Raw genomic sequence first — 135,469 nt, 5'->3', positions numbered from 1 at the left:
CACAACTTCATACAGCTTTTTAACTTTTCATTTTGATGGCATATTCGTTAAGGTAGAAAGATGAGGCACATTGTATTTAATAGTGCTTTAACTTGATTTATAAGTTAAATATTTAGACACATGGCATGTGGGCGTTCATTTGTTCTCTTGCCTTAGGCAACCCAAATGCTAGAGGCAAGCTGACAGCTATAACAAATGGAAACAAGACAAAACATTAAATGTGTCAGACAAAACAGCAAGAAGAGGATCATCAAATTGGAGGGGCCACTATTATCTCCTTGAGCTTCTTTATCAAAGCTACTGGTTTTCACAGTATTCAAGATAAACCATTTATAATCACTGCTATAAAAGAGCTACATTTTCAGATAGTCGGGGCTGCGGCAAAGCCCTATGCTTTTCATTGCTGAACCACTTCATTATCCAGTGGAAGGATGTTATCCAGATTTAAAGACCCACAGAAGAAGCAGTAGTAAGTTTTTGTTTTTTGTTTTTGTTTTTGTTTTTGAGTATAAGCCCACACATGAAGATGAGTAGAGAATAAGCAACCCCCCCTTTTTTTTTTGTGCCAGAACTAGAGTTCTGCAAAGCCCATCTATTCAGATGATACTGTGTTTAACTTACTCCTCACTTAGTAAAAATACGAACAGTAAGGAGGAGTCTGGAGAGATGAAACAATTGGGAAGTTGCTTGCTTTGCACCCACACAACCTTGTCCAATCCCTGGCACCTGATATGGTTCCCCAAACACTGTAAGGAGTGACCCCTGAATACAGAGCTAGAAATAGGGCCTACAGGATATGACTCTAAAAAAAGAAAGAAAGAAAGAAAGAAAGAAAGAAAGAAAGAAAGAAAGAAAGAAAGAAAGAAAGAAAGAAAGAAAGAAAGAAAGAAAGAAAGAAAGAAAGAAAGAAAGAAAGAAAGAAAGAAAGAAAGAAAGAAAGAAAGAAAGAAAGAAAGAAAGAAAGAAAGAAAGAAAGAAGAGAGAGGAAAGAAAGGAAGAATAACTTTAATATTAATTTTTTTGCTGCCAAGTAAGGAGCCCAAATGTATGCAGTTACGTACATACTTAGCTGTAGTAGTGCCTATAACATTGCAATCAAGTGCTGAAAGATCTTTCTCTCTACCTTTCATGTATCCCCTGAAAGGCACAGTTAAGGGATAGGTATAACACTCACGTGGCAGAAAACATGACTCACAAGGTCATGCTGCCTGCAGTGTGCAGACTCCATGTCCTGCAGCCTGATAGCAAGGGAAAAAAGCAATTAATTAGTCAGAGTTGGTGAGGTCATTGTAACACCCCTAAATATGGGATTTCCTGATCAATTTTAATGCTGTCTCCTTCTGTTAAATTGTGCCATAGTGCAATTTTATGCATTGCCTTGATTACAAAAATAAGTGTTAAAGGATAGTGGACATGTACGAATTTCTGTATGTTATGCAATTTTAAAATTGTTCTTAATTATGATCATTTATGCGAGTCTGGAAGAGCAGAATTGGGACATCTGTCTCAAGCTGTTACTATAGTTAAAGGAAAAAAATTAATCTGTGGCATTTGGATATTGTAAGACTCCCCTTAACTTAGACCAGCTGTTTGTGTAGATATGTGGTGTATGTATATATCTAAACCACAGAGCCATCAATACTGTAAACATGGGACCCAAGCACAATAATTAAATGTGAAAGTGTGCCCATTAATGGTGGGCTGGGAGAGAGTAGGAGAAAAAATGGGGACATTGGTGGAGGAGTTGACATTGATGGTGGGACTGATATTAGAAATTGCAACCCTGGTGGTGGGAATAGCCCTAATTCATTGTCACTATGTACCTTAAATAATCGTGTGAAAGATTTGTTATTCACTTTTGGTCACAATAAAAATTATTTAAAAAAAAGAAATCACAAGCCTGCAGCTCCATTACATATTTATAGATCATAATGCTTAAATTAAAAATTATTTGAAAAAATAAAAATGGGGACCGGCGAGGTGGCGCTAGAGGTAAGGTGTCTGCCTTGCAAGCGCTAGCCAAGGAAGGACCGCGGTTCGATTCCCCGGCGTCCCATACGGTCCCTCCAAACCAGGGCAATTTTGAGCGCTTAGTCAGGAGTAACCCCTGAGCATCAAATGGGTGTGGCCAAAAAAAAAAAAAAAAGAAAAAAGAAAAATGAACACATACTTGTATAAATGAAGTTGATATAGTACCTTTCCCCCCTTTTTCATAGCCCTAATACCATTCTAAAGAAATTTGTAGTAACTTATAATTTCTAAATTGACAACATAAAACATAAAACACCAAGTGTTTATTTAGTCAAGGCTTGGGCTTAGTGATCCAGATATTGAGGCAAGTAGAGTCTCTTCTTGAGGTGTGTAGGGGAAAGTGGGGAGGCATTTCTTTTTAAATCACAATTGAGATTCCTTCATGAGACAAGTTACTCACAGTAAATTCTACTCCAATACTTTTCTCCCTTCAGCACGTTTTCCTAAAATGAAGTTGAAAGTGGAGGGTCAGAGAATGGTCAGAGGGTGCTAGATCTGGTCTGAGCAAGGAAGGAAGAGAAGAAAGTCCATGTCGGTGTGTCCTTCCTTCCTTCCTTCCTTCCTTCCTTCCTTCCTTCCTTCCTTCCTTCCTTCCTTCCTTCCTTCCTTCCTTCCTTCCTTCTTCCTTCCTTCCTTCCTTCCTTCTTCCTTCCTTCCTTCTTCCTTCCTTCTTCCTTCCTCCTTCTTCCTTCCTTCCTCCCTCTTTCTCTTTTTCTTTCTTTCTTTCTTTCTTTCTTTCTTTCTTTCTTTCTTTCTTTCTTTCTTTCTTTCTTTCTTTCTTTCTTTCTTTCTTTCTTTCTTTCTTTCTTTCTTTCTTTCTTTCTTCCTTCCTCCATTCTTTCTTTCTTCTTCCTTCCTTCCTTCCTTCCTTCCTTTCTTTCTTTCTTTCTTTCTTTCTTTCTTTCTTTCCTTTCTTTCTTCTTTCTTCTTTTCTTTCTTTCTTTCTTTCTTTCTTTCTTTCTTTTCTTTCTTTCTTCTTTCTTTCTTTCTTTCTTTCTTTCCTTTCTTTCTTTCTTTCTTTCTTTCTTTCTTTCTTTCTTTCTTTCTTTCTTTCTTTCTTTCTTTCTTTCTTTCTTTCTCTCTCTTTCTTCCCTTCCCATCCCTTCCCTTCCCTTCTTCCCTTCCCTTCCCTTCCCTTCCCTTCCCTTCCCTTCCCTTCCCTTCCCTTCCCTTCCCTTCCCTTCCCTTCCCTTCCCTTCTTTCCTTCCCTTCCTTTCCCTTCCCTTCCTTTTCCCTTCCCTTCCGCTCCCTTCCCTTTACTTCTTTTCTTTCTTACTTTCTTTCTTTCTCTTTCTTTCTTTCTTTCTTTCATTCTTTCTTTCTTTCTTTTCTTTCTTTACTTCCATCCTACTTTCCTTTCCAATCTTTCCTTCTTTCCTTTCATTCTTCCTTTCCTTTCTTTCTTTCTTTCTTTTCTTTCTTCTTTCTTTCTTTCTTTCTTTCTTTCTTTCTTTCTTTCTTTCTTTCTTTCTTTCTTTCTTTCTTTCTTTCTTTCTTTCTTTCTTTCTTTCTTTCTTTCTTTCTTTCTTTCTTTCTTTTTCTTTCTCTCTTTCTTCCCTCTCTCTCTGTTGGTCTCTATCTCCTTTCTGCCTCTTTCTTTCTCTCTTTCTCTGTCTCTCTGTCTCTGTCTGTCTCTTTCTCTGTCTGTCTCTCTGTCTCTGTCTCTGTCTCTCTGTCTCTGTCTCTGTCTCTGTCTCTCTCTCTCTCTCTCTCTCTCTCTCCCAGCAAAAACTCTAAAAATCATCTTAAAACCCAGAGGTTTTTGGTATTAAAGAAGTCTGATGTAAGAGGTGAAAATGCTGTTTTTCAATCAGGCTCAAATTTCTGAAATAATGATCTCTTTTTGCATGTCTTTGGGAAGGATGTTGGTAATATGGTCATACACTTTGTAGCAGACATATAAAATGGCCATTCTATCGTCTTCAGGCTCCATCATACATTTCTACAGATGATTTGCAGATTTACTGGATTCTACCAATCTTTATATCAGATACCCTAAGACTTTTAAGATGAAGTATATTTGTTTTCCTGTGCTCTCTTAACAGGTTTGTAAGCTAGACATGGATCATGTCTTTTAAATCAAGTTCACTGCAGTTCTGGGAACAGGATTTTGCATGCAGGTGCACCATAAATATTTATTGTTGATTACTTTATAAATAAAACAATAAAAAATACTTCAGATTCGAGGATAGTTGAGGGTTTTTCTGGGGGGAGGGTGGGAGGTAGGAAGGAAAAGATCAATTCAGAAAGCACTAATCCTTAAAAGTTAATCACCACTTTCCACAACATCATAAAACAATACACATTCAAACTCAAACATAAATACTTTGCTTTAAAAGATACCAATGTCTTATTTTTTATTAAAAAAAACAAACCTATAGTATTAAAACCTGTTATAAAATGATTTCACTAATTATCTGAACACACACTCCCAGGAGAAGGGGAGAAAGCATTTTTACCTTTTATTTTCTCTCCTCATGGTTCTTGCAGCCTATAGTCACAGTAAAAAAAACCCAAAAAAACAAAAAAACTATTTTTGGTTCCTAAATCTACACATCGTAGTAATTAAAATCACATTTGCACAGGTATGAACTTCTCAGGATATAGATGAACTTTCTTTTGGCCAGGAAGTTTGAATATTGTGATTTACATAAGAAGTGTGTTGTTTTCAGTAAGAGTCCAGACAAAAGTGGTTCCAAGTAAGGGACAACAAACAGCCTTGAGTCAAAGCTCTGAGTCAGGGAGATTGCTCAAATGAAAGAAGCACATGCTTTGCATGAGAAAGTACCTGGTTTGACCTTTGGCCCTGAGTAGTCCTCAAAACACCATCAGGAGAGTGACCACCCCTGAGCACTAGCCAAGTAGAAGCAGGGCAGTCCTTGAGCACCATGGATATGATTCCCAAATCCAACCCAAACCACCACCACCAAAATAAACTCATTTGTTTTCTGTATGTGCATCTTTTTTGTTATTGTTGTTTGTTTCTGGCCACACCCATCCGCTCAGGGGTTACTCCTGCCACCAAGCTCAGGAATCACACCTGGCAGGCTCAGGGGATTATATGAGATGATGGGAATCAAACCCATGTTAGCCACATGCAAAGCAAATGCCCTACCCACTGTGCTATTGCTCCAGCATAGTCTTTACATCTTTAAATAACTAGGAGGAAAAAGTCAGTGAAAAACATGTTTGGTGCGACATAAAAATTACTTAAAATTTAACTTTGTTGGCCATTCAATGTCATTTATTAGAACTCATTCAGAGTCAAGTAATATGTCTGTCTAACAGTGTGGAGCTAATTGGAACAAAGACCCCTGTGGCAAAGAGCTTAAAGCAATTCCTGTCTGATGCTTTGTGGAAAGTTTGCTGAGTTGGGCTGCAAAGCCTAACCATGTGTTCCACTGAAGACCCAGACATGATTTCATAAAATCATGTGGCTCTATGGTTCCTTAGATTATTCACCTGGTCAGTAGATATGGGGCACCTATAGGTCCAGCTCTTGGCAATAGGAAAGAATTAAGGAAGAACATAAGCATTTTCTTATTTAACAAAAGCTGTATAAGGCTCTTTTGCTCATAGGCATTCTCATGGAGGATTTACTAACATTCTACAGCTACATTAAAAACAAGGAAGATGGAACTGAAAGTAGGGGTGAACTAAGGGGAAAATCGATAGAAAACTTGACAGGGCATGAAATACATAGAGTAACCTGCATCTTAAAACTTAGGCTAGATGCCTGAAGTACATACACTAGGTTCTAGCTACAGATTCCTTCTGACCTATAGGCAGAGGGCTGCATTGTTTGTATTTCAATATATACTTTGGCAGTATTATAGTATTTCAACATAAATTTTGTATATATTTCCCCCAGGATTTCTTCAGAGCCCAGATATACTGTGTTTTTTGTTTTGTTTTGCTTTTCATGTGTAGAAAGTAGAAGATCTTTTGGTTTCAAGGAAAAGATGGAATGTTTCTTCAGGTCCTATCTGAAGCTCTGTTATGTAGATTGAGATATTAACCCACATGATTCTCTGCTCTGCTAAACAAATACTATTTAGCATTTGTAGTTCTTGCATTTAGATGGATTAAAGGTCTTTCAGAAACTGTGGTGACAAAATCTTGGCAATTGTTTTTTTTGTTTAAAGTGAATTTGGCTTTTATACAACATATTAAAGGTTCTCTTCTTGGTTTTTATAGGGGAAAAAACTAATTCAGATTTCATAATATTTTGTTTTTTTTCTTTTGTTTTTTGGGCCACACCCGTTTGATACTCAGGGGTTACTGCTGGCTAAGCTCTCAGAAACTGCCCCTGGCTTTGGGGGACCATATGGGACGCCGGGGGATTGAACCTCTGTCCTTCCTTGGCTAGAGCTTGCAAGACAGACACCTTACCTCTAGCGCCACCTCACCAGTCCCAGATTTGATAATATTTTGAGCAAAAAGAAAAATGCACTTTATTTTTTTAAGTCATGCTGCAGGATTCCTTGCTTTTACAATAACTTTCCACTACAGGTTGGGTTCTCACTCCTTGATTTGATGAGTGTGTGAAAAGTCCTGTGTAGTCTATGCTGTGCTGGAGAATACAGTTGCTTGAAAGTGTGTTCCTGTTTGCTTCTAAAAAGACCAACAGAATAAACTTCATTCCAGGATACTACTAATGTAGCAGAACTACTAATGTAGCTATTTACATATGAACCATGACCAGGTAATACATATTACGATTTTCATGTATGACAGTTTATGAAATTAGAAACAAAATCATATTGGGAGTCTTTAGAATACAATATGGTTTTAAAATCTTGAAATTAAATATGTTACAATATATTGAATGTTTTTTTAACATTTCTTAAAGCTTCATTAGACCAGGATACATATGGAAATGAATTTACTACACACACACACACATTCACACACACATTTGAGTGTTGGGACCTCATAGGTATTAAGGGGTGAATCTTACACACAATCCTGTTCTAGGAATTCACTACACAAATAGGACAAATAATTTCAAATCAATGGGGACAAAATCTTTAATCAAATCATAGAAATAATTGATTAATTTGAGAAGAAAAAGATCACATTAAATTTTCACCTAATTACAGAAGGAGCAAATGAAAACAATTGTTCAAATTTCTAGAACATAAAGAAAAAGACCTTTGTAAGAAGACATAAAATTCAGAATTCATAAAGGGAACTACACACCTAATGACTTATTATATTTACATCCAGATCTTATATAAGGCAAAAGTAAAAACAGTAAAAGGCAGACTTGAAACTGATATTTGCAATGCATAAAACATATAAACATTAAAAATTGTTTGTAAAAACTGTAATAATGAATGCACTATTTAATAAGAATTATATATTATACTATATTGTACAGGTAAATCTTAGAAGACTGAATATATACAGTTGTATGTAATAGGTGGGCAAAAGACTTTCATATGCTAGTAAGAGTGTATGTTAGAAGAAAAGTTGAAAGTTTATCAAATTTTTAAATAATGTGTCAATTTACCCAGAAATTCTAATTCAATATAGTTTTTTCTAGAGAATCACATAAATGTATGAAAAAGAAACATGGAAGGAAGACAGTTTGATGTTCATGACAGTAAAACATGACAGAAAGATATAGGGAAAAAGGCTTAAATCGATTGGGGAGCATCAAGCAATAGTTAAAAAGGAGGAGTTGCATTTGTATACACTTATTTGCAATAAAGTTCTCTAGGAAGTAACTGGAAAAAAAGTTCTGTGTGTATAGGTCATAGGAGTCAAAGAGATAGTATAGCAGGTAAAGCCTTGTATATGGCTCATTTATGACTGATTCTCAGCATCCCGTATGGTCCTCAGGGAATCACCAGGAGTGATTCCTAAGTACAGGAACAGGAGTAACACCTAAGCATTACTGGTTGTGGTCCAAAACAAAAATAAACATAAGCACACAGAAAACACGATGTCAGTTATTTGTTGCACAATTTGGTGTTCATGTAGAAGGTAGAAAGTGTGTACAGCAAAGCAGCCAAGGACATCTCTTGGTGGTGACTTCTGAAAACCTATTTAAAGGACTGATGAAAGAGAAACTCTCACTTATATTATGTTATTTGCTTATAAGTGAATTTAGAACTAGAGCAATAGTACATCAAGTAGACCACTTGCTTTGCATGCAGATGGTCTGTGTTAGATCCCCACCTGCAATATTAATCACTTAGCACAGTCAGGAGTGATTCCTGATTGTAGAGCTAGAAGTAAGCCCTGAACACTGCAAGGTGTGACCAAAACCAAACAAACAAAAACAACAAAACAAAAAAAAAGTGAATGTAAGAAAGAAAGGCTATTTATTCCACATTGTTTATTTCATTCAAGTTCAATGGCAAACAAAGCAGAAACATCTCATAACTTTTCTGGATCTCACTCTCACCAGTGTTTCTTAGCATGTTTCTCAAGAACTTCACGCCTGCTAGGCTGGTGCACAAGGACCCTCAGAGGGGGTTCTACACAACGAACATACTAACCTACAGTGAGGTAGAGTTGCTCTTTGTTCAAAAATTTACTTTTAAACTATCTGTCTGAGAAATGAAAGCCATTTCTGACTTATAATCTATTTCACTGTCTATAAGCAATAGACAGAGGAGAAGAGTTTAAAAGCAATCATAGGGGTGCAGCAATAGCACACAGGTTAGTGTGTTTGCCATGCACACAGCTAACCCAACTTCTACCACTGACATCCCATATGGTCCTCAGAGCCTGCAGAAGTGATTTCTAAGCTCAGAGCCAGGATTAATGCCTGAGTACTGTCAGGTGTGGCCCAACAGCCCTCCAAATAAAGTAAATAAAAGTAAGTATGGTTTTTAAAAACATGGGCCAATATTTGTTGTGAAATGTCATGTTCCTAAGTAAAATAGAAAAATTATCAAACTGAAGATCTCTCTTCTGTACTAGAAAGTAAATAGTGCCTGCATTTAATCTACCTTCTAAGCCAACAGAATGGTTAAATTTCTGCTCATTGCTCTTAATACTTTTTTCTAGCTTCAGCAATAGGTAAATGTCACATTAAAAAAATCTTACTAATTATGTGTGACAAGTTATCTAAATGTGAATTTATCTTCATTTGACACATCAGTAAAATCAAGCTAGATAAACATCACCTGAATTAAAAGAAGGGCTCCAGTCTCTGAAATCCTGGCCTACATTGCTCTCACTACACATGGTCATCTCTTAGAAAATACATATTCTTTCATACATCTTCAAACAGTGCTTCTTCAAATCAAAAGCATTACTTCTGGGAATTATAAAACAGCATTTCATATACTGAAATTGAAATGTAGCATAAGAAATCAGAAAAGTTCATTTAGAAAACGGTAATATTTAATATGTTGATAGAGATACCTGAACTCTGGGTTAAAAATAAGAAATCTAATTCTTCTGTGGAGAGAGTTATTTTAGCAAAAATAAAGTTTTAAGAAGGGTGTCAAAACTAACCCAGAGTTTAAGATACTATCCATAAGAATTAACCCATACGGATTAAGTTTTTATTGATAACCCAAGAATAGTTATATTATAATATTATTATTCTAAAATTTTCAGAAGTATTTTGCTGTATATTTTGTATTAGATTTAAAGAAAATAATTTTACATGTGAATCAATCTTAAATCAAAGTCCTCTTAAATGCATTAAGTTGTGTAATTTCAATTAAAACCAAACACAACAACAGTCATTTGTCCTATACTCAGCATACAGTAAAAAAAAAATAGTAGGATATTATGAAATTGTAAGTTATGCAAGCATGCCTGTTGCTTTAATGTGACAGAGCTGACCAAAATATATGTCAGAGAGCCATGCTTTAGCTGATTTCACTATAATGCTTGGTGATCTTAGAAGCTATCGAAGAGAACAGGTTTCTTTCCTATGGGCTGTCAATGACACGTTCTTTTCTGGTAAAATCTGTTCCCTGAGAATCTGTAGCTGAGACTCAATGAAGTATCTCTGACCTGATATCCCTGGAGTGAGGTCCATAGAGTGGCAGCATTTGTGAACACAGCACAACAAGTCAAAAACAACACCCATGAGAAGATGCAAACTTTTCTTTGCAAGTTATATAAGAGAACCAAGGGCATCTGGAAACCTTATCAAAGAAGTGTATTTCCCAGCCGATGGGTAAAATAAAAAAAAAAAAAAAAAGACTAACCTACAACCCTTTCTGCTTTAGATTATACAATTGCCTGTATCGTGGGCTTGTCCTGGGGAGATAACAAAACGGAAAATTCCGAACTGTGATTAATTTTGGAGATATAATGACTTTAATTGTTTTGACTGCTTTCAAGCTATTTAAAAGGACGTTGCTTAGATTGGCCACGTTTAGAAATATAAGAGACAAACGACCGATAATTTTAGGTTTTAGGGATTCCTCTGCTTAGAGGAGGAGGAGGAGGAGGAAAAGGAGGAGGAGGAGGAGGAAGAGGAGGAGGAGGAGGAGGAGAAGAAGAAGAAGAAGAAGAAGAAGAAGAAGGAGAAGGAGAAGGAGAAGGAGAAGAAGGAGAAAGAGAAGGGGAAGAGGAAGAGAAAGACAGAAAGAGAAAGAAAAAGAGAGAAAGAAGGAAAGAAAGAAAGAGAAAGAAAGAAAGAAAGAAAGAAAGAAAGAAAGAAAGAAAAAGAAAGAAAGAAAGAAAGAAAGATAGAAAGAAAGAAAGAAAGAAATAAAGAAAGAAATAAAGAAAGAAAGAAAGAGAAAGAAAAAAGAGAAAGAAGAGAAAGAAATGAAAGAAAGAAAGAGAAAGAAAGAGAGGAAGAAAGAAAAGAAAGAAAGAAAGAAAGAAAGAAAGAAAGAAAGAAAGAAAGAAGAAAGAAAGAAAGAAAGAAAGAAAGAAAGAAAGAAAGAAAGAAAGAAAGAAAGAAAGAAAGAAAAAAAGAAAAGAAAGACTCCGGGCTCAGTGCCTTGAGGAACTCTGGGCAGCCTGGAGCTTTGAGACTGCACTATACCTAAACCACAGCTTTCGCGGCTTTCATATTTGGGGTAATGGGAGGAAGCCAAGGATCATCAATAAGAGGCTCAGATGGCATCCTCTCTCCTTGCACTCTAGCTGGGGCTTTTCTTCCTAGTTCCTTCCCTTTAGCTTTAAGCAGGTCCTTGGCCCTGGGTTCACCTTCTCTTCCACACCTGGATTGTAGCTGAAGGGCTCCGGAGCTCGCCTCTCCCCAAAAATTCTTGCTTCCTCCAACCCTCTGCGGGGGCCACGAACACAGCTTCTCCAGCGCTGTCTGGATAGGGGGAGACGCCTTGGCCTTGAGACAACAAGAACAGAGAAGCCGCTGATTGACAGCTAAGGAGCACCTTGGGCAACCCAAAGCTGGGGTTGTGTGTGGGGGGTAAGCCTGGCACAATCCCGGCTCCTTCACTTTCCCCCGAAATCTTCTCTAGGAAGAGCATCATGGGTGCATGCTAAAGACATGGGATGAAATTCCCGGCTAAGAAACCGATTTGCATCCAAGTCGCCTGCACCCGGTGAGAACGCAAGTTGCAGCTTCTCCAATTTCCCCTCTCGGAGCGCGAAGGCAATTTGCTCCTGTTGCTTCCACTGGGTCGGGGTGCCCCGAGGGTTCCCGGGTGGCGCCGGCTTCTCCGCTAGGGTTAACGGTAGTGGCGGCCGGAGGCTGCTGCCTGTGGGCCGCCCGGGAACGTGGATATCGGGCCCGCAGGATGTTCGCCGGCTGGGCTGCGCAGTCAGGAAACATGAGAAGACCTCGCTATCCCTATTCCCGGGCCGTGCGCGCCTGTCTGGGTAAATAAAGCCCAGACCACGGCGGTGGCGGCGGTGAGCGCGCTGGAGCCCGTGCAGAGAACATGCGGCGGGGATGGGAGTGCGCCTAGCCTCGACGCGGGACAGCCAGCGGCCCCAGGTAGCTCCCTCGCGTCGCGGGGTCCCACTGGGGAGGTTCCCGAGCCTCTCTACCCTCCACTCCACGCTCTGGGGGGGAGCTCCCCTCCCATCCCCCCACCTCCCTTCGAGGTCCTTTGGGGACGCGCCCCTGGGTATTGGCCCCCAACCGCGGGCCTTGGGGATGTTAAAAGAAGCCCACCTGGCCGCGCCTTCTTGGCTTTGAAATTGTTCGAGGGCGCTGCAAAGGGATCCTCCCCGCCGGAGGTGATTAAGCTTCCCAAATTGCAGTAGAGTGAATCGGGTGTAAGTTTGGGGGCGCGCGGGAGCAGAGGAGAAGCGCTGGGGAAATGTGGTTCACACGCCCAGTTCAGGGTCCCCTTAGTCGCCCCATCCCCCCACATAGCCTGGTAGCATTCGGGCGCAAACAGGCAGCGTCGGGGTTCACCAACCTCGAACTCTGCAGGAGCTGGGCACAACAGGACACAGGTCCGCCGTGTCTGCCCTCAACCGAGGCCTCTCTAGGGAAAATGCATCCTTGAAATTTAGGAGAACCCAGAGACGGGGAGGGGTGCGCCAAGGGGTTCAGATGGGGCTTGGGGTGGGGAAGTGTGATTTTGCAAAGAGTGGATGCAAAATCATACAGAATGCACAGATTGGAGAAAAAATAAGAAGCGTAACCAAAAAAAAAATTAAATAAATAAAGGCGAGTTCTGCCTTGGAGGGCTGCGTGCACAGAAATTGGCTTTCGCACTTCTCGCAGAGGCTGTGAACACTCCCCCGGGCACGTACCTGTCTGCACGCGAGAGGACCCGGTCCCCTGGTACCCGGGTCAGCCAGCAGAGGTCCGACTTCACCTTTCCACCAAATACATTGAGTCCCTTCGCGTGGAGTAGCCGTGATCACAGCCCTAAATGTCGCGCGTGGCCGCTGCGGTGGTGGCCAGAGGGCGGGGCGGGGGGCGTTGGCGAGTTGTGGGCGCTCGGTAGGGCAGAGGATGGGGTGAAAGGGGTGGTGAATGCCAGTCCACACCGCAGGGGGTTGGTGATGGAGGGGAGGGGGTGATCTCTGGCAACCAAACGGAGGCGGTAGGGATGAAATGGGAACCGCCCCGAAGCTCTCGGCGGGGATTTGGGGGGGCAGGGTGAGGGCGCTGGGGCGTCTGCGCGCCTCGGGGTGGAAACTCGGCTGCCGGTTGGCGGCGTGGACTTGCCCCGGCGCCCGCGCGCTGCGGGCGGACACTCCGGACCGCGGCAACCTGGGAGGTGAGCTGGCTGGCACCTTGCCGCGACTGTGGCTACCGCGGGCCGGGTGGCGCGCTGGCCGCGGTGTCTCTTTGGGCTTTGACACCTTTGCAGCCGAGGAAATGGGGATGCTGGGGCCCAGAAAGAGGAGGGAGAGGAAGGGTTCCCAGCTCCAGGCTCGTACCCGCACTGCGGGGGACCGAACCGATCGTCCGCTGATGGGCAAACTGGGGACTTAGGCGCCTGGACCTGCCCAGTTCCAATGCATTATTACGCTGTGTGTTTGTGTGTGTGTGTGTGGGGGGGGTGTATTTAAGGGGGAAGAGGGAAAATGGTACCACTTAACTTTCTAGCTCTGGAGTCTGCTAACTTTCTCCTGTCCTCATTCCCACCCCGAGGGACGTTAGCCAGAATGAGGACGCAGGGGTTTGAGCCAAACCATCCAGGATCTAAAAAACATGAAAATCCCCGAAATCCCGGTATGGCCTGGGACTCATTAACTGGGGCTTGCGGATGCGGTTGTTCGTATTACCCCCCCCCCACACACACACACACAATTTTCCCCCTTCCTTTCCACCCCTCCTTATTACCGGAGTGGGAGCTCGGAAAAGCTTTCGGCTTCAGTTCTGATCAGAGAACACAGAGCAGCCCCGTAGCCCTGTGGTGTGAGCTGCTGGTTCAGATTAAAACCCAAGACCCGGAGGCTCCTTTAGGAATTTTTTTTTTGCCTAGGGGCAGAATATTCGCTCAGACCTGGAGGAGGGTAGGAGATGCGACTGTGGGAATGGAGTGGAAAGGAGAGGTGGGGAGAGGTCTTGATGCCCCGCGCCCACGCCCCACGTCATATTCGGGGTTCGGGATGCGTAAGGGTGGGAGTTCTCCCTGCGAATAATAATGACCGTTCGTATTCTAGAGCCCGAGCCCTGCAGAGTTCCCGGCGGCCCGGTCCCGAGGCGCAGCGGTCGCGGCGCGCGCCCTTGTCTGCCCGCACCATGAACACCTTCGTCTTCAACAAGCTCGGCGGCGCGGTGCTCTTTGAGGACCGCAGCGCTGCGGAGCGGGAGCGCAGCGGCAGGCCCTTTGGCGGTGTCCTGGACAGTGCTCACGTCCGCCCCGAGATGGGCATTCCCGATGGCCCGACCCTCAAGGACAACCTCGGCCTGAGACACAGGCGGAACGGGTAGGTGCGCCCCTCTGGACCTCTGCTCTTCTGCAATCTGGAGGGGTGCGGGCCAAGGGCGCAGACGGGCTAGTAACCAGGACCCGGAATTTTGCGGAGTTCCCAAGAGGGCAGGTTCCACCTCCTGGTCTTGCGCGCTTATTTATTTTTAAAAGATCTTCATTTCTCACCCGGGTTCATTGTCAAGATAGTTCAAAAAAAAGCTTGCAGAAACCCTGTATTCCGAGCACTGCGCCCCTGAGCCCTCGGACACGGGCAGCTCTTTGGGGATGTTTTGGACCGCGGGGACGAACGCACGACTGCGAACCGACTTGGAGGGACTGAGTGGGTTGTAGGAACAGGGCAGGGCCAAGCAGACGGGGATTCCCAGGTCCGGCCAGCCCCGTGGGCTTCCCCTCTGCGGTCCCCGCGGCTCCTCAAACCGTCTTGAAGTCACGAATCGCTGTCCAGGGGTGGGGCCCGGGTGCCAAGTCCTTGGAGACGCGCGCGCGCATGTGGCTCGGCGCGGTCCGCTGCGAACCCGGAGCGTTTCGGCTTAGCAGGGTGAAAGACTGAGAGGATATGGAGTTTTCTGGGGGTGCTGGCTACTCGGGATAAGCCCCAAATGTCTGGACCGCTCGCTCCAGCCGCATCCGCAGGGGCAGGGGCTGCGCTCCGGCCCGTCTCCACCTGAAGGATTGCATCAGCTGGTGAGATTGGGTTTCAACAAAAATGCTACTATTAGGTCCTTTTGGAATTGGATTTCAAAGTGTTGGAAAGAGGAAAAAGAGGCTCCGTGGCCCAGGCGCAAGCGCGCGAGACTCCCTAAGGGGCCGGGAGCGATGGTGGCCGTGCGGCGACACCTCCCGGAGCCGTCTGGGAGCGCACTAGCGACCAAGTCTAGCTTCCAAGGCGCAGCAATCCCGTCCTCATTTTTTTTTTTTTTTTTTTTGCGATCTTTTTCCTGTCCCGAATAAGACAGAGCTTTCCAGATGTTTAAACGCCCCCAGAGTGCCCTCTCGGTTCTGCATCCTTGCTCCGTAAGCTTCCGTTTGCAAGTTTCCCCTTTTGCTAGTGCTAGTGCTCCACGTTAAGGGCAATGAGATGGCTCTTTGCTTGTAGGCGACGGAAAGTCCCCAGCAGGCTGAGTTCCTTGAAAGAATGTTCCAGTGCTCATAGCAGCCAGTGGGCAGGCAGGCAGGCGAGGGTGACAGCCAAGTCGTTTGAGTAACGCTTTCAATCAAATCTCTTAACCTTCTTCTAACCCGTGTCCTAGACATCTCCCTGGGGGAAGAAACATCCCTGTCGTCAGCCTAGCGACAACCAGGCTATTTTACACAAAGACTTTCTGGATAGCCTTCATGACTTCCTTTTCTGTGACTCCCTCCTGCAGTGGAGGCTAATATGGGGGCGGGATGGGGGCTGCGCTCATCTGGGCCTCCTTCTCTCCCATGTCCCAGGGCCCGGCAGAACAGCGGAAAGGTGAGGCACAAACGACAGGCTCTGCAAGACATGGCGCGGCCGCTCAAGCAGTGGCTTTACAAGCACCGGGACAACCCGTACCCCACCAAAACGGAGAAGATACTCTTGGCCCTCGGCTCGCAGATGACGCTAGTGCAGGTAATCAGCCCACCTAGCTCCCCACACGTCTCCAAAAGCAGCCCGATTGAGATTTTTCATCCCTTAGGGCCAGTGAGGTATCTCCGTTCCTGCAGTGACTTCTGGCCTCCCTTTGCAGCCTGGTCAGATCTGCAGCTGAGGCTCTGTGGGAAATTTCTGGGTTTTTTTTCTCGACCTTATTTTTCTGTTCAGTGCCAATGCTGCATTCAGGATGGCTCACTTGGGGTTTTGTTAGGGACACAGTGAAAAGTGAAGCTCAGAATATTAAAAAAGATTATCTGGAAACTTGGTCTGTGTATGCAGATAGTTACAAATGGGCCTATTGGAGTAAGCAACAGAATTGCTTGACTAGAGGATTCCTTAGAAGGCATGGCTGAGCCACACCCTAGGGTTTCTGATTCAGTCATAAGGCAAGGGTGTGTTCATATGTTCAGGCCTCTCTGAACATTCAGGATGCTGAATCCACTGGGCCTGGACCACTCTCGTGAACCACACAAAATGGCACTCTATATAAGGTCAAGTGGGCTTTTAAATTTTCTCGTATCAGCAAGAAGGTGGGTGGAAGGGCAAAAATTGGACTTTGTTTTTGCTTTAAGAAGACACAAGCTAGAAATTGACTGAAATCTAAAAAGTTGTTGCTTGTATATTTCTTTCTAAGAAAGTTAAGAACAGGAAGATATGAAATACTGGAGTTGTCTGGTCATTTGTTTAAAAATAGGGTTCAGATTTGCGTTTTTTCCCCTCTAATGACAACTTTATTTTATATTGACTAGCTTCGTCTTTATAGTATCTTATAGGATATTTACAAAAATATGCTCAAGTAGAGCTGTTATTATCAATTTTCCAGGTGGTGCGACTAGGCCTAAAGAGTTTAATGCACATCCTAGCACACAGGTTTTCTTTAATAAATACAATGACATGGATGTTCATATGTGAAGACACAATAAATTTATTCAAAAAGAGGAAAATGATCTAAATGAGCTGGGAAGTCTCATATGCTGTAGAAGTATTTACATCATTACAATTGTGAAATTTTGACATTTTGTTTTAAAATACACTTCTATAGTAAAAGAGGGCCTCCAAATAAAAAACATACTTACCTATAGACAAAGCAAAAATTGTTTTCCTACACAGTATTGGTTTAGATTTAGGAATTATTGGAAAGCTTGTCAAAGCCTGAAAGCTGACTTATATTTAGGTTACTTAAACTATAATAAGAATTTGTTTATTATTTATTTTGTTTCTTTCAGGGTATAATGGCAGAGATTAGCATTTCTGTTTTGTTTCATATTAATAGTAATTTATTATAGTTTTGTGGGAAAATTAATTTAATATTCTTTTCACCTTGTATTTTTACTACCTGTTTAACAATTTGCACTTCCAGTAATTTGCAAAAGTAATTTAAGGAAATTATTCCAGACAGAAAATGTAACTTACAGAAATATGCATGTTCATAATTTAGGTTTAAACATATATATTATTCACTTTGAAGATACGCTAATTTGTGAGTTATTTGAATGATTTTAGCAACAAAATGTTATTGGATTGATCAAATATGAGAATAGTTGTTTAAGATGTCTATTCTTTTGTATAAGAAGCAAAAATTCTTATGATATGTTTTTATTTTTGAAAGGTCTTTAAATTTTTTGTGCAATAATTTCATTGAGCTGCAATGCAAGACATTATTATTTTAATACAAAATTCAATTTTTACCTATGATAATTGTTTGAACACAATTTGTGAATAATTTTAATAAGTTTCTTGAGCTTTCTAATTATATGTGACATTTTTATTCACATAATGGAAACTTTTCTTATTACATTTTCTTCCTTCCATATCAGTTCTCATGAAATAAAGACACTTTTTAAATGAACACAGTTAGTTACAATAAATGATAACTCACTAATGAAATTCAGAGTTAAAGCAAATGAGGTCAGTTTCTGAAAGTTAGTGATACAAGGGAGAAAAGTATAAAATAACCAAGGGACTTAATATAATTCAATTTGAACCCAATTATTTTAAATTAGGCACAATGGGGTATCTATGTAAGAATAAATGTGTGCATATATATGTGAATACGAACATGGTGATCTATTTACCTCTGTGTTTTTTAAAGAAGGTGTTTCTGTATGAGGGCTTTGTAAGTCAGACATACATTAAACATCCAAAGGAAATTCTCACTCCACAGGAAATCAAATAATTTGTGTAAATACTTTACACTTCTGGGGGAAACTACAAAGCTGTGATCTGAATAAAGCTTTTGATCCCTCTAAATCCTTAAATGTCTTCTATGGAGACAGGCTATTTGAGAAGACTGACTGTGTCTTACTCTCACATTATTTGATGCAATGCTTTGCATGTAATGAACAACCTATACATGCTTTGATTGGAAGATGTAACTATCAGTTGACTTTCCAAAGTGCCTTTCTGGAAATTAGAGAATTTCTTGAAATTTGACAAGTTAGTCTGATTTAAGTTTCATCCTTTGGTAGGGAATTTATTGAATACAGTTTATTATCTTTAATGCTATGTGGTTGCTCAATAGAATAAGCATCGTATAAATCATTTAGTGTCAGTATATCACATTTTTATAGTTAGATCAAATTGGGTGTGACTTCATTCTGGCCTCAAACCCCTATCTCTCATTTGCTGCAGTATCTTCTATCTCTGTTTCTGATGGTTTGGATTAATAACCAATCAGAATTACTGTTTTATTCCTTAACTATAATTGGTCTTATATTCTGAGAATTTTCGCCCTCAATATATTCTTTATTGTTCAAACTTTTCAAACTATGTCAAACTTTTCAAACTGTGTCAAACTTTTCATAAGAATTACTATTGCCTTGTATTGCTGTCCCACTTAACACAATAAAGAATGGTGTTAAAATGGTCAGCAATATCTCTTACAACTTAGAAACAAAAGGCTGAGACATTATGGAGGAAATGTATTTTAATATCACAAAAGGTATTGTCCTGAGAAGTAAAAGCTTGATGACATCCATTGACACCTAAATATTTTTATTCCTATATAATAAAATGCAAAGAAATGTTTCTGCAACTTCTATTGATTTTTACTCACTATTTTCATCAATTTCTTTGAATTTTCTATGATTGTTTCTTGATTAATTAATCTGACATCTATTTGCTAATAAGGTAAAATTTCTTAATATAAGTAATAGGGGAGTTTCATGTGTATATGTGTGTGAGTGGGTGTGTTTTGACAGTAATCAACATTTCATTTTACTTGTTTTCTATGACTTAACATAAAAGTGTAAAAATATTTAAATAAAGATAAAAATACTGAAAAAGAAAGTTAATATTGTTATAAGCTATGTAACTTGCCTTTGAAGAAATTTGATGAGAATAATAGCTAGAGATATCTAGGCTCATTCTTTTTCATTATACATGTACATATGTTTTAAAAGACATTTCTATTTATTCTGAATTATAAAAGCAAATGTCTTTTGAGATGATTTCTTTATGATCACAATATAATGTACAGAGCAAGTGGAACTTGTGATTGTTTTGATGACTGAATATTATTAGCACACATTCCTATAATACATTCAAGAACATTGGTTAAATTAAACTGCTCTGGTACAAATTTCTCCCCTATCTTGATACAAAATGATATTGAGTAGTCTTGTGATAGATATCTAATTATGGTCACTGTCAAATGATAAAAATAACAAAATTTCAGATTGAGTCTTTTATATTATTCCTAGTATTGTACTACATAATGTGGAAATGAGTTGATCACTGTCTCAGTGGAAATGGACCAAAGTGACTTATTAATCTTATGTGTTCAAAAGTAAACAGATGTCAACTTATTCCTTTGCATTTACTGTAATAATTGCTCTGTTAAAATGAAAAAAAAAAGGTGAACTCCATAGTTAGTGTAGGATGAAAGCCACAGTTTCTCTTCCAATATATATGAATCTCTAAACAGTCACTATAAGAGTGATTTTAAAGCTCTAAAATTGAAAAAAAACTATAAACTATAAACACATCCATTAGCTATTTCTCTACTATTTCCACAGCCCATTACAGATAAAAATTAAACAAATACTAAACAAATAGATATTAAATAATTATACTGTAAATTTCTGGTAATATACTGGCAAAGTAAATATATTAGCTGATTAGCCTGCCAAGTTTATGAGATTAATTTAGAAACAGGCTGTGATAAACATTAGCAAAGTACTAGAAGTCCTGGGCAATTGGGCAAGAAATTAGAAGGAGCAAAAGGGAACTATCAACAAAATCAAAAGGCCAGAGAGATAAGATAGTCTAAAAGATAGATCATCCAGCAGATAGAGAAATTGCCTGGCACATGACCAACACAGGTTCAATTCCTGGCACTTCATAAAGTTTTCTAAACTCTGCAAGGTGTAATCCCTGAGTACTGCTGGGGATGGTCCAAAAACCAAAAACCAAAAAATAAATAAATAAATAAAAATAAATAAAAATAAAAAATTAGGCAATACGTAGCAAGTATTGATGAGAATTTTGTGCATTTTGGTATAATCATGTAAGCACTATGGAAAACAGTCAGAAATTTCCTGCACCCTGTGGAATGTTGTAATGATGCATGCATGAAGAGTATAAGTAACAATATTCAAATTGCAGTATCTCAATAAAAGTAAAAAAATAAATAAAATTAAAAAGGCATTAAAATTGCACTTTATGTTTATTGATGCATTATGTAGAGAAGTCAAGAAATGGAAGAGGTCTGGAGTGGTAGTACAACAGGTAAGGCTCTTGTCTTACACTTGGCCTACCCAGGCATCCCATATGGTACCCTGGGGCTGAATGTGGGACCAGGAGTGCACCTTGAGCATATCCAGATATGCCAATAAATATATAAATAAGTAAAACATTAAAAATAAGAAATGGAAGCATACTAACTGTTCTATTCATGGATGAATAGAAAAGAAAGTTGGGGCATGTAGATAAGTAAATACATCTATAAATATAGATAAAGGAATATAGGACCATATTTAATAATACTGTATTGTTTATTTTTAAGTTAGTAGAATAAATCTAAATTTTTTATTCCTCCCTAAAATTTTATACTGACATATAGACATGGATGCTAACTAGACTTAATTGCAGTGACTGTTTCATAATATTCACAAACTAAATAATTTCAACACTTAAAATGAATATAATATTTTCATATATTATATATTCATGTCATTTATACCTAAATTTTAAAATCGCTTTCTCAAAGTACCTGTTAGAAGCAATAAGGATTTTGATGAGTATTTGACAATGATTTTATAGTAGAAGATTGAGGAATTGTGTGGACAAATAACCTTCATAACTAAACTTTCTATGTGTATAGGAAATAGAATTGATCTATTACTAGTTCTTAACTTCAATGACTAATGCTGAGGAATTACTCAATGTGTGTCTGTGTATGTGTGGTGTGTTGAATAGTCCCAGAAATTGTCTATAGAGGTTAGAGAAGGCAATTGGAAGTCAGATTGAATTATAGTAGTAATAGCAGAACTTGAGAGGGTAGAGGATCAATGAAGACTAAGGTGTCTGAAATAATAAGGTTATATATTACCTCATTGTGCATATCTTTAAAAGGAGAGTTTAAAAGGAGAGACAAGGGGTAGGCATTTGCCTTGCGTGTGGCCAAGCTGGGTTAGATCCTTAGCATCCCATATGGTTTACCAAGCACCACAGGAGTGTTATTACTACACTCTGGGAGAATTATCCAGAAGTAATTTCTGAAAATGCAGAGGTAGTAGTTGTCACATCACATCACTGGGTGTGGCACCCAAACTAAAAACAATAATATAAAATAAAGTGACAAAATAAAATAAAGTGGAGTGACTTTTGCTTAAGTCAAAAAGAATATATAGTATTTCATATATTTATTATCTATATTTACGTAGATCTGGATGAGAGTATAACCAAATTAAAACTAAAACTAAGCAAAACTACATAGTGACAAAATATTAGAATTTTCAATTTGTAATAAAATTAATTTTTTGCAAGCCTTACCACAAATTCATTGGATAATTAGTGACTGAGCTATGTGCATTAATAATATAAATCTAAAAATAGGACCTCACAGTGCAAGCATTGCACCATATAAACCATTTTAACAATGTGAGTTCATTCTGGAACAAATGGACAAAAAGACCCAATTATTCTATTTCAGCATTTGATTCTGTCAAAGTCAAATATTAGCCTTTAGGTTACATGAATAATAGAAAGAACCTTAACATTTTAGGATTTTAAAGTCCACAGCAAAAAAGAGGGGGGAGTGTGTTGGCTCTATATGGATGGGTTTATTTCTTTGCTTTTGCCTATTTACTTTGGTAAACACGTGCCCTTGGTTCTAGCAGGTGCTGTTTGATTTTCCCCCTCTCCTACTTCTCTGCTTGCTCAGTCTCACATTATTTCTCTCACCTCTCTTGTATAGTCCTACCTCCTTAATTGCCGGTGATTCCCAGAATTTAGGTTTCTTTTTTTTTTTTTTTTTTGGTTTTGGGGCCACACCCGGTGACGCTCAGGGGTTACTCCTGACTATGTGCTCAGAAATCACCTGACTTGGGGGACCATATGGGAAGCCGGGGGATCAAACCGCGGTCCGTCCTAGGCTAGGGCCGGCAAAGCAGACGCCTTACCGCTTGCACCACCGCTCTAGCCCCACTGAATTTAGTTTTTAACCCTCTTTTTTAAATTTGTTTGTTTACAATTTTAACTCTCACATCTGAACATTTCACCCAGATCTGATCTTCCTCACCATTTCTGTCTAGGACCATGTTTTTGTGTGTCTCATCTATGCTTTTCTGGAACCTCCTCAGATGAAACATTGCCCAAATCAAGCATATCCTTTTACCCTTGAACAATTTTGCTTACTTTCTTGTCACAATCAGGTTTGATGCCTCAAGGTGATTGTCAACTTCTCTTACCCATGGTCATGTCTCTAGTGTTTATTTTTTTCTTAATTGTTCTATAGCCTTACAGTGGGAGCATGCTTCACTATCCATATGTCAGACATTCATTCAAAGCTTGCATTTTTAAATGCAAGAGTGAAGCAGCATAGGGAACTTGCCTTACAGACAGCTATCCCACGTTCTTTCCCTGGCACACATGATCCTCCAAACCTGATCAGGAGTGATTCCTGAGTGCAGAGCCAGAAGCACTGCTGGGTGTGGCTAAAAAAATAAACAAACAAACAAACAAAAAAAAACCCTAATTCTTCATTGAGTCTTGCATTCCTTACAAAAAATAGCTTCTTCCTTTAGGCTCTTCTATCATTTTTGCTAAATATCTTGTGAGCCATTCATCTGACTATTTTTAATGTTAGAATCATTGCATATTTTTACTCTCTTATTAGACTGAAAATGTAATGTAGTTTGACTCCCAGAATGTTGCAAGTGCTCAATCTTTGTAGGAAGTGCTAATCTTATTTGTTGAGTGAGTGACTGGATATGAATATACTTTTATCATCTTAGACTATTTATTGATCAATGACACAGAGAGAGACTTAGATCCATTATGCAAAAGTAATTGTATTATGGATGATTTTTATATCTTCTTAATTGAAAAATAATTCTTTTTAGGTGTCAAATTGGTTTGCTAATGCAAGACGTCGGCTTAAGAATACTGTTCGACAGCCTGATTTAAGTTGGGCTTTACGAATAAAGTTGTACAACAAATATGTCCAAGGAAATGCTGAGCGACTCAGTGTAAGCAGTGATGATTCATGTTCTGAAGGTTTGTTCATATTTTTATTGGGCTTTTGGGGCTTTGCTTCTATAATAAGAAGTTCACCTCAGTTGCTATTTTCAGGTTCATCCTACAAAACATAGTGGTGACAGAGTGGCTCTTTCTTACTGCATGAACTCATTTCACTTTTACAGAACTATATAAATGACCAGCAGAATTAAAACTGTTCTCTCTTGTTTGTATAGTTATCATGTGTCAGAATAATTTTGTAATAAACTCATTAAAATTCCATAGGGAGAAATTACATTGATTCCTACTTTTCTTTTTTTTTTTTTTTTTTGTGGTTTTTGGGTCACACCCGGCAGTGCTCAGGGGTTATTCCTGGCTCCAGGCTCAGAAATTGCTCCTGGCAGGCACGGGGGACCATATGGGGCTCCGGGATTTGAACCGATGACCTCCTGCATGAAAGGCAAACGCCTTACCTCCATGCTATCTCTCCGGCCCCGATTCCTACTTTTCTTAACCTAAAAACTAGACTCAATATAAAAGATAATTTTAGGCACCTAAAGTACCATTTATTAGGATTTTATTTTATAACCATTGAAATATGACAGTTGGGTGGTTGTGAACAGCTATATATAAACACTACCTTGTGATGTTTTTCTCTCTTAGATGGAGAAAATCCTCCAAGAAACCTCATGAATGAAGGGGGTTATAATAATCCAGTCCACCATCCTGTGATTAAAAGTGAAAGCTCAGTCATAAAAGCTGGAGTGAGGCCAGAGTCAAGGGCCAACGAGGACTATGTGTCACCCCCAAAGTACAAAAGCAGCTTGTTGAACCGTTACCTTAACGACTCTTTGAGACATGTCATGGCTACAAATGCTGCCATCATGGGAAACACGAGGCAAAGAAACCATTCGGGATCTTTTAGCTCCAATGAATTTGAGGAAGAATTGGTGTCTCCCTCATCATCAGAGACAGAAGGCAACTTCGTCTACCGCACAGGTCAGTCTGTGTTTCTTGTACTGCCTTGTTTCAAGCAATTGAAACTGCAGTAGATGCATTTTGTTTTGACAACTGTAAAGACATTTTTTTCAGCTTAAAAACTAGTTTTGTTTTAACTTACCAAAATATGCCAGTTAGAAGATGTTTTGGGAAAATTTTCTTCCTAATGCATACTTTAAAGAATTTTTATCCTGAATAAAATTTTTTTGCCTTAACTATAAACATTCATTGAGATACATAGATAATTGCATTTTATTCTCTTAAATTATTTGAATATTAATAATCATGTAAGATGAACTTTTAATTAACAAATTAGCAGAGATGCCAAGACTTTTGTGAAGGGAAAGTGTAGATCTAGTTTAAATTGCTTTGGAAATTTTATTTTGAATTCTAGAGAGCACAAATAAGGCTATTAAATAGCTTTGACAATTTTTCTTCCAGAAATAGTGGATAGATTTCTACCTGGTCAAGAATTTTAGTGGGTTTGGTAAAATGCTCTATCTTGACTTCAGTTCCAAGACTTTTGCTTAGTTTATTACATTTAGAGTAAGTTTTGTCTTTTTTATTGGTGCTAGTTTGATTTGGTTTTGGTTTTGGTTTGTTGGGCCTCATCTGGTAGTTCTCATGGATCACTCCTGTTTATTCTCTGGTCATGGAGCTCTCTGGGGACTCTTTGTGTTTTGGGAATCAAACTAGCGTTGGCTTTGTAAAATGCTAACAAGCACCTTAACCTCTGGATTGTCTCTCCCATTCTAGGACAGAAATTTTTAGAACAAAGAATGTGCATGACATATATTTTCCAGATCCTTAAAAATGCCAATAAGTGATAGTTATAAATGTTGTAACTAGAAATTAGTTCAGCTTTCAAAGATAATGAAGTCTAGATTGCAAACACATAATCTTCATATCAGAGTAACACAGGAGGCAGGAGGATAATGACTACTATTACTGTTTTTACTACACACTGATGAATCATTGAGTAGTTAGAGGCTAGACCCTATGCTAAATATTACACAAATGGTATTATATTTGGATTTTAATTTTAATATCAAGGAACTTAGTAATAATGATGCCTTAAAAGAGAATTTAAATTTTGTTGATATAATATATATACAGATTATTTAGAAAAATCTAAAACTCAAATTATAAATTTTATTTTAATGTATTCAAAGAGTCAAAAATCTCAGTGTAGTATGAATAACTTGTAACCATGGTGTTTAAATAAAATTTTTTTTTAATCTCAGTGCATTTTAAAGTCCAACTCAATCTCATTTGCTTTTTGCATTTTTAACTCTAACAGTGAAAGCAGCCTTGCAAAATTCACAATATTTTATCAGTAACAAAGTCTTTAAACTCTATACTTAACATCTAATAGGACCAGAGCAGAACATTGAAGTAATTTATAAGCTTATGAAGAAAAATTAAATTGTGACTCAAATACAATGAATTGAAAAATTAAGTTAAAGAAAGATCAGACGGAAAGCTGAAAACTAAGTTGAGTTGATTTGGTATATAATAGAAAATTTCCAAGAGCAGTTGATGAAAGTTCAAATAGGAAATGAGAAAGGATATTATCCATAAATATAAATAACAATATAATCAATAAATATAAAATATAAAGAAAATTGTTCTTTTTCTGTGTTTGGGCAGTTACACTTGGTGCCAGAAGTACTGGGCTCAGTGCTCTGAAGTGACCCTTAGTGGTGCTCAGGTGACCATATGCCATGCTAGGGATTCGAAGTAGGGTTAACTACATGCAAGGCACGTTTTACTTCCTACCTCTCTGACCTGTGAATAATTTTTGATATTATATGTTTACATACATATATATATATATCAATTACATGGATTAGTTTTATCTACCTAACTGAAAGTGTAAATGAATTTAAGTTTTTAAGTGACTATTAGGAAAAAAAATTTTCAGCAAACCAAGTTCCTAAAACACAATTTAATAAATTATTTTAATTTCTTGTAAACTTTAAGGAAACAACTAATGTATAGACCTTATACATTTTGTAGAACATAGAGAAATATGGGAAATATATATATTTTTAAAAATGTAAATGTAAATTGGGGCTTGGAAAGGTATTTAAACAACCAGAAGTGATCTCTTAACACAGAGTCAGGAATTACTCCTGAGCACAAAAACAAGCTAAAAAAAAAATTTATCCTACTCTCAAATTAGTTTATAGCATAGCTTGAAAATTAATATATTCATTTATGACACTGCTTTTAAAACAAAACAACATAACTGGATAAAGAAATGTTATGTGAAAAACAACTTAAAATTGTAGAGATACTGAATACAATTATGACAATACAATTTATTTAGGCAAAAAAGACAAAGAGTTTTTGAAAATGAAAACTAGTTTTGTTGAGGTATTGTGGGATAAGAAAATTGAGATTCTTTAAAACATTTTTATAACACATTTCTTTGTGCTGGACAGTAAAATCAGGTCTTTTGGCTATGAATGTTACCCAGTATGTGAGTCTGCTGAATAGGCATGTTTTCTTCAGAGGTGACAAAACATAAAAGTCAGAGAAAATTACTAATAATTATCAGAGTTGAATATTTTGGCATTTATTTCTATTAATGCATTTCAAGTGTACATTATAGGCTATTCATTGACCAAATCTTATTTTTAAATAAAAACTGATTGGTTTTTAGGGACCAGAGTCACAGTATACTGAGTAAAGTGTTTGCCTTGAATGTGGCTGACCCAGGTTCAATCCCCAGTACCCTATGTGGTTCTCTGAGCCTGCCAGGAGTGATCTCTGAGCGTAGAGCCAGGAGTAAAACCCTGAGTACTGCGGGATATGGCTACTACCCCCCAAAAGAACACTCTACTTTTATTTTATAATTATAAAAGCATTGAAAAATCAGTCCAGACAAGTAAATTTAGCTTTTGTATGTGTATATGTGAACATATTTTTAAAAAAGTGAATGAAATGTTTTGATTTTGTGAATGGAAACTTGTGGGTACAGCAAGGAATCTATACCCATGGTGAGCACATGCTTTGCATATAAAATGCCTGAGTTTGATCCCCATAATATATAACAGCCAAGTACTAGTAGGAGTAGTCTTATTGGTCACTGAGCACCACTGGATATATGGTTCACACAACTAACCAAAAGAAAAAAGGATGAGAAATTGGTCTGCTAAATTTCAGACCCAAAAAGTAAACTACTGTCTTGGGTGGGTGGGAATTGAATGAAAATCAATACCAATGAAACTGAGTTGGGGTGTCAAGCATGAGAAAGTGCAGAACAAGGGATTTCAGTCATTATTTTTGAAGCTGCTGCTTTATTTTCCTCTGGAATAGACTTATTCTGAGCTCTTTGAATTTCTTTGATTGTTTCTTTCATCAGCTAAGTATGTCTTTGCCATCTCTCCTCCCCCTTGCCAGCTCTACAGAAATAAAGATTATGAATGTGTGTGTATATATGTGTGTTTGGTGCCTGGAACCCAAACTAGGAATTCACACATGCTAGCATGTACCTTTATTAATAAGCTATCCTCAACTTTTAATTTCTTATTTTTTTATCAATACTAGATCACTTTCAAATACAATTTACTGGTTTGTCCATTTTTTTCCCATCCATTTATCCCATATTTCATGAAATGTTTGAAAATAAAAAAGCTAAATGTAATTGTTACAGGAAAATTTATAAAGCCAAATGAAAGAGCTGGTATATGGAGGAATATTGTCTTGCTGAATTTCATTTCACTTTCTGTTAAATTATGGAGGAGAATCATAGTATATTACTGAGTAGGAGTTCTAAATGAAAATATTATTGGACATGTCAAAGTAGATACGAGCAGTTTTTTGTTGATTTTGTAATTGTTTTTCATTTCTCTGTAATAAACCATTTTCAACCTCATGCTGGAGCACCGTGGCTGTGGGATCTCGAGAAATAATTGGTTAAAACATTTCTGACAGAAGCAATTAATTAGGCTTAATCAGACTTCTAAAGGTCATTGCTTCTGCATACTGATAAAATGTAGTCCCTCCTTGTCATCTGTTGAAATGTTATCTAAATTATTATTACAATCCATTTACAAAATGTGAGGTTAACAGCTGCTAATTTTCAGATATTTTATTACAAACTGACATCCAGCTCTCTAAGCCCAAGTGGATCTTCTTTTGAGATATCAGACTAAAGACTCTGGCTTTAATATCCACCACCCTTTGCTGTCTAATCTGAGCTCATATTCTCCAGCTGGGATCAGCTGCAACCACCATCTGGTCCATCATCTTGGGATCATTGAAGGCTTTCTGACCTTGGATTAGCATTTGATTGACCCTTAAAACCAAACCTATTAAATTTCCTTCTTTGCTGAAGGAGAAAGAAATGCTTTCTAAGATGTGCACTGATGAGAAGAAAACTCAGACAAATCTTCAAATAAATCGTGTGAATTACTATTCTTTCTGAGAACATTTTTTTTAAGTTCCTTTTTTTCTTTTTTGTTTACCAATGGCAATTTACAAATTACTGTTATAATCCAGGGCTTTGGGCTGGAGAGATAGTACAGAGGGTAGGGTAATTGTATTGCATATGGTCAGTTCAGGTTCTATCTCTGGTTCCCCATATGATCCTCTTGAGCCCCACAAGGAGTGATCCCTAAATGCAGAACCAGGAGTAAGCCCTGACTCCACTGGGGGTGGTCTCCGAACAAAAACAAACAAAAAAACAATGCTCTACAAACAGGATAACTAATAAATTTAAACTGCTCCCAGATGGCTGGATTTTTTATTTTTATTTTTGGTTTTGGGGTCACACCCAGCAGCGCTCAGGGGTTACTCCTGGCTCTATGCTCAGAAATCGCTCCTGGCAGGCTTGGGGGACCAGATGGGATACCAGGATTAGAACCACCATCCTTCTGCATGCAAGGCAAATGCCATATCTTTCATGCTATCTCTCTGGTCCCAGGGCTGGATATTTTAACTTCATTTGTTGAACTATCTAAAATCCCATTTCATATATCAGATTTAGTATATAGCAAAATATATAGGGGAAGAGTACTCTTTTTACATTATTGTGGATAATCAGATTAATTTCCCCTGCATATAATTGGGGTGTGATTCCTGCTGAAGAAATGGAGATTTTGACTGATACAAAATAAGTTATTTGTTTGGTGCATTCAAGGTGACAAGTATTTCCCCAGTTAAAGCAAAATGAGAGAACTAAAGATTTTAGTTACTGAAGAAAAGAAGCTCCAGGAAGCAGACAGTTCAGGTGCAGAAGAAAAGTTAAATGCCACTTCCAAACATTTTTTTCCTTTGCCCCTTATGATCCCCTCAAGGGGAAAGATCTCTTTGTGTCTCTGTGTCTCTTTCTCTCTGTCTCTTCTCCCTCTGCCTCTCCCTTGCTCTTTCTTTCTCCCTACTTATGTCCTTTTATACTTTAAATTTTACAATTTTAAGCTAACATTATTGGTAGGAAAGTAGCTATAAATTTCAATAAACCAGGGAGAAATCTGGGATTAAAAGTTTTTTTTTTTTAATTTTGATTTATAGAGCACATTTGGGTGATGCTCATGGGATACTTCCTTACCAGTTCTCTGGGGGTCATGCAGTGTTGGAATTGACACTGAAGTTTCACCATGCAAAAAGCATGTGCTCCAGCCCATTGAACTATAATCCCGCTCCCTGGGATTTCATTTTTATTTCAAATGCCATCTCTTTGGATGAATGCGCTCACAGTCCTGAAATACAGTGCGTTTATGTGCATTACTCTACATGTCACACACACATTGTGCTAGTGAACCAGCTTCCTCCACGCACTTGGTGCTAAGCAGCTCATCAGAGAAACCTTAGAGAAATGAAGCAGAAGATTAAAGCGATGTGGCCTTTGGTACAATGAGTAATGGCCCCAATATTTATAGGTCTCACCCATTTTAGATTTTGTATCTGGGGTTACTTAAAATAAGCCTCATGGCTACTAAGATAAACTTTCACAGGAGCCAGCTCTTAAGGATATGAATATTAATATTTTTCTTGGGATTTTGGTAACTAGCAAGTCCATTTTTGGATACTTTTTTAATTGTATTTTCTGTACTTGTCACATCATTGTTTTTTTGTTTTTATTTATTTATTCAACTTTGGAGCTACATCTGTCTGTACTCAGAGGTTACTCCTGGCTATGTGCTCAGAAATTGCTCCTGCCTTGGGGGACCATATGGGATGCTGGGGATCTGTCCTAGGTTAGCGCGTGCAAGGCAAACACCCTACTGCTGTGCCACTGCTTCGGCCCCCCTCTGCTTCTTTGTTTTGTTTTATTTTGTCTTTGTTTGGGTTTTGGTGTTGGTGTGTGTGAAAGTAATTTTATTGAACCAAAACTGCTAGAAATGTGTGGTGTAGAGAGAGGGGGGTGGAAATATGTGTTCACAAGAAAACACACATTTCTCCAGAGTGGGAATAAGAAAGCTAAGAAACAAAGACAAGTGCTCACTTCAGCAGCACATGTACTAAAATTGGAACAATACAGAGAAGATTAGCATGGCCCCTGAAAAAGGATGACATGCAAATTCGTGAAGCATTCCATATTGAAAAAAAAAAAAAACAGAGACAGGCCAGTGAGAGACAGATGCATATTCAAGGGACAGGATGGTCTTGAGGAGCCAGTGATCACTTTGTTTTTTTTTTTTTTAAGAAAAAGAATTGAGTTTTGCCATTTTGGGTTATTCCAGACATGCTTTTCCTGGCATGCTAATGATTGTTGATATACTGCAGCAGAAAATAATGAAACTGTCCATCCCCAGCACAGTTAGTGACATTTAATGGGTACTTAAAAAGCTGTTTCCATTTTCCCTCTTTTGTCTTTACAAAGTGAATATCTAAACTATCAAGGGTCATCTGGGAATGGAGTATTCTGCTCTAAGTCAAAATTTAGATAGACATTTGGGTAATTATTTTAAAATAGAGAATCTTTACTTGTCCTAACTAACATTAGACATAGACCCTGGGGTGTGCCTCAGCACCTTCATTCTAAGTTTCCACTTCCCATTGCTTTTTATGAGCCTTTTCACTTTCTCAAGTCAGTAACTAGCACATCCTAGACTCTCCCTTAACTCATTTGACCAAGGGAGAAACTTGTTCTATTGCCTTTCAAGAAAGGGACTTTCCCTAATCACTTATTTCAAAGCTGTCAAATTCTGACCTCTGGGTAATTCTGGGTTACTCTGAATTAAAAAAAAATTGAGGCATGATATCTTTATAAATCAAAACAATTGAGCCACTAACACTCAGAGCAGACCTCAACTGCAAAAACAAACAATTTTTTATTATATAAAATATTTACTTAAGCACCATAATTACAAGTATGATTGTAGTTGTGTTTCAGTCATAAACAGAACACCCATCTTCACCAGTGCAACATTCCCACCACCAATGCCCCCTCTCCTTCTCAACCCCTGTCTGCTTTTACTTTACTTTTACTTTTACTTTTACTTTACTTTTCTCACAAATTAAGATAGTCATGGAAGTTGTTAGTGTAGTTATTTCCCGAACTGCACTCACTACTCTTTGTGGTGAGCTTCATATTGTGAGCTGGTCCTTCTGAGTCTCATTTCTATTGTCTCTGAATATTATAACAACAATGTCCTTAATTTTTCTTAAAGCTCATAGATGAGTGAGACTATTCTGTGTCTATCTCCCTCTGACTTATTTCACTCAGCATAATAGATTTCATGTACATCCACATATAGGAAAATTTCATGATTTCATCTCTCCTGATGGCTGCATAATATTCCATTGTGTATATGTACCACAGTTTCTTTAGCCATTCATCTGTTGAAGGACATCTTAGTTGTTTCCAGTATCTGGCTATTGTAAATAGCGCTGCAATAAATATAGATGTGAGGAAGGAATTTTTGAATCGTATTTTTGTCTTCCTTGGGCATATCCCTAGGAATAAACTAGAACAAACTTTAAAATGGGCCTGTTAAAGAGGCAGGCTGTAGGGTAGGAGGATATAAGGAACACTAATGAGATGATGTTGATACTGAAGATGTCAGAGACATTGTATGCCTAAAACTCAACTTATGAATAGCTTTGTAAATTATGGTGCCTTAATAAACAAATCACAGGTGATTGTCTTACCACTGTAACTTTACCTTGTCCTCTTTCTTTGCATCTTTGTTCTCATAATTAAAAGAACCAAACTAACAAAAACAATAAAGTTATGTTTAATCTCAAAAACAAATAAACAAATCAAAAACTTGTAAAGTATTATTTTGAACATCATAGACATATGTCAGTGACAGTGGTGGCAAAAGAGTCAGATCAGTGATTCCTAAAATTCATGTGGGCTTGATTTATTGAAATTAAATTGTCCTTAGAGATTCATTTGCAAAGTTGAAATGAAATTGCCTCAGGGGTTATATGCTGTTAAAAATGGAAAGAGTAATATCTGACAGAAACAGAATAAAAGAAAAAATATTGGCACAGGAAATTTGTTGGCTCCTCAGAGGTAGTCTTTCATTCATATTTCTTCATTATTTAGCATCATGTGGGAGCCTGGAAAACCAATCTTATAGGTCCTGAGACTTAGAGACCCTTATAACAATGTGACTTACAAATAAATTTGAAAGTACGCAGCACCTTCAGTAAGAAATTTAACCATTTGGCAGGGGGCTGGTGTGTGTGTGTGTGTGTGTGTGTGTGTGTGTGTGTGTATGTGTGTGTGTGTTTAATCCCTGTTCATCCTTTCCTTTTATGTGTCATCTAAGGGAGTTAGCAACACTGATTTTGTATTTGTGTAAATGTAGACAACTGTTTCTGAAATACAACTGTATTCTCCTTATGCTGATGCTCACTGCCTTGAATGTGTTAAAAACTGTAAGGACCAGAGGTGGTATTCTATTTACATGAATAGTTCCCTAAGCACTCAATCCAGTGTCTTTTACATATTTGTTCCATAGTTCTTTTTTTAGTATACAGTTTTTTGAGGTATCATGCTTTCCAATAGCCATATTTTCTAATGAATTTGTGTGTAATGATGTCATCTGTCTGCTTCTTCAGTCATAAGAACATCTTAAGTCTCATATGCATACAGTGATCTCTGTTTATGAAACTGACAAAAGAAAGAAAAGGGCCCTGAATAAGTTTAAAAGTGGGGTGGAGGGAAGAGGGGAGGTAAATGCAAAAATGGTAAAACCAGAGGGGATAAATGAAATCTAAAACTCCAAGATGCATAAAAGGTTTAAAATAAAATTGTAAGATATAAAATGAAACTCAATCTATTTTTCAAGTAAAGAAGTGACTTTCAGGAAAATGTATGCATGATAAATGGAAAAGGTCGAGTAGTTTAAAGGAAATCTACTGTGGTATAATGCATAATAGTAACAACAACAAATAGAGATTTCATGAAGTTCACCTCATTGAATAATTATATTTATTGCCTGTATCTATCTAGTTCAGAACTTTGTACATGGGACTTAAGAAAGAATATATTTGGGAGTTTGGGATGTGGGTCAGTGGTAAAGAATTTATTTTGCATGTGAGGCCCTCAGATCCCCTATAGGTCCAGAAAACAACCTACAGATTTAGGTCAAATCTTCTGCTACATCCTCAGTGCTAAGTTGACCATTTTCAATTTTAGAAGAATGACTTTTAATCATATGAAAGAATTGGAGAAAGTCTATAATGTTTACATTTTCTTGTTCATGTGTAAAACTATTGTGCATTTTACATATTTTCCTTTTAAATCCAAGTCTACCAACATGAATTGCTGAGATGTCCTTTCTGTTTGGACAGATTGTCGATTTATCTGGTTCATTGTGATTAATTTTCAGGTACTCTGCACTGCAGACATGCTGGCATAGTCACTCATATCCGGGTACAATTTCATACAAATTCTTGTTCATGTCACTATATTTAAGACTGTGTGACTATTTCCATTAAGACTCTTTTTTTCATTCCCTAAGGTTTCTAAATAAGTCATAAAAATTAAAGCCAAACACAGAGCTGGCATCAAAGAACCTTCCCCCCTTCTATATATAAGAAATAGAGGTGTATAACTCACACTAATTTGAAATTTACTGAGGTTTTTTTTTTTTTTTTTTTCAATCTTTACACACCAGAGTCCCAAATAAGATCCATTGACACCTCTCCAATCTGGCCCTGAAAAGGATGTCAGAAAGGTTTTACTGCCTGTGAAAATAACAAGACATTCTATTTAATGAATGTGGAAGTGGTTTCTTTTTTTCCTTTTTTGGTTTGTTATAGTTAGTTTTTCCTTTCTGTGCCCTTACTTTGTTTCTAAAATTAAACAAGTATTTTTTTTTCTGTGTCAAATTTGACTTGTTGATGTAACAAAATTTTTACTCAGGATAAATACGTGTTTTCTTCTAGTCCAGAATTTTGGTACTTATAAACTTTGAAAGCTTGAGTCCTTGTTTCCTACGAGAAATGCTATCATTTGTAATGGGGAGTTTTGAGGAAGCAAAATAATAATTTTATTCACTGTTTCACCAACTTTCTTTGGTGAAATTTGAGGACTCCCTTCTTTTTTCAGTTAAATGTGATAAAAAAAAGTGAGTAGGAACAGTAATAGAAATGGAGCCATGACTAAGAAGCATGGTTTTAAATATGAAATGTGGTGTCCATTTTCTGCTCTATGGATATATTGGATATAAACATATACTTTGAGTATATATATATACTTGGAGTCATTATCTGAAGTTTCTCAAAAAAAGAAGCTTGAGTGATAATGATTAGAAAGTGGTTTGAGTTTGACTCTTTCCAGATAGATGAAGGAGTCAAACACTATTTTCCCCAATTGGTAGGTCAATGAAGTGCTTCCAAATCAAAGTCCCCTTTTGCACTGGCTCAAGGTAGTCTCTGCACTAGATGAGCCTATAAAGAACTTTCAGACTTCTCTGACTCAATGATTTGGACAGCATCTTAGTGATGGCACTATAGTGAAAAATACTCTTAAGTGTTGTTCATAAAAAAAAAAAAAAAAAGTTCTAACTTTGATCAGGGCTCATTTCCAGAAAGAGGAAAAGTGTTTAAAACCGTGGCATAGAGAAGGACATTATGGTTCTGTCAAATTTCTATGGAAAAGTCAGGTGAAAAGCTTTTAAAGCATGGAAAGGTGGGCAGAAGCAACCATTCATAAAGCAAAGTGAGATTTCCAAGAAACAGTTTGTTCTTTAAGTCCCTACATAGTTGCCTGCACATTTAAAATTCAGAACTTCCAGTGCCTTCGATGGCGCCAAGCTCAGGTTATGGCGGACAAAGCTCTCAGTATGGCAGAGACATTTCAACTAAGAATGCCCTGTTCTGCCAATATTGTCATTATGACACTAAAATGTACCCTTTTACCAAGGGCCAAAATTCAGAATCTCGCCTTCCAGTTTCTGCACTGATTTAGAGAGCAGATGCCTAAAAGGCTAAGTATTATTCAGGATCATTTGTCACATGGATTCGGGGCAAAAAGATTACTGGCAAGGGTGAGAATTCCTTAAATGTTACTGGGTCTTACATTTCTAAACGTAAAATCCCGATCCAGAAGTTGCTCGGTGCCAAGTGCCTTTGCTGTGATGTCTTTTGCCCAGCATGAAGCTAGTTGGGTCAGATATTGTGGCTGCCTGAGATCCTCACAACTGTCCCTAATTTGCAAACTAAGATTGAGGGCCCTTGGTTTTCATTTTTCGTTTTTCTTAGTCTTGGTTGCTGTATTTTTTTCCTCCTGTATTTCTCTTCTAAATTGCTAAGTCTATCCCGTTGCATCAAGAATGTTCTTCAACAATGAGAAGTACAGTTGGTCTTGTTTTACTTTTTACTGTGTCTCCTGAGCTTCATTATTTTAGATTTTTGCAGAAATATGACACCAATTCAGAATGATTTATAATCCCTGGACTCCTGGGTTATCTAACCTGTGTGCTTTTGCTTTTAGACTTTTAATATATGTTATTTCCCTAAAAGGTGCTTTTCAGAAAGAATAAACATAAATCAATTTGGAATAGTAATTCTCAACTGTCTTTAAGAGTGCTTAAGGACTGTTTCATGGTTACTCTGATTGAAGCAGTAAAATTGAGTTTATGGTTAAAATAACTTTCCTCTCATTAGGATAATATAAAAACCTTCAATTTTAGGATTTCACGACATATTACCAACCCCCAAACACCATTTCTAATCTCTACCCTCCTAACATACACCCAAACTGTGAAATACTAATAGAAAGTCAGGGAAGCATCATAAAGGCCAATGATTTGTACATGTTCTGTTTGGCCTCACCTTATCCCAAGAGCTTTAATTAAAATGATAGTCTAACAGCCTGGAGAGACATTCTGTTGAAGCAATTCAAGTTTTAAATTTTACCTGCAGTTAAACCTGCTGCTTCAATGACTGCAGGGACCAAATTTTCTCTCCACTTAACCTCTTTACTTGATCTCAAGTCGAGCCTGAAGATTCAGGCTACAGGAAGATAAAAGGTGCAAAGTGCAGAAAAATTGTTTTAAATTTTTAGTCTGCCTGAAACGCTAGCAGTTGTGTTTAAAGGCATGGCCCTTTATTATGAAAATATTTAATATAAAAATATAAAAATTTTAGCTATAAAATAAGGCCACTCGACAAGATTATTCATAAGTACCTTATACAATAAGACAACTTATGCGAAATACAGAGGAGAGAAGGAAGCCCACAGTTTATAGAAAGTCCAGGTTAAATTTCATATTATGTCTGTTGAAAACAAAATTTGGATTCTAAGCAACAGGGGAGGAACATTGCAAAGGAATATCAGGGACAAGGACTCAGGGAGCCCCCTCGTGGCAGGTCCAGGACCTGACTATGGAGGATTAGAAGGTGCCCAGAACTGGAGGCGGGGGTTAGGAGAGTGGCTGTGATTAAACCAGTCAGCATTCTCTGGGTTTGTATCATTGTAGGAAAACATATCATAAGATTATTTTTAATTGTATTTTTCACTTACTTCATCATTTCAGTTGTGCATTTATATATTCACAATCTAATTTTTAAATAAATCACAGGAGATAAAGATCTCTTGACTTTCTCCACCCCCCCAAAAAAAATTAATGACCAGTTATTCTACACAATTTAGAGTACTTCCACCTTTTATTACTTGAACAACTACTACCTCTATCAAATACTTCTTTATGGGTGTCTCTTTCTAGAAGATATTGGATTCCAATCAAATTAAAAACAGTTTCTAAATCAGTAGCACATTGTTGCTCTGAGTGCTTTATTGTACATTTTTATGTATAACAGGGTATAGCTACTTGCAAGTTGTTTCAAATATTTTCATCTAGGGTCTTGAATTTACCTTTAAAATTAAATTTTGGAATAAATTTGGTAAGTTCTATGTAAAGATTTTATTTGGTAGTTAATTTGGGAGAGCACCAAATTTACAGATTGGGAGAATATTTTTAATCTTGTTGTATTCGATCTTCTCATTTAGGAGCTTTCTGTATTCTGATCCTCTGCTAAGGTTTTTAATGTTTGTTTTGGGGGCCATACCTGGCACTTCTCAGAAATTTCTCCTGGCTATGTTCTCAAGAATTACTCCTGATGATACATATGTACCATATGGGAAGCCTGAAATTGATTTAAGTTGACTGTTTGCAAGGCAACTGCCTTACCCACTGTTCTATTGCTTCAGCCACTCAATGCATTTTTACACTATTCTTTAGTTAGGTTTTGCACATTTCTGTTACATAAATTTGTAAGTATTTTAGTTTGATTTTGTTGTTTCTATTATAGACCAGTTCTTAGCTGCTCCACTTTTAAAATTACACAGAAGTGTAGGAATTATATTGTATGTTGTTTATTCTTAATCAAATTAAGTGTATACAGCTTGTGACTTTTATATAGAAACTACTTTATGCGTTTTTCCCTTTCATTTTGTTTTTCTCTCCTTCCAATTACTACAATGCATTGTCCACATTAAATAATAGCAGTTATGGTATTATGGTATTATGGTAAGAATTATGGTAAGAATAATGCTATAATTTTTAGGGGGAAATAATGTTTACTGAAGGTTTATAATAGACACTTTAGAACATAAATGATTCTCCATCCAATCCTATATTGATAAGATTTTTCCACCCTGAAGATATATTTAGTATGGGGTAAGCTTTCTGCCTTGCATATAGCAACCCCAGTTCTTTCTCTGTGCCATAGATGGTTCCCTGAGCACAGCCAGGAATGATCCCTGAGTACAGAACCAGGAGTAAGCCCTGAGCACCACTGGTGTTGTCCAACTTTCCCAACATCCCCCAAAATAATTTTTCCTCCACCCCTCAAATACACCTCAATAACTATTTTATTCTATTCTATTTATCAAATGCTTCCTCAGTTGGCCAGTGGTGGTGGTGGAGATGTGTCCTAGAAATGCAAAAATGATTCATGATTCTTCCTGTTGATAAGCAGCCATCTGCAACAAACCTTTCAGTGTTTAGACAGAGATATGGTACAGCTTTGGCACAGGGCTACCATTGTGGTCTCGGAGTGGAGGGATGGTGGATGCCAGGGCTTGAAGCCAAGTTCTGCCTGAGCTATCACCTAACCCAAATCCCACCATTTCAAAATAAATGTAGTTGTCCTCTTTAATCCTTTTATATAGAATCAGTTTTCTTATGTTGAACAGTCTTTTATTGTTAGGAGGAAGTCTTTTTCCTGTGTGTGTGTGTGTGTGTGTGCATCATTTTAATTTAATGTATTTCTAGATTCAGATGTACTAGCATTTTATTTAGTAACTTTTGTCTACTGTTTATTTTCCTCTAATGCTCTCCTTGCACAATTTTGGTATTAGAGTTATGGTAGCTTGATGAACTGATCTAGAAAGTCTTTTTTCCTCCCTCCCTTTCTTCTTCTCTTCTTCCCACCCCCCCTCCTTCCCTCCCTCCCTCCCTCCCTCCCTCCTTCCCTCCCTTCCTTCATGCTTTCCTTCCTTCCTTCCTTCCTTCCTTCCTTCCTTCCTTCCTTCCTTCCTTCCTTCCTTCCTTCCTTCCTTCCTTCCTTCCTTCCTTCCTTCCTTCCTTCCTTCCTTCCTTCCTTCCTTCTTTTCAACCTTTCCTTCTTTTTTTCTTTTTTTTTTTTAGTTTTTTAATCTGGAAAATTTTAAATGAAGTACAAATTAGCTTTTCACATAGCATGGAGGTGGGGTGAGAAGGACGGTGATTTGAATTCCTGCATCCCATATGGTCCCCCGAGCCTGCCAGGAGTAACTTCTGAGCGTAGAGCCAGGAGGACCCCTGAGCGCTGCTGGGTGTGAGCCAACCCCCCCCCAAATAAAAGATTTGAAATGTATTAGCCTATGACAATATCGTGGTCTAGGATTTCTTTAGTTGTCTTCTGTTCCTCACATTGTTTCTTTAACTTGTCTTTATTTTATGAACATTTTTCTCTACTTTACCTTCTAATCATTTTGTCTTAAGTGCTTTCTCATCCCTTCTATTAATTGGTCTTTTTTTTAATTTTTTAAAATAATTTTTGTATCATACTTTTTTAATATTGGGAGATTCCCTATTGTGCTCAGGGATCACAACTGTCTCTGGACTCAAGATCACTGATGATGGGGCTTCGGTGATCATATGGAGTGGCAGGGATTAAACCTTGGCCATCTGCTTGTATGATAGGCACCTTACTCTATATATTATCTCTCCTGCCCTTGTATCTTATTTTTATATGCCAAGAGCATGTTAACAGTAAGCCTCGGCCACTTCAGAGATCATAAGTCAACCAGACCTCTTCTCTTCATGGCCTATGGCTTCTACAGATTTTCTCAATTGTTTAAAGAATGTTTGAAGCAAATGTATCCTGGGCTAAGAGGACTATAGACTCAGGAAAGATGCAGTCTAACTCTTCTAACTCTAGCCTCTTACCAGTAACCTTGCAGGTTTTTCAGGACCTACTGTCTGTGACTTGTACCTTCTGTACCTGTTAGGAAAAGCAGCTTTCTCTGTCATCTGGTTTGAGTTGCAGTTCTCTGTTTCAACTTCCCCTAGCCCTGATAGCATGTGTGTTGCATTTTTGTAAGTCTCTTAGCTTTCTGATTTGATGATCCAGCCTTTGGTGATTTCCAACAGGGCAAGGCATTGATTTGTCTTTAAATTTACAAATTTAAATTGATGGGAGAAGTAAAACTTATTTTGCACCTTATCTCAAAGGAAATTATTACTGTGGCTTTTTAGTAGATATTAGCATCAGGGGTGTTTTCTTTGTTCTGATGGTTGCTAGGGGGAACTTGCACACACGTTCAGAATTACGCATAGATTCTGCATATCAAAGAAACAGTAAGGGATAATTGTGTACAGAAGTATGGAAACTCCTGGAAAATTTCTGATAGATTTTATGAACATAAATATTACACTTTATGATGGGTAAGACTTTCCAATCTACAGTGCTTGAAATAGCAAGTTAAATATAATTTAGCTAACTAAAAGTGTCTCTAATTATTATAATACAATATAGTGGTACCTGGCAGTTGTTTTACCTAAAAATACTACACTTTTGAAATGTGATTAAAATGCAAATAATTTTTCTTATTTTGTACTTAAACATGTGGCAGATCTAATTTTTTTTTTTCATTCTTCCAGTGGAAAATTTAAGTCCTTTGTTTAAGTGAATGCTGTTGGGGATTTTAAGTAAAAACAAGGAGCTAAGAATTCCATTCCTTTTTGCCAATCTTCCTTCAAACCAAATTATCAATTAATGGAACATTAAATAGTGTATGCTGCTGATTCTTCTTCATTTTTGTTAACCCTCCCAGACCTAGGTTACTTTAATAATACAAATGTAGATAAACCTATACATCAAAATTAAAAGTATTGTGTCAAGAAAAGGATTATTAGTTTTCAAAGGAAAGAACACTGTGTCCTTTCAACTTAAGTATATAATAAAATTTACATTAGAGAAATAACTGCGCTAACAACGATCATGACAGTGGTAGTGAGTGAGAAATAGAATGCCTATCTTGAATACAGATGGGGATGGGGAGGTCGGGGGTGGGGGGACATTGGTGGTGGAAATGTTGCACTGGTGAGGGGGGGTGTTCTTTTTTATGACTAAAACCCAACTTAAAACATACTTGTAATCATGGTGCTTAAATAAAGATATTACAAAAAATAAAATGTTTGAATATTTTATTTATATTTATAACATCTCAGCATCTTTTTATCTCAACATTTTCATGTCTACCTTTCTTTCCTTTCTCTCTTCCCCCTTTAATAGTAAAGTGCTCTCTCTGTCTTTGTTGATTCCCTCTTGGTTTGGTTGCAGTTTGCAAACTGAATAGGACACCAGGCTTCTCTGTCTATGGGAAATGGTGGGCTCACCACAAAATACTTTCTTATGTTTTTTTCTTCCCTTAGGGATGTATTTGATTGTCCAGCTGTCAGCATGTGGAAGCCGCGCTATTTATACAGTAATGAATTTTTAAATTTGTCTCTGTTCCCAGTATCTTTCTGGTCTCGGTACCCTCTTTCATTGTATATTTCACATTGCCAGTCTGCATTGCTTACTTTTTTGCTATTGAATCCGGTCTCATCGGAACTGTATCTCAAAGGCTTTGGTACCTTTGTAGAGTTGCTGGAATCATCTGGATGAGATCAAGAGCTTAACACATATATTAGTAGTTACATCTGACTATTGGGTAAACAGTGTTGAGCCGCAAATTTCCAGACCTAACTTTTCATCAATCATTGTATCATATTATGATAGAAGCATTTGAAGGATCTTTTCTTTCCAGTGACCCATCTACCCTCTGTGAGACATACTCAGAAGCATAGTCAAGGACTTAATCTAAGGAAATAATAGAGTGGCCCTTATAACAAAAATAGGAAAATGTCAGATATGTCACAAACATGGCTTGCATGCTGTCATCAGAAATGGAATGTTGTTTCTCTAATTAACCATGACAGATTATGATCATGTCAAAGAAAAGTCTTTATTTCTATAGTCTGTCTCTTTTGGTCCATAGTAAATCATCACAAATTTAACATAAAACATACCCTATGTTATCTCACAGTTTTGAAGGTGAGAAAGCTGGCGTCACATGAATGGACTTTCTGTTTATAGAGTCATCAAGATGACATTAAGTTGCCAGGCACACAGAATGACACTTAACAAGAACCCAGTCACAAACTTATTACATACTTATTATCACAAATTCATTACCTATGGTGGTGGGGCAGATATTCCCATTCCCTTCTTTCTGGCCCTATGATATAGTATTGTACATCAGCAATAACTGGAAAATTGTGTACTTCACAATTCTCTTCCCTCCCTTTCCCCCCTCTACATTTAAGGCTCATGCTATTATAATAGGCCCACCCAGATAATCCAGTATAATTTCTCTATTTTAAGGTCAAGTGATTGTCAGTCTTAACTCTATCAACAGAGTCTCTCTTTATATGCAATATACATATTCACAGATTTGACACCAGAGGGAAAATTGGGGGTAAAATCCTGCCCATCCCAGAGAGATCATTGAACAGCATGATTTCAGTGAGGTTTTACCCATTTAACCTCAAATGTTTAGACAATGAACAACATCTAAACATGTGGGGGCCAGAATGACACCACAGATGGAGGGGTATTTGCCTTGTATACGGCCTACCTGGGTTTGATCCCTGACATTTCATATGGTCTCCCAAGCCAGCTAGGAGTAATTTCTGAGCACAAAGCAGGAGGAACTAACCCCTGAGTGCTGCTGAGTGTGGCCAAAAACAAACAAAAAAAAAAACAAAACTAATAAAGAGTTGATCTTGAAATTATAAAAGATAATAAGATCTGCTGCTTTCAATGGTTTTTGTATGGCTAATCTGTAAATTTTAATCAAATCTTATCTAAATAAATTAGTTGAATTTACATATTTGCATATGAGAAAAAATATTTTCCCATAATTTTTATACTATTTTCTTAATTTTTATTTTCTTATCTGCTTAATATTTCTTTGTTATAACATGAGGTTTGCCGTTGCAGATAACATTTAGTAATAAGCAGTGATTTTTTTCTGATAAATGATTAGATAATCCCTGATGATATAAGTGAATAGTTATCACAGTAAATAACAACTATATATGATACAACTGATGCTTATATATATTTAGCATAGGTCTTTACCTATATCTGCTTTAATTACATAATTACATAATTTCTACATAAATGTAGAAACAGCTTTAAGAATGAGGAAACAAACACAGAATTTGTGAAATTTCAAAACCAAGATTCAAACTCAGATCTGTTTGATTCTAAAACTATGCTTATATTTGACTTTTTCCTAAACCTGAGGTAAGTTACAAAGATGGTAGATTTTCTTGGAAAGATTCTTTCACTTCCTTTGCTAAAAACTTGATATCTGAGTTCCTTTCCACCTATTCCCTGGAACCTCTACCTTGCTCCACTCAATCCCAGCCAGTACAGTATGTTCTCTGCAAGATCCTTAAGTCCTCCAGGGTTAATGGTCTCTCAGTATCTCAAACTAAAGCTGTCGATAAGCTGCCTTTATCTCAGCATAGGTGTTATCATGACGTGATGAAAAGAGCCTGTGAAAATAGTTTCTAGGATGGCATACTAATGACAATAATCAGGACATTTAATTATTGAGTACTTGAAGAGGCAAGCACTCTTCTGAACACTTCATGTGTCTTTCTTTGATCCTTTCAGTCATGCTAAGCATTGGACACCATGATTATCACATTTCCCACAGGATATTTGGAAAGTAGAACTTGTACATTTCTAAGAGCTTGAAAGTGGGAGTCTTACAGGAACTTCATGACTATTTTGGGCTATGCTAATTCTTTCAACAGTCCAGACAATTAAGGTCTGTCCAAGGTTATAGTGTAGGGGAAAAATACAATAGAAAAGGTGTTTAATGAATTGTGATGGAAGGATACTGGTAACATAGTGGTGGCAGTAATGTTGTTAATATATTTAGAAAATGTTTGAAATTTTACTCCTAATACATACTGTCTTGTAAAACAATGTTACCTGCATTAAATAGCAATAAAATATTTATAAAAATAATTAGCCATATGGTTCTGTGATAACTATTTGTGAAAACTGTCTTCAATCTAGAACTTATTTCATTGTTTTCTTTTCTCAGAGTTCTGTGTAGGCATTTGAGTCTGAAGATGATGCCATGAGGATGGCATTTTCTCTACAGGACAGTAAAGAATAGCCATCCCAGCCCTAAAATCCCTGGAGGGACCATACAGCAGCTTTGTGGGGGAGAAGAGTATATTCAAAGACTTAGCATTGTCCTAAGAGAGGCAAATGTAAAATAGTCCTGAGAACTATGAATCCAAATTGTGAAAATATAGATAAAACAATTGCAACAGAGCAAAAACAAGTCTTTATATGGGAGGGAGTTTATTCTTATGAAAGGAGCATCAGCTTGTTGAGCAAATAGGCAGGACTGCAGTCAAATTCCTCTGGTAGCATCCTGAAGTGCCCTAGAAAGCTGATAATAGAAGGGGCAGTACGCTTGAGTGGCGTGAGTGTAGGTTTTCAATTGCTGCCCCTGCTGGAGCAGTAATCTAAGACGTCTGCTTTGACCACTCTATATCCGTTTACACAAAATAATGTCTTGAACTCCACAGTTTTATACTAAATCAAGTCTTAAAGAGAATGTAACACTGTCATTGAAAATAATCCGGCTGTGAGTCCTTTTTTTTTTTTTCATTGTTCAATGAACAGTGTAAGTAATTTCTTTGCTTCCTAAATTTAGATTCTAAAATACTGGGGTTTATCCTCTTAAATTTAAGATAGGACAACAATATCAGCTAGTTTTTATGCCATTGTGTCAGCAGAGAATGCATATTAAAATATTGCAATCTGATCAGAAAATGTAACTGAAATTTACTGGAAGTACAATACCAAGTAGATAAACTGTGACTATCATACTTTGGAGACCACAAAAATTGTTGTCTTTATGTTAGTGTACACTCTGATTTTGATCTTCCTGTCCTCTAATAAAGATTGCTTCATTAGGAGTATTAATGTTTTTGAATATAATATACCTTCTTAAAAACTGGGGCACAATATCATTTCTGTTTTTAAAAAAAGACTTTCACTTTTAATCTATAATTAAAGCCACCACTCTCTTTTTATTTAAAAAGCCTGTCCTTGAACTAAAATAACATGGAACATTTTAAAACATGGCTCCAAGCTGCTGTAGATACATTTTTATTTAAACCACAGAGAATTCAGTTCGATTTCTCAGTGCCAGACAGACTACAAATTATAACTGTAGCAGCAGTGACTGTGAATGTCTGGATGTTGTAGTACCAGCAGGGCTGGTTGTTATTTTGGAGTTGTTCCTCCCCTTGGGCTCAGCTCATGAATGACTTAATCTCTGTGTATGATCAAATGTCATGCCAGTTGCCAGGCACAGAAAGAGCAAGCAAAGCCTCTTTTGCCTTTTTGTAAATCTGCTGTACTCACCTACTGAAGAGCCAGGCAGTAGGTAGGAAGACTCACAAAAGAGAAGTTGGAGAGTGAAACTTAGAACACAGTGAAATGCCAAACATTGGGTAAGTGATAAAAATAACCTTTATAGCAGAGTGTCGTTGTTTACTGTGGCAAGAGTCGGGATACTACCCATGATTGAATTGTAAAAAATATTTTTACTAAGGTCATTTTTGTACTCACCATTCTGATGTGAGGTTATCGAACCTAGGGCCAGATGAGATCTAATAATAGATCGTGCTATTGTATTTACTGTAGAAAATGAGTGCACATCTGTTATTTTAGTTGATCCTCATGACAACTCTGTGAGGTAAAAATAAGGATAATTATTCCGCCTTCTCCCAGGCTAGGAGGGAGTGACCCACTGACGCACAAGTGCTTGATGGCAGAGCCAAAAAGAGAAGTTGAGTCTCTCAGCAACTTGTTCAGCCTCTTTCCACTCAATTTTACGGTGCTTTCCATCCTGGTTAAGTGTACTCAAAATAAAAAGTCATTTACAGAGTTGGAGTCTCCAATGCAGCAACGCTTAACTTATTTAGAGCTCTTCCTACTTTTAAATATGGACTGCTTTGAAAACCTGGCTCATGAAAATCCAAACTGACTTTGAAAAACAGATTTTTTTCTGAGTCCTTCTCCAGAAAAATAGACCTCCAATCCCCTCACCATCTTTAGTTCCCATCACATTTCTGTGTAATACAGATGGCAGCAGGAGTGACTTTGATCTTGCTAGCTCTAAATAGATTTCCCTGGGACACTTGAATCCATGCTGTGGAAGTTTGGATCTTTCTGAAGATTTCTAACGATGCCCAAGGATTCTGTCTTCAAAGCATATGGCATGATGTTTTCTTGAAAAATGCATTCAGCTTATGGGTGGTGTCTCCAATCCACACATATGTTCCCTGTTTTGTTGTTCTTCATCCCGTTGATTAAGATATAGAATAGACGCCCTTTTTCAAATGTCAGAACACCCAAACTCTCTGAAAGCATATTCCCATACTGTGTTTTCTAGAACATTCAACAAAAATGAAGGAGAGAGCCTTGCACCCCAGTAATTCCCTCAATTTCCACATCAAGGACAGTGCTCACTGATCATGTCCTTTAAGTCCTTTGGCCACCCTACATGGAACACTTCCTTGCCTGTGCTGCCTTGGATAGTCCCCAGCTTTACAAAACACCCTATGCATTCCACTTTTTTTTTTTTGCATGCATTCCACTTTCAACTCATTTCTCCTCACCTTTATTTCTACAATTTCTTTTTTTCACACAGTATCTCATAACCTAAGTCTCTCCAACTTCAGCTTCAAATTCTGTTGTAGGCCTACCTTTTTGTGTTTATATCCACTTAGATGCTAAAGAGACCCAAGGGTACCTTATAATCCATAGCCTTCACCTTTAGCATTTGTGATATTAAGTGGCATTATGTATTTTTTTATTTATACCAGCTTACAGTTTTAGGGGTGTTAAACATTTCTTTCACACACATCCCACACACACTGATTGAAACCCAGGTGAATAGAGATACAGGGTTCTGGTTTGTGTCCTTTATTTGGTGTCATTTTAACCTGGAGTGAGTGGTTAGATACTGACCACTTTTATGACCTCTATGTGATTTTATTCAGGTGAGGACAGCTGGTCTAAAGTTCATTTCTGGGACCAGAATTTATACAAATTGCCCTGTTCATTCCACTCATCTAGAACAAGTCTAGGACCTGAGTGTATAATGAAGGATCTACAGAAGAGAAAACAAATCTATGAATTCAGGACATTGAACTGATGCTAACATTTACAGAGAAAAATATGCATGTATTGGGAAAATTGAAGAAAATCACAAGGAATATAAAAGAAAAAGTTAATAACAAATTATTTAGCAAGTGAGCCATTTTAAAATAGTTTCTTCCATTTGATTCAATGTTATACTTACATTATTTATTATAAGAGATTTATCATTCTTTCCAGTGATCTTGGTTTTTATGATTACAAAGCATGACTGTTAGGGATATGGCTTAGTGAAAGAATGAATGCCTCAAAGGAAGACTCCACTTCCAGGATATTCTAGCATAAATATTATTTTGACTTGAGCAGAACAAAATGATCAATAGTAATCATAATTGACAAACAGTAATGTGGGGCTGGAATTGGTGGCACAGTGGTAGGGTCTTGCAAGTGGCTGACCTAGGACTGACCTGGGTTTGATCCCCGGTGTTCCATATGATTCCCAAGCCAGGAATGATTTTTAAGCACATAGCGGGGAGTAACTCCTGAGCATCACTGAGTATGGCCCCAAAACTAAAAACAACAAACTAAAAGCAAAACAGTAATGTTATTGGTCTAGAATGAACTACATTTCTAAAGGAAAAATGCCTATTCACACACATACATTGTCATCTATAACAAACTTATCTGGAGTAGATAAGTCTCTTTTCAAGTTCTTTTTGCATTTGTAAAAAGACAGCAAGAATTTGGAGTGATAGTACCGCTGGAAGGGCTCTTGGTTTGCATTTGGCTGACTTGGGTTCCATCCCCATCACCACATATGATCTTTTTTTTTTTTTTTTTTGGTTTTTCGGGCCACACACATTTAATGCTCAGGGGTTACTCCTGGCTAAGGCTCAGAAATTGCCCCTGGCTTGGAGGGACCATATGGGACGCCGGGGGATCGAACCACGGTCCTGATCCTTGGCTAGTGCTTGCAAGGCAGACACCTTACCTCTAGCGCCACCTCTCCGGCCCCCACATATGATCTTGGAAACCAACAGAAGTAGTCCCTGAATACAGAGCCAAGAAAAAGCCCTGAGCACTGCCCAGTGTAGCTCTAAACCAAACCAAAACAAAAAAGGCAACTAAGGTTAAAATAAAAACAACACTTGATCACTTTTTCAGCCACTTAACACTAATTCATTTAATTTTAATTCTTTTAAAACTATACTTTAGGTTGTTAAAAAATAGTGTTAAAATTTATAGTTTCACTGTCCAAAATACACTCTATCACCAATGTACCCTTGAACCTCACTATGAACTTCCTATGTGATGTTCTCTTCTCACTCATCCCCTCCCCTGGGGTTTTCTAAGAATTTTGTAATTCACAGATAAGGGTTTGTCATTGCTCAATACTGTCTACACCATCATTTCTGTTTCTCCACTAGCCCAAATTTCATGATAATCTCAGGTATATTATCTGATTAATGTGTCTTGATAAAGAGACTCTGATTTTGAAAAATAATACTCTAGAACAAAGACAGAAGATAGGAATATAACTAATGTTCGGTGTGATAAGTATTGACATCAGAGACAGACAGAAACAATGAGTAACAGGGATGGAAAATGTAGAGGAAAATCTTTTAGAAAACTTCAGATTGCTGTGGAAAAAGGATATTTGAAATTTTATCCGGTTTGAGAAAGGATCTAAGTAGAGGAAGAAAGGAAAAACCAGAGTATTTCTAGGTCAGGTTCTCACTAGTATCAAAGCATATTTAGATATCAGAAAGTAATCATTCCTACTTTTGAAGAAATTTGTGAATTCAGTGCTGAACTGGGTGGGTATTTGAACTGGTCTTATTATTATTAATTACTGTGATAATTTTGTACAAACCAAATATTGTGGGAATTTTGTATAAACCATGTCCAGTTTTCTGGAATCTATGAGCAGGACAATATTACTTTAAGGAAAAAAAAGAGCAAAATGTTGAAGTACCCATCAAGTCAGCAGGATTAGGGACTGGTTTCTCTCCTTCTAATGTAGAAACTAAAAATGAACTGGTTAGAGGCGAGTCTAATCATAGTGACCAATCAGTGATGGATTCAGAATACAAGATACTTTTAAGCCAGGGATTAAGAATAGGAACCAAATACATGGACACAAGTCAATCCCTAATTCACCTTCAGCTTTTCCATTACTGGAAAATTTAGGGATCTGCTTTCTCAAGAACACTCTAGGAAACTATGAACCACTTGCCTCAGAATTCACTGCATGACTATGATATTAAGGAATGGTCCATGAAGAGATCATTTTATCTAGAGACCTTGGAACTGTGCTCGCCAATATTGTAGTTACTATCCTCAAGAGGCTACCGAAAACTCAAAATATGTCTATCCAAGTATTTAATTGTATGAAGGAGGAGTGAGAGTGTAGAATATCTGTGATATTTTTAATGTTTTTTATATGTTTAAATGATTTACTTTGGCTATATTAAAATTCAAAACATATTAAAATAATTTTAATTTACTTGTGAAAGTATGTCTTCTGGAAAACTTGAAACTGGTTATGGGGCTTATATGCATGGCTCATATTATAATTTTCTAGACAGAACTGTCTTTCTTCCTAGTGGCGGTGGTGGGAGGAGGCAAGTTGGGGAGAAAACACCTCATTATAAGTCACAAATATCATGGAGAAGACATCCAAGAGATGGAAGCTCCTAGTTTCATTAAATTTTTGTAATGCTTTCTTGGTTTCAATATTGTTGATTTCTGCTCTTACTTTTATATTTCCTTTCTTCTCCTAATCTTTGTTGTTTCAATTGTTGGTTTTTTCAGATATTTAGGATATGTTTTGGGGTTGTTGGTTTTATCTTTGCTTCCTTTCTAATATAAGCCTGTTATGTTATGAGTTTGCCCTAAGTACTACTTTTGCTGTGTCCCATAGATTTTGATAACCTCATTATCATTAGTCTCAAGGAATCTTTTTATTTCTTCTTTGATTTCCCCTTTGACCCAGTTCATTAGTGTGTTGTTTAGTCTCCAGTGTTACTGTTTCTGCACATTCTTCTTTATATGGTTAATTTCTATCTCCATGGATACTAGTCTGATGGACTGGTTGGTGAAAATTTTATGTCTATGAATTTTATAAGTTAGCCTTATCCTAAAATGTTATCTATCTTGAAGAATATTTATGTGCACTAGAGAAGAACACATATTCAACTTTTTGAGGATGAGAGGCCCTAACTATGTCTGTTAGTCCCAGTCCTTCTAGTGTCTCATATAAGACCCTAGTGTCTGGGGCTGGCAAGGTGGCACTAGAGGTAAGGTGTCTGCCTTGCAAGTGCTAGCCAAGGAAGGATGGCAGTTCGATCCCCCAGTGTCCCATATGGTCTCCCCTAGCCAGGTGCAATTTCTGAGTGCTTAGCCAGGAGTAACCCCTGAGCATCAAATGGGTGTGGCCGTTTCTTCTTTTGTTTTGTTTTGTTTTTTGTTTTTTTGGGCCACACCAGAAAGACACCTAGTGTCTTTTCTGGTATTCTGTTTAGATAATAACCTATTCAGTGGCAGCACTGGAGTGTTGCAGTCTCCTACTACTATCATGTTTCCATCTATGTGTTTCTTTTGGTTTGTGAGAAAAAGCTTTGCAAACTTTGCTGAACCTCTACTTGGCCCTCTATGTTGATTAGTCATTCTTGACCTATTGTTTCTTTGACCGATAAATAGTGTCTATTCCTGTTTCTAATTACTTTCTGTAGATTGAATGCAATGTGGGTATATGTATGGGCTATCCCAGCTTTTTTTTTTTTATTGTTTGTTTCCCATTGGCTTATTTAGTTGTTTTTCATCCCTTTACTGTGAGCCTGTGTCTATCTTGTAATATTATTTGCTTTTGTTTTATTTTATATGGGGCCACATCCAGTAACGCTCAGGGTTTACTCCTGGCTCTGCACTCAGAAATCATTCCTGGTGGTGCTTAGTGGACCAGATGTGATCCAGTGTTGAACCTGGGAAGGCCTCATGCAAGACAAGTGTTATACATGCTGTAGTATTGTTCCAGCCTGATCCTGTGACTATAAATGTTTCCTGTAGTCTGCAAATGGATGCACTTTGTTTCTTGGTGCATCTCACCACTCTATGCATTTTTATGGGAGAGTTTAGTCCATTGACATTCAGGGATGTTTAAATAAAGAGTTATGCTGCCATTTTACTATGTGAGGTCATTGCCTCTACAATGGAGTATTTGGTTGATATATTTTTCAGTATTTTGTTTAGGACCAGTTCAGTTATCACAAATATTGCCATCTCTTGATTGTCTGAGAATGTTTATATTCTTCCACCTAAATGAGAGCTTTGCACACTAGTGGAGTGGAGTCTAGGCTGAAACTTTCTTTTATTCAGTAACTGAATATGTCATTCCACTCTTGTACCATTTTATATAGGAAATCTGTTGTGAATTTTATATTATTTCTTTTTAAGATTTTCCTTCTCTCTTGCTTCTTTAAGATGTTCATTTACTTGTTGTTGTTGTTGCTTGCATTTTGATTAGTGTGTTTTGGCGTTGTTCCCTTTGAGTCTATTTTGCGTGGTACTCTCTGGGCCTCTGGAATCTGCACAGCAGCTTTCCACCAGAGAGTGGTGGCGGTTTCTCTCACACTTGCTCTTCCTCATTCCCTTTTTCCTCAACTTCTGGCGTTCCTATAATTTGAAGATTCTTCTTGTTCATTAAGCACCTTACATTTTTCTTCCATACTTTTGCTTCTCTTTTTCTACTTTCTTATCTTGTATTCATGTTTGCCTGTATGGATCTTTCAGCTTCTTCAATGACATTTTCATGGACTCTCCCATTCTCTGAGACAGCTCTTCTGTGAGTTGGTTGAATTTCTCATTCAGTGATTGCTTAATCTCACATGTCAGTGCATACCTAATTTCTGTTGCCCATGCAGTGAATGTTGATTTGAGATTCTCATTGATCAGGCTCAAAAGTTTTGATGGGTTTGATTACTTGTCTGGGTTTCTTGTCCCTATCTGTCATTCCACCCACTGCAGATGACTTCCTTTGTTTTCCCATTGTTTTTTTAATTTTGTGGGTTTTAATGAAGGAGGTTTAAATTTCCCAATTACTAAGAATTGGTCTGATCTGTTACTTTTACTAGAAAGATAATACTAATAATATATTTTATGTTCAGATTATTTTTATTACTATTTAAATATTAGGGGATTTTCAACCCCTTATATTTGAATATGTCAAATATAAAATCTATGAATATATACTGTCTAAGAACTAAGGGTGTCACATCCCATCTGTTCCAATATGGGAGATGTATGCAGTAATACTTACACACATACAAATGCATCTATGCAATTTGGGGATTGTAGGATATAGGAATATCAGGTAGAACCAATGCCTGGGTAGGGGTGAGGGATTTCAAAAGGGTAGAAGGTTGAGGATCTCTGACTTTCTGTAATGTGGCTGACTGAGATTGGATATATTTAAGTTTTAAAAGTTTGTTTTGATAAGTGCAAAGGTAATAAATAATTTCCTTCTACAGGAGATCATATAAAAGAAAAATATTTAGAAAATATGAAATGACTAACATCATCCAATATTCCATGTTTTAAAAATAGTATGAAGTTGGTGTTGATTTCACGTGTTCATTTCTGATGAAAAAATGCACAGGCCTGTTTAATTTAACTTGCATATATAAATTGATTACTGTTTTCAGACAGAATTTTTGTAAGATATAAACTTCCATTAAAAATATTTTTTGGTTCAATCTCTGGCATTCCATATGGTCCTCCACTACTGGGAGTGATTCCTGAATGCAGAGCCATCAGTAAACCAGAGCATTACTGGATGTGGCCCAAAACCTAATAATAGTACTAATAATTTTTATAGAATGAATTCCCCTTGAATATATAAGTTGATAAATTGATGGATATTTGAAACAGAGTGTGAAGAATCTTCTACTACTTCTTTCTTCATCTTTGAAAATCAAAACCTGTTAAGTTAGTTTTGCAGAAAGTCCATATTTACTTAGATGCCAAGGTGCTGTAATAAATCAGGACCAAGTAGTAGTGATGTAGAAAGAGGGAAAAGATAGGTCTTAAAATAGTTGGATTTTAATGTTATTTTTTTAATCTCTTCTTTTTTCATATATGTTTTTCCTATAATCTCATAGCCATCCAGGACTACAGCCTCATCCAGCAACAAATCAGCATAGACAGAACAGTCCTAAATCCTATAAATTATATATTTTAATCACAATAACAAATAAACATGATAATGATTACAATAAGCCTGTGCTATATGTCTGGCTATGAATAATGCAATCATAAAACACAGTTTTAATTAGAAGGTTGGGCCACACCCACAGGTCCTCAGTGATGTGCCTGATATTGAACTTGAATTTGCCATTTCAAATTTGCAAGGCAAACATCTTAATCCCTGTACTATCTCTCTACCTCATGGTTGGGGTTTTATGGTAGTTTTATTTATTTATTTGTTTGTTTGGTTGGTTGGTTGGTTTGAGGGCCACACTCAGCAACACTGAGGGGTTACTCGTGATTCCGGGCTCAGAAATTTTTCCTGGCAGGCCCAGAAGACTATATAAGATACCAAGGATCAAACCCGGATTAGCTGTATGCTATCACTGCTAGCCACTGCTATCACTCCAGCAATCCCTATTTGTATGGAGGACAGGGTCTACAAAAGCAAAAAAAACAACAAAAAAAAAAGCTAGAGAATTTCTAACACCATACTAAACATCTTATAGCTGCAGATCCTTCTTTCTGCATGATGAGGCTACTATTTTGTACTATAATAATTTAGCATTCTAATGGGATTAGCACAGTACCCTATTTCATTGTTTTGCAAATAATCAATTGAGATTTCTTCATGCTTTGTTTTGGAGCTCAAATAGTGATTAAATAGCATATTGCAAAGACAAGCATTGAATGAAGAGATGTACCAAATATTTCAAAGATAAACAGTATGTAATATAATAACTATTTCCAGAGGGGACTCATCTAAGTAAATCTCTTAGCAATATTTAGCTTTATAGTGAGATATAGAGAAACAAAGTGAGGAAAAAGAGAAAAATATCAAACCAAAATAAAACTTTGGACAGAAGATATCAAAACACAATACCTGCATGAAATATTAGAACTGAGAAAGGAGTGGGTTGTAGGAGCTGGAGAGATAGTACAGTGGGTAGCAGGAATAATACCTGAGCACCACCACCAAGTGTGGCTCCCAAAACATATAAGCAATACTTCTGTTATTGTTTGTAGAGTATTATTTTAAATTCCGGAATTAATTGTAGAGAATTATAATTTTTAGAGTGTCAAATAATCGCACAATTTAACATGTCTGTTCATGTGTTCTTCTGTCGTCACTTCTTAGTAATTAGTTTTAAATTTTTTAAATAGAACTTGCCCGGACCGGAAAGATAGCATGGAGGTAAGGCATTTGCCTTTCATGTAGAAGGTCATTGGTTTGAATCCCGGGATCCCTATGGTCCCCCGAGCCTGCCAGAAGTGATTTCTGAGCGTAGAGTCAGGAGTGACCCTTGAGTGCTGCCAGGTGTGACCCCAAAACTAACTAACTAACTAACTAAATAAATAAATAAATAAATAAATAAATAAATAAATAGAACTTGCCGGTTTCTTGTTCAATTTAATTTTAGGCATTTTATCTTTTTGTTATTTTGTTACTTTAAGGCCCATCATATTTTTTACTTGGTTCTTGAAATATATTAGATGAGAAAGCCTTTCTTCATATTAATATTGCACTCTGTTACTTTCTTTATATATTTGTCATTTTGATAGCTTTTCCGTCGATTTTCATGTGTTTTTCAGTAATACATTTTTTTTGTCAAATAGTCATGAGTTTACCTCCTTTCTGCATTTTTTGTCATACGAATTTTTCTCTGGCTTTCTGCATTCAATTGTAACCCCAGCAATACATTGTTAAATAAGCATTATGGTAGTGGATATTCTTGTTTTTAACCTTTGTGGCAATACTTCCAATACCTGGTCACTAGAGTTCTGACTCTGGGTTATCTTATTAATGTCTTCAAATTATGGACTAGGACTTTGAAGATTCAGTTTCTGAATCTAGTGCTAGTGATTGTGAAGCATTGAAGATTTCCCTCATTATTTGTATTTTCTCCTGGACAAAATGCTTCTCTGCAGAACTCATTCAGGAACTGTTAATTGACTGAATTTTTCCCTTGTGGCTCTGAGCTGTTTTGTAATTCCATTCACAACACTTTCTATAGATAGTCCAAGTTTGGAAAGAAAAAAAAAGTGCTTTTTTGAATGATAAACAATTTCCTCTGCTGACATTTAACCATAATGTATTCCAAACTTGAAGGTTTTTGGAAGGCTAAGAAAATGTTGGTCATCTTCTTGTAAAAAAGAAAAAATGAAATTAAAATAATGTTTATATATCTCAGCACTTCCTGTCTGAGCTGGAAGTAAGTGTATTGAGGTAGTATTATTTTGTGGTGTTTCAGTTCTTGGAAAAAATCTACCAGAAAATAAAGGAAATTTTTCAAGATTTGGGGTTGTAAAAGCTTTCCTGTAAAAAAAAAAAAAACCAACACAATCTTTTTCTACTTTGGTTAACATGGAGAGTGCCATATAAATTTGAACCATAAGATCTTTTCAAACAATCCTAGCTGGCTGCTTTATCTTTTGTGTTTTAAAAGAATGAGTACTTTAGTATCGCTAGGGGCACTAATATTATTCTTTTTTACTTAGGCACGGCACTGCTACCTGAGAGACTTGGTAAACAGGATCAAAGAGAAAATAATTTGTCTGTTTAAAAATTTTATATTCCTTTTAAAAATTAGCTTCTTTATTAGTTTCCATGCAGAGTTAAGTCTTGGTTCAGTCTGTTAAGATTGGCAAGTTAACTTTTACTTTGTAAGAAACCACCCAGCAAGTAATTTTGCTACTGACAGATTTTATTTCATTACTTGGGGTTTGATAATGTCCAGTGTCTCCTCTCCTGCAGTAATGGAAAACTAAACTGTGTTTTCTAACACCACTACCTTCCTCTTTTAACCAGCCCTCATAGGACCTAGGTATCAAGTTGTGAACATTTCTTTCCTTTTGCTAAGCAGCCGACACCCTTCTCTTATTTTTTTCTTTCCTTTTCTTTTCTTTATTTATTTTTAAATAAAATCTTTATTTAAGCACCATGTTTACAAGCATGATTGTAGTTATGTACAGCAGCTTTGGAGATGTCTCTGGCTCGTTGTCCTGAGGCTGGGCTTCAGAAGAGTTTTGTACTCCCTCATTTTCCTAGAGTCAGTTCTCTGACATGTTAAATCTGAGGAGGAATCTGTCTTTTCCAGAGTAATGGTGAATGCAGTTTTGAACTGAAAGTTATAGAGGTCTTAAAGTATTCTCTCAAGGAAATTGGTCTGATAAAAACATGCTAGCACATTTGGGGATTTGTTTGCTGGCTTTGAAAACATTCATTTATCAATATATGTAAAATCATCTTCCGTGAATATTAGAATAAAGTATCACAAGAGAAATCAAAGAATGTGGCAAGAGATACAGCTATTCAGATCCTTCCAGAGAAGAACGTTGTGAACTTTGTTTCAAAACTTGTGCGATAAAAATTAAAAAAAACAAAAACCATTCTGTGTGTGTGTGTGTGTGTGTGTGTGTGTGTGTGTGTGTGTGTGTGCGCGCGCGCGCGCGTGTGTGGTTTCTGGGCCACATCAGACGGCACTCGGGTTTCTCCTGGCTCTGAACTCAGAAATCACTCCTGGTAGGCTCAGGGGACCATATGGTATGCTGGGAATTGAACCCAGGTCTGTCCCAGGTGGGCCACGTGCAATGCAAATGCCCTATCGCTGTGCCATCTCTCTGGCCCCAAAAAGACAAAAATATTCTTGAATATCGGAGGAAAAGAATCAGAAGAGGGAGATATTTGAATCTTTAGTTGTTAGAGTTAATATTTGAAGACTTACGTATGATGCCTATTTGACATACATAACATGATAAATCACTATCATTTTTCTTTTGATTCATTCTGGCAGCTAATCAGAACTTGATTTAGATCAATTGAGGAAAGAACATTTGATATGAGTTACTTCAAGATAAAAATGGATTTCTAGGGATTTGTGTTTGAAAAACTTAAATTCTGCTGACTTAAATACATTTATACACACAATAAATAAAAATAAAAACTTATTAAACTTAAGGGGCAATGCTCAAACAGTAACTACCATTTTTAACATTATTTCACTTAGTGCTGATCAGTACTTACCAAAGCAAGCACAGTGAAGTAAAATAAAAGTTGAAATAAAACATTGAATCAGTCATCAAGAAACCCTCACTTTCAGAAGCCACCATTGCAAGTGAAGGGCTTTATTCCTCACTTAATTCAGTGCTTAAGTGAAAGTCAAAAATGAAATTAGAGTTTTCGGTGGAGGGGTTCAAAATAATATTAATTAATATTAATTAAAACGAGCAAAGGAAAGAATGAGTGTATGTATTCAATTCATGCTTTTTCTCATTAGATAAACTTCACAGGACAGAGACCATCTCCCTCCCTCTTTTCACTACTGTATTACCAACTGTTACCAAAATGCAATGAAGATCTGTTGCTTGATTGGTTTATTGATTGATCGCCAGAAGATTATAAAAAGTACTTCCACCTTTGAAATGATCTTAGTTTGGAAAGGAAAGAATGTATATGTTTTGTTATGTAAATACAACAGCAAGCAAAATAAATATGATGGACCAAAATCAATTCTTAAGTAATCAAAAACAGACTGCTGTGGAAATGGTTTACGTTACTCCAAAAGCAAAATTCTGTACTTAGGGTAAAATATAGGGGTAAAACTTTGTGCTTTTGCTTTCTACCAATAGCATAAACATTACTACAATATGTATCTCTGGAAATAATTTAGTTTAACTCTTACTTTTGTATGCATTTTCTCCAAAAAAAATTGATGGAAAGTTATTTTCTTTAAGTGACACTTGTTTACAGAAATTCCTTGAAATCTTGATGGTTATTGAAAAGAATGAAATAAATGTTGCCTGAAACGGCCAGTTTCAGAGCTCCTACACACCTTCCAAAGTAGTATCATACTTGGTTATGATAATCACCTAAAAATCAGAAAAGGTCATAGAGACAGTTTCCTTTGTAAAGTGAAATATTTATGTTCCAATCCCCAAAATATTGTGAATCATTTTAGTGTTTTAATTTGAGGGTACATAGTAAATTATTCCAAAATTATGGAGGCCAAATGTCATTCCCTCCAAAAGTTTGTGTAATATCTATTTATCTGTGGGCAGATGACTGCTCCGTATAATCAGAGGCAGATTTTGTCAAGTTAAGTCTAAGTAAACACAGCTGAATGTAAGCAAGTTGGACTACATGGTTTTGTTTTTTTTTTTTAGCTTTGCCAATAGCATATGACCTTGGAGAGGCTGGTTCTTTGCTACAATCTGCTTTCAATGGAAAAATGAATTCTCTTTGTTTTGAATTAACAAGTGATGATTAGAAGCTTGTTATGTTCTAATTTTTAGATGCAAGACAAATGAACATCATGCACGCACCCAACTAAGCACCACCTTCCCACTGGGAGTTAGTCTTGGTTAAGAGACTAGAGAGAAAATGGGCAGGCGGGGGAAAGGCCAATTCAGTGGAGTTTCTTTCTAAAACAAAACAAAATAAAATAAAATCTTTTCTCTCTTATCTGTATTTTTTTTGTCATTGTGCCACTCCAACAGATTAAAACTGTGATTCAGATGCCACCAGAGAATGACTTTATTGATGTATTCATTATTTAAGAGGCATCTGTCCTCAATAGGAAAGAAGCTTGATTGTCAAGAACTTGAATTTTTCACTCAACAATTTTTAATGGCTTTCTGATTATTTTTACAAGTTCCTTTCTTTGTCTTTTAAACTGTTTATTTTCAGTCATCTAATACCTTCTCCTTTTAGCTTATATGGAGACCAATATTATAATTTTTAAGAACAGTGTGGCCCTAATTAAGTTCGTAATAAACCTTTCAGGTTAAAAGGTGAACTTTAAATGAGAATTTTAGCAAAAAGCTGATTTTGTGGAGTCAGCCTTGCAGCTCCTAACTTTTTGGTGTCCTCAGACAGAACAACAGTCAAGTTTTTTCCTTCCTTCACCTTTTTTTTTTTTATTTGGGCCATACCTGGTGATGCTCAGAGGTTACTCCTGGCTCTGCACTCAGAAATTGCTCTTGGCAGAGTTGGGGGACCATATGGGTCCTGGGTCAGCCACTTGCAAGGCAAATGCCCTGCCACTATGTTATCTCTCCAGTCCCTCCTTCCTTCACTGTAAGAAACCATTTCTGGGGCCGGAGAAGTGGCACAAGCATAAGGCATCTGCCTTGCAAGCACTAAGCTAACCTAGGACGAACCATGGTTTGATCTCCTGGCATCCCATATGATCCTCTAAGCCAGGAGCGATTTCTGAGCGCATAGCCAGGAGTAACCCCTGAGCATCACTTGGTGTGGCCCAAAAACAAACAAACAAAAAAACAAAAACACCCAAACAAACAAAAAACAAAACACAAAAAGCCATTTCTTTCTCCTGTATTGGGTTATATTTCTTTCCCCAGAACACATGCATTATTAAGGGTATGTGGCTAATAAATATTTTTAAAGAATTCATCTTTTAAGATTTTATTATTTTACAATCTTTTAAAAATCACATATCACCTTCTAATGATTTCACACGGGGGGGGGGGAATATTTAGATTTCTGTCCAAAAATATTTTATATTAGAGTCAAACAAGACTTTATTTGTTTCCCCCTTTCCTAAATGCTGATAAATTTCCAGCATTTGGAAATTTATATTGGAAAAATATTTCTCAATATGGTATAATAGTGTTGCTGTTGCCACTAGTGATGGCGTCCAAGGCTAAGTCGAACAAGTGCATTAACCCAGACATGAAAGTCCTCATAGTAGCTCAACATGTTCTAATCCACACCAGCATGGCCTGCTGCCTTTCCTCACTAACTTCAAGAATGCTGTCACTCGCCACATTGTCATCAGAGACAGAAATCTGAGCTATTTTCAGAAGCCTGACTCCTGTTCCAACTCCATCACGTCATTTAACACCCGCCCTTACTACCTCTCAGATTTGTCTGCCAACCTAATACTTCTGCTTCAGTTCCAGGATTCTGAGCTTTCTGTATCCTGAATGATCCCTCCTGATTCTTCCAGTATAGTCTTCCACTAGGGACAGAGGGTTCCTTGTCAAATTTGATTCTAATCAAGAGAATCAGCTCATTTTGACTCCACCTTCCCATCAAGATAGTTAGAATTTATTTGAGACTTCAATATAGACACATTATATGCACATGCTATATATGCATATATATGCTATACAGTGTGTACATTGTTAATCCAGTACCTGTTGCATATACCAGCCCCAGAAACTAACGCTAGAAGGCCAGATGCTGACCTAATCCTGAAATGCTCCTTCTCACTCTCATCCGATTCCATCCTTATTTTCTGCAGATCATGGTTTAGTAATTTAGTGACCTTCTCTGAGTCTTAATCTGTTGCCAAACTGATACCTCCCTAATATGCAGCCTGGTTCCTTTGAGAATGTTTCACATTTCCAAGTTTATAGCCATAACATGGCTGACCTTGGCCTAGTTTAGACAATTCAAATAAAATTATTTTAACTTTTGTTGTATTACTTGTTATCTGTCCAACTTCAAGGTAAATCTTCGGTGTGTATCAAAGTTTTCTGCCATTTCTATGTTGACAAAAGGTGGAATAAATAATTTAATAAAAGTTTGGAATCTGAAATAGATGACTAATTTACAGAAGGAAAGGGAGAAGTTAGGACTAGGACAGGTGTGAAGTGAGGGAACCTAAGTAAGGAAAATGGGGCAGCATGTTCGTTTTACTGATGTACACTATAAAATATTTGTAATGCTGGAAGCAACAAACTATCAATAAAAAATAAAAATAAGTCAAGGCTAGGGATTGTACAGCAGGTAAGTTACTTGCCTTGCATGCAGCTGACCTGGGTTCAATCTCTGCACTATATATGATCCCCTGAACATCTCTAGGAGTGACCCTGAAGACAGCTGGGTGTACCCCAGAAAACAAAAACTAGTTTGATAATTTTATGTAATAGAAGTTTGCTCTCACTGAAAAGATTGTTTGCATTTATGGAATAATTATAACTGCTATTCATTAAATATTTCTGAATATCATATCTTATACTAGGTTATTTAGAATTTCTGTAATAGTCTTCATTGTTCAGTATTTTTATATCTATTTTACAGATCTATTTGTATCGATTTTTGTTTTGCTTTGGAGTCATACCTGGTAGTGCTCTATGCTTACTGACTTCTCTTTCAGGGCTCTCTGCTCAGAGATCCCGCCTTTGTTCAGGATGTGATGCCAGGAACTGAACCAGTGTTAGCTGAATGCAAGACAAGTACTTAATTCTTGTACTATCTCTCTAGCCCCAGAAATGAACTAATTTGCCCCAATCCATATGCTAGTAATCAGTCGAACTGGGGTTTAGAATCCTAATTTGTCTAATTCCAAATGTGTTCTCTACAATGTTCCTTACTGTCGGTCGGAGGAACAACTGTGATTAAAACAAATCTACCCTTCATAGTTTGCACTGATTAGCACTGAACAGGTGCACTAACTTAAGCAAACCCCAAAATTCACTAGTCTCACTGAAAGCAGTTGCTGGGATTTAAGTAACTAAATGTTATTCTTTTTCTCTGTGCCCTAGAGACTACTAAAGGAGCATAGAATTTCCATTTGAATAATTCTTTAATTAATTATAGGCTCTGCTTTTATAGTTACTTTTCACACTTGCCCCTTATACATTTGATTCCACTACTTCCCCTTTCTTTAGTTTAAAAATAATCATTATTTCATTTCTGGGCCCACTTTCTGCTTTTTCTAGCACAGCCAATTGTTTTTATTACAATGATAAGGCATGAATAATAAATGAAGTGCATGTTCATTTGGAGGGCTCTTTATCAGCTTGTTTTTCTTTACCTTCTCCTCTGTTCAGCTACAAATTAGCAGAAATATGGATTCTGTACTCCACTTCAAGATGATCATCTTCTATATCTTCTTATCTTAGACAATGTCTAATACACTGTCTTGGAGTATGAATTTGATATTCTTTGAACCCCCTCACCCAGTAACTCTATGTGAAAGAGGTACTGTGGGATGGTTCCATCAAAACCCAAGAACTCATATGTTCAAGTCATGTGTTCATGTGTTCTGCCACTTTGAGCTACATGCTCAGCCTCCTTACCTGACTCTTACAAATACCCTATTATAAGCAGGAATCAGTGACTTGATGTGTCCAGTTACTTAGAATTTGGAAAATCAAAGACATCTCTGTGTGTGTGTGTGTGTGTGTGTGTGTGTGTGTGTGTGTGTGTGTGTGTGTTCTTGTGGTTTGGAGACCACATTCAGAGGTGTTCCGGGCTTACTCCTGACTATGCTCAAGGATTACTCCCGGAGGACTTGGAGAACCACATGTGATGCCAGGGATCAAACCCAGTTTGGTCACATGCAAGGCAAGTGCCTTAGGCACTCACTGTATTAGCTCGCTCCAATTCCTAAAGAAATACTTTTCCCGAGAAGCCATCCTGATCAATTTTATCTTCTCACCTCCTATTCTGGTTTCATGGTGAAGGATATGCAATAAAATGCTGAGACTGTAACTCGCTGCATGTGTATTTTCTGTCTGTGTTTCATTTTCATTGTGGGTGGTCTGGAAAGAATGTTTTTCCTCTAATGCTCAGTAGCTGCCTCTAGCTCTCTTCGCTTTGGACAGAAAGGAGAATGGAGAACTTCTTCTGGCCTTCAATGTACTTCATCCCACTGGAATGAATGGTGTTGGAGCAACAGTACTGTGGCATATTAGAAGTTCAGGGGTCTTCACAACTCTGGATTCATTAGGAGAAACTCCTCTATACTCAATGCTAAGATTGTCCTGTACCTACATTCTTACTTCCTCTTCCTGACTTGATATACATCCTATCAGAGAGGAGAGAAAACCACAAACTTACAGGGCCTGGGAAACTAATAAAATTGTATGATTTTCTTGGTATTTATTACCCTTCCCCCAAAAGAGGACAATTTTTCTGTGCTTCTGTGATGAAGTTATGCAGCCTATTTTATGCTGCTGAATTCGAATCGAACACTTATGTACAAAACTTTGATTGAAAGCAATAACTTTTATCTTCTCGTTGCTCATTCACCATCTACTTCTGAATATCTTAGAAAGTTTAGAAGTTGAAGTTTTTATTTTCAAATTTCTATTTTAGTGTTTTGGTCTTGGAGGATACCAAGATGTTTGTTGAATCTATGCCTTTTATTTATGCTCCTCTTTTGAGATTACATAGCTCTTAACTGCCTCTCAGAATTGCTATAAAATAACTGATTGAAAATAAACCAAAACTCCTTGTAAAATCTCATCACTGTGTCACTGTATAATGAAACAAGGCTCCTGTTCTTTTTTGGGCAAGTCTGAAAAGAATATTCTAGTAAAGGCAGCATAAACTAAGTTTACTTTAGCTTAGAAAAACTTATTAACTTACCCTAGAAAGAAAAAAAATTCTGCTAGGTTGAATAATTAGTTTTTGATTACCCCATGTGGATTATTTTTTGTTGCCCTATTTTTCCCAAAGGAAAGATCTAAAAATATAAGAATCACAAGAAAAAAGGACCCACAAATGCCACAGTATAAAATCAGGCCAACATGTTTATTTTCAAAACAGAAAACATTGATCTCATGACAGCATATTATTATTGAAACTGTTACCATTGGAAGATGGAGAATGATTTGATTATTCTGAAAAATCCAGCAATATTTTACAATAAAATCCTGGGTCCCTTTAGTTTCAAGTGTGTATTTGTAAGTACACTGTTCCTAAATTACATGTCAGTGTATGGTAAAAATTATAACAAAATTAATACAAGGTAAATTAAATGTTTACTCATCCCCCCCAAAGTATTTTTAGACTTAAAATTTATCTTTAAGCAAAAAATAGGAGAAGCCATTTTTTGAAACTGCAATTACTTATTTCTGAACAATATTTTATTTTGTTTTTGTTTTTGGGCCACACCCAGTGATGTTCAGGGGTTACTCTTGGCAATGCGCTCAGAAATCGCTCCTGGCTTGGAGGACCATATGGGACACTGGGGATCGAACTGTGGTCCATCCTAGGCTAGCGCGGACAAGGCAGATGCCTTGCTGCTTGCACCACAAATCTGGCTCCTTCTGAACAGTATTTTTATATTTAAAAGAGCTGCATAAGCTATTTCCATGAAGGCAGAATCAAGCACTTGGTTTATTAGATGCAGCTACAAGATGACTATTTGACCAGATTAATATTTTTAAATGTCCCAAAGAAAGAGTATCTTGTGCTGCTTTACTTAAGAGAGCTTCCAGGAATCCCAGCAGGACTCTTTACTGAAAAACATTCTATTCTTATTCCTCATGATGTTTTTCTTAGGATGCACCACTTTGACCTTTTATGATCAGTCTCAGAATACTTGAGAAGTTTGTACAAATGCAGGATCCTTGGCCATGTCTGTGACCTGCACAATTGTCTCAGAGATAGGCCCCAGGACGCTCTTTTGAGGTTTCCTCTGATGGTTACTTTCAAATTATCTTAAGAAAATTTCTTAAAGGCTATTTTTCATGGAAGAAGTCTGGGGTCATGGGCAGAGCACCTTCATGAAACTTGGGATGGTTCCTTGGTGAAGGACAAACAGAAGTGCTCTTCACTTCAGGAACCTCAGTGCTTCATCTGTATGTGTTAGGTACTGTTTCAAGAGCTTTACAATTTTTTATTGAATCCCAACAGCAGCTTCAAGAAGTACCCCTCACTAAGGGAAGATGTTTAGGTATCATATGCATAAATAACTCCCCTGAGTTTCCATAGCTAATGATTTGACTCTTTCCCTACACTCCTAGGTCACATCCTGTGCATTAAAAAAAATCACTCTACAAAAATATCTGGATTTTTGTGGTTCTAGAAGTTCTGTTCCTTCAGTGTCATTTTAATCCGTCTTCTGTGGTTGGTGGTCTTGGTCTTTGCGCTGATCCTAGGATGGGGCCTGGTTAGATGGGGCCTGGTTATAGCATCTTTCGTTATGTTTCCAGAAGACCCATTCCATTGCAATTGTCTCAGACAGACCTCTAGAACTAGAGATCATGGTTGCTCTGCAGGTCATAGCTCAAACCCTAGACTAGGGCTTTTTTATTGGTCCCAGGATACATACAGTCTGGTCATGGTTCTATCACCAGTCATCTGTAAATCGAGATCTTGGCATTTGGACAGACCAAAGGGTGACAAGTCTTCTGATTTTGTCTTATCGTTAGCTGGTGAGATAGGTAACCTGCTCTTAGGTCAAGTTGTTCCCATTTTCCTCGTCGTCAGGACGAGCTAAGTTCCATTCCTTGACCTGTGCAGATACCAAGATCTCTAGATACAGAGGTCTGATTTTATCACCCAGGATGGAGCAGAAGTCTTCCATACACCACAAAAGCACCAAGGGGAGAGTAAATGAACCTGAAAGTAGTCTATAGTTAATACCATGACAATATACTTCAAGGGTGGAGAAACCCTGTATCTCTAAGGCCAAGGGAATTCCTTTTCGAATGACCCAAATATTTACTGTGCCTGTGCAGGAGAGAAGAAAAAAGAAAAAAAAGACAAAAAGCACAAAACATTTTTTTATTTATTTATCTAGTGTTTGTCGATTTCTTTGTTTTGGTGTGGTTATTGAAGTTGTTGTCTCAATTTATATTTATTTTTTTTTATTTTCTTTCTTTATGTACTCTGCCATGTTTTTTTATCTCAAGACCATGGCTTTTATGTGATGCTTATCTTTATTGTTGGAGTGCTCACTGGATATTTTATTTGACCCTTTTTGTACTGTTGGGATGTTTCACCTTCTTTTCCCCTTCATCTCTCAAACCTAGGATGAGAGCCTCTAGAAGGACTCGGCCCATTTTCGGCATATTTGATTTTTTCCCCAGTTTATTACTTTTCTCTTCTTCAAACAAAACCACATAACTTGAACTATCTAGTCCACCTCCCAATTAGAGGGGGAAATAAGGGAGATACCAAGACCAAACAGGTGTAAGACTGCTAAGTAGTCAACTAGGCATAGAGGGGACCACTTATTCTAGCAGCCCCAGGGGTGAGGGGGAGGTTATGGGAGGTAGGATGGGAACGGAGGTGGAGGGAGGACAATGGGAACTCCCCTGACTTTATATTAATTTGTATCTAAAATATTATTGTCAATGATATGTAAGCCACTATGATTAAAATAAAAATTATATTAAAAATAGCTGGATTTTAATTTTCAAACTCTCTTCGCTTTACCTCCCCACCCGACCACCCTCTCCAAACAAATGAGTTAAGTTTAAGCCACTTATTTGTTCCTCTTTTTCTAGAAATCACTTTTATTCTAAATTTAGATAATATTAACAGAATAGGATCTGCATGTCCTTGGAACCTAATGACTTGGAATGCTAAGATTCCTGGGCAGAATTTTAAAACAGTTCTATAAAGATTTTTTTGTTGTTGTTTGAAATGGGTTCTCAGAAGATCTCTTATCATTGGGAACTCAGACCCCAGCCAAAGCCCTCTTTCTACAGACAAAGTATTTGTTGGAAAAGAGGGAATCAGGACCTCCCAAGCAGTACACAGGGAGGCTGAGACACTGGCTGTCTCAGAGTGAGGCTGGCTCTACTCTACCAGCCAAGGTGGTGGTTCTGTACATGGGCCTGAGGATGTGGTGCCCTGTCATATTTTGGAACCACCAAGCTTGCACTGGTGATGCTCAGAAGCCTTTGTGGATGAGCCTGGAACTGCCACTGGAGGCCTTGTGGTGCCGTGAGCAGCCCAGGCTCAAGCACATGCAAGATGCACACCCCACATTCATGAACTCTTTCCCTTGCTCCCACGAGGTGTTTTATCTCACTCTTAAGCCTTTTTAATTTTTGTTCTTCTACACTAGCAGCAAAGATTTCCCAATGTTTGGTTCAAGGTCTCTCCATTGCCCAGTAAGACTTTAAATGACTGTTTCTGAAATTAAAAGCAGAAAATCACAGAACCTTTAAATGTAGGAATGTGTGAACATGGACCACAGACATGCCAAGTACTCTGTTAACATTTTAGGTATATTAAGAACATTAAAATGTATCTGAAATGTAGAATGGGATAGTAATACTGTTCATCTTATGTGTAAAATATGTTTCTTTTCTATTAATAAAGACAGCAGATGAAGAGTGAGTAGCAAAACTGTCATTTACTTCTCTTCTAAAAGATCCAAAGAGTTTGTGAACATTATCTTTTGTTGTGTCACTTCTGGTGTTAATGTAGTCAGATAGGTTTGATGCCAAGGATCTCCTCGTCTGAGGTGTCATTTCTGGAGATGGGAACTTGAGGAATTTGAAAGCATGATAATGTGAGCCAACTCTCACTCACTGTGGTTCCTATATCAAAAGAAAATGCTTTTTGATAATTTTTCAGAGATACCAAAAATACACGAATGGAGCCAGACTTTCTAGCCAATTCTTAGATTATTACAAAATGAGTGGAGAGGAATCTTGGCACCCTGGTGGTAGGCAAATACAAAACAGTAATGATGGGATTTATGTAAAAATATAAATAAATGCTTAAATACATAAGTAACATAGTTTGAGAACAAAAGTAAAGAGACCAGAGAAATAGTACAGCAGATAAGGCTTTGCACACAGATGACCTGGGTTCCAACCCCAGATATACTTGCTGTCCCCAGAACCCCACCAGGAGTGACTTCTTAATGCAGAGCCAAGAGTAAGCCCTGAGGATTATGGGCTGTGCCACACACACACCCACACACCCACACACACACCACCACCACCACCACCCCACACACACACAGCAAAAATAAATAAATAGAATCTCTTTTGCTCTTAAGGAGCAAAGGGGAAATATTCATACCTGTAACCTAATACTATTCAGCTGTATATTTATGAAAAAACTGCAGTGTGACAACAATACAATGAATCTCAGGGTAAATAGCCATAGTGCTATTAAAGGAGTGAGAGGATAAATATGAATATTGGGATGTGGGAACATAAGTAAGGTTCAGCTAAGAATCAGAGTAAAGTCCATAAAGTTGGCAGCTCATAGCCCAACTTCATGGAAAGGAGCATTTCAGCAAACAATCAATGCTTCATGCAGCACACAAGCTCACACAGACGCTATTCATGCTCAGTTAGGAAATCATTTGCTGAGACTTTGGCTGCAAACCTAAGTTTCATGGATGAAACATTTTGGGTAGCATCCCCTTGAGAAAACCAAGTAACGAAATCCACTAGACACTTAAAGTTAGTGGATAGTCTTTAATGTGGCTCCAGTGATCTTTGTCTAGGCTTGTTGTGATATTTTGGCACAAAATAACATCAGAAAAGGCTTTTTGCCTTTGAAGATAATAAATTCTGCACCCTTAAGCCATTAATCTGAGCTGATGGGCTTTGTCTAGAGTGAAAATATTTTGTCCATCATAATAGTTTCCTTTCTGAATCTCTGAATAATACGGATTTGTCTAGTGGCTGCTTCCAACCCATATTCTAGGTAAAGTGAGAAAGGGGGTTAATGAATTGTTTTTAGTTCTCAAGGTTGTGTACAATGTTAGGTATATGTGCTTGAATTTTCTTTTCAGTTTTATAATGTATACAACCCTGGTGTCCTTATAAAAACCCTCTAAGTATGTCTCTTTATTTTATTTTTTAATTTTGGACCTATACCTAGCCAGTTCAGAACTTACTCTGGACTCTGTGTTCAAGGATCCATCCTGGGCGGGCACAGGTATATCCCTGTATATATGGTGTATATGGTGCTGGGGATGGAACCCAGCTTGACCACATGCAAATTATGCATCTAACCTGCTAAACTATTTCTCTGGCCCACAGCCTGGGTAATAGGTGACAAGGCTGAGGCATGAACTGTCAGGCAGTTGGCCACTTGTCACACAAAGGTAGGTGGTAGCACAGGGGTCTGATTCATGGTGTCTGATTTCAGCATCAGGTCTTGACTGCCACAAGATGCTGTCTTTGTACCTCTGGCCAGACCACCCTCAGAGTTAATAACATGAAACTGAGAGTAGGAGTGAGAATAGTTAACATTTCCAGCCCCTCTTTCTAGTCACTCACAAACCTTTTCCTCCCTGCCAGCTGCAAACTAATCTTCAAAGTGAAGTTGCAGATGAAAGTTTTTGATTTTGACGAAGGTGGAGCCTTGAGCTCACAGAGCAACCATCTCAGTAGATGGGACTCTGTGGAATAATTTAGCATTAAGGATACTTGTGGTACAGGGTGAGAAAGAGGAAAAGTGAAGTGGAGACAGTTGGGTGGTGCTTTGTTTATTTGAAAAGTAAATTTCAAGGTATAGTTCGTACATCTGTGCCTTAAGTCCTCTATCCCAGACAGTTGAGGTTGGAATCGCTGTTCATTTTACCAGAACAAAGACACAACTAGGAATTAATGAGGAACCATCACCAACTCTTATACTCTGCAGCATGAGGAAAATCAGTTTGGTGGTAGTTGCCTTACTGATAAAAAGGGGACCAACTGCACTCTTACAGACTCATCCAGAAACTGGGAGCTTCTGTAACTCTAGCGAGGTTCTTTTGTTACTCATGAAAAAGGGGTCTCTCTTGGGTCTTGGGTCTCTGGGTCAGTTTACCTAACTAAAGGAATCCACACTGTTGGTCCATCGGTGTAGATTCTAATTTGTCTTTTCTAGCAGGAGGCAGAGGTGGGAGGAGCTGCTAAAGATGGGTGTCCAGTAGCTGCAGGACATCTGAGTTCCATTATTCATAGTGGGGACAGCCCACATAAGAGGTAGCAGGAAGAAAAATAATTTTTGGAAGTCATGGCAGGAGGACATGCTGGCTTAATTTTGGAAAAAGATTTTCTTCTCGCTCTGAAATTATTTTGGAAGCCACTTATTCTTTAAGGCTTGTGGAGGAATAATTTAGCTAGTTAATTGCCAAGGGAAAAAAATAAATACTAGGTCCACCCAGGAAAATAAGGTATGTTTTCTTTCTCTCTAGTCAAACAATTTTCTCTATTTAAAAGAGCTCTCAAAAGGATGCTACTGTAAGAATTAGAAAACTCCAATGTCAGTGCCTCCTCTGTTAGCAATTGTCTTGCTATGCATCAGACTTATCTCTTCTGGTCAGTTTTCAAAGAAAACTCGAATTCTGATCAGGGAAACTAAAAAAAGGAGTTTAGTCATTAATAGAAAAGTAATTGGTTGTTAGGGGGTTGTCCCTTTCCTTCTTGCATGGTTCTTGGTTAGGCTAACTTAATCATTGCTTATTCAGTTGTTTTAGCCTTCCCCAAAGAGAGATAACCACTGTCTAGGTATTATTTATCATTAATCCACTGGGGGAAATGGGAAAGTGATTATAGGGATAGCACATCTATTAAGTTGTCACTCTAATTAAAGTGTGTGAGAGAGAGAGCTCAGATTCCTTACTTCACGGTATAAACAAATATTTTTGTATTAGAGATTAAATAAGAAGGAAAAAAAGGAAATATCATGTATATCTATGGTCCTGAAAGATAGCAGAAATTAGAGAAAAGATGGATACTTTTTAATTGGCTTTTATTCCACAAGTTTCCTCTGTAAACAATGTATTAGGCCTTGTCATGATTCTTGACTTCCAAACAGGTCTTGGAGAGTGATGTGTAGTAGTTAAAAACACGACCTTCAGAGCTGGTTCACCCAGAACTTAGATCAGCTCTTGATGCCTAACTGAATTCATTACAAGTTTCTATACCCTTCTGAACTATAGTGCCATTCACAATGGTGTAACTTCACAGGGTAATTGTGGGCATTTCACTGGATAACATTTATAGAGCTGTTGGCATTAGAATTTGGCATAGAATAAATACAGAATCAAAGTAATTTTTCCTGTCAAAAACAGTTGTGGCATTTCTAAGCTGATTTTATTTCATAGGCAGAATAACAATTGCTACTTTAGGGAAAGCCAAATGGTCAAAAATTAGAAATGAGACAAAATTAGAAAACTGGCTGAAAATGCATGTCATAAAACATGAACAGGATTGGGGCCGGGTAGGTGGCGCTGGAGGTAAGGTGTCTGCCTTGCAAGCGCTAGCCAAGGAAGGACCGCGGTTCGATCCCCCGGCGTCCCATATGGTCCCCCCAAGCCAGGGGCGATTTCTGAGCACATAGCCAGGAGTAACCCCTGAGCGTCAAACGGGTGTGGCCCAAAAACCAAAAAAAAAAAAAAAAAAAACCATGAACAGGATGACCTCACTTTTAAAAATACATAAGTGAATTTGAAGAGAGGTGAACCTAAACAAAAAATAAATGTCACTCTAGCAAAACATAGTAGCTGAATATAAATTGTTTGGAAGGTCATATAGCAAACAAATATAGTCAAGCAATATTAATTATCCCTAAATATCTTCTGCTTTGTCTTTTATATATTTCTTCCTACTTTCTGCAATGAGCCTATATTGTGTTATTCTTTTTTTATTTTTTAATAAGAGGAGTCTTCCAAGTAGTGTTCACGTATTGGGGGGGGCACAATTAAGGATTCTTATTCAATTAAACCAGAAGGTATTGGGCACGACCAGCTCTGCTGGTGACTATCAGAATCATACTGGCAATGCTCTGAGATCACCAGGGCTAATCCTGGTGATGCTGAGAGGCCATAAGGTGCCTAGGATTCAGACCTCATACATGGCAGGTACAAGCTGCAGCCCTTTGAGCTCTCCCCAGCCCATAAATACCTTTACAAGGAAAGAAATGTAAAGCCACAGTGGAACCAATCTGGTGGAGTAGGTGTGAGTGCTGGCTGGATCGAGTATATGGAGAGAGAGAAACAGATGGTGAAAGGGTAGATGGTAAAAGAGCCTAGAAACTGTTTGGTTCAGCCCGGACAAGCCTGTATGTTTTGGAACCACCAACATTTTAGAATCCTTAGGTTGTGTCAGTAACCCTACACATCAGAGTCTTGTTCTTATCATCTCTGTTGTTTCAAGTATGTGAAAAATTCTGGAACTGATCTGGTGTTTTGTGGACTCTGGAAGCCTCAAACATCAGAAACACATAAAACCATCTGTCCAAACCTGCTGTCACGACAGAGACTTCCAGACTGATGGGGTGTGAGGAATTGCAGTTGTCAAACAGCTGGAATTCTGACCACTTTGTGTTAATTTTGAAAAACATGGGCTTTTGATGATCTAATGAATCTATTTGCAGTCACGATGGTAGTATTTTGTATTTTGTATAGGTGTTTAAAGCATTCCTAACGTTAGAGCTGATTGCTTACATTTGAAAAAGAAACTCCCGCAGAACTGATTTGGCTCTGTTTTATCTTTTTGGTGACTAACTCTGACTTCAGGAATGGAGATCGGAATGAGCATGTTCCTAAATTGTGTTTATCAAAGAGAAGTGAACTCTTCATCCACAGAAGTTTGGCGCTTACACATGGTTAAGTCAAAGGAGAACTGCCTCTTCTGCCTAAATGTTTCTCCTCTTTGTGAGGAAACATTTGTCCACACGGAGGAGAGCCCCACTTTAAGTTTTAACGTGGTTTGGATTTAACAGCATCCAAGATTTTCCTAACTAGCCACCTTTTTTTTTTTCCTTTTCTTTTCTTTTTCTGGTTTTAAAACATGTGCTTCTGGCGGGTTCAATAAGTTGTTCCTGCCAACCAGTTGTTTTTATGGCCATTGACAGCATAGCTGATTTTTTGGAAACTTTGCATCTAAGAAGGCATTTGAGCCCAGGCTTTGGCAAGGCTGAGCCAAGCTACTTGAGAGTAAGAGATACAGCTGAGACGAATGCAGGGCAGTCAGAACTCAAATATCTGCATGTTAATTAACAGCACTGTAAAGTCTGCTCTGGCTCAGAATTGTGATTTCTCTCTTCCCAGTAGCATTAAGATTCCTCCCTCTGTCAGATTGTTTCTTGAATTACAAAGTGTTACTTTAGGAGGGAGTTGGGGAAAACGACCCATTTGCCTCCCCCATCGCCCTCTGAACCAGCTAAAGTGCTCCCAAACTCTAAATAGTGACTGTTGTCTGGAAAGACAAAATATTTGACCCTTATGACAGCTGGTAAGTTTATACTTCATAAGAAAAAGAATCTAAAGAAAAAAATAAATTTGTCTGATACAAGTTATCATTTCATAGAGTGGCTAGAGAGATAGTAAAGTGGATAGGTAGGGCACTTGCCTTGCATGCAGCCAACCTGCATTCAATCCCATGCATCCCATACGGTTCTCCCTCACCCCCCAGCACAACCAGGAGTAGTCCCTGAGTGCAGAACCAAAAGTTTACCCCTGAATTTCATCAGGTTTAACCCCAAATCAATAAAAAACAAAAAGCTATTATTTCATAAAGTTATCTGGTTGAAAAGTTCTGAAAAAACAAACAAACAAACGAACAATTTCTGACAGTAATAGCAGTTCTCCAAGATACCTGGACCCTTTCTCTACATTTTATCTCAGCATAACAGATAGAAAAAATATATTCTTCGCAAACACAAGATCTACGTAGCCTTTTGCTTTTCTCTAAAGTCAAATATATTTCTGCGTGAAAGTGTCCCTTTTTACTATCTTCTTTTTGCTAATTCTTTTGAGATCTAGAACAATCACCTCATCCCCCTTCCCTGGAGGTGGCTTTTGGATACCTAATATCCTTGTGACAGCTGGCAAACCCCCATAGCAGCCACAGGAAATCATGCCCTACTAACACCAATTCTGTCTTTTGACATTAAACTACCCTGGACACAGAGACTCCTTAAAAATGGCAGCAGTCCATTTTTTCTGAACTTGAAATCTTTCAGGCTGAACTTTGTGACATGCTCTTTTAGCATTGTCAATTAAAGAAGAACCCAAATGCCTTTCTTTTTATGAGCACTTTTCTTCTGTTGCCAGGAAAGGAACTTTAATCCATACCGAATGACACTGACTTTGCTAGTCTGTCTCAGAAATAAAATACAGAGTTCAGGCTTTTTAACACTGCTAAACGAATGCGTGAAACAAATTAAGAAAACCCGAATGGGGATTGGCGTCTGTGTTTTTACACTTCAAAGGTATTTTCATAGGCATCAAACTGTAAAAAACATACATCCAAAGAGTAAGCAGAATTTTACAATTTCACAGTTGGCTGAAGGAAACTTGTTTCTCCATGGAACAATTTCAAGGAGGCAGCCCTGGGCAGCACTAGAAGCATCCAGTCTTTCATGGGGTTACAGGACATACAAGTTCATGCAGTTAAATTGAAGCTCTCTCTGGATCTCTGCAATGATTTCATGTTTTCCTTCCACATTTGGGCTTTGTTCCTCATGTATGGCACTGCTGAGTTTTGTGACGCATTGTGTATTTTGTACCATGGGCCTCTGTTTGTTGGCTTTGAGGTAATTGCTGTCAGGCGGATGGCTCAGGTAGGAATCTGATTCTGGGCCCCTTGGTATATGTGAGACCTCTTCATTGGGAAGCCAGAGCATCAGTTACATGGTCTTTTCTAAATTATGTTTTGTTATTTCCCTAATGTTATTTAAGCTTTATGGAACTTATTCTGATTTTGCCAAGTCTTTCCATTGAATAAATAGCTCCATAACCTATTGCTTCACTCTGGCAACAGAATTGTTGCAATTTGGGGGAAAATTGAGCAAAGATCTAAGTCAAATCTCTCTTGCCTCTCTCCCTATCTATCTATCTATCTATCTATCTATCTATCTATCTATCTATCCATTCATCTATCTATGTGTGTTTCTCCCTCTTTCATGTCCAGTGTTGCTGGCATTATTCTTTCTAAACAAAAGCCTAATTAAATTTTTATTCTGGTAATACCTTCTCTCTGCCATTATTGAGGAACTGTTCACAAACAGAGCCCCTAATATTAGATAAGTTAAATGAGGTATTAAGAATTGTGTCTAACACACAGGAAGTTATCTACAAATGAAGCTTATCAGAGTTCAACAAGTGAAAAATTGTCTTTCTTTTCTGCCATGTACCTGAATAATTCTACAATTTCTAAATTACCCAAAGTGGCAAAGATCTAGCTAACCATCCAGCCAAACCTAGTAAAGGCCAGAACAAATGGAGTCTGAGAGGACTCCATAGGGTGACCATCCAACCAAGCATAGATGCAGGTGCCTTTTGGGCTAAACACATTATACTTATTTATTCTTGACAATGGTCCTGTCACTTTTTCTATAAGAGCTTTAAGTTTTGTTTACTTCTTTTTTCTTTGTTTTTAAGCTTCCTGGGTCTCTAGGTGTGAATGATTGTGTGAAGAGTTCCACATTACCCATGACTGAGACCCTGACAAAGGCTTCCTCAGGATATGTTGACTGAGTTTCCATATTCTTTTCCTCCACAAAAGGCATACATTAGTCAGAGTTTAGCTGACTAATCTTCCTGTCATGTAGACTCTCTTCCCAAGAAAATACTGAGCATGTCTCATGATCATGTTCTTCACAAGTCTTCTATCTCCATGACTCTCTGAGAATCTGGAACTAGAAGCCTAACCTGTCTTCAGCACTACAAATCACTTGAAGATATATGTTGGACTGGGGAAGAAAAATAAAGAGGAAGCAGGAAAGACAGGAAAGCTTTCCAGAAGTTGTATGGCCAGAAGAGAGGATTTCACAAAACATTGTGCTTCTCATGTCTCTGAGAGGAGCAGAGATTACACATCCTATACTTGATAATGTCCATTTGTTAATGACAATGATGGTGGTTAGTCACTCTCTATTTCTGGCTTCTCTTTGTTGACTAATGAGTATTTCCTTCCACGACCATGTTGGAGCTCCCTTCCCATTTTCTCCTTTAGGATGTTAAGTTTTGTGTTCCCAGTATCATATTCTTTCAGCCAGAGGAACTTAAAAGTCAGGAACCCTCATCCTTTTACTTTATATTTACATGGTGTTGGAAGATGTAAGTGCTGAGTGAGAAGCAAAGCTACTTCAAAGTTGAAAGGGAAGAAGCTACAGCTCACCTCCTAACTTTCATTCCCTGCAATAGCAGATGAAGACTGTTTTGTGAGACTGGCACCTGCTGGTTCTAATATGCTAAAACATCCTGTGTGGGACCAGCATGGCATGTGTCATTCAGTAGCTAACTAATCAGAGAAAATTCTTGGTCAATCCTTTTGTTGAGATGAAGGTCTTCTTCTCATAAACTCATATCATTCTGAGCTAACACATTGAAAATCTTCTAGAAACTCCTTTTCTTTGCAGGTAAGGAAAGCTACAGTGGGGCATTGCCCTCTGCTTTTAGCGGTATACAGCGGGTTGGTGCTGAGGCAAGGCCAAAACCAGACAGAGAAAACATTCTTTTCCCTCGACCTCTTGTCTCCTGGTGAAGAAACCCAATTTCATGAGTAAATTAATATGATTTGTGTACCCTAATATCAGCTGCTTTTTAGTTTTTATTACCTCTTCTCATTCTCGCAAAGAGATTTTTCTTTTCTACATCATAATTTAAACAACGTGATTTCTGCTTTAAAAAAGACTAAATTTCAGCCCTGTTTTCCGATAACTTTTATTCCTGATGATTCATCACAAAAATTCTATAAGCCAAAAAAATAAGAATGAAAAAATATAATCAAATTTTGTTTTCTTTTACAGACACTGTGGAAAACGGATCTAATAAGGGTGAGAGGTGAGTTTATATTTCTGTCTACCATTTCTGTTTTCCATTGATATTACTATTTGTAATATGTAACTGTGACTTTGATCTTTTTTTTCCTTTCTTTCTTTTTTATGTTTTACTTAAATCCAGTGCAGCTAATAGAAAGGGACCAAGCAAGGATGACACATACTGGAAGGAGATTAATGCAGCTATGGCCTTAACAAATCTTGCACAGGGAAAAAACAAACTGCAGGGAACTACCAGCTGCATCATCCAGAAGTCATCACATATAGCAGAAGTAAAGACAGTCAAAGTGCCACTGGTTCAGCAATTTTAAGAGTTTGTCACTTTTCAAATTGAGGCTGTTCTTCACATCAGTGTTTTTATCATAACTTTTCATCATCAAACCTGAAGCTGGAGTGAAAAGGACTCCTTTCCCACCTCGCTGTATTTTTAATTATCCTAAGTATATCCTTTAGTTGCTTCTATGAAAGATACATAAATTATAAGAACTCACTTTAATCGAAACTATTAACTTATTTTATGTTACTCCAACTATGCATAAAGTGTCTGCATTGCCGTTACTGTTAAGTGCCTTGCTTCCCCAAAATAACCTACAACGTGGGCATAGTGAATGACTGTGCCTCAAAATGACAATGCCATAATGCTTACAAGTCTGCGTGTCTCATTCCAAATGGACCTAACCATTCCAGAACAGAAACCATAACTGCTGAAAGCCCTTGAAATGTATTCAGTAATTCATATGTTAAAACTTGGCAATCTGTTCCTCCTAAAAGAAAAATGTTCCTTTGGGGGGGTGGGGGGAAACCTGTGCAATATTTTAAGTTGTTCAGTGTACATTTCAGAGTAACAGTGGAAACTTTATGCATGTACCTTGCCTGCATATCTGCTCTATTACAAACTTCAAAAATGAAAGATGGGGTGTTCGCCTAAATATGTGTCTTTAAAAGAATTTCAGCGACTATATTATAATCATAAAAAAAAAAGCCCTTGTTTCGAGCACCTCTGGAAACACAGCAGTGCCCTTTAGAAGTAATTTGGATTTTCTTTTCCTCAAGCTTTGCAGTTTCTTTCACAACATTATTATATAAATAACTCCAACTTTTCCCATGTGGAGCTATAGTTTGATTTTAAAACATAATCCTGTTTGCATTAGAGTTCAGTGTTTTGTTTTGTTTTTCTTTTTTGGGGGGATAATGGAAACTTTTTCATATGGGATGGCTGAAAACCTTTTATTTGGTTCACTTCAAATTACAGTTGCTGGTGGGCAATTTATATTGCAATGAGAACAAGACAATGAAAAAAATGTATCTCTGTGATAAATTTTACATATCCACATGTAAAGTTTATTTTAAAATTTAAAACATATGGAAAGCAAAACATGGAAGAGTCTAAATTTTGCCAAGACGACACTAAAGTAAAAATTAAATGAAATCGTGTATTAAAAGAAGGAACATTTTGGTTTCAAAATTAGACTATCATGGAGTGAGAATAATCAATAAAAAGAAAGAATATCTTTTTTAATCAAACAATAATATTCTAATCAGCTTGGGGAGACTTGAAACTTGAATAAGCAGTGACGATGCCAAATATAACAGAGCCTGTTTGCGACAGAGAAGTAGAAAGGATTGGACTCTTCTGTGATGGTTTTTCTGGGTATGTAATCTATTTTGTAATTTTTTTAAACTGGAAAGCATTTTTGTGAGTGTGAATAAGAGCCAATAGTGCAGCCTTGTGGTGACATTTTCTTTATTTTGCAAAATATTCTTAAAACCAAAGGCTGCTCTAGTTGAAATATGAACTATATCATTCTTGATATAAATTGTAGGACAATTTTTCCTGTAACATAGCATTGGGGGATTGGGTTTATTTAGTGTACTGAAGATAATTTGATATGAAAATATTTTGTATATATATATATTTACTTTGTTTTCTAAATTGCTGTTTGCAGTCAGTGCAAAGCAAGATATGTAAGTTATGACTGTATGATCAGATGAAGTATGAGTTTATTTGGTTTACGTACTTATGTAGTTACAGGTCCATGTTAAAACTTGGAAGTCTTTGCGAAACAATTTTGCCAAAAATTTGTGATCATGTGAATGAAAACAAAGGATAAATACTTCACTTTTTCATACTATTATAAGTTATTCTAGTATTAAATATTTTAATAAAATGTCTGTTTTATATATTTAGCTAGATAAATAGATGCTGGTTGTGTTTTATTTGATCAGTCATAATTCATTTTTGCCATCTTTTTAAAAGGAATCAGTGATCTTTTTTTCTGTTATAAAATACATGTTGATATGTTGACAAGCCAATATTGGACTATTTTTAAATACCAAAGCTTGAAGTTTGGCCTATAAATACATCAAGAAGATTTAATGATTAGCATATCTTTGGTAATACATCCAGTTGTGATTACTTTTAATTTATTTTTTATTTTGCTGCTTTAACATGTTCTGGAAATTAAAAATCTCCCCCAATCCTTTAGGAATCTTGAATAATGCTGAGCCAGTAGCCAAGAAGCTAACTCATAATTTATGCTTTAAAGAAGTAGAATTACCTCTGTTTTTTGTTTTGCCATATGTGATCATTTTAATAAAATTAAAACCTGCCAGGGCTTCTTGACAGACTTAAAATAAAAGTTAATTTTTAGACCTCAATCATCATATGAATTTTATTTTCCTTTTACAGTTGACCAGGTGAAGAAAGAAGTAAAACAGAAGGGTTCATTATAGGCCATAATTCTCCTTAAATTAATAAGGAATGATTATCAGAGGGCTACATTTGTATTAGGTTTAAATTTTATCACCTTAAATCACCAGCCAGTCTCTTAAATGCCAAGAAAATGATATGATGCTAACTCTTAAAACATAAAAATTGGACCTAAAAGAGAAATGGCTCAAAGGGATGCAATGTATGCTTTGTATTATAAGTTCTGAGTTCAATACTCTGTGCTGAGTGGTCCCCCAAGCACTGCCAGGAATGCCTTCCCTCAAAAAACTTTTTTTAATTTAGAAATATGTACACTTCTAAAAGAATATTTTCCCTATATTTTATTTTAGTATCTAATACATAGTCACTATTATTATGTACTGGACAAAACCTTGACTTTGAAGCTACGCTCATCTATGTTTGACTTAAAACTTCACTTATTACAGTAAAATCCAGTCATCACTCTTGTCTTCAGTTTCTTCATCTCCAGAGGAATTAGATATAATTGCAGAGTTTGTTCACATTTCAGAGATAATATTCAATATGCTATTGTATTCATTATATGGTGTACAATATATGTAATAGTGCCTGGAATTTAGTGTCTAATAAATGGAAGGTATCATACATCTTTGTAATTCCTTCTTACAGGATTTAGATGCAAGAAGGTAGGAATACAGATGTAATATATGACATGGGTCCTTTAATCAAAAGCTTTTAAAGTTATGCTTTCAAAAAAAGATCCTTTCGTTATTCCTTTGAACTTCCTGGAGAAACACATGGAATAGAACAGCATGAAGGGAGAAACATAGATGCCAATGGAAAACTGTTGAAGAGTGTCCTTCACTCACATCATCACGATTGCTTTTTCCCTCTATCCAGCTTTATCCTGTTTGAGATGCTCAGAACTCAAGTTTCTGTCTGTATTCTCAGCCTGCTCCAAGTAGCAATGTTTAAGAAACAGTGGCAACAGCCATGGTCTGCTTTTAAGCTCATCCAGCTCAATGGCATAACAGCATGCAAATAAACACAGAGAATAAGAACAAGCTGCCTGACTCTTCTGTCTGGCCTGGCTTAGATCGGCCATGCCTTGAACGTAGCACAGGATGGTAGTAATAACTCCAGCTAGCACAGTTGGCCTTGCTCCTCTCTCCTTAATGAATTTTGGGTAAAAACACAGTTTCTGTATCTCGTGTTTGATATCTGAATTGTACGTACTCTGAAAATGCATTGTAAGGATTAAGTGAGACAGTGAATATAAAAGTTTTTTGTAAACTCCAGCATACTATACAAATGTTAACGATTATTAATATATTCCAGATGACTATGAAAGGCCTAATAGTCCAAACTTTTAGAAATATAAATTGTGGTTTCTATGAAGCATATAAGGCCTCTAGATTTTGTCAGATACATGCTATGATCTTCCATCTTTAAGTCTCTTTAAACACAGAGTCCTTTTATAATAGTTATAATCGGAATTGGGTGATTGTCACACTACAGTAATAGAATCCAGACTTCACTACTTCTTGGCTTTGATATCCATGCTAGGGATAAATTAAAATTTGGTTTGGGAGGTGTGTGCACTGGCCTAATAAGCTTCTTTTTTTAAGTGAGAAGAACAGATTTCTAAGTTTGGAAAACAAACGAATGTGCTTTTATGACTTTACACAAATGACTTCATGGAAATTTGTTTCATGTAAAGATGGTCTCAGTCACTTGCAAGTTCACTCTGAAGCAAATTGCAATCCAAAGCCAGTTTCTGAAAAATTCATTCTGCACCAGGTCTATTCTGAATTTCATGAATTTTAAACAAAATTTTAATTGAATGTTCTTTAAAAATATAAATGTAATTGATCCTAATTATAGAAAAGTGTAAGCAGTATAGAAGGAAATAAGATTAAAGGCCCATGTTCTATTCCTATTCCTCATCCCAAAGATAACCACAGTTAACAATTGTCTGAATATGCTTTTGGACACTCTCTGCATATGCAAACTGGTACTTTTTCATCTTTCTCTTCTCACTATTCGCAACATTTTCACATTAGAATGTGTGTTTCTATGTATCAGTATATGTTGATATCCATATTTTGAATGGACGCAAAGTATTTTGTTTTGGATTTATTATAATATATTTAACAAATACTCCTTTAATGAACATTTGTGCTGTTTTCCATTTTTAGTTACTTAACTAGCATTCAAAGTGCTGTTTCACACTGAAATAATGATTTTGTTTTTTTTTCTAGTTAAGGCAAGCTTTCTAAAGAGAATAAGTCACTTGAATACACTGTGCTCTTGTAAATGTAAATGATTCGCAAATTAATAATAAGCAATCAGTGAGTTGTCATCTCCCTATAGATTATATCTGAGTGTTACTATGGTGCAGTGAACATTCTTGTTCATATAGGTCTTCAAACATTTATACATTTATAGAGTAGATACCTAGAAGTGGAACAAAAGGATCAAGTGATGGATATATTAAAAACCTTTTTTTTATTTTATTTATAAATTCTTTCATTGACCATCATGAGGTACACAGTTACAAAGTTGTTCACGATTGAGTTTCAGTCATACAGTGTAGCATACCCTTCACCAGTGCACATTTCCTGCCATCCCAAAATATTTTTGATTGCTTTTTGGACCACACCTGGCAGTGCTCAGGATTTACACCTAACTCTGTATTCAGAGATTACGCATGGCTGAATTCTGGGGATCAATTAAAGTGCCTGGAATCAAACCCAAGTCAGCTGTGTGCAAGGCCTTAACTGGCCCTATACATTAAAATTGTTCATCTATGCTGCTGTTCAATTGTCATTTAGAAGGTCTCAGAATTCACAGATCTAGCAATAGGATGTACTGATTTTTTTCTTTTTCTTTTTCTTACTTTCTTTTTTTTTTTTTTTTTTTTTTTTTTGGTTTTTGGGCCACACCCGGCAGTGCTCAGGGATTACTACTGGCTGTCTGCTCAGAAATAGCTCCTGGCAGGCACGGGGGACCATATGGGACAACGGGATTCAAACCAACCACCTTAGGTTCTGGATCGGCTGCTTGCAAGGCAAGCACCGCTGTGCTATCTCTCCGGGCCCTGATTTTTTCTTAACTTAAACAAAACTGAGTATTACTAAACTTTTTAGTATGTGGCAATTTCCTAGGTTAAATGATATATAATTGCTCTAAGTTGTACTTTTGAAAGATCAGTGTTATTCTAATTAGGGTCATGAGTTGTTGAAACTTCTTTTAAATAAACCAGTGATAATTTCTTCACTTCTTGGTTATTTGTATGAGCTCTTAGTATATTTAAAAAAATGAGCATCATACTTTAATATAGGTTGTGAATGTTTTCCAAATTTGTTTTTCTTTTTGTTTTATTTCATTTATAATAATTTTTAATTCAAAAGTATATTTATCTGTGCAGGGTGCATATTAAGGGAAATTCATTTATAGATATGCTCATCTATAAAAGCTGAAGTGTGGAATTATTCAGAGCACGAACATTGGACCAAAATTGTTCCAAATGTTGAAATCTTTTAGTTCTCTTTATTTTTTTTCTAACTCTGAAATCCTGTAGGTGACATTTAACCTAACCTCAGTTTTCTTATCTGTAAAATGAGGAGCAAAATGAGGAGCAAAATACCTCCTTCCTGGTGTTATTGTGAAGATAAGTGTATTTTCATACATAAAGTACATAAAGTATTTTCAGGAAAGTACCTGGTACATGGTCAAGACTATAAAAAGCTTTATTCATCTTTTCTACTGGTTCTATTCTTTATTTTCATATCTTTAAATCTTATGTCAGTTAAGAAAAAACTATTTGGCATACAAATATGAAATATTTTGTAATTAATTCATCTATACAAAACCTATAGAGAAAACTATGAAATTCTGTTGAATACAAAGTACTAAGTAAAGATAGCCCCTATTCATGTACCTAAGACTAAGTATTGTGAAGATGTCAGTTATTTTCAACTTGATTTATAAATTCTCAGTGCAATAATAATAATAAATATCTCCATCAATTATTTTGTCAATATCAATAGCTTCTAAAATCTGTATGAAAATGCAAAATACCCAGTATAGCCAACACTATTTTTTTTAAAAAGTTAAAAAGAACAAAGTTAGGGGCCGGAGAGATAGCATGTAGGTAGGGCACTTGCTTTGCATGCAGAAGGACTGTGATTTGAATCCAGGCATCCCATCTGGTATGATTTCTGAACATAAAGCCAGAAGTAACCCCTGAGCGCTGCCGGGTGTGACCCAAAAAGGAAAAAAAAAAGAAAAGAACAAAGTTAAAGAACAGCACTTCTCAACTTCATGACTTGATATAAAATTAAACTCAACAAGCATGTGATACTGGCAAAAAAAAAAAAAAAAGAACATAAATTCATCAACAGAACAGAATATAAAGCCAAGAACTAACCCCATGCAATATAAACAACTAATATTTGACAGTATCAAAGGCAATTAAATGGAGAAAAATATTTCAGTAAACTTCTGGAACAACAACATCCACAGCAAAGAAAGACTTTTTACACTCTTCACACATACAAAAATAGTTCAGAATGACGGGGCCGGTGAGGTGGCGCTAGAGGTAAGGTGTCTGCCTTGCAAGCACTAGTCAAGGAAGGACCACGGTTCGATCCCCCGGCATCCCATATGGTCCCCCCAAGCCAGGGGCAATTTCTGAGCTCTTAGTCAGGAGTAACCCCTGAGCATCAAATGGGTGTGGCCCGAAAAACCAAAAGAAAAGAAAAGTTCAAAATGAATTATTAACCCAAGTGTAAAATGAAAGTTGTGGAACTTCTAGAAAATTATATAAGTGAAAAATTCAGTGACCATGGGTTTAGTGATAATAGTTAATACATTACAAAAGGAAACAACTATGAAAAAACATTGATATGCTGCAATTCATTAAAATTGTAAATGTCTGAAAGACTATGACTAAAGAACAAGAAGACAACTCACAGGGAGAAAATATTTGGTAAAAAGATCTCTATTCAAAAGTGTACAAATAACTCTTAAAATTTAATAATAAGAAAACAAATTATTTTTAAAATGGGCCAATCACATTAATAGACACCTCACTAGGATTGGGGGATACCTCAGAATATCACAAGTATAAAATGTGAGTGTCTAAATTCAATTCCTTATACCACATGGTACCTCATACTGCTGGAGGTAACCCTTATAAATACAAACAAAAACGACAAATCACCAAAGATTTAGAGTTGGCAAAAAAATATGAAAAGTTAGTACATACCATAAGCCATCAGAGCAATGATGAGAGACCTTTAATATGACATAATAGCTCAAACTTAAAACACTGTCACTACCAAATGCTGGTGAGAATGTAAATAACAGGTACTCTCATTCATTGCTATAAAGCTTAACATTTGAGACAGTTGGCAGTTTCTTTAAAAACTGCCCAGTTCTTATATGAACCAGCAAGTCGAACTCCTATTTAAGCCAAAGAGGGTGAAAACATCTCAACACAAAAATCTATGTGTGGAATTTTCATAATTTTCTGAACTTGGAAGCAACCAAGATGTCATCCAGTAGGTCAATGAATAAAGAATCTGTGGCCATTCAGACAATAAAATGTGATTTATTACTAAAAAAATGAGCTATCAAGTCATAAATAATATGGAGGAACTTTAAATGTATATTTTTAAGGGAAAGAAGCCAACCTACCCAGGCTAGATACTGTACCCCCAATTCTTTGTCTGGAAAAGGCAAATTGAAAGAATTTTAAAATTTAATCATTTCTAGGGATTGGGAGTGGAAGTACAAGTAGCCAAAGTACAGGAAATTTTTGGGTCAGTGATTATACTTTAGGTGATATTGCCATGATAATGCCATGTTTTTTTGAGGTTGGGGAAAGAGTTTAGAAAAAGAGTTGGGGAAAGGTTTAGAAACACTGATGTGTGTACTTACAATGATACACATTATTGTAAGTATGTCCAAAGCTAGAAATCACCCAAAATCAAAAAACATCTAACATCAAAAAACCAGAATGAATACTTGGGATTTGGGTGATAATGTGTTTCTGTTTGGGTGGAGGATGTTGAAGCGGGGAAGTGGTAAGTGTTTTGAGAGCAGGAAGCCTAACAGAAATCTCTGTACTCTCTATACCCTCATAGTAAAGGAAAGGGTTACTTTACTATGAACTTAAAACTGCTCTAAAAGAGAAATATATTAAGTGAACAAGGTATCTGATTTCCACCCAACACCACCACTCCCACACAAACAATTCAAAAGCAAAATTAGTTTGTATCTCAAAACTATGTGTTAGATTAAAACCCTATTCAGTCTACTTTAGTACAATTATCCCCAACTTGTGATGGTTCAACCTATGATTATTGTTCTTTATGATTGTGTGAAAACACTGTTTATTAAAGATTTAAATTTTTTCTAATAGATTAAGTAGCAGGATTACAGCAGTGTTCAAATTTCAGATATTGATATACAAAGCTACTGCACATCTTTGTGGCCAAAGTGCTCCATGACCTTCCAGCCATCTCTGTCAACCTCAGTCCCCGCCTTCCTTTCCTCCTATCCATTATTTGATTGACAGGTAGTAGTACATACTGTTATCTCTGTTAGCGCCACCTATGTACATAAGATTCCCTACTTATATTCCACCATTACTTCCAGTCAACCTATTCCTTTCATTCACCCTCAAACCTTCACTCTCAGGTATGTATTCCAGTATATTCATGGCTTATCAATTGATATTGTCTGTTCCCTTAATTTCCTTCTTTATATACCACAGATGAGTGAGATCACCCTATATTTGTTCTTTTGCCTCTGCCTTATTTATTTTGTTCAGCTAATTTCATACTTTGAATTTTGATCTTTCCCTTGGCTAGCTATATGTAGGACAATTCTGTTTCTGTCTGTCTGTTTGTGTGTCTCTGTGTGTGTTTCTGTCTCTGTCTCTCTGTCTCTGTCTCACTCTTTCTTCTGGCATTGTTAGCAATTATAGTTCCCTCTCAGCTATGCTATCAACATCACCATTTCGTATCCACAATCTTTGGCATTGCATTTTCTTTTTCTTTTTCTTGTTTTTTGGTTTTTGGGCCATACCCGGTGATGCTCAAGGGTTACTTCTGACAATGTGCTCAGAAAATACTCCTGACTTGGGGGACCATATGGGACACAGGGGACTGAACCCAGGTCCATCCTGAGTCAGCTATATGGAAGGCAAATGCCCTACTGCTGCGCTATTGCTCCGGCCCCTGGCATTGCATTTTTGACTAATGATGCATTCGATTTAAGATGGATTATCAGGACAGAACCTCACAGTCATAGAAAGACTACCTACATATAAGAACCTCACAGTCATAGAAAGACTATCTACATATAACACATCCATTACTAATCTATCTCAGAATTTTCCTGGATCTTTTCTTCATTTGTAAAGATGTACACAATAACTTATTTTAACATATTCTCCAAACTTTTGTTATTTGTAGATTAGTTGAATAGATTAATAAATATCTTGAAATACTTTTATTGTCTAAATTCCTTTTTTCATTTTATCCACAATGTAGTGTTATTTTCCCTCATGTGTCTTATTGACTTCAGCTTTTGGTGTTTATTTTTGTGTTGCATTGTGAATAGAAATATTTTATTTTGATATAATCTTACTTATAGGGTAACACTTGGTTTTAAAAAAGCATTTTATGTCAACCAGCCAGGCCACCTAAATTAGTTTTCTATTGTCTAATTAACTTTTCAAATGTTTCACTTGGATTTCCATCTATACAGTGATTTTAAAACAATAAAAATATACTCACCCTTTCTGATATTTACATTCCATTTCTCTTACCTCATGGTTTTGAGTAAACATTTACAGAAATTTATAAAGACAAAATGACTTCTCTATCTTTCAAAGTAAATAGAATAGCATATCCACTCCCCAACTCAATGTAAAGAACATTATAAATATTCCAGAACCCTCCTAACTGTAACCTTTCTCTAACTTCTGCCTGTTTTTGAAATTAAATGAAATCTTAGTAACACGCTTCTATCTTTTGCTCTTGGGTTTTGTTTGAGATTCAGTCCTCTTGTTGTCTGTTGTAGCAGTTCATTGCTTTGTTGCTGTATATTTTTGTATCATGTTAATGTGTAACAAATTCTTAATATATACTGTTATTGATGGATTACTTTCCATTTGAGGAGTCATGATTAAACAGCATTATTATTTTGCTTGTACAGTTTGGGGCCACAACTAGCTGTGCTCAGGACTTACTTCTGGCTTGCACTTAGATTTCACTGCTGGTGAACTTGGGGGGACCATTTGGGATGTTGGTATTCAAACCCTGTCAACCATGTGCAAGACAACCCTGTACCCACTGTTTTATTCCTCTGGTCCCTAAAGAACATTATTTTAAGCAGATTTTTCTTTTTTGGGATTAATTTATGTATGTATTTCTGCTAGATAGGAGTGGACTTGTTGCATTATATTCATTTTTGGTAAATACTACCAGTTTTCATCCCCATAGGCAGCGTATAAGAAACATACCTGCCAGTTTTTAATATTACAGCCAAAATGGAAGAATTGTAGAAGCATTTTATTGTGGTTTTAATTGTGATTTTAGAAGTAAAAAGTTAAATATACTGATACCATTAAATAAAATCATTTAATATTAATGTTGAATTTGTGTTTTCACTATGTATTGACTGATTATCAGAGGGTAACTGTGGAAGGTTTTGTGTTGCATTATCTTTTCTACTGTTTTAAAAAGACAGTAGAATAATACTGAATATATAAAATATATCATATAGAATATACAAAATATATAGAATATATATTGCTTGTGTATATTTTGGTCATGAACCTTGCATCAAACTATGTATGTGACTAGCAATTCTACATCAGAAAATACTATTTCACATAATTCTTTGACTTAATTCCTTTAAATGTCTTTGTTCATCATATTAAGCTATAATAGTTTTCCTCCAACCAACCATTGTCTCAGGAGAGATATCTGATCTGGATATTGTGTACAAGTTTTGATTTTAAGTTATTTTACTTGTTGTGTCTGGCCAATTGCCACTATTTTTTATGATGTGCTCAAGACTTCAATTTGGAACCAGCTTTGTCATAAATGTCATAGATGAACATTTTATTTCTTGCTAGTGTGTTTGCTTTCTTGCTTGTTTTATTTGCTTTTCTTCTTGGGGATAACATTCAGGTAGCTTGACTTCAGTGTGCTTGGCTCCAGAATGGGGGTCTAACAGGAGGATACAGTCCATGGTATGTCCCCTGCAAGTATGTGCTCTTACTCTTCTTGCCACTTCTGTTCTGTAACTCCCTTCTCCCCCAGGGGCCATGCTTCCCACCAATGCCCAATCCCTGCAAGAACTGAAATACAAGATGGTAATTCCCACAGATAAATTCTTTGTTCAAGAGATCAGTGTCAGCAATTACAAACCAAACCAGATCATTGTTTTCTTTCCTTTTTTCAGTCCTTTCTGACTTCTAGCCCATTTCTGTAAGAGAAAATAGGTCTTGCAGCCACATTTTCTGTCTAATTCTATGTTAAAAAACAAAATTCCCACCAGAATTTATGCCCTCCTTCCTCACCCCACCACCTGCCTGTGATCTACTCAGGCCTCATTTTTTTTTCTTCTTTCTCAATGAGACATTCTGGGTTGACTAAGGCTTTTGTTTCAGACATTTAATCAATCAAATCTAGAACCTGCCTGAGTGAGTGAGTGAGTGAGTGAGTGAGTGAGTGAGTGAGCGTGAGTGACTGAGTGAGTGAGTGTGAGTGAGTAGGGAAAAAAGGAGAGAGAGGTTTTAATTTTTATAAGCTCACTCAATGTGGACAAAATATCACCACACACAACAGTTAGTCTTAGGGTTAGTGGTTAAAGCCAAGTCAAGTCTCATCAAAGACAAGGATTTTGCCCTCTGTTTTTCCTCTTGCTGAGGAAGGCTGTGGGAGGCTCTGGCTAAAGGAATGAAGTAAGTAGCATTTCTACTACATCTTCCTCAAATCTCAGACAAAATTACATTCATATTATTTTTCTGTATGGAAGTCTGAAAAGTCCCTCTTGCGATACTTCAGCCTTTTGCTTCTTGTTTGTACCTTTCCTAGATTTGCACAACTGGTACTTACTTGCAAGAGCTTCCTTCAAATTCAAATAGCTCCAGGCTTGCCTTTCTTGCTGTGCCATAGGAGCATGGAGGTCAATAAGGAATGAAGAATAAGGCTATGAAGAAGTGATAACCTCTAGTTCCTGTTCTTTTTCTCATAGGTGGTTAAGCTTAAATGTGTGCAATAAAATCTCTTCGACCCACAAGCCCAAACATTTATCACTATCGTCTTAACTACCCCTGCTTTCTGGATATCTTAACTCCCCAAAGGACTGTCAATTTAACCATAACTACCTAACAACTGCCAAGCCTTACTTTATGAGCTGCTATTGAGAGTCCAGCTATTTAAGGCTGATTTTTAAAAAAAATTTTATTGGCACTTTATGGCATTTCCTTGATTTACAGTGCTGTAAATAACCACAAATTAGGACCATTTCTTTTCTTTTATAGTATAGGCAAAAAATTAAGAAGGATGTAGAATCGTCTCCTCTGGTATAGTTAACTTGTTGCTGATTCATCTTCCAAGTTCACTCAGCCTGAAAAGGTGGAATGTGGTTAGCTCTTGAGGAGGAGGAGAGCTCTGTGGGAAGAAAGAGTGAATTCATTAGGACAGAAATGGTTTTCTTTCCAGCCTGAGCTGCTAGAACTACATTCCCACCAGAACTGTGTCTTTCCCTCAGAAAAAAGGTTCCCATTGCATATCCAACTTGATATAGCTCACATGTATGTTTTGGTCTACAAAGGTATCCAGAGTGGGTAAAATCCAGTTGCTTATCAAATGAAAGAAGATGTGTGGAATATTATTCAGCAGTGAAAATGAATGCCATTCTGACATATGGGTGAAATTCTATAACATGGACAAAACTTGAAAACATTGTGCTAAATAAGAGACAAGCACTAAAGGGTAAATTTTGACTGATTCCACTTAACGTGGCACTTGGATGGAGTTGTCAGTTGACCAAGTGATTGTAACCAATATAAGCTGTAGCCTCAGCCCTGCTCCCTATTTGGGAAATAGGCCAAATTCCTAGAACCAAGGTTAGACGTCAACAAGGAATCTGGTGACTAATTATTCTCTAACCCTACATCCCTCCAACCAGAGGAACATTTGCTGTAGTTTTATTCCCAGAAGCAAGGAGAAGGTATAGCTACTTAGGAAAGGCATAAGTCAGTAGAGAATGGAGCATAAAGAATGACTACTCTAAAGCATTCCAGAAGGAGAAGCAGATACTACTGAAATAGCAAATCCCAGACTAGGAGCTTAAAGCTGCCAAATATAAAAGACAAATAGCCACCTTGTGTAAGAAAGCCACCATCTGCATACAAAATGGCATTATAAAACCTACCTGAAGTGGGCAGATTTGGAGATTTCAGTGGACAGAGAGACCAAGGTAACACCACTCGTTCTGTGGAAATCATTGATTTGGAAAATAGGGCCTTGGAACTTGAAGGTTAGTGAATTTATTCTCAGGGACCTGATTTTCCACAAAATGGTAGAGTAGCTTGCCCAATCACCACCAATGAACACTTCAACACAGGTTCATACAAAACTTATTTTAAGATTCTCTAGAAAATAGAAAATAGAATCTAGATTCAGCACCACACCCTGTGTGCTTTTTTATATTATAGTTCTTGTGCATTAGTCTTAACAAATATTTTTAGCATGCACAAAGTTAATTGTGTTTATCTGCTGAAATCTGTTGAGAATCATCCAAGGACTTTTCACCTGAGCAGATGAGGATATGATCTGGTAGAGCCACAAATGTTCAGGGTGTAAAATAGAGCTGGCTTGTTAGTCTAAGGAAAACATCATTAAGGAGGAAATCTGCTACTGAAAACTCAACCATCGTATATCTTGCACCCCAAAGCCAAATACATTGGAAGGTTTTTGTTTATCCACTGTCTGGAATTTTCCATACTTTTGCTATTGACCAATGGAGAAACAGTCTCGGCTTCATACTGGCTCATTAAGGCCTTGCAGAAAGGAGCCAGTGGATTTAGCCTCCCATCCCAGAGGGAAGGCTCCTGATCATGTTAAACCAGAACAGAACTGACTGTTTCCTGAACTACACTTTTAGTTCAAAGTGTAGCTGCACTAAAGTATCTGGAATTACATTTTACTCTCTTCTGCCATTGTTGTGTCCAAAAATAGCCAATGGCGGTACATTACTTCTCCAACTGGGCCAAAATATTTGTTTTATTTTATTGTTTAATCTTTCTCTCTCCAGCCTTTTTCCCTTTATAAAATAGCTACTTGGTGATGTGGCTGCAAGTTGAGGCTGACCATTTTTATTTATTTATTTATTTATTTGTTTTTATTTAAAGAAAATACATAAGACCAACTCCTGGCTCCAGGCATGCTATGTTGTCTAACCCCAAAGTCTTTCTCTGTGGTCCCAGTAAATTCTTCAAAATCACAGTTGTCATGATCAGGTTTCTGTAGTTAGAGATCTTGGTTTTTGCACAGATCCTATGCCCAACTCAGGGTTACATGGAGTGTCTTCACCATTAGGTGGCAAAGCAGGTTGTTGCTGTTATCAAATCATCAAGGTGTCATGTGAATTTACTCTAGAGCAAGTAGATGCTAGGGCAGCATTAGTGCCTTCTCTGGTGGAATACCAATTCTTGGTGCTGATGTACAAAACCATGCTGTTTCCCACAGTTCATGAATGGTCAATGTCCGATCTTATAAAGCCTAAGCCAAGTCACTATGACAAGTGTTCAGGGTGTAAGGCCTCACTGCGATGTTGAATGTATGTGTTCCTATCTCTATTAAATAAGAAATTGTTTGCACATGTAATATTTCCCCCATTTTAATGTGCCTATACAAAAAGGAACAATACCACATGGTACTACTGGTGCATATAGGAGTAAAAATAACAAGCTAAACAATTCCTATAACCTGGTTCTAACATGAACTCAGAACACTAGAGAAACTATTAGAAACTATTAGAATTCCCTACTAAATAGATCCCCCAAAAAATTTCCCTTGGGGGGAAATTGTCACTACATAAGAAGACAGACAGTGAGGGTTATACATATTAAGGAAATACATCTAAAGAAATATTCAAAGAAGATATGCATGTCCACTTTAAGTCTTTTGAAATAATCTGGTGGGGATAAAATCTGGAGCACAGCTTCAGTTGTGATCTGGTCTTGTGAAGTCTAAAAAATAACTGATATAATTCTATTACTGAAAAGCAACATCACACACTCTCTCTCTCTCTCTCTCTCTCTCTCTTTCTCTAATAGTACCCATTAGTTTAAGGGTGAAAACTTCTTTCTAGAAATTTCTCTTGCCATAGCTGAGTATATTGTAGAATTAAAATGACAGAATTTTGAGAGTATTTAATATGCCCTCACTGTTTAATTTATAAGGTTGGCTGAATTGCACTCATATTGGGTTTTTGGAGTCTTGCTGGAAAGACTGGAGCAACTCCCTGGGACAACTTTTTGGCAAAGAAGGTTGGACTTCAAAAACAAAATTGGAGAGGCTGGCACAAAACTGCAGTGGTAGGAAGTTTGCCTTGCACGAAGCTGACCCAGGACAGACCTCAGTTTGATCTTCCTGTGTCCCATATGGTCTCCCAAGCCAGGAGTCATTTCTGAGCGCATAGCCAGGAGTAAACCTGAGCATCACCGGGTGTGGCTCAAAAACCAAAACCAAAGCCAAAACAAAAAAGAAAAGAAAATTGGAACCAAGAATACTAACACAAGTGGGTATAAAAGAAGGGTGAGCTTTTCTTGATCTGGACAAGACAAGATCTAATGCTGGATAGACAGCTCCTGAGTGGGGGTTGCTAAACATGTTCTTTTCAGACAAATCAAGGAAAGGCAGTCAAAAAATAAAACAAACAAAATCCCACAAGATTGTATTTTATATCCACATCCCTCATTGGCCATGACCTTTGGGTCACAACTCAGCCCTGTAGGGAATCTGCTTATATTTTCTTCACTCTTTGCATTTATTTCCCTTAGCTTACTAACATCACACACAATTAAATAATTGCCCTCAGGGAGCCAATGAGCCATTTTCTAGTGTTTTGTTAGGCACATCTGAGAATGCACTGGGTCCCAGAGGCCAGCCTGAATCTAAAAAAGACATGGACAAACTTGCTTTTCCTGGTAACACTAACTGGAGAGGATCTTGGTCTCAGTTCATTATGGAAGTTATATTTCTTATGTCTTGTCCTGCACTTAAAAATTACCTTTTTCCCAACATGTCCATATCCAGTTACTAATTTTTTTCTCAATAGAATTACTCTGTTGAAAAAAAAATCATGGCTACAGAAAGACCTCTCCTACAAGGAATATAAAGAAGCAGGTTAACAAATGGCCAAAGACAACAGAACTTGAGAACTGGTCCACAAAACTGAGCTTATTACTGTAGGGAGCTTATTACAGTAGGGAGAGAGAGAGAGACAGAGAGTCAGAGAAAAAGTGAAAAACAGAAAAACAAAGACAGGGAGAGAATAATAAAGAGAGAAAGAGAGAAAGGGAGAGGATAAGGGTAATCAGTAAGGACCCTGAAGCACTTGAGGGAAGCATTTATTAGTATTGTAACTCAATGTGTCTAAAATAAAGTTCAAAAAATAAATTGATCAAATTTAAAAAGTCAGAGGGATGAGGACAGAACTCTAACACAAAGTTAGAGTTGGCTTGTACCCAACTCTGGTTCAGTACCCAGCACCACATGCTTCCTGAACATCATATAATGTGGCCCTGAAGGCTTCCAGATACTGCCTGTTAATTAATTTCTGGCACTATAGGACCCAAGCAGTTCTGCATTCTCAGACCCTTGCATTAAACCACTGGCCCACAGTTGACCAAGAATTACTGACAGAACCTGCCTCTCAAATAAGAGAGGCAAGATCCTAAGATAATGCTTGGAAGACTCCCCTGCCCACCAAAAATGAAAGAAACATGGGCAATTCTAAAAAGCTACCATATACTGTTTCCTGAACTAGCTATCCCAACACTCACAGAAACTTGGAGTTGGGGTATGTGGCCACCAGGTGGTGCAATGCTTCTTTGGTTCAAATCAGTAGTTTAAAAGTTCACATTATCTCGTCCTAACCAAATATATAAAATGAACTGAGATAATTTTTAAAATTATCAAGATTCTCAAGGCTTGTTCCAAAGCTACTCAACTAAGTCCGGAGGACAGAACTCATGTCTGTTTAACTGTTCTCAGATGAATCTTATTCACAATTGCTTTTCAGAATTCCTGAAACTAGTGCATACTATAGTTTGCTTAAAATCCAATCAAGTTTGTTTTAATTTAATCAAAAATCCCTTGGTTTTTCATTATTCTCTATCTTGCATTTACCAAAATACTAAACTCATTTACTAAGTTTACCAAAATTGCCGTCAAACTATTTTCTTCTTTGAAAACATATTTTCCCCTTTTATTTTCGTCCTGAGAACTTTCCTTAAGTGTATCCTTTACATTACCAAGATTGCAAGTCAGCTCTTGCATTTTATCACATACTTTGCTACTTATTCCATTTATCTTTTTTTGGGGGGGTCACACCCAGTGACGCTCAGTGGTTACTCCTGGCTCTACACTATCGTTCCTGGCAAACTCGAGGGAACATATGGGATGCCAGTATTCGAACCACTGTCTGTAGTGATTTGGCTGCTTGCAAGGCAAATGCCCTACAGCTTTGCTATCTCTCGGGCTCCTCCATTTATCTTTTAAAGAAAATCTTAACTAGATGACTAAGTTAGATTGTGTTATGGAGTCACGATTTTCTTAAATTTTATTGACTCCCGAGCAGGTGCTACCTCAAATCAAATTCCTTTTCCTGCAATAACTCTTTCATGAAATTATGTTCTCTCTGCCTTTTACATACTGTATGTTCTTTTTGAGAGTATTTCTTCCTTGAGCCCAGATGAGTTAGAATTTAATTAGGAAAACAAAAGCACTCTAGATATTTTTAGTAGACATGGTTACAAAGATGAAGGAGATGAGAAACCAAATAGAAGTGTGATGGTAAAAGAGGTTCTGGTGAGAATCAGGCTGCAGGCCAAAGCTCAGACCACACTAAGATCTGCTTATGTGGCTGGTAATGCCAAGGGAGAAGCTATTATGTGTGGTAGAAACAGGAGTCAAAATGAACACATGAAACATTTTGAGACTGATAAAACCTCCTGTCTCTTTCCCCTCAGCCCTAGTCTCATTGGTGCCTTTAGAAACCAAAATATAGAACAAGCAAGAGCACAAAGCATACAAGACTGACTTCAATATTGTTAGTTATTTTTGTTGTCTTTTTGTTCTATGTACAGAGGAGGGCGCTGAAAAAGTCTAGTATTTATACCAAAGAATTCCTCTTGGATGCCCCTTGGAAACATATCTGAAGCTGACATGCTTCACTAACCAGGGTGATGAGGATTGGGTCTCTTCTGACAACAGAAATCCTCTGCTTTTGGCAAAGCTCCCTCCACCCCCACTTCTGAGCCTTTTTTAATGATGCAATTTCTACATCATGGCTCAACTCTGCCTGCAGTGCTTGTCCCTGCCATGGGTAACTACCAAGGCCCAAGCCAACCTCTCTGAGAATTCTAGTCTTTTATGCTAGACTCTAACACTACTACCATCCACCACTACCAATTGCCTAACACAGTTCTTAGAACACTCCCTTCGGTTCGGCTCCTGTCAGTAGAAGAACCTTGCTAGTATATTGTCTGGGTTCCTATGTCCTTGCCTGTGTTTTATGTCAGCCACCCATATCTGACCAAAAGACTCTATGAAGGGCCACCTTTTGCTTATCTCCTGGTGTTCCCCGATTCAGGAACAGATTCAGAAACTGTTGAGGGAGTTAAGAACCTCTCAACTGCGGCTGATGAGATAGTACAAAGATTAAGGCTCTTACTTAGTATACAGCTGCCACTGAGGCCCTATTTTGTATCCTGGGGACCACAAATGGTTCCCTGAGCATCAACAAATTGTGGTCTTGTGCACCATAGAGTGTATTATCACCCCTCTCCCTCAAAGGGAAGTTCCTCTCAACTCCCTACAAAGCTACCATAGTCAGAGACACCCTGCAATGCTCAGGACACTAAGTAAACAAGACATAGGCCAAGTTCCAGGAGCCATACTAAGAAGACAGATGAGTGAAGAGGACAGAGAAAGGGCTAGACAAGGATAAATAGGGCTTGCAGGTGGTAGAGACAACTCAGTCGACTTAGGGCGGGAAAGGAGGCTACCTGCATAGTGGCATCTACAGGGAATCTGATGGAAATTGGAGAGAGTGGCTCCTTTGGCACAGGAACACAAGAGGGGCCTCTCACATGCAAGAATTGACCTTACATTGGCAGGTGGCTGTGGAGGCCAGAACAGGGTTGTAAAGCAGGAACGAGAGGATCGGAGGGTGGGTCAGAGATTCTGAGTCATGGTGGAACCAGATCAGAGCTTCCAGGCCACCCTGTTCAGTTCTCTTATCCTGGGGAGTATCAGGCATGCCCAAGAACAGACATATTCCAACATCACATTATGGATTCAACAAGAACTACTCTGGCTACTATAAGTAGAAGAGTTTGGAAATACACCAATTTCAGAGACTGGCAGAGTCAATTAGGAGGTCAAGGTTGAAATAAAGGGGCAGCCCATACTGGGGATAGCAGAAGACATGACTGTTTGTTGCTGGAGAAATGACAGCTTCATTATTGTATCTGATGTCTGATAAGAGGGAGACAAGTCGCATGCAATCCTTTTATGAATCAATCTTCTGAGCTTCAGACACTTGCTTAAACTAGGGAAAATTGTTTTAAACTAGATAGTGCTGGAGTGCAGATCGTTCCTGAAGGTTGCTCTTTGCCATCCATAATACTGATGCTATGTGTAGGACCTGCCATGTAGCAATATGCAAAGATACCCAAAACGGTTGAGGTCTGGGAAAGATTCCAGATGCAATGCTCTCTCAATATTCCTAACCAGGAGTGGTTTGAAATGTGTCATTTTTATTATTAGACGTGTCTGATTGTGTCACTTCTTCACTTTTTCAGCTCTGCAGATTCACACCCAGTATGAAGATATATTTCAAACACTGTCCAAGGTATCAACAGGAGCATCAGTTCATATGCTCCAGTGAGTTCCCAGTCTTGGACTGCTTTCTTCCAGAAATTCCACCTCACCTCACCATCACCTGAATTAGATAGGACTACTAACTCCCTGAACAAACAGAGCCAAGTGTGAAACTATAAAATTTGGTCTCTAGCGACACTGGTCCCCAGAGAGCCTGAAATCTATTTTGAGCTATTTCATAGAGTTACCAGTCCAAGGAGCATGACTGGGCCTCATCCAGCACCTTTAAAATAATTTCCCATGAAGCTGGGAGAACAAAAGAAAACATGGCTCCTATGATTTTTAAGCCACTTGCAGCAGAACCTTGCTTCAGAGCCACCCTGACTGAAATGCAGCTTTCACTCTCTGAGGTGCTGTTGCATCTCCTGCAAGACCAGGCTTATGGGGAATAGTTCTCAGCAGCTTTTCTAGAAGTGAAATGGAGAGCCAAGTCTCCACACCATTTAGAAAGGGAATTACTCTTTGCCTCCGCTCTATAAAAGTGCATACTCAAATTAAAGTCCCAGTAAAGTTAATATGCATTTACTCTTAAATGTCCTTCTTGGTTTAATGGATAATCACGAACACTTAGTAGATGCCAGGCTACGTATTAAGTTTGAACACTTCATAGGCACTAGTATAGGTGTTGGAGAAGAAAATTTATAAGTTCTCTTAGTTCTTATTAGTTCGTGAAGAAAGAGTGCTGACAAAACAGCAACAAATGTTCTTAATGTGAGTGATTTCTATTCTGAGTAAGACAGGGATTGGGAATTATTTACAATCTGATTCTGTGCTGCTCCTGTTGGAATTAGTCTAGAACTGATCCTAGAGGAGTGACAGAGAGAAGATGGGAGAGGTGAGGTCTCCAAAGACAGAAATTGTACTGCAGGCATCTGTTGTAACTATTTTTGGAAGGCTGGGGTCCATTTGATGGCTTTCAGCTTGTAGGGAGAAGCTGTATTTGCAGTTAATTTCTGTCAGTTTTAGTAATGAGCATAGTCATGGCTACCCACTGCCAACCTCTTGGCAGGTATCCATGCTGGAATGAGTTATGAAAGCTAGGCTAGCCAAGAAGGATCTTTTCTCGTTAAGTAATGAGGATCTATGTTCTGATCATTGACTGCTGTGTCCGATCATAAAAGATCACACAGCGGTGGGTCATTATAGTTGAAAACCCCATCCACTGATTGAAATGGCTTCCAAGGAACGTAGAGACTACTTCATCCTCTCATTTCCTTCCTCAATCCCCCCACCCCAAATCTTTGACTCATTTAAAAATTAAGATACATAAAGGCAATTTTATGTGGAGGTTTTAAGAAAGTAAAGCATACATATACAAGGAAATATAGATACTTTTTAAATGTGAACATATCTTAATTTTATACTTTAAATGACTCCCAGGATCCAGACACCCCATAAGAATATTAGGGGCTGTAGAGATAATCAAGTGGGTAGGGTGCCTGCTTTGCACAGTACCAACCAGAATTTAATCCACAGCATTCCATATGATCCTTTGAGTCAATATGGTCCCCTGACTACCACCCGAGTAACTCAGCTATAATTCCTGAGTGCAGAGTCAGGAGTAACTCCTGAGCATAATTAAGTGTGGCCCAAAAATAAAACAAAAAAAAATGTTCTTAAAAGAAAAGAACCTGGAGATGGGAGAAAATCTAATTTTCAGAGTTACCGCACTATAAGAGTCAAGTGTTCATTTTCATACAAAAATAAAAAACACAAAACCACAAAGCATTCAAAGAAACATGAAAACATGGTTATTAAAGTGGGAAAGATCAGCATAAAGCATCTATGAAAAAGAACACAGACATGCTTGCTAGGCAAAAACTTTAAGGTAACCATCTTAAAATTTGTCAAGGAGCCAAAGTAAAAAAAAAAAAAATTTAAGAAAATAATGTGTTGACAAAAATGGAAATGTCATTGCAAATACAGAAAATAAACCAAAAAAATTTGAGTTGAAAATTACAATGACTAAGACAAAAATCTCACTAGAAAAATTTAAGAACAGATTTAGACAAAACATAAATAAAATTTGAGATAAGTAAAATGTCAAATTGATGAAATGTAAATAGAAAGTGATAAAAAATTAACAGAGGGGCCAGAACGGGGGGGGGGGGGCTTGCCTTGCACATGTCAACTTGGGTTTAATCACCAGTATCTTTTATGATTCACCAAGTCTATCCAGGAGTAAAGCTTGAATGCAGAGCCAGGATTGAGTCTTGAGCACAGCTGGATGTGACCCCCAAAACAAAACTCTGCATAAAAAAGGAACAGAGCCCAAGTGATCTGCAGAATACTACCAAGCTGACCAACATATGCATTATTTGAGTTGATGAGCTAGAAGGAAGAAAAGAACAGAAACATTAATAAAAATAATGGCCTGAAACATTATGAGAAATGAATCTATGAACACAAGAATCTCGGTAAAGTATTATTACCCAAAACTTAGAGACTCTCCCCTACCTGACAGACACATTATACTCATCTGTTTGAAGGCAGAGAGGATCATGAATCTTCATGAGAGAAGTGACATGTCACATACAAGAATCCTCAATAGTTTTATTAACAGATCTTACACAAAAAAATCTTGGAAGTAAAAATTATTATAATATTTAAAACCCCAAAATTGTATTGTTGAAATCATGAGATATTTCCAGTTATAAATAAAAGATATTTATTTAAAATAGTTTAAAAATTATTATAATATTTAAAACCCCAAAATTGTATTGTTGAAACCATGAGATATTTCCAGTTATAAATAAAAGAGAGGTAGCATGGAGGTAAGGCATTTGCCTTTCATGCCTTTCATTGGTTCAAATCCCGGCGTCCCACATGGTGCCCCGTGCCAGCCAGGAGCAATTTCTGAGAGTGGAGCCAGGAGCAACCCCTGAGCACTGCCAGGTGTGACCCAAAAACCAAAAAAAAAAAAATAGTTTAAGGCATTCATTACTACTAGACCCATCTTATAAGAAGTACTAATGGGAATCCATGGCGCAGTGAAGGGATGACAAATAGAAACCGAGAGTTATATACTAAGTGTATGTAGAAGGGAAAAATTTTATGGGAAATCATAAAATTCCCTTTTATTATAGTTTTGATTTGCAACACTACTTTTTCATTTCTACAAAATTAAAAAGACAAATTTATTTAGAAATTATTAGTCTGGAGCAGGGCAGTGGTGGAGCACTTGCCTCATATGCTCTGGATTCCATCAGCAGCACCACCCCTACGTTGCTAAATATGATCACAAGCATTGTTGTTGTGGTCCCCAGTGCCACAAAAACTATATGTGTGATAACTGAAACCTACTGTTTGAGTGAATATTGCAACCAAGTGCGGAACCTGGGCAATAAAGTGTGAGTCCCCTGGACATTGCAGCACTAAAAAGAGGAAGTAGGAAAATTATTTGCCTGTGTTTTAGAGCTCACAATATAGAAGGGTCTACATTATACTATCAATAACTGAAATTTAATAGAAAAGGCTGCATTGGAACAGAACGCTTGTGTGCTTGAAGTTCATAAATAGTATTCAAACTTAATATGTTGAATATGATGCTCATAGTCACCATAAAATTTATAAATATGTGGAAATTAAACACCAGTTTTGTTTATTTGTGTTTTTGTTTTGTTTTTGCTTGTCTTTAAGTTACACTCGTCAGTGCTCAGTGTTACTCCTGACTCTGCACTCAGCAGTCACTTTAATGGAGCTCAGAGGACCATATAGAATTTCAGGATTTAAACCTGGGTTGGCAGATTAAAAGGGAAGTGCCCTACCCTCTGTACTATTACACTGGCCCCAAATACCACATTCTTAGACAACTAGTGAATCAAAAAGAAAATCACTGGAAAATTAGAAAATACTTAGGGATGATAAATTAGAAATATTTGTAAAATCAGAAAAAATATAAAACAAAAAGCACGGAGTTAGCTAAAGCAGCTCTAAGAAAATATATCTGTAAATACATCTGAATATGCATAAAATCTACTATGTAAGTAATTACATGCATGTGTATTTATTTCGAGACAGATTAGGATTTGTGAAGAAGCAAGGATCCAGGTTTGAACCATTCACCATGGATAGACTGATTTTGTGATTGGAACTAGTAACATTATGTTTATAAATAGCCAACTGGAAGTGGACAATCTAGTCATTTAAAAACTCAAACTTTACAAATAAGGCCAAAGATAAAGCATCGGGGCCGGGCGGTGGCGCTAGAGGTAAGGTGCCTGCCTTGCCTGCGCTAGCCTTGGACGAACCGCAGTTCGATCCCCCGGTGTCCCATATGGTCCCCCAAGCCAGGAGGGACCTTTGAGCGCATAGCCAGGAGTAACCCCTGAGTATCACCAAAAAAAAAAAAAAAAGAAAAGCATCATCAATAGTATTTGAGATTGATATTTGAAGTGCATTTTTTGTTTTGGTTTTGGGACTACAGCTGGCAGGGCTTGGGAGTTATTCTTGGCTCTACACTCAAGAATTACTCCTTGCAGTATTTGGGGGACCATAGGGATGCCAGCAACTAAACCCAGGTTGTCTGCATGCAAGACAAGCACTTTACTAGTGCTATCACTCCATCCCCCCAAAATACATTTGAAAAACCTTTCTTGATATTAATCAGCTCAGGGCAGGTCTGTGGCAGAGAAAAGGCCTATGAACATGTAACAGGAGAATCATTACATGAGGAAGAAAAATGGGGCAAGGCCAACAGAAAAGTCAGAGAAAAAGGCCAAGAGTGATACAACCTTTGGCTTTTGTGGCATCACCCAAATATAACTGGAACCCACTTGGCTTAGCTTCAGCACATACGTTTTGACTCAAAGAACCACGCTCTGCTGAAAAATATAAATGAGCTCAGTTCCCACTTGGGGAAAAACTGCCAGGAATTGTGGTGAGAACTACTGCTCAGTGCACAGCCAGCCATTGAGTTTTCTTTCTGGAGCTCATCCTCTCAATATACTACACCACAGATATCACTGCTGACTCCAGAAACCTTTCTCCCTCCCTCTTGCTTCCCCACTCTGAATCTCTTTATGCCTCAGGTCTTGCTACTCTCCACCCTAGACCAGTCCACCTTCTCTTTCTGCACCAGCCAATCTCCCTTTTCAGAAACAACTTGTCTTTTCCAATGTGGGCTTTGTGTTTTCTGCTTCTCACCCACTACCCAATGCAGGCATCCTAAACACAGGCTAGGAGCTCAAAAAGTTCAAATTCTCTTGAAATAAAGCATAGGGGGGTCCAGGAAAGGCTGAAACCACAAAACATTAATAATTTTCTTCTCCATCACAGAATAAAGAATAAAGTCTCTCTTCTCTCTCTGGATTTTGAGTGTCTTAAAATATCTTATTTCAATAGGAGGAGGAGGAGGAGGAAAGACAGAACAACTAGTGAGAAGAGAAACCCCTCTCACTGACAAGGGAGCTCAGCCAAGTGAGCTAAAAAGCCAGGATTCTTTCTAACCGTCCATGCCACAAGATGTAAACGAATCTATTTACTCAGCAAAATATTTCCTTATTACATTTTGAGTAATTTCCCATTGAAAACAAACAGTGCATGTCAAAAAGCTCCAAGAGTCCCTTGAGCCCTCAAGGCTAGAATGGGCCCATCTCGGTCTTCTTTCCTCTTCTTCCAAGAGAAAAAGCCAGCCAGACAGTTTATTTTCGCTTTTGTCTTTCTATTTTGACTTACCAAATGCCACCTCTCCATTGAGTTTGAAGAAAACAAAAGAGACAGAGACACCATCTTAGTTTAGATTAACAATAGAACATTTGAGGTAAGAGAGAATCTAGTGAGCAACTAGCTGCATATTTTTATTTACTATTAGTTTTATTCACATATGGGAACTGGGCACCATCCAAGTGACCAACTTTTACCTGGGATGCCCAGGACTAATGCATTCCTTCAAAAAAATTAATTTTTTTCCTGAATGCTTTCAGCATAGTTTATTGGACAATCTCTCCTCACCAATGTGATTTATAACTTTGGTAATATACAGAGGTCTCCGGCTTAAGTCTCCTCTTCTATTAAACTGTAAGTCTTGGCAACAGAGTGCAATATTTTCATTCCTGTAAATTTATTACTAATTCCTTTTTTCATTTTTTTAACCACCCATATGGGTGTTTAGGACCTACTACTCCTGGCTCTGTGCTCAGAGATTACTCTTGGTGGGGCACAGGGAATTGTATGTGGTGCCAAGGATTGAACCTGAGTTACCATATGCAAGATAAACACTCTAATGTAGTCTATACTATTGCTCTGGCCCAAATATATTACTAATTTTAATACCTTAGATACTAAGCTCACTTCATCCTTTAAAGGTGTTTTTGCATTTATTTTATTAATTTATTATTTTATTTAAACACCTTGGTTACAAGGTCGTTCATACTACAGGTTTTTTTTTTCATAGATAAAGTTGTTTATGGCTGATTGAGTCAGACATAAATGTACAGCAACCTTGACCAGTTCACATTTCCTGCCTCCAGTATCAACAGTTTTCCTCCCATTCTCCCTGATGCCCTCTTCCTCCCACCCACCCTCTTCTTGCACCTGCTTCTGGGGCAGGCATTTTCTCTCTGTCTCTCTTTGTATTAATTATTAATTATAGAGTCCTAGTGGTGGGTGGTAGATTGATGGGTTGTGAGGCCTTTCTCAGCCCAGCCTGGTGCCTGCAACCCCTACGGTCTGGTGGGTCTGTAAGTATCAGAGTGACAGCGAAGAAATGACACACAAGTAGTCAGCTGAAGTTTTAGGAGACATCCAGTTTTATTAAGGTCCTAACCGCCATGTGCATATTTCGCATAGCTTCTAAGCTAAACAGCCTCTCTATTGATCCTCTGTAGCCAAGATGTCTGTCTCTCTGTGTCCTCTCTACCTACTGCATCTTCCTTGCTGAGGCTCTCTGTCACCCCTCCCGCAACCTCTTTGTAAGCAATCACAGACCCCTCCCAAAAGTGGGCGGGGGGGGGGGTCTGACCATACAGGTAAGATAGGCAGGAAGTTGGGGGAAGGGTAGCATCTGGAGGTTCTTTGTTTAAAAAAAAAAAGAAAAAGAAATGAGACAAGATTATAAAGCTTTTGTTATCCTGACCTCTGCCAGCCAAAGTTGGGAAACCTAATATTCCCCAAAGCAACGAAGTTTAAAGTGTAAACTATCAGCCTTTTCCATAAACAGAACTTTTCTGCAAAATACACCTGTAGTTTAAAATTCTTAATGCTACTTAACCAAACACTTTTGTACTGGAGCACCCATGTTCCTTTCCATAACTTGCCTAAACAAAATTACAGAAACATTTCTGAAGAAAATACAGTTTGAAAACAGACTGCTACATAAATGCATACAAAACATCATAGCAATTTGAGAAAATATTAATTAGGAAAACTATAAAACACACTTAAACCAGCAAGACAATGATGCAACTAGGATTAAGAGATAACCTGAAACAGTTCAAATGCAGGAGGTTTTCAAAATCAGCTTCTGTTGGGATTCGCTCACTGGCTTCTGTTTTCTCTCCTTTTTCTTCTTTTTTCCCCATCAACATCATCAAGTTGTCCAGACATAGATAAACTGTGGGCTACTCCTAAGGCTGTGGACTGACCACATGGCTTTGACTCTGCAGAACCCCAGGCCCACCATGGGCTGAAGCTGCATGTGCCTTTCCACTTGTGTGCTTGGGAGTTCCCCACCGCTGCTGATACCTCTATGCACCTCCGGGCAGCTCATATTGGAACGAGGTCTGTCTGCAGGGAGGCAGCTCTCCATCAGTGGGGCCGGTCTTCTAAGAGTTGAAAGCAAGGCAGTCTTAACCTGAAAGTCTGTTAGTTCCAAAGCTGGAATCCATGCCAGGGGCTGTAGATATCATCCAGATGTTAGTCCACTATCAGTGAAGCCTTTTCTTTCTGGTCTTTTTCCAATCAGTGGCCTCAAATTGGGAGACGAGGTACTTGGAAAAAGCACTTTTTGTAAAAGAAAAGTCAGATGCCTGGGCCTTTGGGGTGTTGCTCCAAGCTTTCAGCTATCCCCTTCTCAAAACTTCCAGCTCTGCGACCAGAAGGGGTCTCCACCATGTTTAGATAAGGTGCTACGTGGTTCTAACTTTTGGTCTCCCTCTAGCTGAATAGAGACAAAATTAACCACAAGACCAGGAATCTCACCATCCCTGAGGTCTTCTAGGGTCCAGAGTTCAAGTTCATATCCAGGCCAATATGTTGTACTATTAAATATAGAATCCTGGCTGGATGGTGTGGTCTTTCTCAGCCTGGCCCGGCCCCTGGCAGGTCTATAGGTTCAGGATAAAACGAGGAAATGATCCACAGTAGTCAATTGAAGTTTTAGGAGACATCAAGTTTTATTTACAAGCTAACCGCCATGTGCATATCTCACATGGCCTCTAATCTAGCCATCCTCTCTGCTCCCAACTTGTCTCTCTTCTCCACCTGCTGCGTCTTTTTTCAGTTTAGGGAAGGTTAAAGAAGGGAACTATGGATGTTCCAGTATAAAAGTGTTTGGTTAAATGGCATTAAGAATTTTAAACTGACTCTTCTCTGTCTTTCCTGAACTCTGGAAGCTCTCCTCAGAGCCCTGGGAAGCGAACCCCAAAGAAACTACATTCGGGAGCTACCCAGCGAGCCAGTGAGTGAGTGAGAAATGGCTGCATGTGGGGGGTTTCCAGGCAGAGTGCTGATTGCTCTACCTGCAGAGTCTCCACCGGGCTGTGCTTCTTCTGAGGAACTGAGCACCAGAAGGGAGCCCTGTCCTACCCTTCTCTGTCTTTCCTGAAATATGGAAGCTCTCCTCAGAGCCCTGGGAAGCGAACCCCAAAGAAACTACATTTGGAAGCTACCCAGCGAACCAGAAACTGAGCACCTGAAGGGAGCCCTGTCCTACTCTTCTCTGTCTTTCCTGAACTCTGGAAGCTCTCCTCAGAGCCCTGGGAAGTGAACCCCAAAGAAACTACATTCGGGAGCTACCCAGCGAGCCAGTGAGTGAGTAAGAAATGGCTGGATGTGGGGGTTTCCAGGCAGAGTGCTGATTGCTTTACCTGCAGAGTCTCCACCCGGCTGTGCTTCTTCTGAGGAAACTGAGCACCGGAAGGGAGCCCTGTCCTACCCTTCTCTGTCTTTCCTCTGGAAGGTCTCCTCAGAGCCCTGGGAAGCGAACCCCGAAGAAACTACATTCGGAAGCTACCCAGCGAGCCAGTGACTCTCCTCAGAGTCCTGGGAAGTGAACCCCAAAAATACAGCATTCTGAAGCTGCCCAGCGAGCAAGTGAAAACTACGCCTGACCAGTGGGGCCCGACTGTGAAAAACTGTGAGTGCTGCCTGTGTGTGTCTCTCTGCTATCCTGTTGCGTGAACCTCCTGAGAGTGGGCTGAAAAGAGGCTCCAGAAGGCACTTAGATCCACTTCGCTACGCAGCCGTGCGCTCTTTCTAAAAAAAGAACACCATCACAAGAAGAAAAAAACCACACTAAGAACTGTGCTGGATCACAAAAGCAAGAATTTCTCTCCAGACTGTCTTCTCTGCTGCGTGCTTGGGCCTAAGATTTGATCCTGTGTGAGGCTTCATCCACGGAGGACTCCCCTTCCTTGGAGGCAAGTCGGCCCATCCAGAAAGGGCGGAGCCAGAGAAGTGTGTTGCCTGCATCATATAACCAATGAATACCACCACAACACGTAGAAAAACCCACAAGTGTGACAATGGGGAAACAATGCAGGCCAGCATCAGACATAGAGAATGAAGATGACAATTCTGAGGACCAGTTAACGACCAACCAACTAATCAATCTCTCAGATAAGGACTTTAGAGTAGCAATATGGAATATACTCAAAGAACTCAAAGAAACCATGAATAGAATAGAACAGAACACTAATAAGAATCAAGAAAATATGAAGACAGAAATCACAAAACTCCAAACTGAAATAACATGTCAAATAACAGGCCTGAAAAAATCAGTAAACGAAGTGAATGACAAAATGGATAAGCTCTGGGACAGGGTATCAGAAGCTGAGAATAGACTTGGTGCTGTGGAAGATGAGATACATAACAATTCCATACAACAGGAGAGATGGGAAAAAAAAACTTAAAACAAATGAACAGACAATGGAAAAATTAGTCAAAGAATGGGAACAGATGAAAATAGAGGTCTATGATAAGATCAACAGAAACAACTTAAGAATCATTGGAGTCCCAGAGACCCAGGAAGAAAATTTCCAGGAAGAATCAACGGTCAAGAACATCATTAAAGAGAAACTCCCAGAGCTAAAGAATATATGTGATCAAATCCTGCATGCTCGAAGAGTACCAACCAAAAGAGACCCAAGAAAAACCACCCCAAGACACATCCTAGTCACAATGACAAATCCCACAGATAGAGACAGAATTCTGAAAACAGCAAGATCAAAAGGGGAAATTACATTCAAGCAAGCATCCTTGAGATTTACAGCAGACCTGTCACCAGAAACACTAAATGCCAGAAAGCAGTGGTGGGATATTGTGACAAGACTGAATGAAATGAATGCTTCACCTAGAATACTGTACCCAGCAAAACTCACTTTCCGGTTTGACGGAAGAATACATGGTTTCACAGACAAAAAACAGCTCAGAAACTTTACAGACTCAAAACCAGTCTTAAGAGAAAAACTGAAAGACCTAATCTAAGACAAGACTGACCAAAAGACACACCAAATTTCGATATAAAGATGGCATTAAATCCCAGGACAATTCTTTCTCTCAACGTCAATGGACTAAATGCACCAGTTAAGAGACACAGAGTGGCTAAATGGATCAAAAAACTCAATCCAACCTTCTGCTGCCTACAAGAAACGCACCTGAATAGTCAGAACAAACATAGACTCAAAATAAAAGGCTGGAGAAAAATTATCCAAGCAAACAACACCCATAAAAAAGCTGGAGTGGCCATACTAATATCAGATAATGCAAACTTTATACTCAGGAAGGTTGTAAGGGACAAAGATGGACATTTTATATTAATCAAGGGGTACGTAGAGCAGGAAGAATTCACTCTCCTAAACATATATGCACCGAATGAGGGGCCAGCAAAATATTTAATACAACTGTTGACAAATCTGAAAAATAATATCAACAACAACACAATAATTTTGGGGGACCTTAACATGGCTTTGTCAACACTGGATAGGTCAACCAGACTGAAACCCAACAAGAATATACTAGACCTGAGGAGAGAAATGGAAGAAAGAGGCCTAGTGGATATATATATAGGACACGCCATCCCCAGAAACCTGGATACACATTCTTCTCCAATGTACATGGGACATTCTCCAGGATAGACTACGTGCTGACACATAAAACATACCTCCATAAGATCAAGAGGATAGAAATTTTGCAGACTACCTTCGCTGACCACAAGGCTCTGAAATTATTTGTGAATTCCAAAGGGACTCAGAAGAAAAACTTTAACACCTGGAAGTTAAACAGCCTCATACTCAATAACCAGTGGGTCCGAGATGAAATCAAGAAGGAAATCAAAAGGTTCCTGGAAACAAATGACAATAAAGACACAAACTATCAGAACTTATGGGACACAGCAAAAGCAGTACTGAGAGGAAAATTTATAGCTTTGCAAGCACACATCAGGAAGGAAGAAGGAGCTTACCTGAGTAGCTTAATGACACAGCTAATAGAACTAGAAAGTACTCAACAAAAGGACCCAAAATAGGAAGACAGAAGGAAATAACAAAGCTGAGAGCAGAAATCAACGAAGTGGAAACCCAAAAAACAATCCGAAAGATCAACGAAAGCAGAAGTTGGTTCTTCGAAAAAATAAACAAGATTGATAGACCACTGGCAAACCTAACAAAGAAAGAGAGAGAGAGAAACTTGATAACTTGTATTAGGAATGAAAAAGGAGAGATCACTACTGATATGACAGAGATTCAAAGGGTAATCAGAAACTACTTTGAAAAACTCCATGCCACTAAAAATGAGAACCTGGAAGAAATGGATAAATTTTTGGACTCTTATAATCTTCCACGGTTGAAAGAAGAGGATGTAGCATATCTAAACACCCCCATCACCATTGATGAAATAAAAATGATAATCAAAAGTCTGCCCAAAAACAAAAGCCCAGGCCCAGATGGATTCACTAATGAATTCTATCAAACTTTCCAAGAGGAACTACTACCAATCCTGGCAAGACTCTTTCATGAAATTGGACAAGTGGAAACACTCCCAAATAGCTTTTATGAAGCCAACATCACCTTGATACCTAAACCAGACAGAGATGCTACGAAAAAAGAAAATTACAGACCAATATCGCTGATGAATGCAGATGCAAAGATCCTCAACAAAATTCTGGCAAATAGGATTCAATACCTCATTAAGAAGATCATCCACTACGATCAAGTAGGTTTCATCCCAGGAATGCAAGGATGGTTTAACATCCATAAGTCTATCAACATAATACACAACATCAACAACAAGAAAAATAAAAACCACATGATTATATCAATAGATGCAGAGAAAGCATTTGACAAGGTCCAACACCCATTCTTGATCAAAACTCTCAGCAAGGTGGGAATGGAAGGAACCTTTCTCAATATAGTTAAGGCCATCTACCACAAGCCAGTGGCAAATATTATCCTCAATGGAGAAAAACTAAAAGCCTTCCCTCTAAATTCTGGCACAAGACAGGGCTGTCCTCTCTCACCACTCCTATTCAACATAGCACTGGAAGTACTTGCTATAGCGATTAGGCAAGAAAAAGTTATCAAGGGAATCCAGATAGGAAAGGAAGAAGTCAAGCTCTCACTGTTTGCAGATGACATGATGCTCTACTTAGAAAACCCTAAAGACTCTACCAAAAAGCTTCTAGAAACAATAGACTCATATAGCAAGGTGGCAGGCTACAAAATTAACACACAAAAATCAATGGCCTTTCTATACACCAATAGTTATAAGGAAGAAATAGACATTAAGAAAACAACCCCATTCACAATAGTGCCACACAAACTCAAATATCTTGGAATCAACTTGACTAAAAATGTGAAAGACCTATACAAAGAAAACTATAAAACTCTGCTCCAAGAAATAAGAGAGGACACGCGGAAATGGAAACACATACCCTGCTCATGGATTGGCAGGATTAACATCATCAAAATGGCAATACTCCCCAAGGCGTTATACAGATTCAATGCTATCCCTCTAAAGATACCTATGACATTCTTCAAAGAGGTAGATCAGGCACTTTTGAAATTTGTTTGGAACAATAAACACCCTAGAATAGCTAAAGCAATCATTGGGAAAAAGAATATGGGAGGAATTACTTTCCCCAACTTTAAACTGTACTACAAAGCAATAGTTATCAAAACAGCATGGTATTGGAATAAGGACAGACCCTCAGATCAGTGGAATAGGCTTGAATACTCAGAAAATGTTCCCCAGACATACAATCACCTAATTTTTGATAAAGGAGCAGGAAATCCTAAATGGAGCAAGGAAAGCCTCTTCAACAAGTGGTGTTGGCACAACTGGCTAGCCACTTGCAAAAAATTGAACTTAGACCCCCAGCTAACATCATGTACGAAGGTAAAATCCAAATGGATTAAAGACCTCGATATCCGACTCCAAACCATAAGATATATAGAACAACACATAGGCAAAACTCTCCAGGACATTGAGACTTCAGGCATCTTCAAGGAGGAAACTGCACTCTCCAAGCAAGTGAAAACAGAGATTAACAGATGGGAATATATTAAGTTGAGAAGCTTCTGCACCTCAAAGGAAATAGTGCCCAGGATACAAGAGCCACCCACTGAGTGGGAGAATCTATTCACCCAATACCCATCAGACAAAGGGCTAATCTCCAAAATATACAAGGCACTGACAGAAATTTACAAGAAAAAAACATCTAATCCCATCAAAAAATGGGGAGAAGAAATGAACAGACACTTTGACAAAGAAGAAATACAAATGGCCAAAAGACACATGAAGAAATGCTCCACATCACTAATCATCAGAGAGATGAAATCAGAACAACAATGAGATACCACCTCACACCACAGAGAATGGCCACACATCACAAAGAATGAGAACAAACAGTGCTGGTGGGGATGTGGAGAGAAAGGAACCCTTATCCACTGCTGGTGGGAATGCCGTCTAGTTCAACCTTTATGGAAAGCAATATGGAGATTCCTCCAAAAACTGGAAATCGAGCTCCCATACGATCCAGCTATACCACTCCTAGGAATATACCCTAAGAACACAAAAATACAATACAAAAATCCCTTCCTTACACCTATATTCATTGCAGCACTATTTACCATAGCAAGACTCTGGAAACAACCAAGATGCCCTTCAACAGACGAATGGCTAAAGAAACTGTGGTACATATACACAATGGAATATTATGCAGCTGTCAGGAGGGATGAAGTCATGAAATTTTCCTATACATGGATGTACACAGAATCTATTATGCTGAGTGAAATAAGTCAGAGAGAGAGATAAAAACGCAGAATGGTCTCACTCATCTATGGGTTTTAAGAAAAATGAAAGACATTCTTGCAATAATAAATTTCAGACACAAAAGAGAAAAGAGCTGGAAGTTCCAGCTCACCTCAGGAAGCTCACCACAAAGAGTGATGAGTTTAGTTAGAGAAATATCTACATTTTGAACTGTCCTAATATTGAGAATGTATGAGGGAAATGTAGAGCCTGTTTAGGGTACATGCGGGGGTTGGGTGGGGAGGAGGGAGATTTGGGACTTGGGTGATGGGAATGTTGCACTGGTGATGGGTGGTGTTCCTTTTATGACTGAAACCCAAACACAATCATGTATGTAATCAAGGTGTTTAAATAAAAAATAAATAAATAAATAAATAAATAAATAAATAAATAAATAAATACAAAAAAAAGAATTTTAAACTACAGGTGTATTTTGCAGAAAATTTCTGTTTATGGAAAAGGCTGATAGTTTAATTATACACTTTAAAATTTTTGTTGCTTTTGGAGAATATTAGGTTTCCTGCCTTTGGCAGGCGGAAGTCAGGAAAACAAAAAATCACTTTTCCTATTTTGTTTTTTTAAACAAGAAACAGGGAGATGTAACCTCTCCCCCCAACTACCTGGATGGTCAGACCCCCCCCACTTCTGGGAGAGGTCTATGGTTGGTAACAAAGGGGTTACCCGCCTTAGGAGTACTAGGGGGAGATGCAACAAGAAGAATCTTGTTGCATAGGAAGAAGAGAGACACAAGTTGGGTGCAGAGAAGCTGTTTAGCTTAGAAGCCATGCTAGATATACACATAGCAATTAGGGCCTTGTAATAAAGTTGGCTGTCTCCTGAATCTGACTGCTGTGGGTCATTTCCTCTCTGTTACCCTGATACCTACAGAACTGCCAATCCATAGGGGCTGCAGGCACCAGGCTGGGACAAAAAGGCCTCACCACCCATCCACTCCATGCACCACAAGGATTTTATAATTAATATTTAATACAATACTGTCTATGTTTCTCCCTCTTTCTGTCTCTTTTCTTTTTCAACAATGTGGTTTGCACTATTGTTAATGAAGGAATGTCATGCATGTTTTTGTATTTATAAGTGTGTATAGGCATAATTTTAAATAGTTCTAGATGAAATTTTGGATCATTTTTCTGAAATAATACAAAAGTTAATTAAGACACTCTTTTAAGGTAGGGTGTCTGTCTTCCATGCAGAAGTATGGTGGTTCGAATCCCGGCATCCCATATGGTCCCCTGTGCCTGCCAGGGGCGATTTCTGAGCATAGAGCCAGGAGTAACCCCTGAGTACTGCCGGGTGTGACACAAAAACCAAAAAAAAAAAATCCAAGACACTTTTTTAGATATGGCTGATCCTGCTTCAATTCCTGGCACCACATTTAGCCCCCTGAGCACAAAAGTAGCCCCTGAGCATTGTTGGATATAGCCCAACTCTCACTTCTCTTAAGATTTACATTTTATAATACTGTATATAAAGCATCAATACAATGTCATTTATTTTAAATGATTTTTTATTTTCAAATTCTGCTCATTTTTTCATATATGTATAATCCACATGCCAATACATGTTTTGACATGCCAATTTTGTCATGAAACCTTCAAATGTGATGGGAAACCAAAGCACATAGATCCTGGACATCAGGCTGGGATTTTGTCTATAAATTCGCCAGGTGAAAACAAAAAGACTGAGTCCATCTAGTCATTAACTCACTTGGGTCCTATAGAATGAATGACAGTTACCTAGGCTCCAGAAACTTGGTGATCTTGCAAGATCTTTTATTTTTCTTGCAAATTTCCTCAGAAAGAATCCTCCAATCTGTTAGAAAACTAGTGTGAGTCATTAGTTTTCTGAAACCCAAGTTAAAAATTAAAAAAAAAAAAAAAAAAAGAAAATACCTCTTGCCATTAGAAGATGCCAAGTCACATATACTCTTTTATTTATAGTATTGATCCTCAATCCTGCTTCTCTGCTCGAAAAACAGGTGAGTCTCATGGCTCAATACAAAACCTTTGAATCAGTCTCCAGCCACTCTACATCATTGTCTTCAACAGGAACTCCTACCTAAAATCATTGAGCTTTCCTCCCCAATGAGAGAAATCGCCTCTCTTCCTATTGGTCCCAGCCTTACAACTTAATTTCAACTTTTCTCTTTTAAGTCTAGAACTTAGAAGATGCTTTCAAATATTGTTGATACATATAATTTGCTATCATTTTCTTTTTTGTGTGTTTTTGTTTTTTGTATTTGGGCCACATCCCGTGACGTCCAGGAGTTACTCCTCACTATGTGCTCAGAAATCGCTTCTGGCTTGGGGGACCATATGGGACACTGGGAGATCGAACTGAGGTCCATCCTTGGTCAGCTGCGTGCAAAGCAAATGCCCTACTGCTGCACCACTGCTCTGGCCCCTGCTATCATTTTCTATCCTTCTCTTTTGTCTGTGGCTTTAGACTTTCTGAATATTCTTTTTCAGTTTTAAATTTTTGTTTATTTATTTATTTATTAGTTTAGGGGTCACACCCAGTGATGCTCAGTGGTTACTCCTAGCTTTGCACTCAAGAATTTCTCCTGGAAGTGCTGGGACCATATGGGATGTCAGGGATTGAACCCAGATAGACGGAAAGCCAGGGATTGAACCCAGATAGACCGAATGCAATACAATCTGCCTACTCACTATATTATGTCTCTAGCCATGTAAATAAAATAGTTTTATTTAGGAAATGTAAGAAGGGAGGAAGAGAGAGAGTAAAGAGTAAAGATGGGGGGAGAGAGAGAGAGAGAGAGAGAGAGAGAGAGAGAGAGAGAGAGAGAGAGAGAGAGCACCAGGCTTCTTTAGATGGGAGAGAGTCTTGGATCTTCTGAATATTGGGGTGGAAGTGTGAGAAGACTTGGGAACCATGGGAACACTACATCCGGTGGTGTTCACAAGACATGTTTCTCCAGAGGGGATTTGTCTATGGCCTTATGAAGTGTATTGTTTCTTTTGTGTTGGTAATACTTTAGTTCTCCCTCCATCCCTAATCAATCTGCCTACCTTTTTTATTTATTAATTTTTGGCCACACCCAACAGTACTCAGGGGCTACTTCTGGCTCTGCACTCAGTAATCACTCCGGATGAGTTCAGGAAACCAAACACAATGCCAGTAATCAAACCCAAGTTGTCTATATACAATGCAAGCATCCTACCCAATGCACTATTTCTCTGGCCCTTTCTTACCTTTTTAGATACAAAAAGTACATGAGCATACTTTTCTTGAAAAAGAGCCTTTATTTCCTGGATTGCTCACTGACCAACATCCTAAATATTTGATTACAATTTTTATTCTTTCCCCTAAACTATATTTTGGAAGGTCAATACAAAGGCTTAATTTTCCCTATTGACAATTTTCTTATCTCTTTTTGTTCTGTGTTTTTTTTTATTTAGGATTTTACAGTTCAATCATATTTCAGCCTAAATTCTTTATCACAATCAAATAAGAAATCATATCCCTCGTTTACGCACTACCACATAAAACAAAGCATTTCATAGTCTTTGATTATATCTACTAACTTCAAATTACTGCTGAAATAATTTGACCCAAATTGCTATGGATCTTTTTTACATTTTGCATATTATCTTCTCAATAATTTTGCTACTCTTCCTGGGAGTAGCAGCCAAATATATTAGAGTCAAGTATCCCCTCACTTTACTGATCTTTTCGCTTTCTTTGGTAGAAAGGCAGATAAATACTAATGCAGGGTTTTTTGTTACATACTTAATTTGGAAGAAGAGAAAAAAACTACCTCCATGCAATTAATTATGCAGAAGATGGTATTTGCATCTTGAACTAGAAAGCAAGATTTGTTTACTTTTACTGAAGTAAATTCTCCTATTAAAGCTCATTTGTCCCTGTTGGTGGACAAATGATCCTGCAGCAAAAACATAAACATTTCTTAGGAAATCACTATTTTCATCTTAGTTTCTAGCTTAGTGTTTTTTACTCTCTAGATCTTACATGCAACTGGTTTTCCAGTCTCCAACAAGAAAATTTGCATGCCTAAATCTAAGCTGGAATAAGTCCAAATTTGTAAATGAAATCTTAATCTAGATTTTTTTCTCCAAGTTAACAGTTAATTATGTCAGTATAGAACCACTATTTTTGATTCCACTTAATTAGTTTAGCAATGCTTAATATCACATATATCTCAAAAAGTTGATGAAAAGCCGATTTCTACTTATGTAATGATAAAATTAGTTAATATTAATTAGTGCCTAATTTCATAGTATTTAATAGTAATTTTTGCTTTTACTTTGTTTTCTGATATTAAAACTTAAAATACAAATAAAATAAAACATAAAAAGCAAATATATCACACGCTCATGCTCAATTTAAAAAGATTAAATTTCTCTGGCTACACTGACCCTTGAGTGTGGTCTTAGGCCACCACCCTGGTACTTGCTTACTAATTCTTTAACAAGGCATGCAAATTCCTTTTACTAGTCACCTACTCTGTTTTCTTTTAATGCTTACTACAGTACCACTACATCAAACAAACTTTATTCCTAAATTTCTGTTTGAAATTGATTTTTTGGTAAATTAAATGTTCCAGCAGAGCTGTTGTTTAAGAGAAATTTTTAGCAAATAGTTTAACAAAATAAAAAAACTTATGCAATGTGAATACATTCTTATTCAATTCATTTCTACTTTCTCTTCTCGCTAACACAACAAAAAATGTTTTATAAAGTTTGGGTTTCTGAATAGTAAATTTAGATTACCACATTTCATTCAAAAATCAAATATAAATATTTACAGGCTCTATTCTATAGCATGGTGCTCTCATATAATTATGTAGTCTCTCTATTTCAGAACTTACTATTTCTTTTTTTTTTTTTTTTTTTTTTTTTTGGTTTTTGGGCCACACCCTGTGTTGCTCAGGGGTTACTTCTGGCTGTCTGCTCAGAAATAGCTCCTGGCAGGCACGGGGGACCATATGGGACACCGGGATTCGAACCAACCACCTTTGGTCCTGGATCGGCTGCTTGCAAGGCAAACGCCGCTGTGCTCTCTCCGGGCCCAGAACTTACTATTTCTTTTCCCTTCTTTCACTTTCTCTTTTCTTTTCTAAATCCCTTTTGCCTCTTGCACCTTTGTAGGTATTTATTTATTTATTTATTTATTTTAGTTTTGGGGCACACCTGTGGTGCTCAGGGCTTGCTCCTGACTCTCCATTCAGAAATCACTCCTGGCAGGCTTGTGAGACCATATGGGATGCCAGAGATTGAACCTGGGTCTGCCGCATCAATGTGTGCATATCCTACCCACTGTGCTACTGCTCCGGCCTTCTACTCTGTAGATATTGAAAAGAACTAGAATTGGAAGACAAGAAGGATAAAAGAAGAAACATTTTTCTTTTGTTTTTAATAACATTTTTATGTGTAAATGATACAAACTTCCAAACTTTTCCTCTTGTGCTCCAAACTGCTTTAATTTTATTCTGTCAATATTATGGACCTCTCAGAGTCAAAACAAACATGTTGTATATACACTAGCTCATTTTTTAATGTTTACTTCTCTCTAAAACAATGAAGACAGATGCCTAGAGCAAAATCAGTTCATTTGCTAGTTTAACAAGCTGACAAGAACAATCCTTCCAATATGATGTTCAATCCCATTTTAGGAAGTTCATCGCACAATAACTTGCCAAGTCTGCACTCTTGACAACGTTTAGTAATGATGACTGTCAGAGGGACAAAGTTTTTCAAAATTAGAAAATCTTACAGTCAAAAATAAGCTTTTGCAGTTCTCCAAGAAATACAGTGAAATGATGTTACTGGATCATAGGGCTTGCTAATAAGAACCTGTTTCTAATGATTAAGGGCGAGTGCTCGGTAGACTTCATGTTGAAGTCATTAACAGAGTTTTTGATTATTTTCTGACAAGTTCAATACTGAGTTGTTTGGTTACTTTCTACAGTCGTAACACACATGGAAAACACGCATGGCATTGACGGGAGCTTGTTTTACTTGAGAGGTGTTGATAAAATTTTTTTTTAAATACATGTCACAAGCCTGTAACATGCTTCTGCCCTACGGGATGTGAACCCGCCTCCAGGTCAGAAGGCAGTGTCTGCTGAGAATCATATGGCCTTCAAGATCTCTGCATCACTCCTGCTTCATCTTGCCCCAGCCCTGACCTTGGCCTCAAACCAGGCCATGTTTGGCACCCAGCTCAGCATCAGAAAGCAGTGCATTCCACTCAGGGAAGATTCAAGCAAGAATCTATTCTCAGTCTCTCCTTCTAGCTCTTTCAAGGAGCCTGCGTTTCTGGTTAGAACACAAAGATACCAATAAACAGTAAAAAAAAATGTTTTGGGTTTTTGGGCCACCTCCATCGGCATTCAGGGGTCTGGCTCAGAATAGCTCCTGGCAGGCTCAGGGGACCATATGTGATGCCCGGAATCAAACCCGGGTTCATCCCAGGTCGGCGACATGCAATCAAACACATTACCACTGTGCTACCCCTTCCATCCTAAACTCTAAATTTTATTTCAGGAGCATTACATAAATTATTGATGAACTCAGAAAACAAAAATTAATAAGTATTTATGATTTCTTAGCTCAATATTTCTCAGATATATTGCATATTTGAGAAACGTTTCTCAATATCTTCATCTTGGCCACCATCTCTCTACCTTGGGCTAATGCAGTCATTTCCTAAAACAACCTTGTTTTTGATATTATTTTCTTCAAACCACTCTTCTACTGTAGATGACTTAGCATACTAAAATGCAAAGGTTACAATGGTTCTACCTCCCTCAGAGGTCTTTGTGGGTTCCTTGGACCTTCAGAATTGAGTTCAGATTCCTTGGGCATGGTTTGATCATTTCAGGATTTGGTCTAAATAATTACTACTAAGAGAAAAGAAGAGGAGGGGTGATCTTTATACCGAAGCAACCAGTGGACTAGAGACTATTGTAAAGCAAACTTTAGGACACATGGTCATCTAGGATGTACAGAACCCTCAATATCTGATCTCAACTAACCTTTCCTACCCTCTCTTCTATCTCTTTCCCATGTTTGTTCCTGCTGTTCTCATTGCCTTCACTCCCATTCTTATAACATGGGTGCCTGAGTCAGTTTCGGGCTACCTGTTTATGTTGGTTTTCTTCTAGAACACTTTCCTTCATTTCTTCAGACCAAGCTACGCACATCATCTTGGGGTACCCTTCTCCTCTATGCTACCTACAGACTTAGCAGTAACCAAAACAGACTATTTTATTGTCTTCCTCACCCACTAATGTCTCAGTTCCTTGAAAGCACAGATTCTGGTGTTATTTGCCTCTTGGCATATGATATGAAGATTTGTGTTTACCCCATATTTACATGTGAAAATCCTACCAGGCCAAGATGTTGATATATATAAATGTTAACCTCTTATAATGGTAATTGTACCTTGAAATGCCCTTGGAATTGAACCTGAATATGCCTCTGGATATGCCTCCTTGAATATGGCACCTGTAATGGACAATGATCCGGTGGGTAGTTAAGGAAAAAGTTAGACAGTAAACTGGGGGTGGTGGTGGGGGTCTAGGGTAGAGTCTAGAGCAGAGCCTGCTGCCCCTGGGGCAGGAGAAAACACATCTGTGGGATGCTGCCTGCTCTGCCTCTACCTTTCTCTATTCTCTCTCAAAGCCCAGACCTACAGACCTACAACCACTCTCTGTCAAGGTTACCTATCTCTGTCTTGGACCCCCCCTCAGGCAATGGTAGACTTTAGACTAAAGATAAAATGATACATTATTTCTAATCTTCTCTCTCTCTTTCTCTCTTTCTGTCTCTCTATCTCTCTCTGTCTCTCTCTGTCTCTGTCTGTCTGTCTCTATCTCCATCTCTCTTTCTCTCTCTCTCCCCCTCCCTCCCTCTCTCTCCGACCCCGGGCCACTCCAGTGACAATCCTGCTTCACTACACCCAGATAACTGAATTAGAACTCAAAGACCCAATGGAATTGATAAGGTAGAGAGAGATGGAGAGATTTGAAAGATGGTACTTGAGCTGATCCCTAAAGAATAGGCTGGTATTAGGAACCAGAAGTGGAGGTATAGTGCGGGGGGGGGGGGGTAATTGGGCAGAGAAGACTTTGGGCAACACATTCTTGCTTCTGATTTGATTCATTCTGCACAAAATTCTTTACAGCTAAATCATTATCATCTTTAATGGATGGCAAAGGAAGTGGACTGAATACTAAATAATACTCATTGACAGTGTTTTGAAAACTAAAGAGAGATCAGCATCCAAAAGGGACCCTGAGTGGAGTCTTTTGGGGTGCTGGTGTTCTTTGCACAATACAAAGTTGATGACACAGATGTTCAGCTTGAAAGATTCACAAAGCTGAGAAAGGCACTTTGTTGTATTATAAAATGTTGTATAATTTATAATACAACTGTGTTGTATTATAAAAATAAGGTAAACATGTTCTCTTTTCCTTTTCCTTTTCCTTTTCCAAACAGCATAACCTGAGAATCACAGAGTGTTAAATACAAAAATGTACAGAAAACCACCACAATCCCCAGGCCAACCCGAACAAAGCATGGATCAGAAAAACCTTTCTGAAAGTGTTCTTGAGCTCCAAGAGCACCAAGAGCATTAAAATTGGGTTGTTCAAAGCCTCACAATTCACATCACCACGAAGCAGTTTGCCAGTTGCATAGGTACAAGTTCAGTGTTTCCCAGATATACTTTCATTTTTGTTAATTGTGCATGTTTTTCCAATGAAAATTCCAAATGTGTGTTTGTGTTCTCCACCCTTTGGGGGCTGTTCCCAAACATCCTCCAACATACCCTGTGTCTGGGCCTTCCCCGAATATTTGAAAAACACAATCCCTAGACATGCATATTTATGGCTGTGCCTCTCTCATAGTCTGTATGTGCTCGCCCTCTGCTCGCCAACCCCATGGCCCCTATTTCCATTTTGGTTTTCCTGGAGGCGGACTTGTCTGGGGGCGCCATGGTCTTAAAATGACACTGGCTGCTGACATTCAGTGGCGGCTTGGCCTTGTGTCAGACATCCATTCTGTCTAGTTATGCTGGACCTGGTCCTTTTTGAAAGGAGTCCTGTCCAGGGACACATAAACAGAGCCTCCCACAGATGAGGGGGTCATGGCTCCTTCTGTGGAGAAAGCCTGAAGTTGTGCTGTGTGTTGTCAGACTTTGAGGAACAAGTTGAGGGCCTGCTTAGCCAGCCTGATTCAGACTGAGGCCAGACACCTCACTACAATTCTCTGACTTCTCTTCATCCTACCTCTCTTCTCACCCTTCCTTCACCTTAGAAGCCTGAGAAGTAATCACTTCCTGACAGAAAAACTCCACCTGAATAGTGAAATAGAAGCCATTTAAGAGACCAACTCTGTATTTTATTATTTTTCCAGGGAAAACAGGTTTTGCCTTTCCTGGGGCCATGGCACCACAGTAGGATATGAATTGTGACAGGTCTGAAACACATTCAGAACAGTAAACATGAACACTGCCACTGGAGTGCCCTAATTTAAACCGAGGGAGGGGGGACCTTCCAGGCAGGCAGTGTTTACCACTGTACTTTAAGCACAAGTGGCTTTATTTCAGAGGAAATCATTCCTTTGGAATCTGAGTCTGAGAGCGGCAGAGAGACTATAAGAAGGAAAAAAGTTTGGTTTCAATATGTGAAATTGGTTCCCCTGAGGGAAACTTTAATTCTTGTCAAATGTTTAGGGAGAAGGCAAAGGGAAACTTTCCACTTTTGCAGATGCATTCCAGGGCTCTCCAACAACTCCACATTTCTCTGCAGTCTCCCTTGCTATTCCAGGTGCTTCTGGACAACCCAGGAAAGGGGCATGAAGGAAGAAGCCCAGCAAGGTGCCAGAGAAGCAGGGTACCCAAGATTAAGACTCTGTGTTTTGGTCCGGAGAGATAGCATGGAGATAGGATGTTTGCCTTGCATGCAGAAGGATGGTGGTTTGAATCCCAGCATTCCATATGGTCCCCTGAGCCTGCTAGGAGCTATTTCTGAGCCTAGAGCCAGGAGTAACACCCCCCTTCTAAAAAAGACTCTGTATGGACAAGGCAGAGAAAAGGCTTCTCAACAGATTTGCTTATCACCTCACTTACCTCAGGCCTAGGGGCTCTGTGTGCTGGGAGATGGGTCATATCCAGAGCCACTGATTCCCCAGAAGAAATTTTAGAGAACAGTGTCCTCTGATTCTGCTTGTCAGATAATTGAGCCCTGGATCTCTTAGTCAAAACACACCCCTATCTTCATTTCTAAAGTCCACTGCAGCTAGAATAGAACAATCAGGAATTCTAACGTTATAGGCACTTAGAATTCTAACTGTATTTTCTGAATGGGGCTGGGAGGACTTGATGTGGCTACCAGGTGACTTCCACAGTGAGATCAAAGTGTCACAGACATTTCCCTACATATGTAAACTACAGGCAGATAAGAAAATATTCAGTAGATAGCCACCATTTCAGAGTTTAAATTGAAATGGGCTATGAAGTAAGCATCCATCAGGACCTTTTTTCACCAATCTTAGGAGAGTTCAGAATAGTTTTAGAGCTCAAGGCAAGTCTTCACCCTCCATCTCTGCCTCCTTCCCCTTCCCCTGGCCTTAACCTCTGGGTCCAAGGATGACCCTGGTCCCAGAAACCCCATTTCACACACTCGTTTTTATGTTTAAAATCTGACTCTATAGTTGGATGAGTGATGTCCCAAAGTTGGATTGTGATGTTACCTTTAAATCCTGAATCCAGATTCAGTCTAAATCCTCAGACTGAATGAATTAATAAATATGACTTTTGGCTGCTAATAAAAACTATTGTTTTGAATAGAAATGAAAAGAAAGTAGAGTTGGTGTGTCAAGCCCCTAATTTGTCTACTTAGCATGATTTAGAATCTTGCCTCTTAAACTGTGAGTTGAGACCTTATATAGAGTCACATAACTAAACATGGGTTTCTTGACAAATTATGAAATGGGAAAAAGTTGCTGAACATACAGCAACCCAAAAGTAATTCAGCATCTGAGTGATAGTACAATTGGTGAAGTACTTGCTTTGCGCACAAACTACCTAGGTTTGATCTTTTGCATCAATATGGTCCATTAAGCTCTGCCAGGAGTGATCTCTGAGTACAGAGTGAAGAGTAATTCATGTGTATAGCTGAATATGGTCTAAAATCAAGCAAGCAAACAAACAAAGAAAAATTCATTCAAAATTAAAAACATAAGGAATCCAAGGTATTTTTGGCAGTGCTCACCTGTTCTGCATTTCCTGGATGAAAAGAAGTCTCAGATGGAAAAGGCTTAAGAAACTATGGTTTAAAATCACTTATCAGGTAAATTTCTTGAGATAATTTTAAGACTCACTAAAAAACATCCTGACCTTGGCACAATATTCCCAAGTATAGCAGAATGCTTGTCTGGCATACAAGGTTTAGGGAGTTGGTTACAGGAAGAGTTAGTTGCTAGAGGTACAAAGAAGGAGAATGTGGAAAGAATAACATAATAAACAGCCTCCAATAAAGGTCCTAATACAATCTTTGATGTGGTCAGATTTTCTTGCTTCATTCTTTTAGGCCGAGGCACAGAGTTGACATTGAAAGGAAAGTTGGAGGACAAACTAAGAGGAACGTAGGGAATGGGTCAAATCAGTTCTTTGATGCCAACAGAAGGCATCTTGTTACACTGAACAAAAAAGAAAAAGAGGGTCCAAAGAAAGTCAAGAAAGATGCCAAAAACAGAGGCAGACAACAAAATCAATGCATACTAAGGATATTTAGCAAAGAAAGCTGCCAAGGCACTGTCAATGTAAGTTTTAGAAGCAAGTAAAGTTATACTTATTTTTATGAAATCTTTAGGCTGTTAGCTAAGAAAAATGCAACAGACTGAATGCTAAACAATGATTTTAGCAAAATATGTGACCCAGCATTCAACAATATCAGTGTGTATATATAACAATAAAATATTTATTTTATTAGAAAGTCTGGTGTAATGTCTTTGAGTGATGATGATAAGGCTAATTAGGTTTAAATTTGGTGAGCAATTGAATCTCAAGAGTGATCAAAATTCTGATAATAGCTAGAAAGTTATTTCTAAACCAACTCTGTTATCAATAACTTTTAAGAAGAAAGAAACTATCAAGAAACATGTTAAGGGGACAGAAAGATAATATAGGGGTTAAAGCACTTGCCATGCTTGTGGACAGCCTGGATTTTAACCCTGGAACCACTGCCAAGAGTAATACCAGAGTACTAAAGCCAGGAATAAGCCCTGATAAAGGCCACGTAGCCCCAAAACAAAAGAGAGAGAAAAGAGATGTAAAACAAATAAACAAACAAAAACAAGAGAGTCTGTGTAAGATGAACTCAAGAGTCAAAATACCATCAGCAGTCTCAAATACTGGCTAGAGTTGATGAAATGAAGCTTAGCAAGGAAGTATTGCCTCTAGTCTCCACAGAAGAACAGGAGGAAGGAGACTAGGATAAATTTATAAGAACTAGATAGCTTGGGCACACATTTCTAAGAAAAAGATTATAAAATTAAGAAAAAACTAGGATATAAGCAAAAGCATACCAAACATAGAAAATAACTGAAAAAAATTAGGATCTGGGGGCCGGAGTGATAGCATGGAGGTGAGGCGTTTGCCTTTCATGCAGGTCATTGGTTCGAATACCGGCATCCCATATGGTCTCCCGAGCCTGCCAGGAGCGATTTCTGAGTGTGGAGCCAGGAGTAACCCCTGAGTACTGCTGGGTGTGACCCAAAAACCAAAAATTAAAAAATAAAAAAAAATTGGGATCTGTATTCAGTCATTTCAACAGGTCCAGCTCCAGAGCTCCTAAATCTCTGCTTGTTGCTATAGCCTGCCAGATAAATGAGTCTCTTTGTTTATGGTTCTGAGGCCTTCTTAAAACCAGGGATTCTAGCTAGGCCCCAGTAGCCATCCTACCCAAACTACACCATTGCAGATCCTGACAACTGCTCATCAAACTTTATTATTTTTTTAATTCATTTCTGACTTTCAATTACTGGTGAGACTTGTCAGGAAAGGAAAAGATAAATTCCCAGCCTAATTTCTCAGAGAGTCCAAGGAGGGTCTAATGTCAAAGATTCACTCTCCACGAAGCAGAAGTATAGCAAAATGGGGTCAACACACAGACCACCAAGCTTAATGAGCAAAAACAATGCAGACGTTTTGATCAGCTCAGTAAGTTCTCAAACAATGAGTTTAGTGACTCTGTTGTGAGGGTGCTTAATGAGCTCAAAGAAATGATAGCTCAGCAAAGAACAAATATGAGTGCTGAGATGAGAAATCTACAAGAAAAAAATGAAGAGATTAGAAAGTGATATAAAAACTCAATAGATGTTCTGAACAACATCTAGATGTTCTCAACAATGGCTGGTTTGGTTTTGGGGGCCACACCCGACAGCACTCAGGGGTTACTCCTGGCTCTATGCTCAGAAATCGCTCCTGGCAGGCTCAGGGGACCATATGGGATGCCGGGATTCGAGCCACCGTCCTTCTGCATGCAAGGCAAACACTTTACCTCCATGCTATCTCTCCGGCCCCAATATATTATTTTCTAACATAAAGCTAATATTCCCTTTCTTAGTATAAAACACTTTACACATCTATTGGTTTATTCAGATTATTCCCCTTTAAATTTTTCTTAACTCTCATCATTCTAACTAAATCTTATCCTTGTGGAATTAATCTATTTCATTTAAATCTTAAATTGCACTGATACATAATTATTCAAAAATTTATTTTTTAACTTATAGTTACTTTTAACTTATAGACTTGGTAAGAAAGATGGAATTTTTGAAAAAATTACTAATATATCAATGATTTGCAATTTTATGAAATTCCAGAAGTTTAGATCTATTCTCCTATATGTATATAGGTGTCACTGCCTCCATACTGAAAATAAATATAAAAATAATAATAATAATAATAATAATAATAAATTCTTTTTTTTCTAAAGCACTATTTTATTTGTTTAAATTTTTGGTGAATGTATAGATGTTGATGTACTAGATATGTCTATAAATAACATAAATAAATAAAATAATAATAAATTCAAGGAGATCTATTCCATATAGAAACAAAATGACAGAACAACAAATGGTCAGTCATCAGAACTGAAGGTTTACAAATCTGAACTTACATGGCTTTGGGACACTGTGGAGGGAAGCGACTTGCTAATCGTGGATGAGGTGTTGGAATGCTGCATCTCTGTAAAGTATGAGTATTGTACTGTAAAAATACTATTTTCAAATTAGGATCTGTATCTTAGAAAAGAAAGTTCAGGGGCCGGCGAGGTGGCGCTAGAGGTAACGTGTCTGCCTTGCAAGTGCTAGCCAAGGAAGAACCGCGGTTCAATCTCCCGGCGTCCCATATGGTCCCCCCAAGCCAGGGGCAATTTCTGAGCGCTTAGCCAGGAGTAACCCCTGAGCATCAAATGGGTGTGGCTGAAAAACCAAAAGAAAGTAAAAGAAAAGGAAGTTTAGGAAAATTTGAGTGCACTCTTCAAATAGATTAAGGACTGTCTCTTGAGGTAAGGAAGAGTCAGGGGTGATGGGCAAACATTGTTCAACAGGTAAGTGAAGAATTTATCAATTTACAACTGTCACATAGTACGGGTCCAAGTGATGATAATACAACAGGTAGGGCACTTACCTTGACTGTGGCTAAGTCAAATTTGACCTGGCATCCTATAAGTCCTCCATTGACCACCAGGTGTAATTCCTGAGTGTAGAATCAGAAATAACACCTGAGCATCACCAGGTATGGCTCCCAAACAAAGACAAAATCAATAAAATTTATATGGGCTTCTTTGTATATACTCTCTGTGCTTACAAGACTAGAGCAAAGTTAGCTTTGCAAAAAGAAGCTCTATAATTGATAATAAATAAAACTAGATAACTCCTTTTCTCTCCACTGGCTCAGGCCTACTGGGAAATAATGAAAATTGAATATAATACTAAAAGTAAAGCCCAAGACCACAAAGGTGGTCTTGTGTGGGGGAAGTTGAGGGGCTTGTGTTTCACCTTATGAACAATGACAGGTAAGTCTTCCCATTATGTTCAGGTAAGAATCCCCAAGATGTCCACAAAGGTCTTCCTAAAATCTGCCCCTTTGTTATATGAATGATTTCGTACTAAAATCAATTGAGAGCCTGCACTTTCTAAACAAAATGCCCCCTTTCCTTACTACCTAGATGAACACTGAGGGTTCCAGAGTAAGCAGGTAAAGCTTTTGCCTTGCATGTGGTCAACCCAAGTTTCGTCCCCAGCATCCCAGCCCCAAGCTTACCAGGGGGTTGTTCCTGAATAAGGAGCCAGAAGTAACCCATGAGCATTGCTGGATATGGTCCAAACTCTCCCTCTCTCAAAAAAGAACATTGAGACTGTTATATATAATTGACATTTTTACTGGAAACAACTTTTCTATCAGAGAAACCTATCTATCTGATAGAGTGAACATTTAACTAGGGTTTTATCATCAGTCTTTCTCCATTCTTTGAAATCCCAGATTCCTATCCCAGTCTTTCTCTCAGGATATAAACTCTGTTTTGCTTTCATTGACTTTAGAGTCCATATCAATGTAAATATAGATGTTTCCCCCCACTTCTCTGTCATAATTTGATTGCTTAACTAGTCCTAAATGAATCCAGAGGGATAAGTGAACATTTCTCTCCACTACTTGATAAACTCTTAAAGGGTTTGGGGAAAAAATGTCAGCAAAGGAGAAAGTTCTCAGTGGAGAGGAAGCTTGATATCTTCAATAACTTCCAAAGTTCTTTTCCGCCTTGAGATTCTGGAATTCTGTGTTACTTTTTTTTTTTTAATTTTCCCTGCCTCAGTATTGGAGAAGGCATACATCATTAGGTCGCTGAGTTTTCTTTGTGAATCACTCATAGAACAAGCAGTTGCACTGCCATTCCATAAAATATTTTTCCACTTAAGGAAACAAAGGAATTTGTTGTGAACAGAGAGAACCCTGACATGCTATCCTGTTGCCAGCAAGTCCCAAAATTTGTCTAAAAGAAAAAAAGCAGAAGGAGAGTGAAAAGAAGGGGGTATTTCCATATTCTTAACGCATAGGGCTCCTCAGAGCAGATCTTAGTCACTCCGTCTGGCTGGTCTCATGAAATATTCTATTTTGTACCTTCTGGGGCTGTTGAAGAGGCAGAGTGGAGATTTATAACAACAGTTGTTCATTCCAGCCCAACTGGTTTGGCACAGGGAGGAGAACAGCTTTTCAACATTCCTACAAGAGCTGAAATGCATGAAAATTTCAGTTTTGAAACCACCAGATGTTTTTGTCAAGGAAGAAATAGATGACCTAAAGGAGACTGGGAGGAGAAAGTCGAGGCTTGGGGAAGAAAATGGTACTGCAGGGAGTCCATGTCTTTCTCACAGCTCCTACCAGCCACTCACCACGGTTAGCCTACTTGTACCAGAGCCAGACCCCACTAAGCTTTTTCCTTCCCCAGGATCCCATTTGGCTGCAGAGTGACTGAATGTGATGGCTGGAACTGAAAGGAGAAGCCCACTGTATTCCACTGCAGACTCTGAGCCAGGGCAGGGTAGATCGCCAGACAGAACCCCTGAGGCAGAACTGGCCAGATCAGGCAGGCAGGATGGGAGGCAGGATGTGGGAGATATCACACAACGTTTAGAAGTGGGGGTTCTAGTCCACTGATTTTTGTCATTGGTTCGACAGATGAATTTTCATGTTAGCTGATTCAGTTCATTTGAATCTTCTGGTCCTTAAAGACAGATAACACAGGAGACGGGGATGGGGCTCAACACATGCTTTGCCTCTATGAAGCCCTGAGTTTGGTCACCAACACTGCCAAAGTAGGAGAGGGGGGAAATAATACACTGAAATTTATCATGACCCTATCCATTACCAATTATTGGATAAAAGATAGAAAGTGGGATGGGAGAGTATTTGTTTTTGTGTTATTTTAGTAACATATCCTAATTTGAAATTTGGAGGAACTTGTTGAATTTCTATTTGTATTTCTATATTACCATGATCCAAATCATATAATTTCTAAAATGGTAATGATTTTCAATAATCTTTCAGATTATAGTGCCATGATTTCTGATTACTTTTTTTTTAATAATTATGGTCAGAAACTTATAAATACGGGCTAAACAAATAGAGAGAGGAAGGGTAGCATAGAGTTCTTATTCCATATAGTTATTATTGTCCTGAGTACAAGCCTGTTTGTCATTTCCTCATGCCTGTCTAGATGGATCTTATGATGGACTATTGAGAGAGAAAAGCCACAAAATCACGTGATTCCTTTTAATCAGTCTTCAGGGGTTGTGAGTTCTTTTTGGATGCTCTAAGAATTTACTTACACTAAGTATCTATCTGCTGCTAAAAGCTAGGCACTAAGAGCTCTGGGCATCCTAAACGATACTCTTTGGTGGTCTGGCACCACCTGCTAACATTTCTATTCTTGTTATTTCTTTCCTGGTTAGTAAGAAGAGATTTTTAGGAAAGACATTGAAAAGTGTAAGTCACCAAGAATGGTTTGTACCTCTATGTGCTATACTGGTTTGACTTATTCGGTCCCACATCAAACTCCAGTACTGCTCGGTGCATGAGCCCCAGCTTCCCAGGCAGCTTCCTGTGCTTTCCAAGTGCTACTAGCACCTGGGTGATTTGTTTAACATTACCCTTGTAAAGTTGCTGCCTCTCCTACAGCCGCGTCAGCATGCCTTCCTCTTCTTCAGAGAGAGCCAAGAGCAACTATTAAAAATGTGTTTGAAATTACACATTCCCCACTCTCCTTGACAGAGGAGCTTTGCAAAGCTCGTTAAGAGAGCTGGAGAAAATTCCACAGCACATTTCTGGGTTTATGGTTATTATTTTGCATGTGCTGCTGAGCTAATAGAATGTGACTTTGGACATCCATGATCCAAGGGAAAAAATGGTTGCCTAAGTCCAAAGGCTTTACTACAGAACAGAAGAGATGACTACCATTTTGGCTAGGCACCTCCAACTACTCTGCTTGCAAAGTTTGTGAAGGAGACAGAGCCAAGGAGACAAAGATGAAGAGGAAAGAAATCAAGTAGACAAATTTGGGTATGAGTTCTTTTTCTCCCTCCCCATCTTTTGTCCTTTCATATGTTGGATGGATTTATTCTAACTTATTTTACAGTTTTTTTTTTTTTTTTTTAGGACTCCCTGAAACTGAGCTCTACCAGAGCTGAACTCAGAGACTTGTAAATAATCTCCTGGAGGAGCCTTGCTAAGTGGAAGCAGCCTTTTCAATTTAATTTTCTCCTCTGGTTACCATCGATGACCTCCAGACATCTCAATTTCTTACATAATCCTCAAGCAAGCAAAGCCACTGCTCCATTGCCTCTGTTGGAAAGAATGTTCCACTTGACCTTCTCCTTTGCTCATGTGTGAGCATGATAGCTTTCGAACCAGACCAACTCTGATCAGGAACCAGCACACTGAAGCTTCAGCTAAAGAACTCAAGGTTTTCTCTCTTCGCTAGAAGACTTGGAAGCCTGGTTTAATGTTCTGCTAGAAAAATAGACACATTTGCAGTGAAGTTCTCTGCCACCTCATCGAAACTGATCTTTTGTTGCAAAAATAAGGTAGTCAGGAGATATTTCTGTTCAGCAAAATATGAAAAATCATCGTTCAATTTTCAGCCATGAAAAGAACTTTAACAAGCAAATACTAAAAACATGCTGAGTTCATTGAACAAGAAACATATATTGGGAGATCTAACATATGGTAGAACTCCAGCATAATGTTTTTTATACATTTAAATAGGACTGGTGGTAAAATTGGTGCTGGAACATTGTATGTCTGAAATTCAACTATGAATAACTTTGTAAATCCTGGTGCTTTAATAAGATACATTTTTTTAAAAAACATTAAAAATGGGAACTAAACAGCCCATCAATACCTAATTTTCAATTTTTTGAAATTTCCAGAGCTAAAAATGGTGGCTTTGTCCTCAGTTTTATGACAATAATTACACTCTTGATCCAAGAGAATAGACAACTCTCAGTTCTTTCTTGCCCTTTACTTGTAAATCAGTTCTTGATATGAGGTAACATTTCTAAATACCAGATATCTACACCAAAGTCTAAAGTGTTGAATTCAAATTATCTCAGTCTGATGAAACCAGAAAAGAAGAAAATATTCTTCTATTAGATAAAACCTATCTCTTGATGAAAATAAACGCTACATTCTTAACAGGCACCAAAAGGATTAATTACTCTGCAAATATTCAAGCAGAATTTCAGGTCCAAAAATTAAAAACAAATACCACCCCCCAAAAAAAAATCTAAAACAATATCCATCTAAAATAGAACCAAATAAAAATAAAGTAAAGAGGGGAAGCTTTTTGTTTTTTGCCTTCCCATCTCAATTTGTATCTTACCAAAAAATCTCGGGAAAAAATGTTTCTCTCAGAATATTGTTTCTTCTTGTTTTCTGGGCTCTATTACCCACTAAGCAGTATCATTCTGTGGGTAACAATTACTATTTACAAAGATATGACCTGAAAAATCTGTCTTTTATATTAACATCAACTTTGTGTTTAATTTTTCAGAGTTCCTGAGTTTTAAATGGTCATCTAAGTCCTTTTTCTTCCCTCCCTCTTTCTTCTTCCCTCCCTCTTTCTTCTTTCTTTCTTTCTTTCTTTCTTTCTTTCTTTCTTTTTTTTTTTTTTTTTTGGTTTTTTGGGCCACACCCAGTAACGCTCAGGGGTTACTCCTGGCTATGCGCTCAGAAGTTGCTCCTGGCTCGGGGGACCATATGGGACACCGGGGGATCGAACCGCGGTCCGTCCAAGGCTAGCGCAGGCAAAGCAGGCACCTTACCTTTAGCGCCACCGCCCGGCCCCATCTATCTATCTATCTTTCTTTCTTTCTTTCTTTCTTTCTTTCTTTCTTTCTTTCTTTCTTTCTTTCTTTCTTTCTTTCTTTCTTTCTTTCTTTCTTTCTTTCTTTCTTTCTTTCTTTCTTTCTTTCTTTCTTTCTTTCTTTCTTTCTCTTTCTTTCTTTCTCTTTCTTTCTTTCTTTCTTTCTTTCTTTCTTTCTTTCTTTCTTTCTTTCTTTCTTTCTTTCTTTCTTTCTTTCTTTCTTTCTCTCTCCCTCCCTCGCTCCCTTTCTCCTTCCTTCCCTCCCTCCCTTCCTTCCTTCCTTCCTTCCTTCCTTCCTTCCTTCCTTCCTTCCTTCCTTCCTTCCTTCCTTCCTTCCTTCCTTCCTTCCTTCCTTCCTTCCTTCCTTCTTTCTTTTTCTTTCTCTCTCTTTCTTTTTTTACTTGGAAGAATAAGCACCTAGCATGCAAACCCAGGGCCTCCAAGAGAGACATTTATTTTTATTTCAATGGCACATGGGGCACTCTGTCTTGAGAGCTTGGAACCATCTGGTCAAGAGCACACAGCACATTCCTCAGATGCGTGGCTCCAGTGTGCTGTCCTCGGACCAACTGGAGGGTGGCAGCTGGCTAATGAGGAACTCATGCATCCAGTCCAGCAGCTGGAACTTGAACTCTTGGTCAGGAGAATGAGTGTTTTCTAACAGGCCATTACTGGAATCTTGTTCTGATCTGGGACGGGAAATCCTTTCCTTAAAATGTACAAGTAGTTAAACCACAGAAGGCAGAGCTGGGGCACCTCCTTGTCTAGTCTACTTTGCTGCAGAAAAATGCCAAAAAGAAGAACAACTACCTCAGTATCAGAATGAAGTCAGATTCTACTGAATCTCCTAACATCTGCAACTCTGAGCAGTTCTTAAACCTGCAGACTCTACTTCTCTGTTTGCAGGGGATGAAAGTGACAGGAAGCAGCCTGTTAGGCCCTTGGTGAATGAAACTTCCGCACAGCTCAAACTGTCCCAGTCAACAGTAGCTGAGCACTTCTATGGGAAAAAAAAAGGGGGGGGGGAAGCTAACTAAAGGTGCCTACTTAGCTTCAAGAATATGTCTAAATCTTATAGAGATCAGATCTTTTTAATACCTCTACAAGGTAAGTATCTTTTGGACATTGGGGCTAGAATGTTCCTTCCACCCATCTGACTAATCTCTCCTCTGCTGACTTCTAAGAACTGCCCTGTGAACTGGACTTTAGTGAAGAAAAACTAAGCCCCTTACTCTGTTTTGAATCAGGCCAGATGAATTCTCTAGAAAGTTCTCAGCCCATTTTCCTGTTTCCTAAGATCAGTACAACTCCTTACTGGCTTAGTCAAATTGGGGAAGGTGGGGTTGTTTTTGGATTGGTATTTGGACCACACTCAGCTGTGCTCAGCGGTGACTCCTGGCTCTGCACTCAGGAATCACTCTTGACAGGTTTGGGAGACCATATGGGATGCCAAGGATCAAACCTGGGTCAACTACATGCAAGGCAAGTAGGCTACCCGCTATACTATCTCCTAACTCAAGTTTATTCTTTAATGTCAAATAGTGAGGTGTTTTCTTCTTATCCCTTAAAAATCTTGAAAACGTTATTTCCAGGCTAACATTTTGTTTGTCAGTTTTCATCTAGAAATCTATTTTGAAATATTCGCTTCAATTATCTGGAAGAGAAAAGAAAAGAGCCATGAAACAGCCAATCAAGTAGAGAATAGGGTTATGATACTTCCATCGATTATTCCCCCAATCTTGCCCAGGCCTGAGTCCTGGAAGAACAGACTCTGTAGGTGGTGGCACTGGCCAGACCCTCTTTTTAAAGGGACCCTTGTCCTTGAGGGGTTGGAGTTGAAAAGGAATGCTTTTCACAGCCATCAGAAAGTGAAAAAAAATCAATCTAAGGCCATCCATGTAGCACAAGAGTGTCAGAATTCATAATTAGGGGTCATAAATCTTTTTGCAAGGGAGCAAAAATAAATAAGCTCAGGCAAGCACAAATCTAAAGGCCGCGGTGTCCACACTCTCCAAGTGTCAGCTTTAATTTATTTCTCCACTTGGAAAGCAAACTTTGAAAGCTGGCTGCCAGTCTGCACGGAGCCTCCTTGACTCTTCTTTTGGCCCAGACAAAGGCTTAAATGTTGTAGGGAGAAATCCAAAGAATAACACAGGAAGCTTTTGACTTCTTACATTGAAAAAGAGGTCTTTGGGAAAAGGGGTAGGAGTGCAAGGAGGGAGAGGAAGAGAACAAACCTCTTCTATAGTCATCTCTTTTGTATAATCCAAAATGCTTGGCACACTAAAACCAAATACTAACAAAAAAAAAAGAGAGAAAGAAAAGAAAGAGTCTGATTTACTGTATGCTGTTTGGCACATCTGTAGAGGATTTAGAAAAAGACATTCACAAACCCTTTTAACCACAAAGCATTTTAAATGCATTGAGAACTTCACTGGGACAACCAAGATATGTATATAAATCTGTACACATGTATTCACACAATTCAAAGTGGAGAAGTCACAGTGCACCACCCTTTCCCTGCTGAATGGAAACAACATCACCATCGCATTACAACTGGAGGGGAATCGATAGCAGCAGAAGTTTCTGAGAGCTTTGCGCGAAAAAAAGGCACCACAAACAGTACCTATGGAACCCGTTACTTGCCATTAGACTCGGTGGTGTCAAGAGAAACATGTTCCCTTTCTTCTACTGTTAGT

General features: G+C 38.0%; 1 protein-coding gene and 1 non-coding gene across 2 annotated transcripts; both read left to right on the top strand.

The window, feature by feature from the left end:
* Positions 1-14,066: 14,066 nt before the first annotated feature.
* On the top strand, positions 14,067-77,905 carry MKX (mohawk homeobox). The gene is made up of 6 exons (XM_049777804.1): positions 14,067-14,325; positions 15,765-15,924; positions 23,514-23,667; positions 24,292-24,627; positions 77,447-77,480; positions 77,601-77,905. The coding sequence occupies exons 1-6, from the start codon at positions 14,138-14,140 to the stop codon at positions 77,785-77,787; spliced, it is 1,059 nt and encodes a 352-aa protein (XP_049633761.1). The 5' UTR covers positions 14,067-14,137; the 3' UTR covers positions 77,788-77,905.
* On the top strand, positions 31,074-31,180 carry LOC126015208 (U6 spliceosomal RNA). The gene has a single exon (XR_007498096.1). It is a non-coding gene; the product is annotated as a U6 spliceosomal RNA (small nuclear RNA).
* Positions 77,906-135,469: the final 57,564 nt, after the last annotated feature.

This window comes from Suncus etruscus, chromosome 7 (genome assembly GCF_024139225.1).
Source record: "Suncus etruscus isolate mSunEtr1 chromosome 7, mSunEtr1.pri.cur, whole genome shotgun sequence".
Classification (NCBI taxonomy): domain Eukaryota; kingdom Metazoa; phylum Chordata; class Mammalia; order Eulipotyphla; family Soricidae; genus Suncus; species Suncus etruscus.
The sequence above is the reverse complement of the archived record's forward strand: the minus strand, read 5'-3'. Positions and strand labels throughout refer to the sequence as shown.

Coding starts and splice junctions, on each gene's coding strand:
- MKX (XM_049777804.1), top strand. CDS start 14,138: ATGAACACCTTCGTCTTCAACAAGCTCGGCGGCGCGGTGCTCTTTGAG. Junction 14,326..15,764: donor CTGAGACACAGGCGGAACGG/GTAGGTGCGCCC, acceptor CCCATGTCCCAG/GGCCCGGCAGAACAGCGGAA. Junction 15,925..23,513: donor CGCAGATGACGCTAGTGCAG/GTAATCAGCCCA, acceptor AATTCTTTTTAG/GTGTCAAATTGGTTTGCTAA.